The sequence below is a fragment of the Neoarius graeffei genome, chromosome 4 (genome assembly GCF_027579695.1).
Source record: "Neoarius graeffei isolate fNeoGra1 chromosome 4, fNeoGra1.pri, whole genome shotgun sequence".
Classification (NCBI taxonomy): Eukaryota; Metazoa; Chordata; class Actinopteri; order Siluriformes; family Ariidae; genus Neoarius; species Neoarius graeffei.
The window spans coordinates 50,201,380-50,342,252 of record NC_083572.1 but is presented as its reverse complement, the minus strand read 5'-3'; the positions used below and the strand labels follow the sequence as shown (position 1 = coordinate 50,342,252).

General features: G+C 42.0%; 2 protein-coding genes across 6 annotated transcripts; one reads left to right on the top strand and one right to left on the bottom strand.

Annotated features, from left to right (window-relative positions):
* Positions 1-19,561: 19,561 nt before the first annotated feature.
* LOC132884394 (SAM pointed domain-containing Ets transcription factor) lies at positions 19,562-28,654 on the top strand. Of its 3 annotated transcripts, XM_060918235.1 has the most exons (7): positions 24,580-24,732; positions 24,836-24,953; positions 25,179-25,644; positions 26,653-26,850; positions 26,976-27,023; positions 27,159-27,293; positions 27,459-28,654. In XM_060918235.1, the coding sequence occupies exons 3-7, from the start codon at positions 25,185-25,187 to the stop codon at positions 27,635-27,637; spliced, it is 1,020 nt and encodes a 339-aa protein (XP_060774218.1). In that variant the 5' UTR covers positions 24,580-24,732; positions 24,836-24,953; positions 25,179-25,184; the 3' UTR covers positions 27,638-28,654. The 3 variants fall into 3 exon arrangements, with proteins under 3 accessions (XP_060774216.1, XP_060774218.1, XP_060774217.1); XM_060918233.1 differs by lacking the exons at positions 24,580-24,732; positions 24,836-24,953 and adding an exon at positions 19,562-19,921; XM_060918234.1 differs by having other exon boundaries at positions 24,580-24,953.
* Positions 28,655-31,134: 2,480 nt separating this feature from the next.
* pacsin1b (protein kinase C and casein kinase substrate in neurons 1b) lies at positions 31,135-119,808 on the bottom strand. Of its 3 annotated transcripts, none has more exons than XM_060919319.1 (10): positions 119,737-119,808; positions 59,974-60,100; positions 59,694-59,850; positions 59,345-59,580; positions 50,524-50,682; positions 35,418-35,593; positions 34,875-34,995; positions 33,064-33,191; positions 32,646-32,824; positions 31,135-32,068 (listed from the first exon to the last, which is right to left on the bottom strand). In XM_060919319.1, the coding sequence occupies exons 2-10, from the start codon at positions 60,031-60,033 to the stop codon at positions 31,959-31,961; spliced, it is 1,326 nt and encodes a 441-aa protein (XP_060775302.1). In that variant the 5' UTR covers positions 60,034-60,100; positions 119,737-119,808; the 3' UTR covers positions 31,135-31,958. The 3 variants fall into 3 exon arrangements, with proteins under 3 accessions (XP_060775302.1, XP_060775304.1, XP_060775303.1); XM_060919321.1 differs by having other exon boundaries at positions 59,522-59,580; XM_060919320.1 differs by lacking the exon at positions 119,737-119,808 and adding an exon at positions 62,831-62,928.
* Positions 119,809-140,873: the final 21,065 nt, after the last annotated feature.

Here is a 140,873-nt window from a genome sequence, read left to right as displayed (position 1 = left end):
GGTTGTTGTCTTGCTGCATGACCCACCTTCTCTTGAGATTCAGTTCATGGACAGATGTCCTGACATTTTCCTTTAGAATTTGCTGGTATAATTCAGAATTCATTGTTACATCAATGATGGCAAGCCATCCTGGCCCAACTGCAGTAAAACAGGCCCAAACCATGATACTACCACCACCATGTTTCACAGATGGGATAAGGTTCTTATGCTGGAATGCAGTGTTTTCCTTTCTCCAAACATAACGCTTCTCATTTAAACCAAAAAGTTCTATTTTGGTCTCATCTGTCCACAAAACATTTTTCCAATAGCCTTCTTTCTTGTCCACGTGATCTTTAGCAAACTGCAGATGAGCAGCAATGTTCTTTTTGGAGAGCAGTGGCTTTCTCCTTGCAACCCTGCCATGCACACCATTGTTGTTCAGTGTTCTCCTGATGGTGGACTCATGAACATTAACATTAGCCAATGTGCGAGAGGCCTTCAGTTGCTTAGAAGTTACCCTGGGGTCCTTTGTGACCTTGCTGACTATTACAAGCCTTGCTTTTGGAGTGATCTTTGTTGATCAACCACTCCTGGGGAGGGTAACAATGGTCTTGAATTTCTTCCATTTGTGCAAAATCTGTCTGACTGTGAATTGGTGGAGTCCAAACTCTTTACAGATGGTTTTGTAACCTTTTCCTGCCTGATGAGCATCAACAACGCTTTTTCTGAGGTTCTCAGAAACCTCCTTTGTTTGTGCCATGATGCATTTCCACAAACGTGTTGTGAAGATCAGACTTTGATAGATCCTTGTTCTTTAAATAAAACAGGGTGCCCACTCACACTTGATTTGTAATCCCATTGATTGAAAACATCTGACTCTAATTTCACCTTCAAATTAACTGCTAATCCAAGAGGTTCACATACTTTTGCCACTCACAGATATGTAATATTGGATCATTTTCCTCAATAAATAAATGACCAAGTATAATATTTTTGTCTCATTTGTTTAACTAGGTTCTCTTTATCTACTTTTGGGACTTGTGTAAAAATCTGATGATGTTTTCGGTCATATTTATGCAGAAATATAGAAAATTCTAAAGGGTTCACAAACTTTCAAGCACCACTGTAATAGAAAACATTTTTCATTTACATTGTTTTCATTATAAATTCCAGGGATGCCAATAATAGTGGCACATATTTTTGTTGAAAATAATTATTTATTTGAGGGATTTGTTTTTCTCTGAATAAATTTATTTCAATTAAAGGTTGGATTTTTCTCATTTTTTCAGTGTGACTTTTTTTTAACTAATCTTTATAAGGGGTATCAATAATTGTGAAAGGCACTGTATGTCTCTATGAGGTTTGCATTTTGATTTTGGCATTTTCTCCCATTCCTCAATGCAATTTTTCTCATCCAAATTAGATGGAGAACATTGGTGAACAGCAATTTTCAGGTCATTGTTCAAATTTTCAAGTGAATTTAAGTCTGGGTTTTTACTCTGACAGTCCAAAACACAAAGCATCTGTTTTTCCAAGCCATTCCTTTGTGGTTTTTGCATTATTCTTTGCCTCATTGTCATGTTGTAACAAAAATATTCACCCTCTACACAGATTTCAGACTGACTGGAACAGTTTCCCCTCAACAATTTTCTTATATTTGGCTCCACCCATAGGGGAGAGCGGGGTAAGATGAGCCAGGGGGTAAGATGAGCCACCCCCTGTTTCTAAGAAACAGTAAACAAATGTGACCATGTGACCACATTCAAAGGGGGCCGGGACCATTTACTTACACTTGTGGAGAGGAGCACCACATGTCAAACTAGGTGAGGGAGATATTTATAAAAATGTGTTTTTGTGCTTTCTAAGTCAATTCCATGTTTGTCCACAGTGAAGATGATTTAGAGAAGACAAAAGTAGAATAATATTTAGACACATTAGGGTTAAGTTAGTGGCTTTCTAAGCTATGATATGAATGCTAATAAAAATAATTTTGATTAGCCTAATCCCCTTTATTAGCATTTTTCTACAAAATGGTGGCCATGGGGTAAGATGAGCCATTAGATGTGGGGCAAGTTGAGCCACTGGCTCAACTTATCCCATTGGTGGCTGAGCTTACCCAATATGGATGACACTTAAGTTTTCACATTTACTGGTCATATATGACAACAACACATATATATATATATATATATATATATATATATATATATATATATATATATATGACATCAGATAAGGAAGACCAGTTGTTAGATGTGGGGGATTATGTTGTGGCAAAATACACGGGGAAGAAGAAAGTGCATTTCTTCATTGGCCAGATAATCAAATTGGATGACTTCGAAATAGAGGCAAGATTTCTCAAAAGAAGCCGGTCATGCCATGGCTCTGCAAGAAAGCCAACCTTTGTCTTCAAAGAGAAAGATGAGGCTGTCCTGTCAAGACAGGATATTGTGAAAAAATTGCCCTGCCCCTTTACTGTTGGGGGGACAGCACGGAGGGAGAGGCAAATGGTGTTCCCTTGCCATTTGAACGCTTGGAACATTGAATAATGATGAAATGATTGAATGATTGATGGAATGATTGCTGCATGTTTTAGCAATGTTTTAACCTACTGAAAGAAATAAGATTCTTTTGGCACTGTTCTACTGTTTTAGTAATTTCTATAATATAGTATATCTCTCATTCCCTCTCTAACCATCCCTCTTTCTATCTATCTACGCATATCTCTCTCTCTATCCATCTATCTATCCCTCCCTATCCCATCTCGTTCTATCACCTCTCTCTTCATCTCCCCTTCTCTATGCAACGGCCCTATCCCCCACTTGATTGACTTGACTTGATTTATTGATTGCATTTCTAATAATAAAAGTTGTTTACTTTGTTAACCTAACATGTTTTGTGTTGGCTCAATTTACCCCACACAGTGGCTCATCTTACCCCGTGCATGGGGTAAGTTGAGCCACTTGACATTTTTTTTTCAAGAGGTAATATCACTCTAACCATAAGAGCTTATCAATTATGTTTTGCTCAGATAGTAACAGTACACTTTGAAATTTGGTATGGTGTGTAGACTGGAAGCAAAAATGGCTTTAACATGTAGTTATGATGAAAAATGTAAAAAGTGGCTCATCTTACCCCACTCTCCCCTATTGCCCATGATGGTAAAAACGACTTCCAGTTCCTCCTCCTCAAAAGTAAGTCCAGCGCCTGATCCTCTTACCATTGTCCTTACTGGTAGGAATGGACTGTATTTGGTCTGTGCCAAGCAAAACAATTTGCTTTTAGACCAAGTGGTTCAAAATAATTAATTTTTCAAAAGTTTGCAGACTTTGTTACATGCCTTCTAGTAAACTTTAGGCATGCCTTTATGTTAGCATTTCTCAGAAATGGCTTTCTGGCCACTTTTTCATAGACATTGGATCTGTGAAGACCTGATGATATTGCTATTGTCTGCACAGGTTCCCCAGTTTCAGGCAGTGAACTCTGGAATTCCAGTGTTCAGTGTTTTAGCTGGACACTTAGATACTTCCAATAAAACAGCCAAGTTTTTGTAGTGTCTGAGATTGTGCCATATGTTTCCAATTTGTTATAATGGATTTCACAGTGCTCTTAGGAAGGTTCAAAGCTTTGCTGATCTTTTTATAGCCTTCTACAGGTCTTTTTTTTTTTTTAAATGCTGTGGGCCCACAATAATTGGTTAATACTGTTGTGGTCACCCTGCACGGGCGATTGCTCTAAGACAAGGGAGGCTCAGCCTCCTCTAAAAATGACAAACATCGTGTAGGATGAATTGCGCTAGGCTTATGTTATAGCCGACCTTATAACATTGCTATTTCAGATCCAGAATCATAGAAATATATGTGCTCAACCCACTACAGTGCGAAATCATTCCCTTATAACTTTAATGTGTGCGTGAGTTTTTCCCCCTCGTGACAGCGCGATGCAGCCCAGCCTCAGTGGACTTCAATGGCATTTGGGAGCTCTGCGCTTTTCAATCTCAAAATGCAAGACGGTTATTGGACAAATACTGCGAAAACGCCCGCCCACGGAGTCTCACGGACTCCCAGCCTCAGTGCACTTCAATGGCATTTGGGAGCGATGCGCTTTTCAATCTCAAAATGCAAGACGGTTATTGGACAAATACTGTGAAAACGCCCGCCCCACGGACTCCCAGCCTCACATGGGAGGGACATGGCAGTTTCCGCGAGGAGACTGGTGATTGGTGAAAGCGGCTGGATATTTTCTTTGATTGACAGCTCGTTTCAACTATAGACAGGCAGCGGTGAATCTCAGTTCAGTCCCATGCGGATTCGCAAGTGCTGTGGTGTATTGTAAGAGATCAGCTTGCATTTCGATTTCATTCATTACATACGGTTTCTACCAGCTTTTTTAGTTTGTATATATTTTCATTGTAAATAAAGTGTAAATATAGTGTTGTCAAGTTTGCTATCTTAGTTCCAGAAATTTTGTTTATTTGAGTGACTGAACTTGAACTTGAGGGGGCTAGTCAGCTAGCAAGAAAGCTGCGCACGGATGCCAAGTATTGCTGATTTAATTTTGGCGAAGCCATTTGCCAGTCTTCCTTTCGAGGAAAAAAATAAAATTGAAGAGCAGGGTAGACCAATGCCTCAAATTGACTTGGTGAAAAGGTAGGGAATAATACTCGTTCCTTTCAGCTCTCCTGGTACGAGAAAGTGAATTGGCTAACGGCAAGTGACCCACATCAACAACAGTAAATAGGCTACTTTAGTAATATGTCATGGATGGACCAAAAATATAGAATCTATTTAAAATGTTTATGCTGAGTATATTATATTGGAATATATATTTTTCTGGATATGAATTAAACACAGCTACAATTTGGAAAACATTTTTAAACAAAAACACAGCCGAGAACATTTCACACTACAGATCTGGATTAAAAGTGAAGGGTTATCAAAATTGTCAATAAAACATTTCTCAGTCAAAATAAGTAAAATATAGGGAAAGTGTCATTGAATGAAATGTGTGGCACCCAGCTCTACTGCTGAGGTTCCTGACAAAGAGCTGCTTTCAATAATGATCAATTTTTAAACAACATGCCACAATTTTAAAATATAAAATGTTAAAATATACCCCTCCCCCCCAACACCACCATCATGTATATTGGACAGTAGGCTAATGGACCAAAAGAACCTGTTATTTCACAGTTTGTGATGCTGCCAACAATCAGCCAGATCAGAGGCAAGAGTATGGGCAAAATTGATGTTTTTTCTTTTAAAATCTGGAAATATTGTAACCGACCAGCCTCCCTTGTTTGAAAGACTACCAGCCGCCACTGTCACCCTGCCATATATTTTTTCCACTTATTTACTTGTAAAGATTTACATTACTTATTTTTGTTAATTTATGTACTGATGGTGAAGCTAATAAATAAAAATAAAACTTCATCTCTGAGCATCATAACCAGTTTCTTGATCCTCATGATAGCAGGATTGATCTGAGGTGCTGTTGTAGCTGTAAAACCTCACAAGGTCAATGATATTTATTGTGCAACCATACACTGCCTGGCCAAAAAAATTCACCATTTGGATTTCAATAAGCAAATACATAAAAGCTTTTGATTGGACAATTACTGTAGTGATTAATGTGTTTCAGTTGGCAACAGTTATTTTAATCCTATCTGATGCAGTCAGTAGCTTCTCATTTCTTAAAGGTAGACTGCCTTTCAGATTTTTCAAGTGTTGGTCATAAAAAGAATTTTCTCTGACACCCAGTTATTTTTGTTTAGTGGACCGAAAGCTACTGAATTCGAATCACAGACTTCCAGTTTTATGTTTTTTTTAAATAGAACAATTAATGAATTTAGGGCCATGTGGCCCTAAATTCTCTGCTATTTTTTCTTGTTTCACCATAACCCAATTCAAGATACTACATCATGCATCACGTGGTGGGCTTTCCTCGTTTGTGTAAGGCATCTCATCTCATCATCTCTAGCCACTTTTATCCTTCTACAGGGTCGCAGGCGAGCTGGAGCCTATCCCAGCTGACTACGGGCGAAAGGCGGGGTTCACCCTGGACAAGTCGCCAGGTCATCACAGGGCTGACACATAGACACAGACAACCATTCACACTCACATTCATACCTACGGTCAATTTAGAGTCACCAGTTAACCTAACCTGCATGTCTTTGGACTGTGGGGGAAACCGGAGCACCCGGAGAAAACCCACGCGGACACGGGGAGAACATGCAAACTCCACACAGAAAGGCCCTCGCCAGCCCTGGGGCTCGAACCCAGGACCTTCTTGCTGTGAGGCGACAGCGCTAACCACTACACCACCGTGCCGCCCTGTGTAAGGCATTGTAGGAAACAAATTTGAAACAGGAGAGGAAAATGGAGGGCGCGAATGAAACGTGAAAGACCAATTACAGTAATGGAAAGTGAGAAGAACACATGATTTTGCAAAGGAAAGTAAACGCAGGACCAAACTAATAAATATTGGCGGTCAGCGAGCACCTTAATGTGATCAGCTGTTCGTTTAGTAACAGAATGATGTAACTGTCAGTGCATGGTCAAGGTAAATGTGTAGATGGCAGTAATGCAACACTGGATGCCAGCTGCCGTAAAACCCAAAAGAAGAAGGAAAAGAAAAAGAAGCAGGTAAACCTGCGCATGTGCACACGGACTTCCTCTATCTGCTTGACTACGTGAAGCGAGCAATTTCATGTACATTATATGCTAGGGAATCCCCTCAAATTAAACAACTTCCCAGCCACAGAATGGCCTAATTTTTTTAGATATTACAGAAATAAACATACATCACAATGACCAAATTTCAGAGGGAACTAAATTTCACCGATTTTATGAAATCGAAAGGCCATATAGCTTTAAACAAACATGTCCAGAGATGTATCCTGTGCTCATGGAAAAGATGTTACTGTATTTCTGAAGGGTCTAATTATTGGCCTGCATCAAACAAAATAAACAACTAAGGAGGTTGCTTAAATGACTAGAATTGGGTTAAGAACTGTCCAACGCATTATTAAAACCTGGAAGGATAGTGGTGAACCATCAACTTCATGGAAAAAATGTGGTTGGAAAAAGATTCTGACTGACTATGATCAGAGATCACGTAAATGCTTGGTGATGTCAAATCATTAAAAAAATTGACAGTAGAACTCACGGCTATGTTTAATAGTAAAATTAAAAGCATTTCCACACTCACAATGTGATGAGAACTTACAGGATTGGAACTAAACAGCTGTGTGGTGGTTATTAAAAAAAACACTTGTTAGTGAGACTAATCAGGAGAAAAGGCTTCAGTTTGCTAGGGAGCATAAAGATTGGACTCTGGAGCAATGGAAAAAGGTCATGTGGTTTGATAAGTCCAGATTTACCCTATTCCTGAGAGATGGGTATGTCAGGGTAAGAAGGGAAGCTCATGAAGTGATGCACCCATCATGCATAGTGGCCACTGTACAAGCCTCTGGAGGCAGTGTTATGATCTGTGGTTGCTTCAGTTGGTCAGGTCGAGGGTCAGCAACGTTATGGGGCAATAAAATGAAATCAGCTGACAACCTGAATGTACTGAATGACCAGTTTATCAGATCAATGGATTTTTTTCTTCCCTGATGGTATGACCATAAAATTAGGGCTCAGATTGTGAAAGAGTGGTTCAGGAAACATGAGGAACCATTTTCACACATAAATTGGCCACCAGAGAGTCCTGACCTTAACCCCATTGGAAGTCTTTGGGATGTGCTGGAGAAGACTTTACAGAGTGGTTCGATTCTCCCATCCTCAACACAAGATCTCAGCGAAAAATTAATACAACTCTGGACTGAAATAAATATTGTGACACTGAATAAGTTTATTGAAACAATGCCATGGCGAATGCATGCTGTAACTAGAAAGCACTCGGAGAGAGCAAACCTCCGCCAAGAATCCTTTAAAAAATTCCGGGATCCAGACAGTGATCCGGATCACCGCCAAAATGTAATGGATTGTTACTTGTGCTCAGTCAAACCTCTGGAAAAAATTTCAGAGCAATCCGTTCATAACTTTTTCCGTAATGTTGCTAACAGACAAACCAACAAACAAACAAGCCAGCGCTACCGAAAACATAACCTCCTTGGCGGAGGTAATAAAGGATAAAGGTGGTCCAACCAAATATTAGTGTGCGAAGCTTTTATTTTATTTTATTTTTTTGGCAGGGCAGTGTACATTTGGACAGAGGTGGATTTGAAATGAACACAGGTCTACCTTGTTTAACATATTTAGTGTGAGTGCTAAAGAAAATTAAATACTAGTCCTAATTTAGACTGTTAAAAGGAAGAGGGTGAATGATTTAAGCAAAGGTGTTTTTTTAATTATTACATTTTTAACATTATTTTGTTTTTAATGTTTTTTTTTTCTGTGGAGATCCACATTAAAAGGAGCACATAAAAACCCCATTCTAATAACTTAAATGTTATGTTGCAATACAGCAAAAAGATAAATATTCCCAAGCAGGTGATTATGTTTTTATGAGCTTGTTTTTTTTTTATCTGTTGAATTCAAAGTACCAGACTTGGACCCAACTCGGCAAACAACAGAGACTGAAAGCAATGTAAACAAGCAAATTTTCCATCTCACCAAGATGACCTGAGGCCATGACAACTCCCTGCTTGATTTTTCATTATATTTGATTGTTAAAAGACTGTTAATCTGTATTAACAAAAGAGAGAGATTTTAATGGGCCTTATTTATTACTGAAAATTAACTACTAGTTATGCTCCCATACGTCTAATTTCTTTTTATATACAACCCCGATTCCAAAAAAGTTGGGACAAAGTACAAATTGTAAATAAAAATGGAATGCAATGATGTGGAAGTTTCAAAATTCCATATTTTATTCAGAATAGAACATAGATGACATATCAAATGTTTAAACTGAGAAAATGTATCATTTAAAGAGAGAAATTAGGTGATTTTAAATTTCATGACAACAACACATCTCAAAAAAGTTGGGACAAGGTCATGTTTACCACTGTGAGACATCCCCTTTTCTCTTTACAACAGTCTGTAAATGTCTGGGGACTGAGGAGACAAGTTGCTCAAGTTTAGGGATAGGAATGTTAACCCATTCTTGTCTAATGTAGGATTCTAGTTGTTCAACTGTCTTAGGTCTTTTTTGTCGTATCTTCCATTTTATGATGCGCCAGATGGGTGAAAGATCTGGACTGCAGGCTGGCCAGTTCAGTACCCGGACCCTTCTTCTACTCAGCCATGATGCTGTAATTGATGCAGTATGTGGTTTGGCATTGTCATGTTGGAAAATGCAAGGTCTTCCCTGAAAGAGATGTCGTCTGGATGGGAGCATTATGTTGCTCTAGAACCTGGATATACTTTTCAGCATTGATGGTGTCTTTCCAGATGTGTAAGCTGCCCATGCCACACGCACTAATGCAACCCCATACCATCAGAGATGCAGGCTTCTGAACTGAGCGCTGATAACAACTTGGGTTGTCCTTCTCCTCTTTAGTCCGAATGACACGGCGTCCCTGATTTCCATAAAGAACTTCAAATTTTGATTCGTCTGACCACAGAACAGTTTTCCACTTTGCCACAGTCCATTTTAAATAAGCCTTGGCCCAGAGAAGACGTCTGTGCTTCTGGATCATGTTTAGATACGGCTTCTTCTTTGAACTATAGAGTTTTAGCTGGCAACGGCGGATGGCACAGTGAATTGTGTTCACAGATAATGTTCTCTGGAAATATTCCTGAGCCCATTTTGTGATTTCCAATACAGAAGCATGCCTGCATGTGATGCAGTGCCGTCTAAGAGCCCAAAGATCATGGGCACCCAGTATGGTTTTCCGGCCTTGACCCTTACGCACAGAGATTCTTCCAGATTCTCTGAATCTTTTGATGATATTATGCACTGTAGATGATGATATGTTCAAACTCTTTGCAATTTTACACTGTCGAACTCCTTTCTGATATTACTCCACTGTTTGTCGGTGCAGAATTAGGGGGATTGGTGATCCTCTTCCCATCTTTACTTCTGAGAGCCGCTGCCACTCCAAGATGCTCTTTTTATACCCAGTCATGTTAATGACCTAATGCCAGTTGACCTAATGAGTTGCAATTTGGTCCTCCAGCTGTTCCTTTTTTGTACCTTTAACTTTTCCAGCCTCTTATTGCCCCTGTCCCAACTTTTTTGAGATGTGTTGCTGTCATGAAATTTCAAATGAGCCAATATTTGGCATGAAATTCCAAAATGTCTCACTTTTGACATTTTATATGTTGTCTATGATCTATTGTGAATACAATATCAGTTTTTGAGATTTGTAAATTATTGCATTCCGTTTTTATTTACAATTTGTACTTTGTCCCAACTTTTTTGGAATCGGGGTTGTACATTTCTCCCTCTCCCCATCTCTCTCTCTCTCTTGCTCTGTGTGTGTGTGTTACAATTGTAGGTACTGCCTGTCTCGTCTTTCAGGACTACAACTCCCATCACCAGCTTCCGCATTGACCTACGTCACGCCTGGGCGGGATCATCTACATCACATCCTCTGGGAAGCCATAAGTAACTGAACACGTTTCCGCTCTTTCTCTTTTCCGTCTGGACCAGCCGTCTGCAGGCACAAAGAGATCCGCTCGGCCGAGCAAACCCAGATAAAGACGTCTTTCTGGCAAGAATCAGAATTTAGCGCCTTTCTCTTACTTACCTTTGGCCACGATAAACTCTAGAATCGCGCGATTTTGATTCAGATTGAGATACAACCGGTTTCATTTGTTCCTTATAAGTACGTATGACTGCAGCCCAAGCAGTTAATTTGAAGTTAGAAGCGACCAGCTTCCTTCTAACAAAGCGCTGTGCACATTGTTTGATCAGAGACTTCTTTTCATCACGAGCGACCACGCGTCGGACCAAGAATTTCTCTGCGCTTCACGGAGGCCTCCACAACTGTGAAACTCTAAAAGTCTCAGAACATCTTCTCATAATCTTGCGTAGAGGCGAGATACTGAAGTAAGATTGGCATTTTTGGGCATAAAACTAGTCTCAGGAATTAGTTTTATTAAATAGTGTGAATTTAAACTCAGGAATGGTTTAATTGTGTACACTGTAAACACTTAGGGTGTTGAAGTGATTATTGTTCTATTTGTGTTGATCTCTCAGTTGTTTTTAATAGATAGGCTGTTGCATGCTTTCCTCTATTCCTTTCTAACACTTTAATTTCATTATTACACATATTTTGACCTCATCAAGGTTTCAGTGGATTTAGGAATGTATAAGCTAGTGAATTAGCAATCAGAGCTAATTCTTTTGTTGTAGGCCACAGGCCTCTCTCACACACACACACACACACACACACACACACACACACACACACACACACACACACACACACACACACACACGTTGGAGTTAGCTACCACGGCTAATGCTTTTGCCTCATTAGCAACACAGAGCTAATTCCTTTGTCTCCACCACGTGGGTTAGCTACCGGCTAATCCTTTGTTCTCCTCAAATCCCACCCCCACACCTCAGATAACACACACACACACACACCTACCTCAGATAAGATTCCAATCACTCTCACACATCACTCTCACACACACACACACACACACACACACACACACACACACACACACACACACACATAACACACACACGCTCATCAGGTATATGACCATATCATATCTGTATATAATGTATTCAACTGCTATTCAATTTTTATCATTGTTATAATAAATTCAATTATTATTGAAACTGTGTGTTTATTTGTTGTACCGATATTTTGAAGTCATCCAATCTCAAAAGAATTCCAAGGTGCATATGAGTTATGTAATACGGTAAGTGATCAAAATAATTTGGAATATACCATAATTTAGCTGTTTGGTAATTTATTATTAAGCACCAAAATTAATGGTATTATTTAATGAGACTGATTTAATATTTAATGAGACTGATTTAATGATTTAATGAGATTGATCACTTAATTACCAATTGCACCTACACAATGGATGTTTATAGAGTAGCATTATTTTGTGAGGGTTTGTCACTGCAACATGTTTAATTGTGGTTTAGTGTGCTGTACACTTCTTGCATTGAAATTGAAAAAAAAACCCTATTGATATAGCTATCATTAATTGTCAAATTTATATATCTCATCAGTCAAATGTGAACTACCTGTAAACAATTACAGCTTTGGGGAGTAATGGAATACATGAAAAGGCATCATGCAGTTAGGAAACAAAAAAGGTATCCTTGGATGTCCATCGCAAGCGATGATGACGTCAGTGGCATCTTAAGTGGGATCGTAGCCCAAAAGCTGAAGCACAGGTGCATCCACATACTGGGCATACGACAGTAGTGCTGGGGTCGGGTCTTCTTTCCTTTCTGGCTTGTCGCTTGTGGTCCAGGTCGTCTCGTCTGTTCTCCTCGAAGTTGTTTACTCCTTGGTGAACAGCATGGTGCCAGGCACATCTGTCTGTGGCGATGGACTCCCACTCACGGTGAGGGATACCTCATGCAGCAAGGGATGACTTCAGCGAGTCCTTGAAGCGCTTGTTAGGGCATCCGACCTCTCTTGTGCCAGTAGCAAGTTCAGAGTAGAACACCGTCTTCGGGAGTCGTGTGTCGTCCATGCATACCCCATGACCAGCCCATCTTAATTGAGCTTTCATGATGAGTGCTTCAATGCCAGGCATGTTTGCTCGTCGGAGCACTTCTGTGTTGGGAACTCTGTCTGTCCATGAAATGCGAATGATCTTGCGCAGGCAGCGGAGGTGAAACTGGTCCAGTGCTTTTAGCTGTTTTTTGTACAGTGTCCATGTTTCACAGCCATAGAGCAGGGCCATTATGATGACTGCCTTATAGACTGCCAGTTTTGTGTGAAGTGTGATGCTGCGTTCACCCCACAGCCATGACCAGAGCCTACCAAAGGAGGAGCCTGCCTTCGCAATCCTGTTTGACACTTCTTTGTCCATACTGTAGGATGAGGTCAGTGTACTTCCCAGGTAGGTAAAGCTCTCTACGTTGTTGAGCTCTGTTCCCTCAATTACGATGTGAGGGGCTGGTAGTACCAGCCCTGGTGCAGGCTGAAACATTACTTCTGTTTTCTTCAGGCTGATTGTCAGTCCGAAAGCCTTACAGGATGATGGCAGGCAGCTAGCGAGTTCTTGCAGATCTGGCTCGCTGAGAGCAGCAAGGGCACAGTCATCTGCAAAGAGGAAGTCTCTCACTAGGGCCTCCAGTACTTTGGTTTTCGCTTTGAGATGCCGTAGGTCAAAGAACCAACTGTCACATCTATAGCGAATGGTTATTCCTGCATCTGTTGCAGAGAGTGCTGTGAACAGCATGGTGGCAAACATGAGGCTAAAGAGAGTGGGTGCCAAGACTCCGTTTGTGATCAGGAAGGAGTCAGACATCGTGTCTTTTGCCACAACATGGGCCATCATGCCATCGTGGAAAGACCTGATGATGTTGACAAACTTTGAGGGACAGCCCAGTTTAGACAGGATAGACCACAGGCCCTTTTGACTGACTGTGTCGAACGCCTTTATTAAGTCCACAAACATAATGTACAGGTTTCGATTCTGTTCACAGCACTTTTCCTGGATTTGGCGAAGTGTGAATATCATGTCGATGGTTCCCCTGTTTCTTCTGAAGCCACACTGGCTTTCAGACACCACGTCATCCAGCAGGTGTTGTGTAATGCGGTTAAGGACAATGCTGGCCATGACTTTCCCTGCAGCACTCAGCAGTGAGATGCCCCTGTAATTGTCACATGATGCTCTATCTCCTTTGTGCTTATAAAGGTGAATGATGTTTGCATATTTGAAGTCCTGTGGTACCGACCCCTCTTCCCAAAACATTTGCATCAGTTCTGTCAGCTTGGCTGTGACAGCTTCCCCTCCTTCCCTGAGAACCTCGGGTGGTATGCCATCTGGCCCTGGTGCTTTTCCTCCTTGGAGCTGCTTGATGGCCTTCTCGGTTTCCTCCAGACTGGGAGGGTCATCCAGGAATGCCATAAGTGGATGCTGTGGCATATCCTGAATTACGTGTTGGTCAATATTGGAGGGTCTGTTGAGCAGCTGATTGAAGTGTTGTCTCCAGTGCTCAGTTATGTCACTTTTCTCTGTGAGGAGGGTGCCATCAGCTGAACGGACAGGTGCCATAGCATTGGAAGAGGGACCATACACAGCCTTCAGACCTGCAAAGAACTTTGTTTTGTGTTCATCTGCATACTGTTGTAGTTCTGCAGCCTTGGACTCCCACCATTTGTCCTTCATTCATCTGAGTTCTATTTGGACTTTACTCCTGAGGTGCTTCAGGTGGTCATGCTTTGTGGTAGAGTTCTTGTCATTTAGCCATCTAATGAAAGCTTCCTGCTTTGACTTGAGGAGGCTGGTAATCTCTTCATTGCTGTTGTCAAACCAGTCCTGGTGTTTGCGCTTTGCGTGACCTAATGTGAGTTCGGATGTGTCATATAGTACATTGTGAAAGCTTCCCCATGCTTTCTCTGGGTCGCTTTCAATGGGCAGTTTCTTAATCTGTTCCCCAAGGTTTGGTGCTGGCAACTCTTTTATTTCAGGTTGAGAGAGCTGCAGGACATCAAGCTTTTTCTTGACGTTGTCTTTTCTCTTCCTGTGTGTACAATGTGCATTGGCAGTAGAGAAGGAGAGCTTTGATCACAGCAGTGTGTGATCAGTCCAGCAGTCAGCTCCTCTCATTGCCCTTGTAATGCGCACATCCCGAATGTCTTTCTGTCTTGTTATTATGTAGTCAATTTGGTGCCAATGCTTTGAACGAGGGTGCATCTAGGTGACCTTATGGATGTCCGGTAGCTGGTACAGGGTGTTGGTAACTGTGAGGCCATGCTCAGAACAGAGTGTGAAGAGCATCTGACCATTTGCGTTTTCCGTCCCTATACCATGTGATCCTATGACATCTGGCCATGATTGTAAGTCACTGCCCACACGAGCATTAAAGTTTCCCATTAGCAACAACTTGTTGTGTTTGGGTACAGTGTGTAACAAATGTGCAAGTTTCTCATAGAATTGTTCTGTCTGCTCTTGTGCATAGCTCATGGTGGGAGCGTACGCACTGATGAGCGTCAGCTGCATCTTCCCTTTCAGGGGTAATCTCATTACCATAAGGCGGTCATTGACTCCTCTGGGAAGGGTTATTAGGTTCCTCACAAGTGAGGTGCAGATGGCAAAGCCAAATCCGGCTTCTCTGGGCTCGTCATAACACTTTCCTGACCAAAAGAAGGTGTATCCAGCACCAATCTCAATAACCTCCCCTGTGTCTGCCAAGCGTGTTTCGCTCAAGGCAGCAATGTCAATGTTGTACCGTTGTAGTTCACATGCTACCAGGGCTCTGCGACGTTCTGGTCTGTCAGAGTCCTTCCTGTCCATCAGGGTCCTGATGTTCCAGGCTCCAACACAAAGCGTAAACTTCTTGTAAGTGGGTCTTGTATGCTTTGATGCGTATTGTCTCTGGTTTCGACCGTGTAGTTAGATATCCAGCCAGCTGTGGTGTGCTGGCAGGATGGGCTGAGACAAGCTTTCTTTAGGTCACCTTTTCTAGACCCTTCCCCTGCGAGGGGGAGCAGTGCTGACCCTGAAAAAGGGCTGCTCCATTGCCAGGATGGCTGCCGAACCCTACCCTTGCCTCAAGTGAGTAGAGAGCGACCATCTAGTCCTGACCGCCTGCATGCAGGTCCATGGCTAGCAGCTCCCAGCACCATCTTACACCTGCCGCTGTCGCCACTCGCCCATCGCCGCAGGTCTTTGGTGAACAAGAAAGATAAAGCCATTGAGTCCTGGGCAAGAAAGGCAGAAGGGGAGGAAGAGGTTAGACAGAAGCCGTGGGTTACCCAAGCTCCACGACCTCCCTCTCGGTTCAGCCGCATTTTGCCAGGAGGGATGCAGAACATAACATCCTGGCCATGACTGAACTGCAGCCATTTAGCCATGGCTATGAAATGTGTAGAGAGTAGCTGGTAGTTTGGAGTCAGGGTTTTCCTTCTCCTAGACGGACTGCCTGCCAAGGCTAACGGGCTCCATCTACCCGGGTTTGAAATCAGGGTTTTCCTTCAAGTTCAAGTCAACTTTATTGTCAATAATGCCATATGTGCAGGACATACAGAGAATTGAAATTGCGTTTCTCTCTTATCCACGGTGCAAACAATAATAAACATGAAATATAAAATATAGGTAAAAGATATAAATTTAAAAAAAAAGGGGGGGGGGGGGTATTTACACACACAAGCTAAAGCTATCTAAGAAAAGACAGTGGCAATCCAGAAAGTGCAAATGTGGCAGTGTGAACAGAATTAACGGTATAAATTTAAATGTGGCGAATGACAATATAAACAGAATGAACAATGTAAACAGGAACAGCAGTCTGACAGACTTCCCCTAGACTTCCCCTAGACGGACTGCCTTCCATGGCTGACGAGCTCCATCTACCTGTGCTATTTGCCCATAGCTGGGGGGTCTGGTTCGCGGGCATCAGGGCGTGTCCACACGCCAGTGGGCCATGCATGCTGCACGTCTGGGGGCCAGACCTCCTCCGAGCTCCCTGCAGTTTAGCCTGGGGCCTTGCGGTGCCCAGTTTCCGTCTGTAGCCATGAGGAGACACTGCATAGGACTTACTGTGGAGAGGCTATGTACTGGCAGGAGAGACTTACGCACTCGGCTCTCTTTTCGCAGTACTGCAAGCAGCTCCGCTAGCCAGCGGTGGAGGCTGAAAGCGAGAGGTGGCAAGCACACTAACACTACACCTACACACTAGACGCATCACACAGCCATTTACGACCAAAAAAGGTAACTCTTCCATTAAAGACAGATATAATCATATTTGTGATACATTTAGTAAAAATGGGGATTAACTGCAGGAGTACAATTTTAAAAGACATTTTAAAATAAAGAACAATATACTACCATGTACATGCACACCTATTACAACAGTTTATCAGTCTCACAACACCACTCTGGCATCAAGTGAAATCATAGCTAAGCTTACAGTTGCCAATTCATTATCATGGCCTACCGTGGAAAAAAATGCCTTCATTGGGTGGAAATTTTACCATTGTTTTATCTTTAAAGCAGAAAAGGAGAACATCATCACAGTCCAGTGCAAGTTAGCAAGTTATGTGTTCCAGCTGTGAAAATGACATGTCATCATCCAAGAACTTGATACCTAATTAAAATGATTATATTATTTATTTATTATTTAATAAATAAAAAAAATAATTTATATGTAAGACCAATCGCTAATGTTAGCTACACAGAAATCCAAGAAAGTTAGCTAGTTAACCTGTCAATACTACTACTAGTAGTAAACTGAAAAAGAGTATTCTGTTTTTCTAAAAGGACAGATTTTATTCCTGCTTTGTAAACTGTACTGTTGTGTAATTTGGAACCTGTAAGCCTATTGTTTGAATTTGCTTTATGGTTTTCATGATCTCTTTTATTGTTCTTTTAGGGTTTTTTTTTTTAAATTCAAAAGTAGATTTACACAATATGAATGAATAACACTTTTTAAAAAAATAGTGTGGGTGCTCTTAATCTATGTATTAAACTAAAACTGAGTATTTTCTGTTTGCCTTGTAGAAGGAGCAGATTTCATTTTTGCTCTGTAAACTGTACTATGTGGTCATGTGTCATGTACTTTCCTTATAGGCCTATACGCTACAGCCTGAATTTGCTTAATGAAAAAGTTTTTCTTTAAAAATACAATGAGCAGAGGACACATTTATGATGCTAAAAGTCTTGTATGGGTGTTCCTATAAAGTGGCCAGTGAGTGTATATGTTAATTCAATGAATAGATTGGGTGTAAAACATCCTACCCTCCTCAGAGATCAATGAAGCATCAAGTAGATGTGATTTTTTTTTTTATCATATTTTGCTGGTTTTGCTTTCAGAAGTTAAATGATAGAATATACCACAACACAGTACTTACCTAACTTCCAGCAATACATCCAGTGAATTCCAGTGGGTTTTAAGCAACTAGTTTAGTGACTGGCATGCAAATGCATTCTGCATTCTTCCTGAGTTTAACGTTGTATTTAAAATAAAGCACTGCACACTGAATATCCACAAGTGGGAATTCAAATGATTGTTGATTTGAAACAAATATCTATGCAAAGCATGTTTTGTTTTAGAGTTTGATTTCAGCGCCATTTGTTTTGATTGATGACTCAACACAGTGAAACTGAATGGGTGTCTCTCAGTACACATGGTGGGGAGAATTATTTTTCAGGCCAAAAATTCTCATCTGTATTATGAGAATGTTATTTCAGAATAGGAAGGTAAAAAGGTGAATCTCAACTCACTCACTTTTTCTAACTGCCATGCAAATGAACCCTCTATGAGAAACATGCTGAATAAACAATAGTCACAAGATACCTAAAATAAATCTCTTTGAAACACAAAATCCTTAAAAATATATATACAAAGATATATCTGGTTAGTAGTGTGGTTTACTGCTTTTCTATAAATCAGGTTTAAAACAATATTTTGTAGTTTGTGTGTCTTACAGAGATCTATTACATATTATTTTAAAACTAAGATACTATTGACCCCACTTTCAGGTTTTATAAATGAAGCACAGCGTATGTGTGACAGCCATGGTTTGTGTTGGTGTGACTGTTTAACTATGCAAACAAAGCACCATGCTGTGTAGTTGCAGGGACCTCATCACCACATTACTGACGCAAGTAGAAACTCATTTTTTTATAAGGAAAAACAACACAAATTAATCTGGTATCAGTACATGGATTTAGTATATTATCCATCTAATCACCCATATTTATTGTAATATTGAAATATTCATTGGAAGGCATCTTCAGTCAGAATTCTTCAGGATATACAGCAGTGTTGTAATTTTTTAAATAAATTTTAATTGTTTGGAGGCTGTGTACTGTGAAGATTGATGTTTACCTGTTCTCTCTTACACCCAGTTCAACTTAGTTAATGGTTTAATTGTGCACACAAAAGTCTTCCATGAAGTGTAAAAATTTCTTTACATACTAATATAATAATAATGAATGATAATAATAATAATAATAATAATAGCTCTCAGAATGCCTCCGGGTATAGTTTTTGAGCAAATTTAACACTTGAGTTGAAACTATTTTTATTTTATGAAAACATTATGATCAAAAGAAAGCTATGTTTATGAAGTATCTTGATATTGACTAAATCATGAATAAATCATCTTTAAAAGGAAATTTAAAACCCAGAAATACATAGCTTTTCACAAATTCATGCATAAATTTCCACTCAATTATAATTATTATTGGTTCTGTTTAAGAATTACCACTACAACTCAATTCTACACATAAATTCTAATTCTGAACTTAATTCATTTTAGCAAACATTGCCTTCATTTAACAAATGTCAACTTGATTGTAACTAAGTTGAAGAGTACAATATGGCACTCAAATTCTCATTAAGGGACTCTTCTCTATACTGTTATTTCCCCTCTGGTGAAAGGCAGAGGTGGTCCACAGAAGTGTTTACTCAAGTTAATAAGGCCTCCCTATAAATGCCAGCACTGGAGTCAATGGAGCAGGTATTTCTGCACACAAGACCTGAGAGCTACACACCCACATTCAGGTATACACACATGCACACACACAGCCAGGGAAAGATTGACACCATCAGTGTTAGTCACTGAAGGTAGTGATGTGGCGGTGCGTGCCTGGAGACTGTTGTGCTGCTGGCTCTCCAACGTCTTATTCTTCAAGCAGTCTGACAACACAACACATGTTCAAAAAGACATCAGAAGACACAAGACAGCAAAACTAAATACCAGTTATTGGAGGTCCAAGACAGTGGAGGAAACAAGAAGTCGTTATTCCTTGACGGCATCACTGAGCTTTGGCAAAAAAAGAACAACAAAAAAAAAAACCTACTGGTGCTTCCTTGGACAGTGGTTGTATCTGAACAGGTAAGGCCAAGTAAACATACAATATTTAACCCTTCACAGTGATCTGAAAAATATCCTTATGTAATAAAATGGCTAAAATTCATGATATTTAGATTTAGAATATTTCATTAAAATCTTTCAACTCATGAAATTAAGAAGCACTAAAAAGGAATGTGTCCTGTACATCTAAACTAACTTAACTCATTCATATATATATATATATATATATATATATATATATATATATATATATATATATATATATATATATATTATAAACAAGGAAAAGACACACTGTGAAAAGCTGAGTGGGTAAAAGAGCACCAAGTCAGTGTCTTATCTTTACCAAGCCTTTTGTGTGTTCTTTTGATCATTAATAAGAGCTGATATGATATTCAGATCAAGCATTCCTAATACAGGGAGTGCACCTGTTTGTAGGAGTTACCACATTTCAGCCCTTTCCATGTATGCCTTATGTTAGGACCCCAGTGAGTCATTACATTTAAAAAGAAGAAAAAACTTTTGTAAAGTTCCTAACTGTTTTTTTAATGTGGTGAGTTGGCTGCTTGCCACCTCTCCACTAGAGCTGAAAACAAAATTTCCCTTTTTCCCTTGAGGAAAGGCCAAGTCATTTACAGGTTCAACGTCTAAACTCCCAAAGGCACATTTGGATTTTGTCAAATGAGGCTAAAGAAAGCATGAACCAAGAGATGACTTTGGGTGCAAACAGAGTGAATTCAAGTGCAGCAGGCCAGTTATGCCTTCTTTTTGTAGATGTGAGATGCCAAACAGCATACATTTGTTTTTTGTCTTTTCAAGAAAGCAAAATACAAAGTCACTTATACCTTAGATATGCCTAGACTTGGAATCTCATATGTAGTATATGTTCATGGGACAAAGAGGACTAGAATTTCTATGTCTTCATAGTTTCACTTAACAGTTACACTATGTACGATAAAAATTATTCACAGCAGAGTTTGTCTTTTTGTTAGATTCTCTTCTTCAGCTGTCCACAGTTATCCAGCCTCTGTGACGTTTGTACACAGACTTGAAGAAAAACTATCCCTAAATGTATCTTTTCAACCTTTAACATGCTAAACTGTGGAAACATATTTGCATGTGCCTCACCTTGCTCTCATTAAATAATTTGAAAAGTGTTAAATAAATGTGTGAAGGTTTTGATTGTGTTTTTAACATATTGCTTTAACTGAAGTGATGTTTTTTTAAAAAGAAGTATAAAGCAGGTTCTATTTAAAACTTTTTTTTTAATGGTCAGACAGAATCATTTCAGAATTTCATAATTTTTTGTAGAATTTTACCTAGTTTTACCAACTAATTAATGTAGCTGGATCCACTGAAAAGTTATTAGAAATTATAGAAGACATCATGGTTATAATTTATAAAAAAGTTTACAAAAATAAAGTCTGTTGCTAAAGCCTGCTGTCACACCTGCACTAGAATTTAAGCCAAGTTTGCAGAAGTGGTTGCCAAAAATACCAATACGTTGAACAGTACAGAACATCCATCCATCCATTATCTCTAGCCGCTTATCTTGTTCTACAGGGTCGCAGGCAAGCTGGAGCCTATCCCAGCTGACTACGGGTGAGAGGCGGGGTACACCCTGGACAAGTCGCCAGGTCATCGTAGTGCTGACACATAGACACAGACAACCATTCACACACACATTCGCACCTACGGTCAATTTGGAGCCATCAATTAGCCTAACCTGCATGTTTTTGGACTGTGGGGGAAACCGGAGCACCCGGAGGAAACCCACGCGGACACAAGGAGAGCATGCAGACTCCACACAGAAAGGCCCTTGTCAGCCGCTGGGCTCGAATCCAGGACCTTCTTGCTGTGAGGTGACAGTGCGAACCACTACACTACCATGCCGCCCCCAGTATAGAACATAAAGTTCTAAATGCATTCATATTTTAATTCAGTTGCCAGGAGAATGATTATTATCAATTAAATGGGTGACTTTGTTGTAATACGGCCATTTGCATGACACCCATACTATGCATATTTTTAACTTTTTTTTTAATAATGATGTTATCAACAAATGAAAACATTGAGTTTGTGCAAGCTGTCTTCCAGCAAAAGACCTCAAGAACTAGGACTGGAAATGATATTTAATAGCCTGTTATCAGGAAGGGAGATGTGTGACTGGTTAATCTTTACCTTTACTTATGACACCTTTCATACTAAATGCTACAAGCAGGCTTACTCTCCATAATACCCAACCAAGTTTGTTTGGTTTTTTTTAAACATATTTAACAAATGGTTTTTCCATGATGTCCTCCCAAGATGGAAGTACACTAAGCACTACTGTCCTGGCAAATGCAAGACCAATTTTGCAACATCATTCTAAATTTTAGTTTGTTTCCCATTGTTTCCCAGAAGGGAAAAGAGCAGGAATTGCCCTTTGAAATGTTTAAGATGATGTTGTGTACAGGTGGCAAACAGTCATGCATGACTTCACACATTTGCTAAGTCTAAAACCAAACAAGGAAGTGTCTTTCTTTATAAGCAAGTATAAGGTAGGGTAGTTGCAGTCTGGAAACATGCCTTTGATTTTTATCTGTACCTTTGCATTTGATTACCATCTGTTAAATTTCTAGCTGGAACAAAATCTTACTTCATCAGTCATGAAGTACACTTTTTAGATTTGTATATAGTGACTAAATGTCATTTTTGTAATTGTGATACTTTATAGTAACGTCAAAAAAATCTAAAATGTCTCTGAATGCAATCAGATTTGGAATATAACCTAAAGTCCTCAGATTTAAGGGCTGTTAGTGAATAAATAACAATTGTTGTTCTTCACCTTTATTAGCCAAATTTTTAAGGAAGCATCAACTAATAGACAACTATTAAACAATGAGACCAGTTCTGGCACAAAGAATAGCTACCAACTTGTAACCAAAACTGTTAGCCAAATTTCTAAATGTTTCTCATCTTGGCAGCCATGAGTGCCACTGACCCAGCAAAAGGAGAAATTCTTAATGCCACTGAAATGAATTTTCAAGTCTTTAACCAAACTCATTTAAGGATCAGTCACAGGCACTAATCTCTTGCCTTCAGAGTGTGTTTGTGTCCCTGTTTCTCCTGTGCTGAGTCAATATGGCCCAATGTGCCAGGATAATGGACTTACCGCAAGCTGTTGCTACACAGAGGGAACACTAGACTGATGAGTGTGTCTAAGCTGACCATAGATGAAGGGAAAGATGCACCTCATTTTTCCAGGGAGTGGTGTAGGATGAAAGGAGGGAATGTGGTAAAAGGGCAAGCAAACCAGATTGGGGTTGAGATGGGGGGAGGGGGTGTTTAAATGTGGATAACTTCATTTCCTTTTGGGTTAACCAGAGTGCACCTTCAAAGACATTACCCAGAGTTTCTATTTGTGGTAGCACAAAGATCTGTATGAGTGGTGTAAAATGGCCTGAATTCCCCCCCCCCCCCCCCCCCCCCCCATCCTTTCTATATAGACTGACAGCTTGTCTTTAGTTTAATAGTCCTAATTTCCTCTGCTATCACTGGGTGTGGAGCCATCATCGGATTTTATGAATTTGAGTGTCATTAAGTCCAAACAAAAGTGAAGTGTATCAATGAGCATGTGGCATGCGAGAAATTATTCTATGGATGTACAAGAACATTTACAGATAATCCACAGTGACCATTTGAGCGCTCACTCTCCATCTGTGCTTCCTTCAATTCATCAGAAAAAAAAAAGTCATGCAAGGCTGTCATTACTTAAACACATAGATATGTCTACCAAATACCACTACACTCTTAAGCCACTAAGGCAGCAATTAATAAAGTAGAACTTTTATAGATACCATTTTGCTGTTTCTCATTATAAGATCATGAATATTTCTCAACAATTTACTCATTTCAAGCTTGAATTTGTCTACAGCTGTTGGCAGATTATCTTGCATTTTATTTCTTTCTAGATATAAATGCTTGAAATATCAAGCAATAGAATAACATTCTTAATATTCTTATATTGGTGGCACAGTGGTGTAGTGGTTAGCACTGTCGCCTCACAGCAAGAAGGTTCTGGGTTTGAGCCCAGCAGCTGACAGGGGCCTTTCTGTGTGGAGTTTGCATGTTCTCCCCATGTCTGTGTGGGTTTCCTCTGGGTGCTCCAGTTTCCCCCACAGTCCAAAGACAAGCAGGTTAGGCTAATTGGTGATTCTAATTTGACTGTAGGTGTGAGTATGAATGGTTGTGTGTCTCTGTGTGTCAGCCCTGTGATGATCTGGCCACTTGTCCATGGTGTACCCTGCCTCTCGCCCATAGTCAGCTGGGATAGGCTCCAGCTTGCCTGCGACCCTGCACAGGATAAGTGGTAATGGATATTCTTATATTTGTTTTATTATAATCTCATAATGATAAATAAAATTTGGCTATATTCAGGATAGTTCCACTTGACATCAACTTTCCTTAAAGCATATAATTCTTTTTCAGGGAGAAAATGACTATCACTTGTAATTGATTTGCTGAAATCACATATTCTATTATTGACTACTGTTCAGTATTTTTTTGGGGAAAACATATCCCTTTCTTTTTAATATTGAATTAATCATCTCCTACAACCTTCATGTGTCCCATGATTTCTATAGTTCCCCAGTCACCAATTTTCTGTTATTGTCGTTCTATAATCTTGTGTCCTACTTTCCCAATGGGAATGAAAGTCTTATTTCATTAAGTTTCATTAAAAGCTCATGCTGACTGTGGAGACAGGGGACTGCAGGAATGGCACTTTGAAAGTGGGAATCAACTACATCTTATTTACTCAGACATTTGGCACAATTCTGTACTAGTGACCCGTGAGTAAGTTTTGCAGCCCAATCCATTTTGGTCTTTGCCTCTCAGTGCTACACCGTGACTTGCTTTGGTTTCTCTGCCCCATGTGTTCCCCAACACTTAAAGGGACAAGCAGCCTCACTAAGACACTTATCTCTTAAAAGAAGTTTGGATTCTGGCTTTGACTATGGATCAGGACACCATTATGTTGATTAAGCTCCATCATATTGAAACCAAGCCCTAAGTATTGATTCTATCCTAAAAATATTATTACTCTTGAAAATGTTGACAATAAATTTTGTTTGTATTTTTAAATAATGAATCCTTCATCCATTTTTTTTTTTACATTTTTAGTGATGGCAGTGAATTTCTTGTCCAATTTTGAATAATTTCAAAATCCTGCTGTCAGTTTTGAGAGATTCGCTTATTTTCCTGAGTCTCAGGAATCACTTCTCTTTTTCATTTCCAGGAGGTCATGGCCAGCCCAGTGCGGGTCCACCTAGACACTGACTTGCTCCAGCCAGCCCGCCTTGCCTCCAGTTTCTCTGAGAACTCTTTGGCTGTTCTGAAAACAGAAGATGGGACAGTGGAGACTCTGGAGCTGGTGGACAATAAGCCACAGCTGGACAGCAATGATCGTGCCCTTCCAGGACTCTACCTATCCTGTTTCGACATGCTTTTCACCGAGGATGCCACCTGGCTGGTGAGGGTGACGGACTCCTCTGCATCAGTCGCTAGTGTACCTAATCCAGAACTGTGTTCAGAGCCAGAGCAGTGCCCTGTGATTGATAGCCCTGGGCTAGGGAGTGAGCCATTGTCCCCTGGCCTTGAGGACCAGGTGGAGGAGAGATCTCTGGAGCAAGTGCAGAGCCTTGTGGTTGGAGAAGTGCTAAAGGACATTGAGACAGCCTGCAAGCTGCTGAACATCACACCAGGTTAGAGGCTAGATTACAATATTATGGATTTTGTGTCTGAAATGTGCATGTTTCAAAATGATGTAATTATATTTTTTATGTTTCCCTCAGACTGTTTTAGAATGCTGCATGCCTTGCACTTCAGTAGTGCACAGTGTTGTACGTTAAATTAAAGTCAGTATCAGATAATGGGGAAGGCTTGGCAAGAAAATAGTAAGGTGATTATGGACATTTTAATGGACATTTCCAATCCACTAATGTGTACTTTTAGATTAGAACGACGCACATTGTATGACGCTTAAAGAACCTTCAGGGTTTTTTTCATTATTTAAATAGAAATTGCGAAAGATGTTTGTGCAAAGTACATCTAGCGTCAAAACCCAGCTTTATATACCAGGATCTGTTTAATCCCCACTCTTGCATGGGGAGTTATTGCAAATGACCTGAGAACTTTGTTGGAGTAGCTTTACTTTAGGTCTTTAGGTGTTTACCCAGCAGAAGGCATGTAACTGTCCAACCAAGCCCTTGTCCTGCACAGGTAAGGAGCTCTGACTAAAAGAGTTAACATCAACAGCTAGCTCCTGCATAATCTGTTGACGTGCTCTGAAACATTTAACATTGCTAAATAGTGTACATTTTTCTACATCTTAAAAGAGAATTGATCCCTGTGTTTATATTGCTGAATATCTCCTAATCTACCTAAACCTCACTGATACCTGCTCTTGATTTTATTGATGTGTGCTTACTGGACTTGCTGACTTTTCTTCTAACTGACAATTGTCACGGTAAATTGAACTCCTTGAAAGTAATTGTGCTACACCTCCTTGAGTAAACAGTCATTCACCCATTCATACTTTTGCCTTTCTCTTTCCTTGAATGACAATCACATAGGCGCATCAAAACATACAAAGCTCTGTCCAAACATTGCTAATCCTGGTGGTACTGTATATGACTAATGCCTATAAGGTGAATGTTGAAAGAATATTGAATAATGTGCAGTGACTCAAGTTTATATATTGGATATTTCAGATCCAGTGGAGTGGAGTTGTGGAAATGTTCAGAAGTGGCTGTTGTGGACAGAGCATCTGTATCGACTCCCTCAAGTGGGCAAAGCATTTCAGGACCTGGATGGGAAAGACTTGTGTGCAATGACTGAAGATGAATTTCGACAGCGTTGTCCACAGTGTGGTGACACACTCCATGCTCATCTAGATATATGGAAATCAGGTACATACCTATGCTTATACATGAATGGAATGAAAAATTCATGGTATGGCAAGTTCAGTACATTTTTGGTATAACCAATTTAAAATGCATCGAGTACAGTAACATAAGTTTCTTTGTGTGATCAGCTGCCTGGATGAAAGAGAGATGTTTAGTAGGAGAAAGCAGGATCACAGGTAAGTATGCTTGAGCACAGATATTTATCTGAATAGAATCTTCAACAGCATATCTAGACTTTTTAGTCACAGAGAAGGAAGAAAATAGACTTATTGTTGTCAATTGCAGTCACACTAACTGGTGTCATCCTACAGAGAGACAGGAGTTGTGGTCAGAAGCAGATTCCTCTTGCTCTGGTCAACCCATCCATTTGTGGCAGTTTCTCAGAGAGCTTTTACTTAAACCACACAGCTATGGACGCTGCATCCGCTGGCTCAATAAAGAGAAAGGTATAAAACTTTATCAGGGGAATTCAATCCAGCAGTGGCAGTAAATGAAAGCTAACATTGCTGGACATAGTGAGACCTTGTTTATTGTTTAATTTTCACACTTTTTTTAATCTCTGGCATATACACTTCTATATTGAGAAGCATTTATCAATCTTTTGTCCAAAGGTATTTTCAAAATTGAAGATTCTGCTCACGTAGCACGACTCTGGGGTCTGAGGAAGAACCGGCCAGCAATGAATTATGACAAGCTTAGCCGCTCCATCAGGCAGTACTACAAGAAGGGAATCATCCGCAAACCAGATGTGTCTCAGAGACTGGTCTATCAGTTTGTCCACCCAGTATGAGTCCAACAATCCGACCAATAGAGACAAAATGACATTGTTTGCTATGCACTGACAAACTGCCTAAGAACTAGAGTCTATGCACTCTAGTACTTTTCTGTGTGTAACTGATGTTTTGGTCTGGACTCTTTGTTAACATAATTTCATAAATTGGCTTAAATTATGTTTTATTCCAAGTGCCAATCAACATGGCCAATTTTACATGAAGACATTTCAGGATCAGGTTGTAATCCCAATAAAACCTTTTACATCAGACATTTTATGATTATATTATAGGTCACATAAAATGCCTGGCTATTCGCATTGTCTGCCTGTCTCAGTCTGTTAGTTAGCTTATTACCAAACGTCAAAGTAAAGTAATTGAGTAATAACTTAGGATCAATTTTTGCCTTCCTACAAGTATTAGGCACTTACTAAATGTGTAAATGGGTTTGAAACATGAATTTGCTATCATCTCTATATTCTTTTAGTGTGAACACTGACATTCATCAAACACATGTTCTCTGACAGCTTTCATAATTCTGTCAATGCTTACAGTTTTTGTTTGAGCAAACCTCCACTCCCTGTGCGAACGAGTCGCCAACTCAGCCACATGTTTGGGTTTGGTCCTGGTTTCCATCCAACTCTGCTCTTTTTTTTTTTTTTGGGCCTAATCACACAGCAAACTTATTAACCTTCCCCTAAGGCATCAACAGTAAAGAAAGTGTTCACCTCACTGAGCAACCACGAATAGTCATCCTCCATTAGAAGCTCACCTTGTGCTCTCTCTGATCAGCAGCAAAAGGTGAACTGTATATTTTGATTAGTAATATGCTCTCACAAAAGGTCTCATAAAAATATTCTTTACATGTTAAGAGTTAGGTAAGTGGTTAGGTATTAAGGAGCTGTTATAAATTAGCAGCCTTACATGCAAGTATGTGGGTTTTTTTTCCCCCTGTGCCTTTACTTTTTCTCTGGATTTTATTTGCAGTGTCTGCCATTGTTAATAATATAAAGATTTATTAATTCGTTGAAGTAAAACTTTGTTACTGAAAGTCTCCTTTTTTTTTTATTTACGTCCTTCCACATTTGCTACAACCAAAATAAAATAAAATAAGCTAATGATTTGTATTTTCACTTGTAAATTTAGCAAGTTTCCTCGTGGGAAACTTGAAGTCGCAGTGGAGGAGTAATAATAAAACCTATGGTGACAAATGGGCTATTGGTAACTTCTGCTTTGTCTAATTTTAAAATTAGAATCAATCCTTTAAATTTAATTCAATCATTAAATGCTTGATATAGTTTTAAAGACCTTTGATTTGAAACCGAAAATAAAGCTTGTTTGTATAGTCAGGAAGTATACATATATAATGTAGCAATTTATAATGTCTTAAATTTATGGTATAGCAATTATTACAACAAAGTACTAATTAAATGCCTTGCCACAATTGTGATGCATTTCTAGAATACGTTATCTATAACAACATTCAAGTACAATATAAGTACATGCACAGTGCAAGTCTTGGGCACATGCAAAGAAATGCTGTAGAGAAAAGATGCCTTTGAAATAATTAAATTAAATGTTTCTACATTAAAAATAAATACTAGAAAGAGCAATAATCAATGAAACAAATATGAGTCCATATTTGGTGTGACAACCCATTGCTTAAAAAAAAAAATTAATGTCTCCGGTACAACATGTGCAACTTTATAAGAAAATGAGCTGCAAATTGACGGGGCAGCCATGGTCTAAAGGTTAGAGAAGCAGCTTTAGGCCCAAAGGGTCACTGGATCGATTCCTTGGACTGGCAGGAAAAATCCATGGCTGAAATGCTCTTGAACAAGGCACCTAACCCCCAACTGCTCCCCAGACAGATGTGTATGTGTGTTTTCATTGTACATCGCTCTGGATAAGAGCGTCTGCTAAATCCCTATAATGCTAAAGTTTTACTGAACATCTTGTAGAACCAGCCAGTTTTCTGAAGACTGTCTCATTTGCTTTTTAATTTTGCCATAAAACCCACCAGCCTTCATTCTGTTTTTGAATGAAACGTGGCCTCTTACCTAATATGCTGCTTTCTTTACTGACATACAAATATTTTACTGTAACATTTAATTTTGTGCTGGAATAACTCATATCATCTCTAGCCGCTTTATCCTTCTACAGGGTCGCAGGCAAGCTGGAGCCTATCCCAGCTGACTACGGGCGAAAGGCAGGGTACGCCCTGGACAAGTCGCCAGGTCATCACAGGGCTGACACATAGACACAGACAACCATTCACACTCACATTCACACCTACGGTCAATTTAGAGTCACCAGTTAACCTAACCTGCATGTCTTTGGACTGTGGGGGAAACCGGAGCACCCGGAGGAAACCCACACGGAGAACATGCAAACTCCGCACAGAAAGGCCCTCGCCGGCCACGGGGCTCGAACCCGGACCTTCTTGCTGTGAGGTGACAGCGCTAACCACTATACCACCGTGCCGCCCCTGCTGGAATAACTAATGTTTAGAAATCTAAAATGTTTGTGTAGCAATTCGATAAGGTAGAAGTCATAAAATAATCTATAACAAAGTTTGTACAAAAAAAAAATACAGGGTTTGGGGGCGTCGTGGCTCAGGTGGTTAAGGCGCCATACCATGAATGCGGGCGACCCGGGTTCGATTCCGGCCCGAGGTCATTTCCCGATCCCTTCCCGTCTCTCTCTCTCCCGCTCATTTCCTGTCTCTACACTGTCCTATCCAATAAAGGTGCAAAATGCCCAAAAAAATATCTTTAAAAAAAAAAAAAATACAGGGTGCCTAAGAAATTTGCACTGTACTGTATCATGAATCTCAGAAACAATGGTTTATGACATTGTAAATGCCAGCACTAAAAGTTATAGGAATAGTGTCCTCTAGTGGTGATCTCCGACACACAGTGGTTTGCTGTTCTGCTGTGAGCCACATAGCCAGGTAGAGAAAAGTTAGACATACTGCACTAGTAACTCATGACAGGTTAGGCTTTTATTTTAAACCGAACAGCTGAATAGTCACTACACCGGCATTAGAAGTATATCAGCGTAAATACACTCAGATCATGCTGGTATTTCCATTTTCATGCCCTTAACACTGGCCAAATGTTTTAACAGGAGTGTTAACTTTCCAAATACTGACTAAACCCTAGTCACAGTTATCATTTAAACTACCAACTAGGCTTTATTCATTACAAGGTGCAATGTTATTGTTTAGGTAAAGTATTACATTTACCTAAAAGTATTACCTTTACATACTATGCATTACCTTAAGGCATATGCATATGTCCTTTATGCATATCAGTGTAGATTTCATAATATAGCAGTCATAAGGACATTGTAGAATATTACTTAGAAAATGCTTTGCAATGTTATTAGGCACTCAGCTCAGGTGTTTTGATAAAATGGACAAAAAGTATTTCAGGCTTCCTTGAAGACTGTAATGTTAGCTACATTTAGAAATATGTAAAATGACATATATTAGAGAGATAAATACTTTGTTAATTTGTGAGTATGGTACTATGACACTTTTCTTATAAAGGATGTAAGACTATAAATTGGTCACTGAAGAAGTGATTGCTACAAAAACAGCATAATGCTTATGAGATTTTGCTTAGTCCAAAAGGACTCAATGACCGCACTCAAGGAATACAAACTTGTACACATGAATCAAACTGCTAAATGCCAGCACCAGAGCTTCACTATCCAGCTACGTTAAGGTGGCTAATACCAATGCAGGCTGCATTCCAGATAGAAGTGAATTGAAAACACAAACACATGATTTCATATGCAGATATGATAAAGATAAAGACAATCATATACACCTATGATAGGGACCTAAGCAACTCAATAAATAAGAGATAAAAGGACATGTAAATGCATGTCATAACCCAGACAAGTAATAAAACAGAACCAAAATTAAGGACAATAGTGAGACTGTCACTACAACAACTAAAACTAATAAAATATACATATTGCATAGTGCATTTCTATGCTAGGCTTCATGGACCACGTTATATCAATATCTTACAGAAGAACAGGCTACAGACGCACAGGGACGTGAAAACATTTTCTGTCAGCTGAAATTACATTACATATGGAAATGCTTTATTTCTGCTAACCCAAATCTGTTGTGTAGATGAACACAACAGATACAGTATACTTTATGTACATTCGAGTTTATTCTTCTCTTCAATTATGATATGGAGTGAATGTATAAGGATCTGTTTTTCAGGGAACATGACTGGAGTTCTCTGGTTATGTTCAGTGAACAGTACAGTCTTTCAGGTCATTCTAGAAAAGACGACCATTTTTCCCCACACAAGGCAACTAAATAGGCTCGACATAATTGGCTGGGTATAATCCAAGCTGACCGTTGTCCAGCCGTCCTTTACACCAGCCTTGACCATCTTCATCTTCTAGTTTAGTTAGCTCATCACCTGTTAGGGCAGAATCAGAGCATCTTAGCTTTGACCTTTACAGATGGCAGACGTGTATATGAGTGTAGATATGCAGGGAACATGACCGGGACTTTACACTCCATATTTATATAGTTCAGTCGTCATTTTTAATGCTTCTATTCCACCTTGCTACTCCAAGGCAAATATGTCCTGACCATCGCTATGATATTAATAGGACTTTTATTTTTTGACAATGATTTTACAGTCTTTACAGAAATATCAGCAAGCACACACTAACACTACAGTGCATAGGATTTCTGATTTAAAATAAATACAGCAGTATTTTTAAATCACAGCACAAAAAAATGATTGATGAGTATTCACAAACAGTACTGCTGGATCACAAAACAACATATTTTAGCAAACTAAACCACTAACAACATTAGCAGGCTAGATAACAAATATGCTCTTATTAAAGGAGAAGGGTTTAAGGGTTAAACAAGCAGCTCACAGTAGCATTTCTCCACCAGATATGGCAAAGTTCCAAAACTCCCAAACAGAGTGCAGTGCAGTGAGGGAATTGAAAGCTAGGGTAATTTGGTGCTATGCCCCTCACCTACTCTGAAGCTTAGCTCATCTTGTTCTTGCCCATCATAATCATATAGTGCCCTGACTCGCACTCCTTGGCTCCTTTCCTCCTCAAATGGGTTGGTGGCTCCGTTGGTCTCTGCAGTTGCTTGCTCTTCATCCGACCAATCTGCTGAGTATGCCTGGTTCTTTTCATAACTGCTCACACTGAAATATCATAATGGTAAAATGGAAGCGTTACAAATACAAAGGATTATTGGGTTTTGTTTCTGAGCACAAGTAATTCTTAATGAGTGAAACATGAAATGGTAGAAAAAAAAATCCACTAAATTTATCAAAACACTCCTCCTGATTAGTCAAGAATTTACATCTGCTGCTTTCACTCAAGCCCCAGTCTACTTTATCCCTTTTAGTCTAAAGAAACAAAAGAAAATAGGGATCAGTACCTGCTACGGTTTTCAACCTGCGGTGATGACTGATGAACCCCAGTCATGACATGGGTGAGTGTGATATCATGGTTCTTTTTCAGTTTTTCTTTCTTGCTGATGGCATGACTCAGATCTGGGTTATATTCCTGGGGAATAAGGATTATTCCGGGAAAGATATTAATTTGAGGCATAACAAATTCATTCAAAAGGACAGAGAAACAGAAACAGTGATATTTGTTTAACAGTGATGATGTACTGAGAAGCAGTGTTCATACAGGTACACATAAGAAAATTTCATCCTCCTCCTCCTCCTTCAGCCTTGGCCGAGATTAAATTATTTAAAATGCAAGATGCAACAAAATCAGAATGTACAGCAACTTTTGCTGTCCATTAGTTGCACTTTCTCAAAAAGTACCCTGTTAATAAGGCCTGGGCAATAAAACAATAGGGATATGTATCGTCGAAAAATACTTCAACAACAGCAAAAAGAAAGTTGTTCAATAAGATGTTCGATAGTGTCACTTAAATGCATGAAATGCAAATGGCCAGAAAAGCACATTATGAATACGCAAAGTTTGGTTGCATGAACAAACCCCAAGCGTGTTCCCTGTCTGGCTCATAAACAGCCTGTTATATCCCTTAATACTAGAGAGTGCTACGAGTGACATGCAAACATCCATGCGTTTAACAGGTGCATTGTTCGGTTGCACCATCAACATGTGACAACAGAAACGGCATGGAGTTTTAAAAAAAAAAAAAAAAAGCAGTATTTCCCCACAGATCTTAAATATACTTGTGATAGTAGCTGGTGGAAAAAAGGGCCCGCATTACCTGCCAGCAGAAAGAAAGAAAAAAAGCTTTCTCATGGGATTTCAGATTGCATTGTAATCTGCTATGCTTACATGGATTGAAATTTGCTCTGCTCGCACTACTCAGTAAATTGTGCATGTTATCCATGACGAGCACAGATTGCTTTTAAATTTGTATCTGCAATTTCTGATAATAAAAAAACCTGACATGCAAATATAATGAATAAATGTACATAGACTGTTAATGTCCTTTAATTAATCCATTAAATAGACTAGAAAAAGCGTTATTACAAAACCTAAATGGCTGACTGGACTCCAGCACTTCATGCGGTCATAGTAACGCTGATGAGAACACGCAAGGCGCATTGCTCTCCGTTCACATGGCCAATCATTCCAGCACAACACAGCTCCTTTTAGTAACACAGTACATTATGTTCTTTATTATTTATCTAATCGCTAACAGAACATACTTGTACTTCATACTTATTTGCTAAAATGGGTCACCAAATATACTTTGGGTGGCCATTAATATTCCTGGGCGGTCCACGCAAGTAGAGTCTACATGTGGGGAAGCACTGTGCAGATGATGAGGAAACTGTTGATAAAAGCAAGGTTTTTTTAATTCAGAATAAACTAGTTTAATTCAACTGTTTTTCTCATGGTAATTAGAATATTAAAAGAAAAGGTCATTAAAATTATCAATAGTTATCAATATCAACTGAAAAGAAACATTTTATCATGATATATTTTTCAGCTATATCGCCCAGCCCTACCATTAACTGTACTCCAGTTAGTATTTTTGGTCAGATTTACTCTAAAATATAGAAATAAAACAAGTAAGCCAAATTATAACCTAAAATGAAAAAAAAAAAAACATGGTGCAAGAGAACCTGGATGAATAGTCCTTCACAATTATGAATTAGTAGAAAAAAAATTTCATAAGAATAAAAAGACCTGCACAACCATGTGCAAAGAAGTGCTAGAAAACCAACTAAATTTGGAACTTCAGTAATATTTCACCTCAAACTGTGGCCAGTTCATGTGCATGCCTGGGCCATGGTTGTTGCTGAACCACCTGAGGTCTTCTTGAGGACTGGCAGAGATGATGGTTTCTTCAAGCCCCCTGTAAACTGTGGCATAGCTATTAAAAAATAAAAAATAAAAGGTCACACTTTTCTCCCTTTCTTCTGAATTTCATTACACTATTATCCAACAAGTACAACAAACTGGATATCTGTACTTGGCAAAACTGAACTTTCGGAGAATTTTTTTTTTTTCAAGCCCAGTTTTGCAAATAAAAATCTTATTTGCCTTAAACAGGACATTGCTGAAAATGTATGAAATCTATAATGGCCAGTTATCATTCATGCTGAGAAGCACACATTTATCTATTCTTGCCTACATTAGCATTTAATATTTCTAGTTGATGTAGTACATTAACAGAGAGTAGAGAACCTAGAGGTTGAAAAATGACCTTAATAGAATGAATAATTAATTACTAATTAAAGGAGACATATCAGCTTTGGCAGATAGCAGTTAAGCAGAGCTAATCTTTAGGCTGACCTTTGGTTCTCTGTGAGGTTAAGATGGCGTTTGAAATCCAGAAGCACCTCCCTGAGGAAGGCTAGTCTCTTTTCTTCAAACTGTTGGCACTGTTCAAACACCAACTCCATGTTTTCCACATATTGTGGCGTACAGTTTCTCAGCTCATCCAGAGCCTTCACATATTTCTCTTTGGCCTGCAATAAAGCACAGGAAACAACTACAACTCCATGCAAAGTCCACATTCATTTCTTACATACACCATGTTTGCTTCTTTTACTATGACTATAAATGATCACGCACACAGTTACTAAGAATTGCTTTATTTATTTTCACCCGTCATTTGAGTTATTTACATTAGAAAAATTTTATACCACATATCACTTCCTTTACCCAAATGACCTAATCTGTCTTTAGACAGCCAACCCTTTTATGGTTTTCCTTAAAGCACACACAGCTGGTCAGACATCTACCAGCTGACAGTCATTTCCACAGAGACATGACTGGACACGTTCTCATTTACTAAAGCAGATAAGATGACTTATTGATATTAATTTGTTCATTTATTCATCTTGGTCATGGTGGATTGGAAACATTGGGCACAAAGCAGAAGAATTCACCCTGGATGGACTCCTAGAGTCCATTGCAAGGCACACACATTGACACTGGGCAAACATGCTGCCTTATTGATATATAGCAGCATCAATATCATTGCTAGTAATGTTGGGTTTGGCCACAACGTGACATGTCTGGACACTGTGCCAAATGATAGCACATGCAATTTGTCTACTTCTGTAGTTACTACTGTAACTACACCACACGTGCTAGGGAGCAGGTGGATCTTGAAGGGTTTGGAGGAAGTGTTCACCTGGGCCCGTATGACCTTTAAGCCACAAAAATCCAGATGCCTTGTGCTGAAGAAGGGGAAGGTCACGGACAAGTTCCAGTTCATGCTGGGCAGTGCCCAGATTCCACCCATCACAGAGAAACCCGTGAAGAGCCTGGGGAAGGTTTTTGACTGCAGCCTGAGAGACACCGCAGTCATTCAATCAACCAACCAAGAGTTGGAAGCATGGTTGACCGCAGTGGACAAATCGGGCCTACCAGGCAAGTTCAAGGCTTGGATTTACCAACATGGCATCCTTCCAAGGATTCTGTGGCCCCTCATGATCTATGTGGTTCCAATTTCTACGATTGAGAGCTTTGAAAGGAGAGTCAGCAGGTTCCTGCGGAAGTGGTTGGGCCTTCCTCAGAGTCTGAGCAGCATCACCCTGTATGGCCATAACAATATGCTGAAACTCCCAACTAGCAGCCTGTTGGAAGAGTTTAAAGTGAGCTGTACAAGGGAGGTGTTGCAGTACCGAGAGTCAAAGGACTCAAAGGTCTCTCAGGCCGGCATTGAAGTTAGGACGGGGCGGAAATGGAGAGCTGCGGATGCTGTGGAGGTAGCTGAATCACGGCTACAATACAGGACACTGGTCGGGACAGTGGCTCGAGGTAGAGAAGGCCTCGGCAGTAATGTAACACCTTGCTTCGACCAAGTAAAGGGAGAGGACAGGAGAGCACTGGTTCAGAAAGAGGTGCGGGCATTCATCGAAGAGGAACGAGCCAGCAAGGTGGTGGGGATGCGGCAGCAGGGAGCCTGGACTCGATGGGAGCATGCACTAGACCGTAAAGTCTCCTGGAATGAGCTGTGGAGAGCAGAGCCCCAGCGCATTCGGTTCCTAATCCAGGCTGTCTATGATGTGTTACCAAGCCCATCAAACCTGTTCAGCTGGGGGAAGGTAGAGTCACCAGCCTGCACCCTGTGCCAGAAAAGGGGGACACTGGAGCACATCCTTAGCAGCTGCCCAAGAGCTTTGGGTGAGGGACGCTACCACTGGCGCCATGACCAAGTGCCAAGGGTGATTGCGAATACCATCTGCAACGGAAATCAACCAGTGCAAGTGCCTCTGCCCTGCAAAGCAGACCATCGCTTTTGTGAGAACCGGGGAGAAACCACTAGCTGTGGCCAGGACCAAGTCTTCTGGTTTGTTGGCAACAGCTCAAGACTGGGAGTTGAGAGCTGACTTGGGAAGGCAACTTAAGTTCCTGGAAAAGGTAGCCACAACAACGCTAAGACCAGATCTAGTCCTCACCTCAGAAACCATCAAACAAGTGGTCCTCTTGGAGCTTACTGTCCCATGGGAGGAGCGCATTGAGGAAGCTAATGAGAGGAAGAGAGTCAAGTATGCTCAACTAGTGGAGGAGTGCCACCGCAATGGGTAGAGGACAAGATGTGAACCCATTGAGGTTGGATGTAGAGGGTTTGCAGGCCAGTCCCTCTGTAGGGCTTATAACATGCTGGGCATCACAGGGGCAAGGAGGCAAAGGGCCATAAAGGAAGCCACTGAGGCAGCTGAAGTTGCCTCACGGTGGCTGTGGATCAAAAGAGGAGATCCGTGGGCAGGGTAGCGCTACCTGGACACAAGCTGGGGCTTGATCACCCCTGGCTGGGTCGCCTGGGTGAGAGTGTATGATGTTTGAAAGACCCGAAACACTCGAAGACCCCAGGTAACATCACTGAAGATGTGTCCAGGTTGCATCACTTGCTGATGTATGTTATAAGCTATTTCTCTGTTTGTCGTGATAGCCATTTTAAAAAATAAATAAATAAATAAAAATAAAAAGCTGTCTTAAGTAAAACCCACTTTATGTCCATGTTCTTTCGATGCACAAAGGGTGTCTGACCCATTATGCTGGGGTTGCTCCCAGGGATCAAACCAATCAATTCAAGGTGTGCCACAGTGACCCATACATCTGGGACAGTATGTCGAACAGTGGACACAAAGTGCCTGTCAGTAACAACAGGCAGAACCATGGTCTACGTGGCCCAAATGAGGCTATCAGCAACACCAGCTGCAGTGTGAATGTCTTGGTGTCATCTACAACCCCAAATCAGGAAAAGGTTGGGATGGTACGTTGAAATTGACATTAAAACTGAAAACAATGATTTGTAAATTATTTTTTACTTGTATTGCATTCATAAAACACTATTTGAATTATGATTCTTGCAATGTTTCCAAAAAAAAAAGTTGGGATGGAAAAGCATTAACGACTTTATAATGTTGCCATTCCTTCTCACAACACTTAAAAGATGTTTAGGAACTGAAGACAACAACTGAAGAATCATTTCAGGTGTTATTTTGTCCCAGTCTTCCTGCAAACATGTGTACAACAGTATGGGGTTGTCATTATATTTTCCACCATTTCAAAATTCACCACATATTCTCTATTGGGGACAGACACCTTCTCCTTCCACAGCCATGCCTTTGTAATGTATGCAGAACATGGTTTTGCTTTGTCTTGTTGAAATATCCCTGGAAAAAGTCATTTTGAAGGCAGCATATGTTGCTCAAAAATCTCAATGTACTTTTCTACATTAATGCTGCCATCACAGAAGTGTAAGATACCTTTGCCAAGGGCACTGACACAACCCCATACCATGACAGACCCTGGCTTTTGGACTTGTTGCTGGTAACAGTCTGGATGGTCCTTTTTGTCTTTGGCCAGGAGCACATGGCATCCACTTCTTACAATAAAGGCCTGGAACACTGATTCATCTGACCACAATACACATTTCCACTGTATCCATCCCAGATGCCTCTGAGGCCTGAGAAGTCGACAGTGCTTCTGAACACAGTGAACATAAGGCTTTCTTTTTGCACAGTAAAGTTTTAACTGGCATTTGTGAATGTAATTTTGTATTGTAGTATTTGCCAAAGTCACCCTGAGCCCATGTGGTTATATCAGCTATAGATGAATGATGGCTCTTGATGTGGTGCTGTCTGAGGGATCGGAGATCACAGGTTTTCAGCTTAGGCTTGCACCCTTGCCCTTTATGCACCAATATTCCTCCAGATTCCTTGAAACTTTTAAATGAGATTATGCACCATGGAGGGCGAAATATCCAAATCCCTTCATATCTTTCTTTGAGAAACATTGTTTTTAAACATTTCAATAATTTTCTCATGCATTTGACAAACTGGAGATCCTCAGCCCATCTTTGCTCCTCAAGGAGTAGACCTCTCCTGGATACTCATTTTGTTCCAAATCATGATTACAATCACCTGTTGACATCAACTGTTTCAAATCGCATCATTGTTCTGCCTCATTACTAACCCTAAATTGCCACCCCCCCACACAATTTTTTTTTTTTGGAATGTATTACAGGCCTGAAATGAAGGAGTGGATGAATATTAACAAATGAAATGAAGTTGACCTGACAAAACATGAAATATCTTGGGTTCATACTGTCTTCACTAAAATACAAGTCAAAGTAAATTTAGAAATCACTGCTTTCTCTCTTTTTTTTTTTTTGCATTTTCCACACCGTCCGAACTTTTTCTGATTTGGTGTTGTATAAAACTGACACGCATAGATGGGAAGGTGGGAAGGCAAAGATTTGTCCAGTCTTGTGCAAATGTTTTCTGGCTCAAATCCTTTGTTTCCGTTGATCCATGAACCACACTGGGCATTCAGTTCTCCATTTATTCGTAGTTTACTGATATCCGCTATGCTGTAGGTGTTTAACTGAATCACATTCTTGCAAATTTACTAATCCCTATGTAAGGGTAATTTGTAGTTACCACTTCCTACTTTGCAGGGAGAACACCTAAGGAGAAAATGCCTGCTGGACCAACGACTCAGGGAGCATACATGTGATCTTGTAACAAATACTCACATGCGGTTTTGTGTTATGGGTCACAGTTGTTGAGCATTCAGCAAACACTGAAATGGTCTGAAGTGCAGCACTGGCATTTTTACCACTTGTTTTGCTGCTGTTAACATCCTTGCCTGATATAGAAGTTCTATATAGTCAGTGTTTGGCCACTTGTAATTTTCTGACTGCCTTTATGACCAAGTCTTCTAGTACTTGAGATTGGTCTTGATCATTTTTTTTGAAGGCCTCGGTCTTGTCTTAGAATTGACTGCATTTTTGCACAGTCTTGTCTTGTCTCAGACATGGAGGACTCGGGATTTTATTTCAAGACCGGTCAAGATCACAACTGTGGTGATATGCTTCAACTGTAGGGACCCTGCTTCAAATGCAGCCAATAAAAGGTTACTCATTGCTAATTTGAAAATTTTGTTACCGTCAGAAGCTGCCACCCCTTCCCGTCCCCCTTCGCACACACTGGTCTGGTCCTGGTGTAGGTACAGTCCCTTTAAGAACTACATTTCCCATCAGCCAACTTCCGCGTTGACCTACGGCACGCGTGGGCGGGATCACCTACGTCACTTCCTCCATGATTCCATAAGAAACTAAGACACGCTACTCTCTTTCTCATCTTGGACTTCAAGCCGTCCGGACACAAAGAGATTACCCTGCACCAGAAAACCCAAGAAAAGACGTTTTTCTCGCAAGATCCACGATTTAGCGCGATTTCTTTGTTTACCACTGGCCACGGTAAAAATCCAGAATCGCGCGATTTTAAACTCAGATAGTTACAACCAGTTTTTGTTTGTCTATCAGTAACATTACCAAACTGCCGCCCAAAGCAATTTTAATTAAAAGTTAGAAGCGACTGGAATTCCTTCTAATTAAAAGTGCTGTGCACATTGATTAGAGACTTCTTTTCATCACAAACTACGAAGCGTTCAGACCAAGAAATCCTCTGCTTTCCACGGAATTGACTCACGTGCTCTACAATGGTGAAACTCCAAAAGTCTCGGAACATCTCTTCATAATCTTGTGTAGAGGCAAGATACTGAGTAAAACTGGCAATTTTTGGGCAGAAAACTAGTTTTAGGAATTAGTTTATGAAGCAGTGTGAATTTAAACTCAGGAACTGTAAGTCTGCACACTGATTTTTGTGTTCCATAATTGTTCTATGATCTCTCAGTTGTGTTTAATAGATAGGTTTTGCATGCTTCTTCTATTTCTTCCTAACACTCTTAATTTCATTCTTACACATATTTTGACCTCATCAAGGTTTCAGTGGATTTAGCAGTGTTATAAGATAGTGAATTAGCAAATCTGAGCTAATCCTTTGTTCTCAAACCCCATGTGGACACCCCCCCTCTTTGTTCTCCTCAAATCCCATGTGGTGACCCACCTTAGCTAGCAATCCATGCTAACTTTGTGTTCAGGCCACACACAGGCCTCACAAACACATTTTAGTTAGCTACCAAACACGTGGTGACCCCCCCCCCACACACACACACACACCTCAGATAACACACACACACACACACCTCAGATAAGATTCCAATCACTCGCACACATCACTCTCTCACACACACACACACACACACACACACACACACACACACACACACACACACACACACCATTTATGCCTGCTTATATGTATATATCTGCTGACATTATTCAATTTTATCTTTGTTATAATAAATTAATTATTGAAACTGTGTGTTTATTTGTGTACCAATATTTTTGAAGCCACCCAATCTCAAGGAATTCCAAGGTGCATATAAGTTGTGTAATACGGTAAGTGATCATAATAATTTGGAATATACCACAATTTAGCTGGTTGGTAATTTATTATTAAGCATCAAAATTAAAGGTATTATTTAATGAGACTGATTTAATGACTTAATGAGACTGATTTCATGAGATTGATCACTTAATTACTAATTGCACCTACACTGGTCTGGTCAAGGTCTTCACTCAGTATTGCCCTGACTTGGTCTTGACTTGATCTCAGCCCCTCAAAGTCTTGGTCTTGTCTCAGTCCTGATACACTCTGGTCTTGGTCATGGTTTAGGTGGTCTTGACTACAACACTAAAGTTTGACAGAAAGGCTTGTGCAGCTCATTAGTTAAACTTCAAGCTTATGAACTGCACAGTCTGCTCAGATGTGAAATTATTTTTCTTGTAACTGACCCGATTTTAAAGATTCAACATGTGAGACTTGAGCCAGAGGGATTTTCTGCACCCTCTTTCCATTACTCCAGTAGTTTGAAAAGTTGTCTGTAAGATCAGCATATTGTGGAATAACAATCACTCACACAGGTAGATGTACCACATGGATTATGAATTAGCCACATGTCTAGCTTGTATAGCATGAAACACCAAACTTTAAATTTTGCCAAGGTGTCCTTTGCACCACTTGACATTCAGTGCTGCTGTTGCACTGTGCTCTTGCTTTACACTTTGATAGTTCATCATTGTAGCACACTAAAAGAATATCCTCTGCTGAAGTTGACCTCAAAGTCAGAGAATGAGACGCAGCCACCAATAGCATGTCAGCGTTTGTCTTTGTACGTGAGGTGTCCGTATTAGGTTCCCTCAAGCTCTGTACTTCAATGCACTTCTGCATTCCTGCTAACTAGACCCCGAAGCCGTTTGTTTTCAGGATAATGGCTGGCTGATGAAATTATTGGCTGGCTAGCTGACTCAGCCAAAACCTTAATGGCTGCTGCAGCCACCAAAATGTTTATGGCTACAAATGGCTGATACTGGACGTCACTGTGTGGCATATTATCCGGGCGAACGGATCAAACAAATGGGGGGAATAAATAGCAAATTACCACAGGTCCCCTGGTCTCTTACTTCATTGTAAATATAAATCTAGCAAGATTGTAGTTCAATGCTAATAATAAGCTAATCTGGATTGTTCGAGGAAGGCATCTAGCTATCTACTCTCACTAGCAATGACCAGTGAAGGACTGGCAGCTATCTTACTATGATGAAAGTAGAGTGGTGGAGTACTTTTTTTTTTTTTATCAATCTCGAAGTATGTGAAACAAACAAACAAACAAACAAAAAAAAAACCTTTACACTTTCCCTCAGCAGCGGCAAAGAATGCAGCCATCTCGTCGATATCGGAGTCGATTGATGCTCTGGGTGGGTTCCCGGGTTCCCCAGTGTATCGTGGTAACGGTGTGAGGGGCGGGAAGCCAGACAGGTAGTCACAACGGCAAGCTTGTGGTGGCTCTCTGTGCTGTGATATCAGTTCTAAATCTCTACAGTGTATGCCTATACGTCTCTGTTGTGTTACTACTAGTGTGTACAGTTGATCATGTTTGTGTCACTTTTCTTGTAGCTCATGATGTGGATAAACCCATTATTTGATGTACACAATTCTTAGTGGCTCAGCCAAATTTTATTAGATAGCGGCTCAAATTGGCTTACAAAATTATTGGCTGGCGGCGGCTCAAATTCTAAATGGCGGTTTTAGCGGCGCCTGGCGGCTGCTTCGGGGTCTACTGCTAACCAGGGGATCTTAAGATGCTAACAGGAACTTCTATGGAAGGAAGTACATTTTCTTGTGTAAAAATGAGAGATATTGTTCTAACCAGGAATCCCCAATTTGTCAATGTGGGAACTTTTCTTTGGCCATCAAACAACTGCATAAACTTTCAGATTACAGAGATTGTTTGTCTAACCTGCTACACAGCTTTTTTATATATAGCAAATAAAATCAGTTTTCATCTACCAACCAATTCTTGCTTGCATACAGTGATTAAAGGATACGATATGCAAAAAGATTTTACAAGACACCAGCTTTGGGAACATTTTTAGCAACTAAAATTTGAATAGCTGACATGTATATTTGCACACTGCAACACCCATTATCTGTAACCGTTTATCCTGTGCAGGGTCATGGGCAAGCTGGAGCCTATCCCAGCTGACTATGAGCGGGTTTACACTTTGGACAAGTCATCAGGTCACCACAGGGCTGACACAGACACAAACAACCATTCACACTCACATTCACACCTACAGTCAATTTAGAGCCACCAATTAACCTAACCTGCATGTCTTTGGACTGTGGTGGAAACCAGAATACCTGGAGGAAACCAACACAGACATGGGGAGAACATGCAAACTCCATACAGAAAAGCCCGCCAGCCACTGGGCTCAAACCCAGAACCTTCTTGCTGTGAGGCGACAGTGGTGGCTGTGGAGATTTGTGCTCATTCAGCCACAAGAACATTAGTAAGATCAGGCACTGATGTCAGGCAAGGAGAACAGTTCATCTCATAGGTGTTCAGTGTGCAGGTCACTCAAGATCTTCCACTCCAACCTTGGCAAATCATGTCTTCATTTTGTGGCCAGGGGTATTTTCATGCTGGAGCACGTTTGAGCCACTTACTTCCATCCATCCATTATCTGTAGCTGCTTATCCTGTATAGGGTCGCAGGCAAGCTCAAGCCTATCCCAGCTTACTATGGGTGAGAAGCAAGGTACACCCTGGACAAGTCGCCAGGTCATCGCAGGGCTAACACATACAAACAACCATTCACACCTACGGTCAATTTAGAGCCACCAATTAGCCTAACCTGCATATCTTTGGACTGTGGTGGAAACCAGAATACCTGGAGGAAACCAACACAGACACGGGGAGAACATGCAAACTCCATACAGAAAAGCCCGCCAGCCACTGGGCTCAAACCCAGAACCTTCTTGCTGTGAGGCGACAGTGCTAACCACTATACCACCGTGACACTTCACTACAACACTGCTACAACAAACTCTTACTACAAACTTTTGCATATAATGAACCAGGTTTGTGTCCCCCTTTAGTGACAATGAGTCAGAGTCTTCAAAAAAAAAAATCAAAATAAAATTAAATTAAAAAAAAAAAAAGCCCACATCACTGAGCCATGCGCTTCTCTTCCCACCAGAGACAAATAAGTAATCATCAAGTCCACAATCAAGTTAACAATGTGTTAATGCCATAAAACAAAAGGCTTAATTAGCCTAGGGCGGCACGGTGGTGTAGTGGTTAGCACTGGCACCTCACAGCAAGAAGGTCCTGGGTTCGAGCCTACCAGCCTATGAGGGCCTTTCTGTGTGGAGTTTGCATGTTCTCCCCGTGTCTGTGTGGGTTTACACTGGGTGCTCCGGTTTCCCCCCCCACAGTCCAAAGGCATGCAGGTCAGGTTAATTGGTGGCTCTAAATTGACCGTAGGTGTGAATGGGAGTGTGAATGGTTGTGTCTATGTATCAGCCCTGCGATGACCTGGTGACTTGTCCAGGGTGTACCCCACCTCTCGCCCATAGTCAACTGGGATAAGCTCCAGCCTGCTTGTGACCCTGTAGAACAGGATAAGCAGCTACAGATAATGGATGGATGGATTAATTAGCCTAGCTTAGGTGTCAATCACTAACAATTTTTGAGAACAGAAAATCACGGACTTAAAAAAAAAAAAATCCCTTAAAATGACACTTTTTACAAGCTAAAAGCAGTTTCACTTGAGTCTTTACTCCGTAAGCATTGTTGTCATGGGAGGCACAGTGGTGTAGTGGTTAGCACTGTCGCCTCACAGCAAGAAAGTTCTGGGTTTGAGCCCAGCGACCCATAGTGGCCTTTGTGTGTGAAGTTTGCATGTTCTCCCCATGTCTACACCTCCGGATGCTCCGGTTCCCCCACAGTTCAAAGATATGCAGTTAGGTTAACATGGGATGCCCTTGAGCAAGACACTTAACCCCCAACTGCTCCCCAGGCACTGTAGCATAGTTGCCCACTGCTCTGGGTGTGTATATATATATATATATATATATATATATATATATATATATATATATATATGTGTGTGTGTGTGTGTGTGTGTGTGTGCGCTCATTGCTCACTTGTGTGTCTGCATGCATGTGTTCACTGCTTCAGATGGCTTAAATACAGAGGACGAATTTCATTGTACTTGAGTGTGCATGACAAATAATGGATTATTCTTATTCTTACTTGTTGGCCACTCTAAGCACTTGCAGTGCCATTAGGACTAATTACCATGCACCTGTTCCAGATTAGAGCGCAAATCACAGTGCGTGCCTATAAGGACTCTCACTATACACAGACTTTGCAAAGTATATAGGGGACATTCCACCGAATGGGTGCCATTTGCTTGTTGTACCACTCCCAAATTAAACTTAATTTGTTATATCTTTAACACTGATTATAACAACACACATTTAACTATTCAAAATGTGTATTGGTCAACCTCAGGCTACGTTATTTATTTTTTTTTTACAAGGTTTGGAAGTCAAAGATGGCTGCATACTCTTTATATGAGTAACAGGACGGAGTTTTTAGCCCAAGATTAGCTATACATGGAATTAAGCCACATGACATCATCGCTAAGAGCATGACCACACTTGGCACATTCTAGTGATTTACCAAAAAATCTGTATTTTTAAAATAAACAAATATCATCCAAGAAATAATTTAAGTAACAGGACAGTATGTTGACATTGACCTTATCAGTCAAAGTTAAAAAAAAATTATAAACTATACAGAAAAGTAAATGAGAGAACTAACTTTTGGTCTTCCCATGGCCTTCAGAAGACACAACTGATGTAACTTCCTGTTGAGCATGTGATATATGGAATGTTCCAAATTTGTCAGATGAGGTAATATGTTTGGGTAACAGGACTGAGTGAAAACCCAGGGACACGACTAAAATGTGTATTTCTTATGAAAAAAAAAATATATTTAAACCATGGATAGGATATGGAGTCACACAGTGCAAAAGAAATACTGTTTCTGAAGGATTTTAATCATAATATTTCATAGTTAAGTATAAAATTAGAGTGCGGGGACAGGTAACATGCTATTTTTCAGTGTTTTAGGTAGTTTTTATTAATCCTTACAATTATATATCTTAAATTTGAAATCAGATCAATGTGCAGGACATTCTGCGTAATAAGGAAATGTATTTTAAAGTACATTTTTATGTGCATTTATACATAATTTTCTAGGGACGGAAATGGCACCGATTCGGTGGAATGGCTCATACGCTGTACCAGCGCCTCACGTTACGAAGCCTTTGGCCTGTGTATTGCTTTACTGGTTTTGACATGCTTTTATATTCTGGACTTTGCCTTTGTGATTACCTCTGATATTCTGTTTGTGCCTCGCGCAACCATTGTCTGTTCCATGATTCTGCCTTTTTCTTGCGTCTTTGAATTGTGTGTCTGCCCGTTTTTAAGTAAACATGCTTCCTGCAATTACATCGGACAACCGCCTCAATTACATCTCATCTCATTATCTCTAGCCGCTTTATCCTGTACTACAGGGTCGCAGGCAAGCTGGAGCCTATCCCAGCTAATTATGTGCGAAAAGCGGGGTACACCCTGGACAAGTCGCCAGGTCATCACAGGGCTGACACAGACAACCATTCACACTCTCATTCACACCTACGGTCAATTTAGAGTCACCAGTTAACCTAACCTGCATGTCTTTGGACTGTGGGGGAAACCGGAGCACCTGGAGGAAACCCACGCGGACACGGGGAGAACATGCAAACTCCACACAGAAAGGCCCTTGCCGGCCACGGGGCTCAAACCTGGACCTTCTTGCTGTGAGGCGACAGCGCTAACCACTACACCACCGTGCCGGCGCCTCCATTACGTGACATGTAAACATAAGATACTCCCAATCAAAGACAAAACTTCATATCCTGGACCATCTAAAGCAGTGGTCACCAACCTTTTTATGCCCGAGATCCCTAACCTCTGCCTAGATGGCAAGCAAGATCTACCCCTTGAAGCGTTGACAGAAAAAGAAATCCAGACTAGACTGTTTCAAGTTGAGGCTTTTTATTTAGCCTAATTTTAACTGAATAAGATTTAAAGCAATAGTTCGGGATTTTTGACATGAATCTGTATGGCATCCCCGTCAACAGTGTCGTGCAAATACACTGACTTACCCCTGACAGCATCCTGAGAGTCCAGTTCTTGTCTAGTTTTGGCCCAGACGAAAGTAGTCCGGCAAGTTTGTTGGGGTCACGAAAGTAAAACATTTTTCTTCTCAAAACAGTATGTGTTCAAAAGAGTGATATATTTGCATCACAAAACCGTTGCCAAATAAAAAGTCAGACCTCGCAATTATTTGGCGCTATATTTTGTCTCCCTCGGTATCACTGCGCGCTGTCATGTTGACATCTGCGCAGGAATCAACACCTTTCCCATTGTTTGGCAGTGATTAGGAGTTCAGATCAGCGGCGCTAATAAGCTGCGGCTCCAGCTTCACCTTCTTCCACTTCTCTGTCCACCCTTTCTCTCTCTGCCCGTTCTAACTCCATCTGGCGAATTTCATCATCTGTATATTCGGGTTCATAAAGATATCCCTTTGGCTGTGAGATGAAGTCAATGTTTTCAACGTCGCTGTCGTAGTCAGACATGTTGTCGCTAACTTTGCTAGCAGTAAACAATGAATGAAACAGCCGTGGCTGTCACCTGGCGGCAGCGCGCAGTGATAAGAAGGGAGAGAAAATAGTGCCAAGCGATTTCGAGGTCTGACTTTTTATTTGGCAACGGTTTTGTGATGCAAATATATCACTCTTTTGAACACATACTGTTTTGAGACGAAAAACGTTTTACTTTCATGACCCCAACAAACTTGCCAGACTACTTTCGTCTGGACCAAAACTGGACAAGAACTGGACTAACAGGATGCTGTCAGGGGTAAGTCAGTGTGTTTGCACGACACTATTGATGGGGATGCCATACAGATTCATGTCAAAAATCCCAAACTATCCCTTTAAGACCCTGGTCCAACTTTTTAATTTCTTGTGAGAGCTGACTAAATGACTTAATTTCAGTACAACATACAATGGAAATTAACTATACACAAATATATAGGCCTATATCTGTAGTGAGCAGAATGAATGAACCACCAATGACTCAGATTGTTATTAATATCAACTAATAATATTGTAATGAGAAAGCTGAACTGTTAACATCAGTTGCACTGTCTTGTTTGTATTGTAACACTAAATTAATTAATTTCACAGCAACATAAAATGGAAATTGTCAACTGAAATTACAACACACCAGTGATGATATATCACAAATTGTAACTTAAGTGACAAATTGACAACTTCAATTCAACATGAACTGATTTTCTTTAACCATACATACACAATAAAGACAAATATGAACTTGCAGTGATACTACTACCAATGACTGCTGTCATACTACAGAGGTTACAGTTCATCACGCAACTCAAGTCAATGTGATGGCTGTGACTGAACACGGTCAGTGAGTGCCTTATAGTTAGGTTCATATCACGTATCATATTATGGCAGGAACAAGCAGTAGTAACATCCATGACCTTACGCTTAAAGCTCGACAAAGGAAAAACTTGACAGCAAGCTAATTAGCATTTGTTAGCGGCTACAGTCGGTACTCGTCACGTTAAAAGTGGGTCAGCGTTGTAACAACATATCGTTACTGTACAAGCAATGCTTATTTAACGGTAACAAACTTGAGCCCTATATGTTGAAATTCCTCTCTTATTCGTTCGTTAATTTATCACACAGTCTTGCCTCAGTCAACGTCTTCCCTCCTTCTGTGAAAATTCAACGTCTCAGACGCGGACACGAGTGGGCGGGGGATGCATTTGATTAATTCTCCTGATTGGCTGGTGATAGATTGGTGGGCGGGGGATGCGTTTGATCAAGTCTCCTGATTGGCTGGTGATAGATTGGTGTCATTATAGCGCGTTGGAGCGGTTCATGCCAGGCTCGAGTCCGATCCACCACTCCGCGGAAACACCAAAGAGCTACAGTAACACTGACAGCCAGGTTATATCCTCACGGTTTTATAGGCAATATCATGCTTCCTTTTGTAAAGGGGCGGCAGAAATTAAACGGGGGCGGGAATCACAGAAAGGGGGCGGCCCGCACCTCTAAAACCCCTCGTGGAGAACCCTGAACTGTATTGCAAGGCTATCACCATGGTGAAGACGCTCAGAGACGCAAGACGTAAGCAGCAGGAGTTAAAAAAAAAAAAAAGAACCCTGCGACACAGAGGGGGAAAGCTGTAGTGGGCCTATCGGAAGACATGTAATATGAACGCCAATCAGATATACCGCAGTGTATTTCTGTATAATCTTCCAATTTCTTTCCTCATCCCCCAAGATCGACTGGGAAAGCCTCCGAGATCGACCAGTCGATCGCGATCGACGGGTTGATGACCTCTGATCTAAAGCATGGTGAGAAGGCTTGTTTTATGCAAGAGTGAGTGTTTGGTTTGACAAGTGGGTCCATTTCAGTATTACAAACTTTTCGGGACAACAATATTTGGACGCCCCCAAGGAGTTTGTTACAGCAGGGTTGCAGTATATTAAACATGACAAAAATGTGGTTCTCTTCAACTACATTCTCCCAGGCTCACCTTCTGAACTTCGCTTTTCCATTTGTCCAACTTCTCCTGGATCTTCTTCTGCTGCTCTGCAGTAGTAGATGATGCTTCTCCCTTGCTGTTGGCTTCTCGGTTGGAGGCAAGCCTCTCTTCCTTGCAGGCCATATGGTATGCTTTCTTTGCTGTCTCCACCTACCAGGAAAGATAAATATCTTTAAATTTTGACTTTTGTGCATTTTGTATATTTTCCTAAATGTGACAAAATATAGTGCTACGTCACTGAATTCCAGTCATTCCTTGGCAGTATTTGGTGATATAGCTGAAATAGGGATTTGGTGCCCTGGTTACAGGTAATAATTGGGGGACTGAATTAACTGACAGTATTAACATGTAGTAATAATGCAAAGATGGCCATATTATTATTATTATTATTATTAATAATAAATCAATTACTATTATAAACAAGAAAGAACTTGACTACCTTGAGCCAAGAAAATGCTTCGAGGTCAGATTCATACAGAATTTATGAATTCTGGCGATATGGCCCTCACCAAACACTTTATTAGGAACACCGGTACACCTGCTCTAATCAGCTAATCATGTGTTTGCTTTAAAAGTTGAAATTGAATTTCCTAGTCCAAGCATCGGTCCTCTCCCGCTTGGACTAATGCAACTCTCTTGTTGCTGGCCTTCCAGCTTCTGCCATCAGACCCCTGCAACTCATCCAGAACACTGCAGCTCACCTAGTCTACAACCTCGCTCATTCTTCCCATGTCACCCCTCTGTTTGCCGACCTGCACTGGCTACCTGTCGCAGCTTACATCAAATTTAAGACATTGGTGCTCGCTTACCAGGCTCTCAAGGGGTTAGGGCCAGCATACCTCCAGAGTCTAATCCACCCCTATACACCAGCTATATCCCTATGCTCCGCTATTACTGGTTGCCTGGCCCCTCCTCCTCTCCACTCCTGCCCAGCCCGCTCAAGACTGCTGTCTGTCCTGGTTCTCCATCCGTGGAATGACCTTCCCATCGAGGTCAGAACTGTCGACTCCCTGACCACCAAGTGCAGACTGAAGATCCACCTCTTCAGGCTGCACCTCTCCCCTTCTTCCCTGCCCACTGTGTAACTGTGTTTCAGTCGAGACCAACACAGGCTGTATACTGTCTAGCCTTGGGTTAGCCGTTTTGAGTTCTTTATTTAGTTGTACTTTTCCTTGGCTGTTTGAGTATTGATACTTCAACAGAATATTACATCAAATATTGTTGTCATATGTTCAGTTGGCACTAGAACTCTCTTGTCTAGAAGTTCAGCACTTCGTGTACTTGACTTTTGCACTCGTATGTCGCTCTGGATAAGAGTGCCTGCTAAATGCCATGTAATGTAATATAATATAAATGTAATGTAATGACAGCAGGGTAATGCATAAAATCATGCAGATACAGGGCAACAGCTTCAAATAATGTTCACATCAACCATCAGAATTGGGGAAAATGTGTGATCTCCAAGTTTGACGATTGCATGCCAGACAAGCTGGTTTGAATATTTCTGTAACTGCTGATGTCCTGGGATTTTCATATAGAGTCTCTAGGCTGTTATGTTTTTTTTTTTTTTTTAAACATGACACCGGGCGGCATGGTGGTGTAGTGGTTAGCGCTGTCGCCTCACAGCAAGAAGGTCCGGGTTCGAGCCCCATGGCAGGGCGAGGGCCTTTCTGTGCAGAGTTTGCATGTTCTCTCCGTGTCCGCGTGGGTTTCCTCCGGGTGCTCCGGTTTCCCCCACAGTCCAAAAGACATGCAGGTTAGGTTAACTGGTGGCTCTAAATTGACCGTAGGTGTGAATGTGAGTGTGAATGGTTGTCTGTGTCTATGTGTCAGCCCTGTGATGACCTGGTGACTTGTCCAGGGTGTACCCCGCCTTTCGCCCGTAGTCAGCTGGGATAGGCTCCAGCTTGCCTGCGACCCTGTAGAACAGGATAAAGTGGCTAGAGATAATGAGATGAGATGCAACATGACACAGAGTTCCATGTTCTTCAGTAACCTTCCCAGTCACTGGATCTGAATCCAGTAGAAGATCTTTGGGATGCAATCATGTCAACATGGACCAGAATCTCAAAGGAATGTTTCCAACTTCTTGTGGAATCCACACCATGAAGAATTAAAGTCGTTTTGAGAGAAAACCTACCCAGTATTAGTATGGTGTTCCTAATAAAGTGATATATCAGAGTATGCTGCAAATAAATGCGTGCTTTTGCTCAAGCACAACTAAAGCCCTATTCGCACGGGATAAGTATTACCTGTGGACCTCTGGTAATTCGGAATAATTGCAGAGAATGTCTGAGTTCTTAGTCCCGTGCGAATGCGCCATGTCCGTAATTTGCCAAGTAATAATTCCGCCGCGAATTACCTACTGTGTTTCGGCAAAACACAGACGTCCAGTGGTAATACAAGTCCCGTGTGAATGCGCATGTCTGTGTTTGTAATTATTAAACGCACGTCTCTTGTACTTTTCTGGAGTGAATAATGGAGGATACGGGCGAAATTTTGATAAACAGCATTTCAGGGGCAAGTGGTAGTAGGCTATCCCGTATTTGAACCAGATAAGCATTTTGAACTCCTGTCTACTAGTGTTGTGACGTTCGCGAATGAACCGATTCTTTTGAACGGCTCCTAGGCATGAACGATGAGAACCGAGTCTCGAGCTGGGGGAGCCGTTCTTTCTGTCGTTCTTTTTCTGTACTGTGTTTCAGATGAAAAAGCTTTTGCCCAAGGACAAGAAGTAGGCTAAACAGCATTTGCCTTTTATTTATTCAAGTTTTAACTGTTTGCCTAATAGTTCAAATTGTTTTGTATATAGTTTATAATGTTGTGTGATATTAAATGATAATATTGTGGGAAAACTACTTTGCACGGACGTTCATTTAATTTATTCTATCATCATTTTGTTTGTTCTATTTTTGTGTATTTTATTTATTTATCTGTTTGTCTAGTTGTATCTATTTTTCTAATATATTTTTTGCATTAATAGTTTGTTTTTTCCTATTAAAATAATCTTGTGTTCTTGTTATAACTATCTATTTATCTGACTGTTTAGTTGTATCTATTTGTTACAATTTCAATATTTTTAATATAGAAAGTTTGTTTTTTTCTATTAATGTTCTTGTGTGATAACTAGTTCTTGTGTTATATTTATTGTAGTTGTATCTATTTTGTATCTCAGACGTAAATATTTTTGTAAAACAAGTGTTTTTCTATAAAATATTCTTGCGTTCTTGATAACTATGTTCTTGAGTGGGTTCTTTTTTTTTTTTTTTACAGAAAAGCCGTTCTGCATGGACATTCATTGAAGCCCTCATTGTTTTTTTAATGGTCATTTATGAGCGTTTAGGGGTTACAATAATGTAAGTCTAGGTTGCTTTATATAAAAGGTATGTCCAGAAATATTGATGTCACTGTCTAAGCAGAGGGATCTGGCTTTTTTAGACGCTGTCTTCTTAAAACTGAATAAATATTTAAAAAGAGCCAAATGAGCCAGTCTTTTGAATGGCTCTTTTCAAAGAATGGATCACAAAGATGCGGATCCCATCAAAGAGCCATAAATCCCATCTCTACTGTCTACAAGACGAAACAGGATGCTGTGAACTTACGACACATCCGGTCACAATGTCTGTAAATTCAGTGAATTACAGACTTTTGCTTATCCCCTCCGAATGCGCCACACAATAACACAGAGGTGCGGGGGTAATTGCGAATTACCAGAGGTCCATAGGTAATACTTATCCCGTGCGAATCGTACTAAAAAAAGATGTTGCAAGTGATTGGATATTATTTACAATTTATATACAAGGGATGTTCATTAAAGATTTCCCCTGACCCACTTCTGGTTATTGTAGGAGGCTGAAATTGCACATGTATAATAATGCATATCTCAAGTTCAAGTTTTATTGGTCACATATAATTACAAGTAATTACAGTGAAATTCTTATGTACATGTACCTTAGGTTGTTGTGAGTGTAAAAGTATATAGATAAAGATAAATTCAAAACTATAGAAATAAAGGGGAAGGTCACATGGAAATTTGCAGCTCTGAACTCATATCCGTTTCTCTTTTACAAGTGCTAAGGTGGAGTAAAATGTGATAATGGAGCCAGTTGAATGCAGAGCGGTCATCAGGTTCCTGTACTTGAGAGGCCGCACACCAAGGGAGACATTCGATGAGATGAAAGAGACTTATGGGGAGGATTCCCCATCGTATGACATAGTCAAGCACTGGCATCATCAGTTCAAGTGTGGTCAGACATCGGTGGAAACGGCTCCCATTCCCAGGCGACCACGGTCCGCCATTGATGAAGACACCATCCAGCAATTGGAGGCCGCCATTTTGGAGGATCGCCGCATATAGATATAGATCAGTGGCGCTGACCTCTCACCTGATGAAGGCTCTGGAAAGACTTGTTCTGGCACATCTCCGCACACTGGTGGGGCCAGCTATGGATCCCCTGCAGTTTGCCTACCAGCCAGGCATTGGGGTGGAAGATGCAGTCATCTACCTGCTTCATAGATCTCTCTCTCATCTTGAAAAGGCAGGAAGCACTGTTAGAATCATGTTCTTTGATCTATCCAGTGCCTTCAACACCATCCAGCCGACTCTGAGGAGTAAGATGGAGAGTGCAGGGGTGGACCATCGCCTTACCTCATAGACTATGGACTCTCTCACAAACAGACCACAGTATGTGAGATTAAAGGACTGCGTGTCAGACACCATTCTTTGCTGCACAGGGGCTCCACAGGGGACAGTCCTGGCCCCATTTCTGTTCACACTTTACACTGAGGACTTTAGATACAGTACAACTACCTGTCATCTACAGAAGTTCTCTGATGACTCTGCTATTGTGGGCTATATCCTAGATGGCAATGATGGTGAGTACAGAGAACTGACAAGGAACTTTGTGGACTGGTGCCAACGGAACTCCCTCCAGATCAATACAAGTAAAACCAAAGAACTGGTGGTGGATTTCTGCAGGACGAGGTTCTCTTCACCTACCCCAGTGAATATTCAGGGAAAGGACAATTGAGATCGTTAGGAGCTACAAGTATCTGGGTGTTCATCTGAACAATAAACTGGACTGGACTGATCACACACGCCCTGTACAAGAAAGGCCAGAGCAGACTCCACCTGCTGAGGAAGCTCAAGGCCTTTGGAGTTCAGGGTCCACTTCTGAAATCTTTTTATGACTCTGTGGTGGCATCAGCCATATTCTATGGAGTTGTCTGTTGGGGAAGCAGTATCAACAGCAGAGAGGAAAAAACTGAACAAACTGATTAGGAAGGCAGGATCTGTCCTAGGCTGTGCACTGGACTCAGTGGATGTAGTGAGGGAGAAGAGGATGTTGGCCAAGTTGTCATCCTTAATGGCAAACACCTCCCATCCACAGACCTGTTTACCCCAAATTTGCCCTGTCAGTAGTCTTGCAGTATCTTGTCAGTAGTTTTGGTAAGCTGTCAGTAGGTATTTTACTGGGGTCCAATCTATGTATTGTATCGAAGACAAAAAGTAGAAAGCAGCCTATTAGATAATAGTACTCATTCAAGTTGAAAGTAAGTGATAGATTACATGAACAAAATTTTAAAAATTAAAATCTAGCACTGGTCTTATTTTTTCTGTCAAGTTAAGCACCTGTGAGAACCAAAAAGCAAACCCATGTAAGATTCTAGATCTGCTCCATAATCCTCATATTACCAAGCCTAGACTCTAAGGTCTACTTGTTGACTCCTCATACATTTCATTATTTCAGTATCTCTGAAATAACCAGAAGACTAGCAGTAATACTTATTTAGGATGCTACAATAAGAAAAAATATTTCAGAGACCATACTATGCTCTAATAGGCTACTTAATACTTGATTGGCAGCTATACTGATCTCACACTCTTTACTAACAAATTACAAGTCATTGATACCTGGCAACTTGACAAAACAAGAAAAAAATGTCAACATCAAAAAAGTTTAATTTCAAGTTAAAGTTTGACATTGGTTAATAACTGAACATGCATTTATGGCAACTCAATTATGGCATTCAATGTCAGGATATGCTAAACATTTAACAAAGTCAATAAAATATTTTAAAATTTAACTTCAAAGGAACAAATTATTTTCACAAACTCGGCCTTTCGCTTCACGGCCGCCATGATTGTGTGCTCAGAAACCAAAGTTGAAACAATGGAACCTTCCCACAATGCAACGTGCGGTAAACGTGGCTTAAACGTGATTAAACATGGCCGCGCCCATGACTATACGATCGATGTTCGATTCCCACAATAAATATGGTTATAAGTCATGAACAGGGTTTTTTCTAGAAAAATTTAGTATGAGGGCGCTCACCATGGCGAGGGAGCGAAGCGGGGGGGGGGGATGGTGCCGGTTGTCCCCCCCCGCCATGCAAAGCCTTTGAAAAATGCTCCAATGGGACATTCTGAGGCTATCTGAGAGGGAAATTGTAACAAATTGTCTGTCAACATTGAAAAAGAAAGAAGTAATCATCTCCTGCCCCGGACAGTCTTTGGCTTTCTTCCGTTTCGTGCTGCGGGATGACATCTTTAAATGCCCAAGTGTCAACAAAAACAACTCGCGAACTACTTCTGTCAAAAGCTCCCGCGCCGGTGGGTGAAAGGTCATTCAGTCTCGAGAAATCTCACTCTACAAGTCAGCTGACCTTGTATGCAACCCATGTCAAATCTCACGAGAGCAGCCACGACAAGTAAACAACTAAACAACATGGCGCCTCAGTCTGGAAAACGTCAATTCGGATTGTTTTTGCACCATCTGGCGGTGTATCTACTATGATTGGAATATTTTTGGAGCAATTATAACGTATTTGATGATCAGACACATTGTCACGTAGTGTTGCTGGGATGTTTTCACGGAGTCGGTAAGGGGGCGCACGCCGAGAGTAAGAGGGCGCAGCGCCCCTGTTCCCCCGTTTAGACGAAAGCCTGATGAAACATTTGGCAACATTTCAGCCATAAATCGTAGTTTTTGGACAAGAATTCGTAGTCTGTATTTTGTTTTGAAAAATCGTAGGAACTACGGACAAATCGTAGGAGTAAACAGGTCTGCATCCACTGCAGGAGACAGTAGCAGCACTAGGCAGCTCCTTCAGTGACCGGCTCCTCCATCTGCAGTGTGTTAAGGAGAGATACAGGAGCTCCTTCATCCCTACTGCTGTGAGACTGTACAACCGGCACCTCACCAAGCACAGCACCAGACACCACTCAATAATAAACAATACTGTCCAGATCACTTCTACATCCATAGAAACCCCTCTGAACTTATACTGTGTGCACCGACTATCAGCATCAGTACTTTACAGCAAACTGCTAGCTACACATGGTTAAAATGGCTCTTGTGCAATATACTGACTTACTTGTGCAACACTATCTGGGTAATACTGTTAATAATACCTGTGCAATAATTACACGTGCAATACCACCTTTGTAATACGCTTATGTTATATATATATATATATATATATATATATATATATATATATATATATATATATGCGCAAACCATTTAATTTATGCAAATTTGTTAAATTTTTTTTATCTCTAAATTTGTAGGTTTTATATATCCTTTTTTGTATACTTGGAACTTTTGCACTACTCCTTCACTGCCTTATCTTTTTCTCTTTATATATTTTGCTGCTGTAACAATGTAAATTTTCCCTTGTGGGATAATAAAAGGCTCTCCTATCTTATAACCGTTCGCCAACTAGCCCACGATGTCAAGATCAGTGTGGGTCTGTGGGAAAAAAAAAAAAAATCATCCATGACCATTTGTACATACGGAAGTTGTCTGCACGATGGATACCCTGGTTGCTCACACCTTTCCAGAAGCTGGAACAAGTCAACTGCTCCCAGGCTCTTTTGGCCATGTGCCAAAAAAAAAAAACCAGGAGGACTTCTTCAACAGACTAATCATGCAGGACAAAACATGGGTCTGTCACTATGATCCAGAGACTAAAGCCCAGTCGGAGCAACAGAAGCATTATGACTCACCACCTCCGAAGAAGGCAGGTGTGCAACCCTTGGTGGGCAAGGTCATGCTCATGGTCTTTTGGGAGCCGCGCAGAGTAGTGATGATGGCTTTCCTGGCGAAGGGTACCACAATTACCGGGATATACTATGCTTCACTGCTACAGAAATTGCGGGAGACCATCAAAACCAAGAGGCATGGCATGCTGACCAAAGGGGTCCAACTCCTGCAAGACAATGCCCTGGTTCACAACTCACATGTTGCCCAGACAGAAGCACAGTCCTGTGGCTATGAAATCCTTCCTCACTCCCCCCCCCCTTACTCTCCCGATCTTGTACCATCTGACTTCCACCTCTTTCCAACCATGAAGTCATTTTTGAAGGGCAAGCACTTCTCAGATGATGAAATGCTCATTTTCGAGGTCAAGTCATGGCTTCTGATGTAACCTGCAGACTTCTATAGGCAAGGCCTTCACAGGTGCATAAAGCGATGGGAGAAGTGTATCAACCTTGGTGGTACCTATGTAGAGAAAGACTATTAACTGTGCCAAGTTTCGTTCCTCTCAGTCGATGGGAAGTGGGTCAGGGGAAGTCTTTAATGATTTATATCGTCAAATCATTGTAGTAAAAAAATTTTAAATTAAAAAAAAAAAAAAAAAAAATTATATATATATATATATATATATATATATATATATATATATATATATATATATATATATATATATTTTTTTTTTTCTTTTCATGTTGCCATGTGCCAATTGCTTATTTTTACAATGATTTGACAAATCTAGGGCACAGAATCTTAACAATAATGTTCCTCACCTCTTTAAGCTTTTTGGCCCATGGTTTTTGAGCCTTTCTGAAACCTTCCTCTGCCTCTTTGGTCTCCTTAAAGCTTCCCATGATCTGCTTGTGGTAGGAGTCTTTCTGCCAGTTTTTCACTTTCTCCAAATCCACATTCAGCAGAATGTTCTTTATGTCCTGGTGAAGATCACTCACCTTATCGGTATCATTCATCATTGCCATCCAGGCCCTCTCTACAGACCCATACTGTGGCCCTGAGATACAGACAGAGAAAGAACAAGAGGTGATATATCTAATGTCTAGATATGAACTAAGTTAATTAGTAAATAGACAATCTCTAAGCCACAAATTATTTACTTCTCAGTACCTCTTTCCACTAGCTGTCTCCATCTCTTAGACCAGTCTGTTAGCTGCTGTGAATAGGCCTTCTCTATTTTGGCACGCTCTTGAATGCAGCTCATCAGGTCATTGCAGAGCCGGTGGCCATCATCGATGCGCTTCACTGTACGTTTGTAGTTCCCAACCTGTGACAAAACATGGCTGCTATGACAGCGGTTCTTTATATGAGCTCATGATATAAAAGTCACATGGCAAAATCATTGTGTTAGTTGTCTGGAACATTATGTTGAAATAAACAAGGGGCTGACCTCCCAGAAACTGTCTGTGGTCTCATCATACAGCACACTCTCATCGTAGGTACCAGACATGCTGTGAAATTTGCCAGAACAAAGTCACAGCTGGAGATAAATGCAGCAGAGTGGATTTCACCATACACTGCAAGACATGATAAAAGGAAACCATCAGTAGTAATCATAATGCAGGATCATTCTTAAAATAGTTTACTAAAAAACCCATAACTTTTACTGTCTTATTATGAAGTTGTATTTTCAACACTGCTTTATAATGCACAGTGTTAAAAGCAATCATACTTCACACTGTTAAAAATGCTGTAATTTCACAGTTTGTGATCATAAACAGCCTTCTTACAAGCATCCTACTGTCTGAGTATTTTTTTTAATCTGTCATCATAATCAGACGTGTGTGCTTCAGCAAAGCCAGTTATTAATATATACTGGTAGTCTCATTACACAATTCTTCTAAAAGTAATACCCTAACCATCACTTAAAGTGCCATAATTGCTGAGTGTGTAATCCTGATCATTTTGCTTCAGGTTTGCTGTTTTGTTTCTAGAAGTGATAGTAGTTTGTTGATTTCTGTTTCAGACCCCTTTAGACAACAGAGTGCATCAATGCACCTATAAGCCCTGGGACTAGCATGCAAATGCTGTGCTCACTCTTGGACCCAAATTGTTTTAGCAAAAGTGCTAAAGACTCAAATTTTTCTTTAGCAATTTGCAATTTCGCTTAGCAAGAAATGCTAAAAGAACAATTTTCTTTTTAGCAAAGTATTTTTTTTAGCAAGATATATGTTATACTTCTAAATGTTTCTTGCACTGACATAATATTGAAAAATGAATTATTGTAGTTTGTTGGTGTTTCAATAGTGTTTGCAAGCTTGTTTCCTGCCTTTGTCTTTCCATGTTCTTGATTTATGTTCATAGCATGCTTATTTATTCTTGAATCCTCTTATTTTGATCATTTCATCAACTGTATATACGTAATGAAATTGTGTGTTTAATTCAACCCGCTTAATCTGGTTTACGGAGTTCATTTTTTCATTTTATCGAACATCTGGTGTGATGTGCTTTGCATTCTTTGCTATCTATGCACCTTTTAGCCCTTAGTCACCCTCTGTAGTATGCTGTCAGGCTGTGTAGCATAACTGCATGGTGAGTGGCTTCCAACTCTATCAGGGATTTATCACACCTATGGGTGTGATAAATCTTTGATTTCATACATTGCTGTCAGGGTTGATATTATGTAGAAAATACGTCTTTAGAATGGTTATATCGTGTTTTTATCCCTAACTGAGAAAGCTAACAGAATATTCTAATATCTCACTTTTTAGATAAGTTTTTGTCATACGTAAAGTTGGATAATTTATTTTAAACAAACCTTGCTATAATATTGTTCACTAATGAGCAAGAATTGCCGACATTATCAGCGCAACTCGGAAATTGATCATTTTATATGTAAGGTGCGATGCTATTGGAAGACGTAATTTGCGGTCAACCAATAAGAAGCTTCGAAACTCGGGGGTGTTGGTTATAAATCAAAACATCGAAGATGGACAAATCGCAATTGTTTGATGGATTTTGCTTAAACTTTAAATGACTTTTGCATAAAATGAGAATACAGATGATTTTCTTTTCACAAATTGGAATAAAACTTCGCAATTTGCGGACGTGCGAGCGGCTAGCGTGAGCCCAGAAATGTTCTTTTTTTTTTATTTTTTTATCCTCTATGGAGTGGACACAGCTGAAATAAACGGACTTGAATATAAGAGAGCTGGGGCAATGCTATACACAATATATGCTGTCATCATGTGACTAACATTTGTTGAATTTTAAAAAAGTAACTCATATAAAAAACCTGTTATTCAGAGAGAGTTACCTGAATATTAGCTTCCAGAATTCATAATAAAACTGGTCTCAGACGTTTCAGAAAATTTAAATTCTCAACCGAATTATCTAAAATTGACAGGACAATAGATTTTGTTTTAAGAGCATAGAGGAGGCACTACTCTGTTGTTAAAAGTGGGGGGTGCAGCATTCATGTTTAATAGGGGACCAGTGGGGGAGGGACGACTCCAGTATGTCAGTTAAAGGCAATATGGTAGCACACTTTCAAAACCACAAAACAAAAACAAAAAAAAGAGAAGTTTGATACTGTGGGATCCTTTTCTTAAGTAGTTAATACAATATAGCGATGCCATGATGCATGTTGAAGTGTAGTACTTTTTCGACCTCATGTCTAATTAATCCACTCCAATGGATCAAGGCGGCTTTTGTTCTGGAACTACTCAAAGCTCGCTGCCACAGCAGACAAAAGAGCTGTAAGAACAGCTAAAATATCTCCGCTATTAACTAATCTTAAATTAATCGTAAGTGTACATTTCTCAATATTGAGCAACCTAAAAAGCAATACATTTGATCACAGAGCCATAAAATGTCATATCAACTTTGTTAAAATTCCCCTCATACTAGACTTTGTTTCGAAATACAGGACACAGGAAATGTGCATTTGAATTAATTTGCATGGGTTATATTTATCTTAAACCAAGTGCATTCTGTTATGAAGATACATGACAAAGCCACCTACATAACCTCATAACATTTCCATAAACTACAACTGCACACAAGGACAGCTGCTACATGCTGTCACACACCCATAATTGCAGCTTAACTTCACTGAAAACCAAAAAAAAACACAACCCAATGTATCCAATTCATCCAATACAAAAGTGCTTTAGCCAGCATCTGTTACATGTCCCTATTAGAATGCAGTCTCTATTATAAGCCAGCGCCAAAGTAAACATACAGAAAAACAAAGCAACACTGTCGTGCAACTAGACAGCAGCAGTGTGGTGACAATAACAGCTTACCTGCTCTCTTTCATTTGACAAATGCAGGAGCTGCCTTTAGATTCCATGCACGTGGCTTCTCTCACAATGCAAAGGTCATCTGTTTTTATTATTATTTTGTGCTATCGTTATTCATATGTTAAATCAACCTCAAACAAGTTCCACTGACCAAATCCCTTCCATGTGGTATAGAATCGTATAATGTGTTGGCTGTGTGGGTGTTGCGGTGTGTGCGTCTTTGTATGTGAATGGCAGGGTGGGAATCCAATCACATTCTGCTTGAACAGTCCTGTCAGTGAGCGGAGGGGGAGAGAGTGGAACTGAGAGAATGGATTACTAGTTATAGACAATTAGAAGCATTTAAATTCTAGATTTTCTTTCATAATTCATTCACTTTTTCCATCGTTGAATACTGAAACATATTCCTTCCCCAAAATTAACTGCACTGTTTTTAAGCATAACCTCTGATTAACGGTCAAATATATAAACCATGTAGCCATTAAACTGAAAAACTTGGAATTTTCGTTTTGGATTCCCCCCCCTTTATAAATTATAAGGGAGAAATATTTGTGCACTCATTTATCTTGAGTAACAGCCTTATCCTGGTCAGGGTTGTGATGGATCCCAGGATTACTGTAAAATGGGAATACAGCTTGAATTGGACACCAGTCCATCACAAGCACAGATTCACACACTCCTTCACAACTAGAGGTAATTTATACACCATTCACATGCAAGCTGAAAACCGGATATTTACTACTGTTATGCTGTAATGGTGTGTGAGCAAAAGGGTCAAGTCGAAATGTTTCTATTACTACTCCCTGGCAACCTAGTAACGTTTACAGTAATCTTTTGCCACGGCTCCAGTGGGAGTCAGAACCATTGGATTAATATGTAGTGACTGGTCATGACGTTGCTGGCGGTGATGTAAATGATGTCGTGATATTGTGAGGGCACTACTCATACTGCTGCAGTGTAAAATAACCAGCGGCAAACAAAGCAACAAAAACAGCAGCACGTGAGACTGGAAATTGGAACACCACCAAAATTAAAGAACTGTTGGCTGCTCGTACTGAAGATGAAACTGCTCGTCAGATATCTGGTACTGTTTGTGATGCTGTGGAATATGACAAGATCATTTTCATTCTCTGTAAGAGAGGTGTTCATAGAAGCTGCCTTATGAATAATACACCATATCCGGTCTTGCATGTTTTCCACATCTTGTGGAGATTCGTACTCTGTAGGCAGCTCATTAAATACAGTCAGGTGGGAATACACAATGTCTGTTACTTTTCTGTTATGGAAGACTGAGCGGGAATGAAAATTTGTTATCTATCCCATTTTTTTTTTTACATCATACAACACCGATTCCAAAAAAGTTGGGACAAAGTACAAGTTGTAAATAAAAACAGAATGCAATGATGTGGAAGTTTCAAAATTCCATATTTTATTCAGAATAGAACATAGATGACATATCAAATGTTTAAACTGAGAAAATGTATCATTTAAAGAGAAAAATTAGGTGATTTTAAATTTCATAACACCACATCTCAAAAAAGTTGGGACAAGGCCATGTTTACCACTGTGAGACATCCCCTTTTCTCTTTACAACAGTCTGTAAACGTCTGGGGACTGAGGAGACAAGTTGCTCAAGTTTAGGGATAGGAATGTTAACCCATTCTTGTCTAATTTAGGATTCTAGCTGCTTAACTGTCTTAGGTCTTTTTTGTCGTATCTTCCGTTTTATGATGCGCCAAATGTTTTCTATGGGTGAAAGATCTGGACTGCAGGCTGGCCAGTTCAGTACCCGGACCCTTCTTCTACGCAGCCATGATGCTGTAATTGATGCAGTATGTGGTTTGGCATTGTCATGTTGGAAAATGCAAGGTCTTCCCTGAAAGAGACATCATCTGGATGGGAGCATATGTTGCTCTAGAACCTGGATATACCTTTCAGCAGTGATGGTGTCTTTCCAGATGTGTAAGCTGCCCATGCCACACGCAATAATGCAACCCCATACCATCAGAGATGCAGGCTTCTGAACTGAGCGCTGATAACTTGGGTCGTCCTTCTCCTCTTTAGTCCGAATGACACGGCGTCCCTGATTTCCATAAAGAACTTCAAATTTTGATTCGTCTGACCACAGAACAGTTTTCCACTTTGCCAAAGTCCATTTTAAATGAGCCTTGGCCCAGAGAAGACGTCTGCGCTTCTGGATCATGTTTAGATACGGCGGCTTCTTTGTACTATAGCGTTTTAGCTGGCAATGGCGGATGGCACGGTGAATTGTGTTCACAGATAATGTTCTCTGGAAATATTCCTGAGCCCATTTTGTGATTTCCAATACAGAAGCATGCCTGTATGTGATGCAGTGCCGTCTAAGGGCCTGAAGATCATGAGCACCCAGTATGGTTTTCCGGCCTTGACCCTTACGCACAGAGATTCTTCCAGATTCTCTGAATCTTTTGATGATATTATGCACTGTAGATGATGATATGTTCAAACTCTTTGCAATTTTACACTGTCGAACTCCTTTCTGATATTGCTCCACTATTTGTTGGCGCAGAATTAGGGGGATTGGTGATCCTCTTCACATCTTTACTTCTGAGAGCCGCTGCCACTCCAAGATGCTCTTTTTATACCCAGTCATGTTAATGACCTATTGCCAATTGACCTAATGAGTTGCAATTTGGTCCTCCAGCTGTTCCTTTTTTTGTACCTTTAACTTTTCCAGCCTCTTATTGCCCCTGTCCCAACTTGTTTGAGATGTGTTGCTGTCATGAAATTTCAAATGAACCAATATTTGGCATGAAATTTCAAAATGTCTCACTTTTGACATTTGATATGTTGTCTATGTTCTATTGTGAATACAATATCAGTTTTTGAGATCTGTAAATTATTGCATTCCATTTTTATTTACAATTTGTACTTTGTCCCAACTTTTTTGGAATCGGGGTTGTACATTAAAGCCCCTTTCATATAACAAGTTTGTTATATGAACAAGATTTGGGAAGTAGGAGGAAAGTGGACAACCTGGAGTGTCATGGTGAATCTGGAACCTATCCTGGGAGCACTGGGCTCAAGCCAGGAATCCATAAGTATACAGGGCACCAGTCCATTAACAGCTTATGGGTTTTTTTTTTTTTTTACACATTTATGTTTTAAAGGGTCTCAGTAAATCACTTAAAGTGCCATTCCACCATTGGATGTATTCTTTGGCATAAAATACAATATATTTTGACAACATATATAAATGGTATCACTAGATAGAGAAATCTTTTAGCTTCAAAATGATATATCAAACAATTTGACAACGACAAGTATATTAATTTTGTGACCAAAGTCACCTACCCTTTAAATTTCCGTGCGTGATGTCATCGGCAGGATCCCCTTCTTGTGTACCACGTGACGTGTGACGTGGCACATATCAGCAATGGCAGATAGAACGCGATAAAAATAATACCAATAAATCTAGCTAACTGAAAGATTAACTCAATTTTTCGAAATTTTTTTGGCCCCCATATACGAGGAGAAATGACTCTCTCACTTTGGGGGTTTCCTGGTCTAAAAATAGACCGACACGTGGTACACAAGAAGGGGAATCTGCCGATGACATCATGTTTCACTACCGCGCGGAAATTAAAAGGGTAGGTGACTTTGGTCGCAAAATTAATATACTTGTCGTTGTCAAAAAATTATGTTCGATATATCATTTTGAAGCTAAAAGATTTCTCTGTCTAGTCATGTTGTCATAAAATATATTGTATTTTATGCCAAAGAATACATCCAATGGTGGAATGGCACTTTAAGATAACTCATCTGACTCCTGAGATGTTCAAAGTCTGAAAGTAAGGCACACTGTGCTTTATCTACAGTCCACAACAATAAAGTTGTGACAGATCAATGAAGCATGCAGTCAAGACACTACACCCAAGACACTTTTTAGAGCTTGCCAAATATCTAGTGTTTACCTTTAGATGAGTGCTCAGAACAGCTCAGCCTTCAAGTTCTTGGACACATTCAGTTGTCAGCAAGTCTTTTAAGCAAATTAGTTATATTAAGATCATGTTTATCTGCCCCATACTGCACTGCACTCCAGAAATTATTCCAGTTATTAAATGTGAGGAAATCGTAACCATAATTGATCTAGAACACATGCCAATTCAAATTTTCAGTTTATGATAAATTACCCAACTGTTGCAACATCACATCAGTCATGACATGTTTGTAGTGGAGCTGTAATAAAGTAAGCTCTTCCTTTCATCCATAAATTCCTGTATCATGCTACCTTAGAGTTTCAGTCACCTCTTTCTATTAAACAGGATTATGGAATTCATCTCATCATCTCTAGCCGCTTTATCCTGTTCTACAGGGTCGCAGACAAGCTGGCGCTTATCCCAGCTGACTATGGGCGAAAGGCGGGGTACACCCTGGACAAGTCACCAGGTCATCACAGGGCTAACACACAGACAACCATTCACACTCACATTCACACCTACGGTCAATTTAGAGTCACCAGTTAGCCTAACCTGCATGTCTTTGGACTGTGGGGGAAACCAGAGCACCCAGAGGAAACCCACGCGGACGCGGGGAGAACATGAAAACTCCACACAGAAAGGCCCTCGTCGGCTGTGGGGCTCGAACCCAGACCTTCTTGCTGTGAGGCAACAGCGCTAACCACTACGCCACCGTGCCGCCCGGATTATGGAATTGGTGTCACTAATTACCTTGGAAGAATAATCTGATGGTTGTGAAGTTGACACAGTGTAAAAAGTGGAAAGAAATTTATATACTATTGTCTTGGAAGTGTACAGAAGGCAAGCTTCAAAAATAAAGAGCTTCTCCAAATTTGAAAATGCTTCTTTTAAGATATGATATACAACCTGATTATCAGCATGCCTAATTATTTTCCACCTGTTAGACAAGCCCAGATTTATGTAATTTTTCTTTTTTTTCTCGTGAAGGAAAGTAATACCTAGTGTGCCAAATTGACTCATTGTAATGTTCAATTATCTTGAATAAACAGGTGTTAATTCAGCACTAGACTTTTTTGCCGTTTCATTTTTAAATGTGTCCACAATAGACATGTGCCCATGATCATATGTTCGCTGAATAACATTATATCTTATATTATCCACCACTTATTGGCACTGACAACAGACTGCTGCAAGATGAGCCACAAAGGATGGTGAATGGATGGGGGGAAAGGAACAGAAGAATGAAAGAGAGAATGTCATGACTGATTGCCCTCCCAGCATGGTAGAGCAAGAGCAGATACACATTTCACTGCATCCATGGCAGCTTCAGTAAAATTCCACTACACAGAAGCCTAAGCTCAAGCACAGTGTCTGAGAAGAGAGCTTACTCCTCCAGGAAACACAGCAGGCAAAACACATCCGCAGAATAACCCACTACTCAACTAACATTCCTTTCCACACCATTTCACTACAGTCAGTGCTGTGTACACTGCTTGTTAAAATGGTGGATGTATAATTCACCGAGTTTAATATTTAATGAAAAACACCAGGAATGGCCTTTGTCCATTTCCAATTACCACTGGAAATAAATATGATTGTTTTTCCCCATGGTGATGCGGGACAAGTGTTAACAAATAAAAACAGATGTTTACCTGCTCAAATCTATTAGCATTAAAAATTAAGTATAATCAGTTTGATAATAGGGGAAAAAAAAAAGGAAACAGCTGAAAATTTTACCAGGAATTCAACTCATGAACACACTGTTTCTGTACAGTAAGGAGGATTGTTTATTTGACTTAGAGTTGTTACGTGTCAAAATTTTCAGGTTAAAAAAAAAAAAACACCACATCAGCTCCATCAGCAAGCAGTTTGAGGAGTTGATGAAACAAAACTCTTCCTGACGGCTATTGAACTACTGAACAATGCAATGCTTGAACTTCACTAAGCATCACTGGTGATTCATTTAGGGTTATATGTTAAGGTCAGGTGGGACCAGAATCAAGCCTGACCATTCACACTCACTATGATGGACTGCATACAAGGCTCCTAGGACATTTTAGCCCTAATCATGGTTACCCCTGCCAGGAGGATTAGACCAGGCCAAAAATGCCCTTCACCATGACTATGCAAACTTAAAATAAGTCACTAAATGCCCGTTTTATTCTTTTTATATATTAATCTATGCTCATTTTATGAATGAAAAAAAAAAAAGTCTGTCGGGCAAATTGTCTTTAAAGGTCCCATGGCATGGTGGTTTGTTGATGCTTTAAACGGGCTCGTGGAGGCTTCCGGATGTTATATCCGCAGCCTTTCTCGAAATGAACCCTCGGCACGTAAATATAGCCTCCTGGGAGAAAGCCCCATTTCAGCGCTTTTCCCAGTGCGTCGTTTTGCTAATGAGAAGCATGGAGGCGGGGAAGGGTAGAGGGTGGGGCGGGCCATGGGGGGAGGGGGAGGGGCTTGACCAAGCTGCACGCACACATACTCGCTGCTATCAGCGCCTGTAGCCACGCTGCTAAGACAAAACCCCGTTCTCCCTCGGACTCCTTTCATAAACTCAACGTGACACAGAGAACAGAGAGTGAGAGTGTTCGGAGTGGTAGTTTATGAACGTATAATACCCTAGGCTTGAACACGCACTCCATAACCAAAGAGGATAGAAGCAACAACTACAGCAACATATCCCTTATCCAACAGAAGACATGCATTGCGGAGCAATAGTCAAACATAAGCTCATAAGTTAGTCAATTTCCAGACTAAACTCAGTTTAACAGAGCATGCTGCATGCTCTTTAGTTTTGTAGCGCAGATTACCTGGCTAACTGCAGGAAGCGGTTAGCTGCACAGCTAATGTAGCCATTGCTAGGCTAACGCACCGATTTTAAAACACGGCAAAACGACCAGTTATACACTTACTTGTTCGGTGTTTGTTGCTGATGCGGCAGGGATGCTTGGTACGGACCCAGGCTTCAGTGACAGTTGATGTGCAAAACCTGCCCTGTACTGTCCCAAGTTGTGGAAACATTCCTCAGGAAAATGCTTCCAACAAACATACACCGTCTTAGGTAGACTCGACGGCGTATTATTGAAGTAAATAAAATTAAGCCACTGCGTCTTCAGGGGCTCTCCCGTCGGCAGTAAAAACAGACCCTTTTCTGTGTTGTCACATGCATGTACAGCGCAATTTCCATGTTTCGCTCGCTTAGGTGATGCCATGTTGTGTCCTCTATGGTCTGCTCACTACAACTGGGCGGGCAATCCATACAGTGGGTGGGAATCCGGGGGGGGGGGGGGGGGGGGATCATCTCCCTTGCTGACGTAGTAAAGGGAAGAGCTTATCAACGCGCCATTCTCAAATGTTGGGCATAGTTTGGTTTACACATTATGAAATTTCTAGCCACTGGGGTGACTTAAGAAGGTCAGAGGAACTCATTTTAAAGTTAAAAAACCTCAGAAAGTGAAAATTTCATGCCATGGGACCTTTAATGGTAAAATATTTTCGAACCTTTGGTCTACAGTGTATGTACCTAATTTTGGTCACATGATGCAAAACGTACTGTATGACTGAATCCATAAGGAAACCTCTGTAAAGCCAAGAATGCTGAGTCAACACAACACAGTCTCCACTGCAGCTCGCATCACTTTTGCAGATCAACGTATCCAAGGTCAGCCATGGTGCTGCAAGGGTGTCCAAGCAGCACCTGTTCCAACTAAAGCCTCATCTCCATGTCAAAAGGGTATCATGTGTGCTACCATATTACCTCTACAGGCCAAGATAAGATTTGTAACCAGTTCTAGTTTCACAGGTAGATTGTGTGTGTGTGTGTGTGTGTGTACACACACACACACAATTTGCGTGCGTGCAGTTCAACAAATTTATTTATTTGAACAGAATTCCAAGCTTAAAAGAAAAGCCTAGCCCATGCTACAGAATAACACTTTCTATAAGGGGTTCATTACTGCACCTCATACAGTATTCACTCTCCTAGATATAAATCTGCAGGTAAATTATTAATTCCCTTCTGTTACCTGATAAGTGTACCAAACAACTCCAAAGACCAAGTTGTCAGGGTTCATTTCAAGTGGTCACAGTTCTTTTCATTCAAGCCTTGGGAACCACCTTTGCTTTCTACTATTGCTTATTTAGGCCCATCATTCTTCGTTATTATTATTATTATTAAAGAAATAAAGAGAGAATTAAGTAACGAGGTGCAGCATGAGAGTTTAGATGAAGAGGAAAACTATTATTAACAACAACAACAACAACAACTGATGAAAATGGAAACTCCTTGTACTAGTGAAAACGGCTTAAAGGGATAGTTCGGGATTTTTGACATGAATCTATATGGTATCCCCGTCAGCAGTGTCGTGCATCCACACTGACTTACCCCCGACAGTGTTCTGTGAGCCTAGATATTGTACAGTGTTGGTCAGTGCACAAGTAGTTCCGGCAGGTTTCCTGGGGTCTGCAAAGTAACACGTTTTTCTTCTCAAAACAGCTCGTGTTCGAATGAGTGATTTATTAGCATAACAAAACCCTTGTAGTCCAAAAAGTCACACCTTGTAATTGCTTGGGGCTACTTTCTCTCAATAGCGATCAGTGCGCGCTGTCACTGTTAACAGTTGTGTGCGAGCTAGCCAACAACTTTCATTAGTTGTTCGACAGTGTTTAGCAGCAGCAAATTGCTTTCCTCCTCAGTATACAAGTGCGCTTCCATGGCAGGGAAAAAGAAACTACCACTGCTGCCTATGTAGTGCCCTATTTATACAAATAGGAGTCATTCAGGATTCAGCCATGACACGGAGCAAAAACATGGCTGAATCCTGAATGACTCCTATTTGTATAAATAGGGCACTACATAGGCAGCAGTGGTAGTTTCTTTTTCCCTGCCATGGAAGCGCACTTGTATACTGAGGAGGAAAGCAATTTGCTGCTGCTAAACACTGTCGAACAACTAATGAAAGTTGTTGGCTAGCTCGCACACAACTGTTAACAGTGACAGCGCGCACTGATCGCTATTGAGAGAAAGTAGCCCCAAGCAATTACAAGGTGTGACTTTTTGGACTACAAGGGTTTTGTTATGCTAATAAATCACTCATTCGAACACGAGCTGTTTTGAGAAGAAAAACGTGTTACTTTGCAGACCCCAGGAAACCTGCCGGAACTACTTGTGCACTGACCAACACTGTACAATATCTAGGCTCACAGAACACTGTCGGGGGTAAGTCAGTGTGGATGCACGACACTGCTGACGGGGATACCATATAGATTCATGTCAAAAATCCCGAACTATCCCTTTAAACGGGACTGGTGCTTCAAGAGAAAGTGCCTCGCCTGGCAGGGAAATTGGGGGGGGGACAGCAGCCCACTCCAGGTCGTCATCAAGCTACTACTAGATTAAAATGGAACAAGGAAGTTAACAAGACAGTAATGAGGTGCTTTTATCAGAGTGAGCCATCAAGAAGGGGATATAGGAAAAAGAATGAGTGGAATTTGGAAAGAGATAGGAGTGTTCGAAATTTCTAAGCAGAGGTTAGCTGACCAGGCAAGAGCAATTCGAACAAATGGCTGGCTGGCTGAGGTAGAGTTAGAGGAGATAAAGAGAGAATTACGTAACGAGGTGCAGCATGAAGAGAGTTTAGATCAAGAGGAAAGCCAGAATAACCAGATGGAAGAAAGGCTAAGGGAACATGACAACTGTAATTCACCGGACCATTTACTGACAAATACCGGGGGTGTGGTGCATAGAATGGAAAGTGAAGGATGTAATGCAGACCAGATCCAATTGGCAAGAGAAATCCTGGACAGTATGGAGAATGAGTCAGAACCTCCTCTGAACTTGAGAAACATTGAAAAGCATAGGCTGAAAGAAAAAGTTGACAAAGTGAACAAAATCCTCACTTTTATAGAAACCGAAGATATTACCCAAACTAACAAGCTATTACTTGCGGCAGGACGAGTGACTGCAAAGAGGCTGGGGATTAAACAATGTGAAAGAAGATCTAAGATGGAGCCATGGTGGAAGCGAAGGATTAACAATCAGATATTACAACTAAGGAAGGACGTCACTAGGTTGGAGAGATTGAGATCAGGTGAACTGTACATTATAGCTGTATCCAAGGGTTTGGAACGAAGGTAGCATTTAAGAAAGAAAAGAGCGAGTCACAATACAGGTGCTGAATGGTTTAAAAATGTAGAAGACAAGCTTTCTGGAATAAATAAAAACAATGAAGATATGATAAAGTAACAAGATCTCGTAGGTCTCCTGTTTTTGGTATGGGGAAAAGATAAGCTTTGTCCATTCTTTACTTTTTCAAATCTTGCTGCAAATGCTGTGCATCACTTTAGCCCCTGGTTCCCCTGTATACATCTACAATTCTCCTGGGATGCCATCACACTTAGGTAACTTCCTTTTCTTCAGCTTCTTCATAGCATCTACAACTTCTTCCAAGAGGATGTCTGGTTCTTCTACATTCTCAGTTTCTCCATTCACACCCAGATGTTGCTGTCCAACTCCACCTACCCTCTTATAAAAGTTCTTTAGTGTATTGCTTCAACCTCCCTAGAACTTCTTTCATATCTGTCAGTACTTGCCCTTTGTTATCTTTTATACTTGTCTGGTATGTCCCTCTCTTTCCTGTAATTTCCCTTATGGTGCTGAACACTCCCCTTGTGTCATTCTTTTTGTACTTGGCTTCAGCGTACTTAGTACCTACAAGCCACCTCTCCCTGTCTTCTCTTACTGATCTCTGCACATCTATCTTCATCCTCGTATACACCATTTCCATTTCATCTGACTGGTGTCTTAAACTCTTCAGATGTCGTTTCTCTTCTGCCAATCCGATTGTCTTGTCAGAGATCCATGGTTTTCTTCCAAATTTCTTTGGTTTCCCTAAAACCTTCCGTGCAATCTCTCTGATAACTTCACTTGCTTAATAGGAGAGTTCTTCAGCACTCTTGCTTTCTACCTCATGCTGCAGTATTTGGAAACTGTTTATCTCCACTGCATACTTAGCACTTATACAAGGTATCCCAAGTTCTTCTACATTAAAAGACTCCTCTATTTTCTTTAATTTTTTTCAACTTGAAATTTGCATAAAGAAGTTCATGGTCTGAGTCCAAATCAGCCCCTGGCCTTGTTCTGACACAAATGGTACCAGACTTTCACCTTTTCTGTACAAGAATGTAGTCCAGGGGTCACCAAACTTTTTTTCTCTGGGGGCCACATTGTCGTTCCTGACTGTGATGGGGGGCCGGGGTCAGGTCAGCTATATAACATAGAATTGTATGACCCAGACAAATATGACCACCAGCAGGCCTCATTGTGTAGTAGCGATTACTAGCCTGGCACAGCCATCCCCACTACTATATCCCCACTACTATATCAACACTTGATTCCTGGCACATACTTGTTTATCTTTACTAGTTGTTTGCAAAAGTAGTAATCGAGTCTTCACACTGTGTTTTAATTTGAAATACCACAGATATTCCATTTATTTATTTTCTAATAAAAATAACATCAAAGCTGTCAAGGTAAGAAACATCTGCCTAGTTGAGGTGATTGGCAAAGGTGAGTGGAAAATTATAAGTTGTAGGTAGGCCTGTTGATATTAATAATATTAATAATAGTGTGCAGCACTTAATAAAGGTCAAATAAATAGGCCTATAAAATAAATACATCTAAAAAAAACCAGTGAAATTATAATATGAGCAATAGATCAATAGATCACAGCAGTTGTGCTGTGTCCTGCATGTCATTGCTCTCATCCATGGCCAAAGCAAAAAACTCAAATTCTGGACGCTCTCTCATTCAGCTGGTCATACACGTTGTCCCCCAAATCTTCGGTTCGCCTGGTCATAGTAGGTGCGGAGAGACTCACCGCGTTGAGCGCATCCTTCTTGTCGGGACACACCTCCTCGGCCACAGCAAGCATGCATACTTTAACAAAGTCCCCATCAGTAAACGGCTTTCCATGGGTAGCTAGTAGGTGAGCTACCTTATAGCTAGCTCGGACAGCAGCCTGGTTGATCTGGGTTTGGCGAAGGAATACATTCTGTTGTGCAGCCAGCCCACATTTCATCCTCCGAATCCTGTCTTCTCTTGTTTGCCCTCGCAAACTAGCATATACTCTTTGTGGCGGGTTTCGGAGTGATGACGCAGATTATATTCTTTGAAAACCGACACAATTTCTTTACATACAAGACAAACTGCACAGTCCTTACACTGAACGAAAAAATAATCGGTGGTCCACTGTTCTTTAAAAACTCTGCACTCTGTCAGCTTTTCACTTACCGGTAGCCATTTTGCTGTCCTGAACACTGACCGTTCTCTGTGCGTGCGCTGCCCGTCACTGTTTGATTGCGAGCATATGACGAAAATTCAGAAAATATGAATAGCTCATTTTATAACTAAAAATTTTAATTGATAAAATCAACAAAATACAAGATGCAGACATATTTGCCAAAAAGCAATTTTAAAAAAAATAGGCCATGACCACTTTTGGGGATTGCCTCATAGGGCCAGTTCAAGTGGTGAGGGGCAGAGGGGCTGGGGGGCCGGTCAGAGGGGGTGGCGGGCCGGAGTCGGCCCGCGGGCCGTAGTTTGATGACCCCTGATGTCAGCCAATCAGATTCCACGTGTTCCCATTAGGAGAAGTCCATTTACAGTATAAAGTCTTCTAGGATGTTGCTGGAAGAGTGTGTTACTTATTACCATTTCCTCTTTTTTGCAGAATTCCAAGAGCCTTTCTCCTCTTTCATTTCTCTTTCTCCAAACCCTAATACTCCATTTACATCACTCGTTTCTGTTCCCACCTTTGCGTTGAACTCTCCACATAATTCTGTCTTGCCTGTACTTTCTCTTTAGCTGTTGAATCTCTTCATAAAAAGCTTCCACTTCATCATTGTGTTGTAGTTGGTTATGTTCACTGAGGTTGAAGCGACCCTTACTGCCATCACTCTACTACTGACCCATTCATAGCCCAACACTGATCTTGCTGTTTCCCTGTCCAGAATGAAGCCTACTCCATTCTTTATAATTTTTCCCTCTGATGATCATGCTACCATTTGTGGTGTAAAAATGCCCTTCATCTCCCTTCCACTTTGTTTCTCCTAGTCCTGTGATGTTGATCTGATATCTTTGACCCACTCTCTCTAGTAATTCCACTCTACCTGCTTGATTTATTGTCCTTGTATTCCATGTGGCAATAGTAAGCCGTTTTCTGCTGTTTATCTTCTCTTGTGTTAGAAGTGGTCTCCCAGCATGTCTCGTGCTCACAGCCTCAATAACTGAACTCCCTCTAAGGTTTGGTACAATCCTGTCATTACATGTCGCGGGATCCACTGGGACTGCTTCCTCCCCAGTAACTACACGTCCGGTCTGCACCCTGGGGGTCCTAGTACCACCAATCCATGGTGTCCTTCTGATTCTGTGAGTGATCCTAGACGTTGACTGCTTTCGTGGGAAAAGTAGTGTGGTAGCTTCCTGTTCTTTTCCACACGGTAGTAATGAGCTTGTTCCTGACTTCCAGTACTGTGCTACATCTGGGATGGCCGGTCCGGTCCCTCGTGGGTCCCCGCCCACTCCTTACTCATGATGGTGGATGATCCTGAATATGGCATACCCTAGGGTCGATAAATATAAGGAGAGTAATCTTCTAAGGCGATTGTCTGTGACCTCTGTTATTTGTGTTAACTCTGATCCCATTGTCAATGGTGCTGAGGAGGGTTATGATCTGACAGTTAGGAAAGAAATTGTAGATCACCTTTTATTCATGGATGATTTAAAACTTTATGGAAAGAACGAGATACAGGTAGATACCCTTATAAACACCGCATTTTCAGCACTGATATTGGAATGAAGCATGGAATTGATAAATGTGAGGTTGTTGTCATGAAAAGGGGAGAGCTGTCCAAGTGTGAAGGTCTTGTGATGCCAGATGGCAAAGTTATCAGGGGTTTAGAAGAAGGAGATGGATATAAACATCTTGGGATATTACAGGCAGATAACCTAAAACACAGCAACATGAGAAAGGAAATATCTAAAGAGTACTTGAGAAGGATACTAAAGTCTAAACTGAATGCTGGAAATGTGATGAATGCAATCAATTTAAGGGCAGTTTCAGAAGTAAGGTATGGTGCAGGAATCATCAGTTGGACCAAAGAACAACTCAGGAAACTGGATCTGAAAACGAGAAAGTTGTTAGCCATTAACAGAGCACTTCGCCCATAGGCGGTTGTCGATAGACTTTATATGAAATGATCAGTGGGCGGATGAGGTTTAAGTGTAGAGGAAGGTGTAAACATTGAAGTAGGTAGTTTATACAAGTATGTTGAAGCAAGTACTGAAATGTTACTTCATTTTGTAGCAGATGAAAACAATTTTGGATGAGGGGGTGAGAAAGCAAAGTATAGCCGAAGAAAGAATGACCAAATATAGAAACAAGACATTGCACAGACAATTTATGAGGGAAATGGAGGAAGTGAGAGATCCGGATTTGTGGAACTGGTTAAAAGAGGTACCATAAAGAAAGAAACGTAAGGACTCTTAACTGCTGCACAAGATCAAGCATTACAAACCAACAGCATCAGGCTTGTAAGTGAAACTCCTTATGGTACACTAGTTTTGGTATACCTGTGCTACACGAGAGAGTCTGCCACAATATAATGACACACTTTTCCGTCAGTGCCCCACACACATGCAGATAAAGATGGGACGTTGACAATCTTTTCAGGGACCTGCTTGTCTATCAATAATTGGCAGACAGACCAATAGACCACTCCTAGATATTAACATTGACATCTTAAGATAAGGGACTAAAAAGGAATACTTCCTTATACTGCACGTAACAGCACCTCTATATTTAACGCCCTTTATATATCTCCACTGTGAATCACTGATCACTTAGGCCTATGACATCAGCATGGTTCATATAAAATTGCAATAAAATATTTTACAATCCATGTTGTAAAGAGATCTTTGTAGTTTAGTTGAATGTGTGCAATGCTGGTGTTTTAAAAAAAAAAAAAATCCACACCTGTTCATCTCATCTCAAGTTTTGTACAGTGACTAGAATTTTGATAGAAAATGTGACACCTTTAAAAATGTCCAAAATTCAGGCTGTACCTGTGAAGCCTGAATTTGTACCAGTTCGGACAAGCTACAGATGCACAAACATGGCCTGCTCAGATGGCCTTTCCTACAGTAAAACTTTGGAATAGTTAACGTTTGTTAAGGTGCTCATGACAATCATTAATGCTGAAAAATACACTTTGGATCATCAACACATGACTAATGTTTATAATGATTTATAATAATATTTGACCACTCTGTGTTACAAGACATAATTCTTTTTTCCTTTAATACTCAAAAAGAGAAAAGAAAATGCAATTTATTGGCTCAAAATGTTGAATAACTAGAAACTTCCTCACATTATGTATTTTTCCTCATTCCACCCAAAGACCATATAAAGTAGTAGAAATATTTCTCTAGGACAATAATCCAGCACACAACAATACAAGGACAGACCACAAACACTACTTGCAAATACTTCACTGTGTGAAACATGTAAAAACAAGTAAGGCAGTAGATCAAGTCAATAAATATACAAAACTGTACAAAACAAATGCACTGGACAAGACACTATACATTGACAATAGAGGACAACAGACCTGGAAGAGCGAGGTGGCATAATCCAGAGTCCGAAAGTGGATGACTTCCTTTGCTCATGTGTTAGGGAGTTTTTCATTACCACTGTTATCTGATTGGGTATAAGTAGTTATAAATAGCTGCATATAAATGTCTAAAATGGGATGTTCAGTGCCTCAGAGAAGAAGCTGTCATATCCATGACAGGAGAGAAGCAAGAGGAATTATTTACAATGACTGTGGTTCTGCGAATGCAGTGCTGATAAGTGTCCTCAATGGAGGGGAGAGAGACCCTCAGGATGTTCTCAACTGTTTTCAGTACATACTGTCAGGTTTTATGTCCTGCAACATTGTAGTTCCCATATCAGAGTGATATAGCTGCTCCGGATGCTCCTTATGGTCTTTCATGCAGAATGTATGTGAGGATAGGATTAGGCATGTAACAATATTGCAATACAATTTATGATTGGCATTGATGAAATTAAAAAAATGAATCCCGATCATCATCAGCCTGCATAATTAGTTCTTCCTAGCTATAATAGGATTGTTGAGACAGCAAAGGGCGCAATAACATACAATACATGTGACCTCAACCTAGGCAAAAGTACCACAACTCTAATGCCATGCAGACAAACAAAAAAGGAGATCCAAAATGAGGAAAGAGCTGTTCTGTGATTGTACAAATAGATTTAAAAAGGTGAGCTGAGCTATCTTTTTACAGGCTGCTGAAAGCTAAAGAGAAGAAAAAATTGCAGGAGTACAAATATTCATAAATTAAGAAAAGGCATTTGTTATTAACTTTTATTTTTAATAAGATTAACATTTTAGTTAATAGGTCATTATACTTTATTCCAAACTTTACAAATGCTTGTGAATAATTATTTTTGGTTATTAAGAAATTTAAAAAAAAAAAAAGGTTTTTAATTTAACAAAAAAGGAATATTTACGTTCATAAAGAATAGGAAAATAAATGCTGCATGCTTTGGTAATTTTTTTTTTCCATTTAATATTTTTTCAAAAATATTGTGGGAAAATCAACTCGTGAACCCAAAACCATGAATAAAATTGAATTATGAACTGGGTGAATCGTTGCATGCCTAGATAGGATGGAAAAGATGTTCAGATTAGGCCTTGTGTAATATGCACAGCAAGGACCTTCGCGCTCTAGGCAGTTTCTATGGCAGCACTTTTGAACAGATTCTCTTTACAACCCCAAATCAGAAAAAGTTGGGACAGTATGTCGAAACTGAAAACAAATTTTGTAAATACTCTGACCTGTATAGCATTCAAAACATCACTGTGGCAACGGGGGGGGGGGGGGGGGGGGGGGGGGGGGGGGGGGTTTGAGTGTCCGCTGTGAATGGCAAGGAGGCAGGTTGAACCAGCAGGTAACATGTGATGAGGTGCACCTGTGCCAAATTACTGGCTGTCTATTAACCTGTGTCTCTGTGTCTCTTCCAGACAGTCAGGAACGGGAGAGAGAGCAGCGTCACCCCATGGGTGTGCTCGTGCACGTGTTACGAGGACACTGAAAAGTGTATTAAAGAAAATAACTCCCCTGTTCTGAAGCCTGTTTCCAGTTCCTCTGTTTCCCCAGAAGTTTGAGAGTTGTTACACTGGTGCCGAAACCTGGGACTGAGGAACGCATGGTGTCATGGGATCCAAACCAGTCAAAGCGCTACTCCAAATGCTCGCCAACGACATCCAGCGCCAGCAACACGCCCTCATCACGCTGGCAGTAGATCAGGGCCAGTGCTTCCAGGCTCTGCTTGAAGCCCAGGTGGAGGACCAGCAGGCAATAAGGAGCTGGATCCAGTCTGCAGGTGCTCCAGTGGTCGCTCCTGCAGCCAGTGTGCCCATCCAGCTGGCGAAGATGGGGCCGCAGGACGACCTGACGCCTTCCTCAAGCTGTTTGAGCGTGCCATGGAGGAGAGCTTGTGGCCAACCTCTCAGGGGGCAGCTTGCAGCTTGTCAACATCTCACGGCCATTTACATGCTGGAGTGCCCCCACCTGAAGTGAGCCATCCTACAGCGGGTCAGCCGTGACCCCAAAGAGCAGCACCAGCACGTCCGTTCACTGGATTACAGTGAAGTGGGCCAGCCATTCGCGCAACAGCTCCGAGATGCCTGCCGGCAGTGGCGGTTGGCCAGCAAGGGCGACGTCGAATCCATTCTAGAGCGAACGACACTGGAGCAGTTCATTGCCCAGCTACCGAGCGGGACATCAGCGTGGATCCAGTGTCACTGACCAACGTCTCTGGAGGAAGCGGTCCAACTGGCAGAGGATCAGCCGACGGCATATCCAGAAGCAGGCTGTGCTACAGCTTCCTCTCTCTCTCCCTTTCTCCTTCTCCCCTTCCCTTTCCCAGGCCTTTCAATTACATGAAACCTTGGACAGATGGTGGCGTACACACACGCAGCAGCTCCTCTCTGTCCCGACAGAATGGCATTTTCGTGTTTGTGTTTTAAAACAGTGTGTATCTGTTCGTCTTTGTCACGTCCATCAGTCTCAAGGCGCACATACTCCCGTGAGTTTCTGCTCGACATCCGCAGAACTATATTCACGGATATAAATCCAGCAGACGTGGAAGTGCTATGAGGCTACGGTTTGCTCCGGAGGCCTGCTCAACCACCGACCCCCACTCCTGCATCCAGCCCGCAGTGGAAGCGCCACAGGCGGAACATGCGGAAGCAGAAGAGAGGCAAGCGCGGAGGTATCTGAGCTAGGCTAGCGGCTAGCCCTCACCGGCCGGCTATCCCTACCATCACTCTGGCCAACGTACGCTTGATGGACAACAAGCTGGATTATGTCTGCCTGCTCCGCTCATCTTTTAAATCTGTGAGTGAGTGCTGTGTCCTTGTGTTTGTGGAAACATGGCTTAACGACAGCGTCCCGGACTGTGCCATTCAGCTAGCCCGGCTAACATGCTACCGGTCAGACAGGGCACTAGTCGGGGGGAGCGGGGACTCGCAGAGGGGGACTCTGTGTTTACATCAGTGATGCCTGGTGCCGTGATGCTGTTGTGGTCTGCAAACACTGCTCACCACTGGTGGAGTTTATGATTAAGTGCCAGCCATTCTAACTGCCGAGGGAATTTACAGCCATATTGCTGGTTAGCATTATACATCCCTCCTGGCTCCAATAACAACAGGAGTGAAGCACTGAATGAACTCTATCAGCACATCAGTGAGCAGCAGACAGCCCACCTACATGCTTTCCTCATTCTGGCTGGGGATTTCAACCATACAAACCCCAAAAGCATGTTTCCAAAACTCTATGGACATATCAACTTTCCCACACGTGGAAACAATACTCTGGACAATGTTTACACCATGCATAAAGACGCCTACAAAGCCCTACTCCTCCCCCACCTTGGGGCCTCAGATCACTCAACTGTTATGCTAATGCCAGCATACAGGCCGCTGGTTAAAGTCACCAAACCAGCTACAAAACAGATACGTGTGTAGCCAGAGGGGTCCTCAGAGGCACTCCAGGACTGTTTTTCCACCACTGACTGGAGCATGTTCAGACAGGCGGCCACCTACAGCAACATCACAGATCTCCAGGAGTACACGGAGACCGTCAATGCCTACATGAAGTGCATGGACGACGTTACGGTCACCAGAACCATCTCCATTCGGGCCAATCAGAAGCCATGGCTGACAGGGGAAGTCCATAGGCTCCTATGGGCTCGGAACACTGCCTTCAGAGCTGGAGACAGCTAGGGCCAATCTGTCACGCATCAGGGTGGCCAAGAGACAGTATTCCAGGCACATTGCTGACCATTTCAACAATAGCAGAGACACCAGGAACCTGTGGCGGGGGATTCAGACCATCACAGACTACAAGCCCTCACCGTAGACCTGTGACAACTCCACGTCTCTGCTGAATCAGTTGAACGACTTCTTCGCTCGCTTTGAGGCAGACAACAGCACCACGGCACAGAAGACCCCACCACCTCCCGGCGACCAGGTGTTGACGCTGTCCCCAGACAGCGTGAGGAGAGCTCTCAGGATGACAAATGCACGAAAAGCCCCGGGTCCTGATAATATTCCTGGTCATGTCCTGAGAGACTGTGCCGAGGAGCTCACAGATGTCTTTACAGACATCAACATCTCGTTGTGCCAGGCTGTTGTCCCCATGTGCCTCAAAACCACCACCATCATCCCGGTCCCGAAGAAGCCGTCTCCCTCCTGCTTCAATGACTACCGCCCTGTCGCACTCTCTCCCATCCTCATGAAGTGCTTCGAGCGGCTAGTCACGCGGCATATCAAGTCTGCCCTCCCCCCCGCCCTGGACCCTTTCCAGTTTGCATATCAGTCCAACCGTTCGACCGATGACGCCATCTCCACTGCCCTCCACTCAGCCCTCATCCACCTGGAGACAAAAGACTTGTATGTCAGAATGCTGTTCATAGACTTGAGCTCAGCATTCAACACAATCATTCCTCAGCAGCTCATTCAGAAACTGGACCAGCTGGGACTCAACACCTCCCTGTGCAACTGGCTGCTGGACTTCCTGACGGGGAGACCACAGTCTGTATGGGTCAGCAGCAACTCCTCCAGTGCCATCACACTGAACACGGGGGCCCCCCCAAGGATGTGTACTAAGCCCCCTCCTCTTCACTCTGCTGACCCACGACTGCACACCAACATCCAACTCAAATCTCTTCATTAAGTTTGCGGATGACATGACTGGTGGGTCTCATCAACAATGGGGATGAGACAATCTACAGGAGTGAGGTGAGCCACTTGGCCATGTGGTGCAAGGACAACAATCTCAGTCTGAAATGTGGAGAAGATGAAGGAGATTGTTGTGGACTTCAGGAGAGAGCACACCCAGCATGCTCCACTATCTATCAACGGTGCTGCAGTGGAGAGGGTGAGCAGCACCAAGTTTCTGGGTGTGCACATCTCTGAAGACCTGTCATGGAGCAACAACACCGCATCACTGGCCAAAAAAAGCCCAACAGCGTCTGTACTTCCTCCGCAAACTGAGGAGAGCAAGAGCCCCGGCCCCTATCATGCACACTTTCTACAGAGGCACAATTGAGAACATTCTGACCAGCTGCATCACCGTGTGGTACGGTGCCTGCACCGTGTCCTGCTGCAAGTCTCTGCAGCGCATCGTGAGAGCAGCTGAGAGGATCATTGGTGTCTCTCTCCCTTCTCTAATGGATATTTATAACTCCCACCTCACCTGCAAAGCCATCAGGATTGCAGGTGACCCCACCCACCCATCTCACAGCCTCTTCAGTCTGCTGCCATCAGGGAGGAGACTGCAGAGTCTCCGGGCCAAAACCAGCAGGCTCAAGAACAGTTTCTTTCACCAGGCAGTCAGGAGGCTCAACTCCCTCCCTGTTCTGCCCCTCCTCCCCCCTCCTCTGCCCCCTGCCACAGATTCTGCTCGCACACCCCCCTGCCCCCCCTTCAGCAACTGACATGTCATCCTCACAGTTCCCCCCCCCCAAACACACACACACCTCATCGTTCATTAACACACTGAACTCAGGGACTGCACATCTCACTTTACCTCGCTCATTTGCACTATTCCGCACTACTTCACCTTAACAGCTGCTAGTTTGTTTATACTGCTTATTTCATGTTTACTTTGTATCAATTTACATACGCATTTTATATATCTCATCTCATTATCTCTAGCCGCTTTATCCTTCTACAGGGTCGCAGGCAAGCTGGAGCCTATCCCAGCTGACTATGGGCGAAAGGCGGGGTATTTTATATATTTATATGAGTGTTTAGTCTATGTCTAGTTCTTATCTAGTGTGTTTATACTGTTTATATCGTGTTTGAGTGTTTAGTCTTTGTCCAGTTCTTATCTAGTGTTTACACTGTTTATATTGTCTGAGTGTTTAGTCTATGTCTAGTTCTTATTTAGTGTTTATACTGTTTGTTTTTTCAATTATTCTATTTTTATTTATTGCATTGCCTGTTTGCACCGTGGGTCAGAGAGGACTGAAATTTCATCTGTGCTGTATGTCGAGCATGTATAGCATATTTGACAATAAAGTTGACTTGAGATAACGTCGTAGGCACCCAAATTAAAAAGGCGCCCAAATTAAAGTCAAGCACCCAAAATATGCTACCAAAAGTTAAAAATAAAAAAAAATAAAAAAATAAAAACCCGAAATGTTAATTAAACTTGGCTGCATAAAACCCAATGTCTTGACTTTCTTCTTTAAAAACACCAAAATTAACGAGAATTAGCATGCATTTCTCGTAATTGGCGCGAACTCTGCACCATTCCCATGTGGTTCTGGGTTCGTCGAACTTCCTGTAAGCTTCGTGCAGAGCACGAATTCTCCATCAACGGCAAATCGGCACACCATGATTTCGTGGAGGAGTGAGACTCGCGTACCAATGACCAGAGCGGGATTTCCACATTAGGTAAATCTTCTCTCTCCTCCTTTGTTTTATGGCGGTTGGCAAACAGCTTTTAGGTGCATCATCGTCACCTTCTGGACTGGAGTGTGAACCAGAACGTTTCACACCCCATTATGCTAAAATTCCTGTATCATTTAAAAACCTAAAAATAGCCCTATAGCCCACATTATCTGACCTCAACTGCAATCTCTCTCTGATACCTAGTGTCATATGATTTAAATCAGGTAAAAGACTGAATAAAAGCGAGCTATTCAGGACACAACTGTGTGTATTTAACCCCTTGGCTGCCACCCATAATTAATTGTAATGTGCCGGGCATATAGGACAAAAATAGGTCAAAATTGGGATATTTTGATAATCTCTCTCTAACTTGTTCAGAACTTCATATTTTTAATATTTGTATAGAAAAATCACAAAAAACACTTGTAGACTAAAAATAACTTTAGCAATCAAAAACAAATTCAAAAACATCAAAACAAAAAGACAACGGGTCTTGTCAATGAGAACCTGTCCATAAACATGAATTACTAGTACTTGAAAACAATGTACACCAAGGGTCCATGTATTCCAAATAACTGGGTACCATTTTTATGATGGTCTTTGGTATGACCCAACCATGAATAGAACTCACGATCGAGAGGCGGACACGCTAACCACTAGGCCAACTCACAGTGATATGCCACTGTGAAGTAAAAGTTAGGTGCCATGTAAGGTACATAAAAGGAGGCGTTTATGTCGAGTAGCATACGTCATAAGGCACAGCGGTAAAAGACTTCATGACGTACGTGGCTCGTCCAAGGGCATTGAAGGGGTTAAGATACAGCTTGCATCTTACACTTACACAACTACGTGTATTTGGGTGGAATCAGTGACTTGGAGCTTGGTCCTCTTGTTGATGGTCTTAGATACTGGCCTTTCATTTAAACTAAGGTCTTTTACCTGACTACATACTATGAATTGCACTGCCAATTCATGTGATGTGACACAAAAAGGTTTTTCAGGTCACAGGTATACTACAGGTATGTCTCTTTGATGGCAACAGTGCATTACTTGCTTTTTCATTCACAGGCTCCTTTCCTCCAGGCTCTCCTCAGGCCCCAACACATCTTTTAAATACTAACTGCATTCTAATTATTTTTGTCATGTACATCAAGAGGGATTAATGCTGTAGACATTTTGCAATAAAGGTAAAAATAATTCATAGATTTATTTATTTATTCACAACTTTGTAGCTAAAAAAAGCAGCAGCAGATTTAAACACAGAGCACTGGGAAAACAGCACTTTGTGCGTGCAGAAAAGCCCAAATTACCCTGTATCACAACAGAAAGAGCCCAAATTGAGAAATACAGGGTGTAGCCCAAATTATGCAACTGAAAGGCCCGTTTCCTCACCCCTACCCTACCCCAGCCCTGCGGAAATGGGGGCCAACTCCCCCGAAACCCACTCCTCGCACCCGTGTCTATACTCTCCCTTCGTCTTGTGTGTCTATGCTGCCATTAACCCCCCCCTCCACAGATGAAATCCTCCATGCCCAACAGAACCGCGAGTGAGCCTGAGCAAGTCTGTAAGCGCAGAGGGAAGGTGCTTACACAAGGAGACGGGGTTACTGGTTCATGTCCCTGACGCGCTTCAGGCTTCCCCTGATTGAGCAAGGGGTTACAGGATAGATGGGAGTATTCAACGAGGTATACATCAGGCTTTGGTGGATTCAGGTTGTAATCAGACCACCATACAGTGGATATTTAAAAATAAATAAATAAATAAATAAATAAATAAATAAAAATTAAAAATAAATCTACACACCCCATTAAAGTGAGTTTTGTTTTGTTTTTTTTTACATCAGAAAAACCTGAGACCACGATAAATAATTTCAAAACTTTTCCCAGCTTTAATGTGACCTATAACCTGCACAGTTCAATTGAAAAACAAACAAATCTGTTAGGTTAGTCCGAGTCTCACTCACCCTCTGATCCTGGGAACTGATTGGCTGGGGTTTAAAACCTTAATGAAAACAAATAGTAGTGGATGAGTCCTGCAGTAGCACACCATGGGGGGGAATCCCACCGCAACATTGGCTGGGGAGGCGATCTCAGGCCTGCCAGCGTCAGCTCCGCGTCATTATGACTTTAGGTGCAACAGGCTTATCAAATCAATCTCATGTAAAAAAGGATCAGTCTCAAATTCATTAATCATTAATTCAAGTGTCTAATAGTTTATAGCTAAACTATTAAAATCACTGGAATAACTTTGTGATGATGCTGCTACAGTTTATTGAGTAGTGTAGCTCTAATGTAATACGTTTACTCTAGATCTAGAACATTCATATAACAACCAAATAGGTGAAGGCAATTAGAATACTTGTTTGGCAGAGGTTGGCACTCAGTGGATGTTGTAGCAATAAACAGGACACAGTTTATTCCAAAGACACCATTTATTGAAATAGCTGACATGAATTAACAAACTAATACTGATCAGATATAGCAACGATAGCAGCCAAGGAATAATTTAATATAGTGGTACAATGTATACAAATAAGAATCAGTGTATGATGATAATTAAGGCACTAATGGTGATCAGAAGTGATAAGCTATATGCCAGTGTTACAGTGTAGGGGCGAGTGGATGTTAAACTGTGATAGGGAAATCATGTGTGCATGTATGTAATGCGAATGGAACGTGCGAGCCTTGTGCCAGGCCCCGCCTAGAGGGGGATGGTCGACAAAAAGAATGCGAAAAAGGGGAAACAAAGGATCTGTAGTTTAAACTAGCCTCAGCTAGGCCTTAAACCCAACTTCTACTCAACCCTTAGCTACTCCTGAAATTCCAATGTTGAGATGTGTAGTACAATGGAGAGAGAGAGAGCGCACAAGCATGCACGATCTAACTAAATACAGATAGTAAACAAAGTAAATCAAACATGCAGTCCAAGACCGACTTTCATGTGAATCAAAATGCATACATTTAAACCATAAATGAATTCAAATAACACTTCACATTAACTAGCCACAACTAAGACTAACAATTGCCCAGATGCCAGCCTTACTTGAGATCGCTCTTGCTTAGTGACTGAAAGTGTGCCGTCTGTTATCCAAAGACAGAGTGGAGTGCAGGTCCAGGGAGAAAACAGTTTTGTTCCTTTCACTTTTACAGCTCGTCAGCTGAAGATCTTCGGTGTCCCGTCAGTCGTCCGATGATCTGGAAGGAATCTTGTTTGTAGTTTGTCGACTTTGAGAACGGGAAAAGGGATCCGGTTGCCTTTTCTCTTTAAAATACTGCGTGGGCTGCCGTAACTAACCAGTTCAGTTATTATTGCAACTATGCAAAGATCAAAATACATTGAACTTTGGCTAAAGGTCCGGTATCAATAGCTCATTCTTTGTTCTCCTGTAGCACAGATGCAACAGCCTCTCTTTCACGCGTGGAACCCCACCACCAGAGAGAAAGAATTTCGATTCCGCCGTGGGTTTAAAGCACAGTCGTGATGTCACTGTATTTGGTATCTGGTATCATTTCTGTATCCAATACCATTACAGGGAGTCAGAAGAATGGGCGGAGATAGAACATGGCATCAAGTACAGGGATTGGTGTGTTCAACGCTGTACAGTGAAAGAGGGAAGATGGTTACTATGGCTATAGATTGGCAGCTCCCCCCCTACATGACACAGAGTGGGGAGAGCCCTCCTCCCTCTCTGGGGAATTGCTTAGGGGACTTGCCACTGGAGCAGGTGCGTGACGAGTCTCTGAGACACACCTTTGACCAAATGAAAGTAATTGATGGCCAAATCCTCCAGCCTAACGTTGAGCTTTCCTTCCCATACTTTTCTATTATTAAGGATAGGCTGTATCGAGTGACACAGGACACTCAAACTAAAGAAAAGATAAACACAGTTGTTGGTCCTAAAGAGCTGCAGGGAACTTTTATTCCATGCGGCTCATCATAATCCTAGGGCTGGGTGTTTGGGGCAGGATAAAAACACTGAATCGTCTCATAGCCCATTTCTATTGGCCAGGGATTCGTGCCAATGTCTGCAGGTGGTGTGCACCATGTCACAAATGCCAGCTGGTAAATCCAACCACCACACCAAAAGGCGCCATTGCGCCTATTGCCACTGATGGAGATCCCCTTCAAAAGAATTGGCATCGATCTCATCAGGCCATTAGATCAATCTGCACGTGGGTATCACTTTGTATTAGTCAACGCGATGCCCTGAAGCAGTGCCTCACCACAATATCTCAGTATGTAGTACTGCAGAGGCACTCTTCCACATTATCTCCCGAGTCAGGATTCCAAAAGAAATCCTGACTGATCAAGGCACCATGTTTATGTCCTGCACACCGCTCAAATTATACGAATTATTGGGGATTAAATCAATTCGGACTAGTATTTATCATGCGCAAACGGATGGGCTGGTCGAATAATTTAACCAAACACTTAAGAACACAATTCCTAAGTTCATTCACAGGGATGCTAAAAATTGGGACAGGTGGTTCGACCCTCTGTTGTTTGCACCGGATTTTCTTGTTTTGAATTGCTGCATGGGTGCAAGCCCCGTGGTGTCTTAAACATCGTTAAAGAAAATTGGGAGGAGAGGCCTTCTCAAAGTAAAAATGAAATTCAGTACGCTCTTGACCTGAGAGCAAAACTCCACACACAGTCACATAACCCAGGAGAATTTGCTACATGCCCAAGAATGTCAATCTTGCCTGTAGAACAGATGGGGATGGCTAAGGGAATTTACACTGGGAGATAAAAGTCCTCATTTTACTGCCCACCTCCAGTTCAAAATTGCTCGCCAAATGGCAAGGGCCCTTTGAGGTCACACGGCAAATTGGGGAGGTCAACTATGAGGTCAAATGGCCAGATGGGGCGACACGTCAAATTTACCACCTCAAATCTCTTGAAACCATGGAGAGAGGAGGTTCCTGGGGGTCTGGCGATGGTAGTTCTGGAGAGGGCGGAGCTGGGACCAGAGGGAAGTCCAAAGTGTGGCTCAATTCACCCTGGTCCCCTGTGGAGACCGCCTCTCAGGTAATCAGGTTGCAGGAGGAATTCTCCGATGTGTTCTCACCCCTCCCTGGTCGTACTAGCCTCATGGAACACCATATTGAGACTCCTCCACAGGTGTATCAGCTCCCCGAACACAAGAAAAATGTGGTGCGTGTGTGTACACCCAGTCCCCTGTGGAGACCACCTCTCACCATCCCAAAAGAGCACAGGTAATTAGGTTGCAGGAGGAATTATCTGGTGTGCTCACCCCTCTCTGGTCACACTAACCTCATAGAACACCACATTGAGACTCCTCCGGGGTGTATCGGCTCTCTGAACACAAGAAAAACGGGGTTAGGGATGAACTTCAGGCTATGCTTAAGATGGGAGTAATTGAGGAGTTGCACAGCGACTGGAGCAGCCTGGTGATCTTGGTTCCCAAGACCAACAGGTCAGTCCAGTTCTGTGTGGACTACAGAAAAAAAAAAAAAGTCAATGCGGCGTCTAAAATCTGACGTATATCTGATGCCCCGCACTGATTAACTGCTCGATCAGTTAGGCACGGCTCACTAACTTGTTAGGATGTCGTTTCTTGGTAGTTGCACTGTAGACAGACAGTACACATTCACAAACACATCATATCCACCAAGGGACACTGGCTTGCTGCTACCCTGCTGGTTCGGCTATGCCGGGCCTAAGAGCAAGAATGTATGAGATCATTTTTGTTTGAATGAGAAGACAGCCAACTACTATGATCGCTGAACTTTACAGTGGATTTGCATTTTGCCTCCCTTTTGGATTTAAAGTTGGAAATACGTTTTCTTTCATTTATTTTACTTTCGGGGTTTTCCTCAAATATATGAGCTTTGGAGGGGAGTGGTCGAAGAAGCGGCTCCGTGCGCGAGCTTTCTGTCTACGCGAGACACCGCTTGTGTTGGCGCAGAGGCCTGGTGGCAAGTCTGTGCCCTTTGGTTACATTCACTTTAGTATCATACATGCTGACTATCACATTATCGCATACATTTAGGGTTAGGGGGTTCAGGTTGTTTGTATCTGGCTTCTTAACAATGTGGGGGCTCATCTGGGAACTGAATGTTTGTGTTGTGGGTAACGCGGTTTTGTTTTGAACTTGGTTGCTTTTGGTAGCGATGGGTGTGTTGTTTAACATTAGCTGCGTTTGTGGAAGTTTTTGTGTATGGTAACTTTGGAAGTTAGCGTTTGGTTGGTCTGTTGTGACTTGTACAGTTAGGTCCATATATATATTTGGACACTGACACAAATTTTGTTTTTTTACCTGTTTACTGAAACATATTCAAGTTATAGTTATATAATGGACATGGACATAAAGTCCAGACTTTCAGCTTTCATTTGAGGGTATCCACATTAAAATTGGATGAAGGGTTTAGGAGTTTCAGCTCCTTAACATGTGCCACCCTGTTTTTAAAGGGACCAAAAGTAATTGGACAATTGACTCAAAGGCTATTTCATGGGCAGGTGTGGGCAATTCCTTCGTTATGTCATTCTCAATTAAGCAGATAAAAGGCCTGGAGTTGATCTGAGGTGTGGTGCTTGCATTTGGAAGATTTTGCTGTGAAGAAAACATGCGGTCAAAGGAGCTCTCCATGCAGGTGAAACAAGCTATCCTTAAGCTGCAAAAACAGAAAAAAAACCATCTGAGAAATTGCTACAATATTAGGAGTGGCAAAATCTACAGTTTGGTACATTCTGAGAAAGAAAGAAAGCACTGGTGAACTCATCAATGCAAAAAGACCTGGACACTCACAGAAGACAACAGTAGTGGATGATCGCAGAATAATTTCCATGGTGAAGAGAAACCCCTTCACAACAGCTAACCAAGTGAACAACACTCTCCAGGATTCAATATCCAAATCTACCATAAAGAGAAGACTGCATGAAAGTAAATACAGAGGGTTCACTGCACGGTGCAAGCCACTCATAAGCCTCAAGAATAAAAAGGCTAGATTGGACTTTGCTAAAAAACATCTAAAAAAGCCAGCACAGTTCTGGAAGAACATTCTTTGGACAGATGAAACCAAGATCAACCTCTACCAGAATGATGGAAAGAAAAAAAGTATGGCGAAGGCATGGTACAGCTCATGATCCAAAGCATACCACATCATCTGTAAAACACGGCGGAGGCAGTGTGATGGCTTGGGCATGCATGGCTGCCAGTGGCACTGGGTCACTAGTGTTTATTGATGTGACACAGGACAGAAGCAGCCAGATGAATTCTGAGGTATTCAGAGACATACTGTGTGCTCAAATCCAGCCAAACTGATTGGTCGGCGTTTCATAATACAGATGGACAATGACCCAAAACATAAAGCCAAAGCAACCCAGGAGTTTATTAAAGCAAAGAAGTGGAATATTCTTGGATGGCCAAGTCAGTCACCTGATCTCAACCCAATTGAGCATGCATTTCACTTGTTAAAGACTAAACTTCAGACAGAAAGGCCCACAAACAAACAGCAACTGAAAACTGCTGCAGTAAAGGCCTGGCAGAGCATTAAAAAGGAGGAAACACAGCATCTGGTGATGTCCATGAGTTCAAGACTTCAGGAAGTCATTGCCAACAAAGGGTTTTCAACCAAGTATTAGAAATGAACATTTTATTTACAATTATTTAATTTGTCCAATTACTTTTGAGCCCCTGAAATGAAGGGATTGTGTTTAAAAAAAAATGCTTTAGTTCCTCACATTTTTATGCAATCATTTTGTTCAACCCACTGAATTAAAGCTGAAAGTCTGAACTTCAACTGCATCTGAATTGTTTTGTTCACAATTCATTGTGCTAATGTACAGAACCAAAATTAGAAAAATGTTGCCTCTGTCCAAATATTTATGGACCTAACTGTATACTGCAGTTTGTAGGCCTGTCTCTTGTGGTTTGTGCGAGGCCTAATTTGGATAATTTTGTGCAGTTTTGGTAATGTTAGTGTTGTGCTAGGCACACAATTTGTTTGTTCCATTTTTCAACGCTGTTATTGTGTCTGGCTTATTGGTTGACGGTGTAGTTTCAGTTTGGCTGTGTTTGCTAAAATTAGCGATGTCGGAGTTTAATGTAGAGGAATTCATGGAACAGGAAGTAACCCATGCGTGTTTAGTTCGGCTACCAAAGTCAAATCTCTTTACTTTGGTTGAATTTTGTGAAGCAGAAGTCTCTCAAGATGCCAAGAAAAATGAAATCATAAACTTATGTTTGGGTGTCATTGATTTAGAGGCAGAAGCTGCAAAAAGAAAACAGTTAAACGAAGAGGAGGAGAGTAGAAAAGAAAGATTTGGAGAGGAAAGTCAAAGAAATGGAACTGCTTCAGAAGGATAGGGAAGAGGCTAAGGAGTTAGCAAAATTGGAGCTTGAACGGGCCAAAGTTAGACAGCAAGATAATCAGCGTCAGCACACTCACAAAACCAGATTTGATTTGACTGAGTGTTTTGCTTTAATGCCAAAGTTCAGTGTAGATCAAGTAGATGTATTTGACACATTTGAGTGCATTGCGCGTGAACGACCGTGGCCTAGGAAAGAACGGGTGACGCTGGTACGTAGGGAGTTGACTGGAAAGGCTCAGGAGGCCTATGCTGCGCTCAGTTCTGAGAATGATACGGATTACATGGCTGTGAAAAAGGCAGTACTTGGAGCTTTCGAGCTCGTTCCAGAAGCATATCGTCAGCACTTTCGAACTGAGAAATTAAAGACGGGCAAACTTATGGAGATCTTTGTAGGCAACAGGAGTTGCTGTTTGATAAGTGGCTCAGGGCTAGTGAAGTTTATACTTTTCAGGAGCTCAGACAGTTGATGCTTTTAGAGCAATTCAAGTCCAGTGTCCCATGCCAGCTTGAAGTCCATCTTAATGAGCAGCTGGTACAGTCTGCCTCTAAGGCTGCTGAATCGTCGGATAACCGTGTGTTGATACACAGAGGAGTGTGGCCAGGGAAGTCTGGTGGTGCTCCTTCATGCTGGTGAGAAGAGAAGTGATGGTTGCTATAAAGGTGATTCTCCGGCACCTGTTAAAGGTCCACTTAGTGTTGGTCAGCCTATGGTTAGTCGGCCTACTGTTAGTGCTGCTAAGAGGTCCTTTGATATTAGGTGTCATTACTGCAAAAACCTTGGACATATTAAATCATGTTGTCCTGTTTTGCAAAGGAAGGAGCGCTTTGATAACGGTAGAGATGAAGTTTGTAAAGAAGTTGCTCTAGTCATGCCTGGTTCTATGCAGGGGTTGTACATGGATAGAAGTAGCATAGTAACATCTGTTGTAACTGACCCACTTTTTAAGGGGTTTGTTTCTGAGGGCTCTGTCTCAGTCTCTGAGAGAGAGCCTGAGGTGACTGTTGCCATTTTGAGAGACATGGGAGCAGCACAGTCTTTGCTGTTAGCTGGAGTTTTAGAGCTCCCAGAGAGATCCCCTCTGAAGACGTCAGTGCTGGTTGAAGGTATAGGTGGGGAGTATGGATCTGTTCCGCTCTACAATGTGTTTTTGAGGTCTAATGTGGTTAATGGTTGTGTCCCTATTGGTGTGATGTCTTCACTGCCTGTTAAGGGTGTTAGTCTGTTGCTGGGGAATGACCTGGCGGGGAACCAGGTGTGTACATCACCTGTGGTTAGTGCGTCTCCTTGTTTAAGTCCTGAGACTGAGGCTCTAGAGACTCAGTTTCCAGCAGCTTTTCCGGCTTGTGTTGTCACTCTCTCCAAGCACACATCTTCTGACAAGACATTTGATGAGCGCCCTAGTAAATCGTCAGCACCATCCCCTGAAGCAGTGGGAATTGTGCCCGCTAGCTGTGAATTTAGTCCTGCTGCCCTTATTGATGCTCAGAAAAAGGATAGTGAGCTTTTAAATCCGAGAGAGGCTGCAGCTGATTTTGAGGAAAGTCAGACGATAGCTGAGGGATTCTACCTCCAAAACGATGTCTTGATGCACAAATGGAGGCCCCCAGAGTGACCAGCCACTGAGGACTGGGCGGTGGTTGAGCAGGTGGTGCTTCCCCCCGTTTGACAGGAAGTGTTGCGTTTGGCCCATGAAGCAGCCATGGCTGGACACCTAGGAGTTCGTAAGACTCAAGCAAAAGTTATGAGGCATTTTTATTGGCCATGCTTGCATAAAAATGTGGTCAATTTTGTTCACTCATCATGCATGTCAGGTTTCTGGGAAGCCCAACCAGAAAATTCCGGTGGCGCCTTTGTGTCCTCCACCCATTGTAGCTGAACTGTTCTCTCGCGTCTTAATTGATTGTGTAGGACCATTACCCAAGACAAAGAAGGGTTCTGAGTATTTGCTTACCATCATGGATATGACCACACGGTTTCCAGAGGCAGTGCCTCTTCGCAACATAAAAACTCTGTCGTGGATGCTCTGCTTCAGTTTTTCTCTTTCTTTGGGTTGCCTATAGAGGTCCAGTCGGATCGTGGCACCAATTTTACATCTGGTGTTTTTCAGCAAGCAATGGTTGAGCTGGGGATAACCCAGGTGCTGTCCTCCACTTATCCTCAATCACAGGGGGCTATCGAGAGGTATCATCAGACTTTAAAATCTATGATGCGTGCCTATTGTGTGCACTTCCCTGGTGATTGGGATTGTTCAATTCCTTTTCTACTATTTGCTATCCATGACTGTCAATGACTCTACTGGGTTTACCCCTTTTGAATTAGTCTATAGCCATGAGGTCCATGGTCCTCTGAAGATAGTTAAGGAACAGTTTTTAACCAGGCAGGAGGAGGGGGGTTTATTACAGTGTGTGTCCTGTTTTAAAGAGCGCTTGGTAGTCGCCTGTGAGGTAGCACGAGGCAACTGGGAAGCTTTGCGTGAGCGAATGAAACATCAGCATGATAAGAAGGCAGTGGCTCGATCTTTTTCAGTGGGAGATAAGGTCTTGGTACTGAAGCCAATGCGAGGTGGTCTGAGTGCAGCATTTGCTGGACCATACAGTGTCGCTAAGAAGAAGGTGGGAGACCGCAACTATATCATTAGCACTCCAGACGGTAGGTGGAAAACAAGGCTCTGCCATATTAATCTTTTGAAGCCATATCATGGTCATTCAGCCCTGGTTATGGTGTCCTGCATGTCCTCAGATTTTGAGGGGGAGGATGATATGGCAGGTGTGGAGCCTGTTACGGCTCACTTGTGTAATGTAGCAGCATTGGGGAAGTTGGAAGAAAATCTTGTACATTTGTCTTCTGAGCAGAGGGCAGATGTGTGTAGGCTGTTTGAAGAATTTAGTGGGGTCTTCAGAGATCATCCTGGTCTTACCACATTGGTGGTTCATGATGTTGAGGTTGGTGAGGCAGACCCTATAAAGCAACATCCCTATAGGCTGTCTCCTGTGAAGCTATCCAGGGTTAAGGAAGAGCTGGTTTATATGGAAGAGATTGGGGCAGTGGAGCCAGGGCAAAGTGATTGGAGTTCGCCTGTGGTATTAGTGCCTAAACCTGATGGGTCATGGCAACTGTGCATAGACTATCGCAAAGTCAACCAGGTGACGCGAACGGATGCTTTCCCTATTCCTCGACTTGAGGACTGTATTGCTTGCATAGGTCAAGCTCAATTTGTGTCTAAACTTGATTTACTTAAAGGGTACTGGCAGGTCCCATTGTCAGCTCACGCAAGAGAGATCTCAGCCTTTGCAACGTCTGATGGCCTGTGTGTGAGTAACGTACTCCCATTTGGAATGAAGAACGCGCCCGCAACCTTTCAAAGGTTGATGGGTAGGGTGACAGCTGGCCTCCCTAATGTGGTGGTGTACATAGATGATGTTTTAGTCCATAGCGATACATGGGTCAAACACCTTGAGCATCTCCGGCAGTTACTACAACGCTTGCAGCAGGCAGGGTTGGTAGCCAACCTTGTCAAATGTGAGATTGGGAAAGGTCAGGTGACTTAGGTCATTTGGTGGGACGAGGGAAGGTGCTTCCAAGGCAGGCTAAGATACAGGCCATCATAGATCTGCCTGTCCCCAAGACGCGGCATGAGGTTATGCAGGTGTTGGGAATGTGTGGCTTTTACAGGCGCTTTGTTCCCAATTCTGCAATTATAGCTGAGCCTCTGACCAATCTTCTGAGGAAGGGGGTGAAATTTTTTTTGGACCAGTGGGTGTGAAAGGGCATTTAATCAGATCAAGGCCATTCTTTCCTGTGAACCAGTGTTGGTAACTCCCGACTTCAGTAAACCGTTCAAACTCTCAGTTGATGCTTGTGATGTAGGTATAGGTGTAGTATTGTTACAGGCAGATTCAGCAGGTCTGGATAAGCCTGTAGCTTATTACTCAAAGAAGTTAAACAGGCATCAAAAGCGCCTACTCCACCATTGAGAAAGAAGCCCTAGCTCTGGTGTTAGCTGTCCAGCATTTTGAAATCTATTTGTCTGGGTCTAATGGTGGTGATGTGGTTTTCACTGACCACAACCCTCTGACTTTCCTGGCCAAGTTTAAGACTTCCAATCAGAGTGTGTTCCGGTGGGGCCTGGTGCTCCAAGCCTATAGCCTGGTAGTCAAGCATGTTGCTGGCAGGAACAATGTAGTTGCTGATGTGCTATCGCGATTACAGCTGAAGGATGAGACCTGAGGTGTTGAGGGGGGTTGTAGTGATTGTAATTAGAATGGGCCCCATCAGGCCTAGTACTTGGTTGGTCAGCACGCTTTTATATAAAAGAAAAGATTTATTTTTAAAAAAAATCAAAGTTTGATGAAAAGAGGAAAAAGTTTTTTTTGTTTGGGGGGGAGGATGTTAGGATGTCATTTCCTGGTAGTTGCACTATAGATAGACAGTACACTTTCACGAACATCATATCCACCAGGGTGCACTGGCTTGCTGCTACTCTGCTGGTTCGGCTATGCCGGGCCTATATAAGCTTACGAGCAAGGATGTATGAGAGATCATTTTTGTTTGAATGAGAAGACAGCCAACTATTGTGATCGCTGAACTTTACAGTGGATTTGAGTTTCGCCTCCCTTTTGGATTTAAAGTTGGAAATACGTTTTCTTTCGTTTATTTTACTTTTGGGGTTTTCCCCAAATATATGAGCTTTGGAGGGGAGTGGAGAAGGAGCGGCTCCGTGCGCAAGCTCTCCGTCTACGCGAGACACCGCTTGTGTTGGCACAGAGGCCTGGTGGTAAGTCTGTGCCCTTTGGTTACATCCACTTTAGTATCATACATACTGACTATCACATTATCGCATACATTTAGGTTAGGGGGTTCAGGTTGTTTGTATCTGGCTTCTTAATAAACTATTATCCCACGAGAAAAACGGCCTTTTCCACTCCGTTTGGTTTACACCAATCGGTCACCCTTCCTTTTGGGTTGTTTGGGGCTCTGATGACGTTTCAGCGTCTCATGGACCGAATTCTCCGTCCCCACAATGCATATGCGGCAACCTACTTAGAGGATATAATAATTTATAGTAATGATTGAGAGTGGCACCTACAACATCTGAGGGCAGTTCTGAGGTCATTGAGGGATGCTGGGCTCAGAGCAAACCCAAGGAAATGGGCAATTGGACAGGTGGAAGTATGGTATCTGGGCTTCCACTTAGGTTATGGGCAGGTGCATCCCAAAATTGATAAAGACTGCAGCGATTAAAGCCTGCCTGCAACCCAAGACCAAAAAGGGGGTGAGGCAGTTCCTGGGGCTGACTGGCTATTATAGGAGATTCATGCTTAACTTTTCGGACATCACCAGTCCACTGACTGACCTCACTAAAAAGGGGGCACCAGCTCCAGTGGACGGAGCTGTGCGAACGAGCTTTTGCTCGGGTAAAGGCAGTTTTGTGTGGGGGCTCACTGTTCCATTCTCCTGACTTTTCTCTCCCTTTTGTTTTACAGACCAATGCATCAGACAGGGGACTGGGGGCTGTTTCATCCCAGGTGGTGGAGGGGGAGGAGCGTCCAGTGCTGTACTTCAGCTGCAAGCTCTCCATGTGAAAGTCAAAGTACAGCACAACAGAGGTGTGTCTCACCATCAAGTGGGTGGTCCTCACTCTCCGCTACTACCTGTTAGGACGCCCATTCACCCTTTGTTCCAACCATGCCCTGCTCCAGTGGCTCCACCACATGAAGGATGCCAACGCGTAGATCACTCGTTGGTATCTGGCCCTTCAGCCCTTTAAATTCAAGGTGGTCCACAGGCCAGGGGCACAGATGGTGGTGGCAGATTACCTCTCCTGCCAAAGGGTCAGCTGCAGGCCAGACGGCTCTCCGGCCTGAGTTGGGCAGTGGTAATATGTGGCAGCGGGGGCGTGATCAAGTGTCGGCTGTGAACGGCAAAAAGGCAGGTTGAACCAGCAGGAAATGTGATGAGGTGCACCTGTGTCAAATTACTGGCTGTCTATTAACCTGTTTCTCCATGTGTCTTTCAGACCGTCAGGAACGAGAGAGAGAGAGAGCAGCATCACCCCATGGGTGTGCCTGTGTATGTGTTAAGCGGACACTGACGTGTATTAAATAAAATTAAAAAAAAAAAAAAGAACTCGCCTGTTCTGAAGTCTGTTTCCAGTTCCTCTGTTTCCCCATAAGTTCAAGAGTTACTACAATCACATAAATTAATGTTTTACCTCATGAATTTTATTGGTTTTTCAAAATAAGCACTTTTCAAATTTGATTTTTGCAACACTTTTTTTTTTTTTTTTTAAATTGGGACAGTAAAGCACTTACCACTTTGTAATGTTGCCATTCCTACTCACAACAATTAAAAGATATTTAGGGACTGAAGACACCAAATGAAGTTTTTCCAGGTATTATTTTGTCCCATTCTTCCTGCAAACAGGTCTGGAGGTGTGCAATAGTATTGGGTTCATCATATTTTCATTAAAAAAAAAAAAAAATAAAAATTTATATATATATCACCCCTGCCCTTTACACACAAAAACTCCTCCAGATTTTCGTTAGTTATCGACTGTCCATCGCTACTGACGATGACCGCTTCGTTAGGATACGCAAAAGGGCTGCAAGGCCTGCACCAGAGCGACAGAGCCATCCACAGCAGTGGCACAAATGTCACCAAGCCGAGCCGCCATGGAATGCCTCACTTCGTGAGCTCTCGTATTCTCTCTTACTGAAGCATCTTGCACAGTTAGGGAAGACAAACGATACTGTGCCCCCCCCCAATGTGTTGTCTCTTTGAACCTTCAGACCTGTTGCCAAGTGGAACACAAAAGTGCCACAGATCTGAAAAGGTATGGACATTGCCCTGCAGTGACAACTGACTTGCTGAGTGATGCCATCCGTTGGCCATTTGAGTGTCTCTTCCGCATGCCATTTGGTGGTGTGCCATTGGCACTGTTGGGTTCATCGGCCATATTGCAACGAAAAGCGCCCTGCTGCCAGTACCTTATTGGTGATGTACTAATTTAACCCATAGCTGGAACCCAGGCAGGTGCGACCACTCTGGGTCAGACCAGACCTGGGAGCAATGGTAATTTAGGGGTAACTCCACTTTCCCCAATACTCAAGTCCTCCCGGACCTGAGACTCACCACTGGTTGCAGTTTAAAGCCATACCCAGGATTACTCCAGATTCCTTTAATCATTTAATGACATTATGTCACATAACAGGTGAAATATCCAAATCCCTTCATATTTTTCTTTGAGGAAAAATTAAAATATTTAAAAACAATTTTCTCATACACTTGTTGACAAACTGGAGATCCTCAGCTCATCTTTGCTCCTTTCCTGGAAACTGATTTTGTAATAATCATGATTACATCCTTTTTAATGTGCTCCCATGGTTTGGAATTGGTGTAAATTTGAGGTGGATAAAGCTCTTGTACACAAGCCCAACTGCCAAAAAAAACTGACCAATAATAATGTCTCTAAACCATTTACTCTCCAACGATCAACCAGACAAGGGTGTCCGTTATTGCCTTTGCTATTTGTGTTGGCTATCGAGCCCTTGGCTATGGCCATTAGAGCTCATGAAGGCATCACAGATATAACTATTGGTGGTTATGAACATCACATAGCTTTGTATGCGGATGACAATTCTTTTCCTAACAAACTTAAGATCGTATCCCCCAATTAGTGAATTTAATTGAAATATTTGGAAATATATCAGGGTATAAAATAGTTCCAAATCGGCACTAATGTTTTTGAACGAAAATGAAAGACTGCAGCCTATTGTAAATACACCATTTGCAACCACAAAAGGTGGTTTTACATAATTAGGGGTTAAAATTAGTCCTGATGTGAAACAAATCATCTTTTGGCTGCTCCCGATTAGGGGTCGCCACAGCGGATCTTTCGTCTCCATTGCTCACTGTCTTCCGCATCCTTCTCTACCACACCTGCCACTTTCATGTCCTCTCGCACCACATCCATGTATCTCCTCTTTGGCCTTCCTCGTTTTCGTTTGCCTGGCAGCTCCATCCTCAACATTCTCATTCCAACATGCTCTGCATCTCTTCTCAGGATGTGCCCATACCATCTCAGTCTCATCTCTCTTAGCTTAATTCCCAAGCTCTCCACATGTGCTGTCCCTCTGATGTGCTTGTTCCTTATCCTGTCCAACCTCATCACTCCCATCGCAAACCTTAACATCCTCAACTCCACCACCTCCAACTTTGCCTCCTGTCTCTTCGTTAAGGGTACAGTCTCCAATCCATACATCACAGCTGGTCTCACTGTCTTGTACAGCTTACCTTTCACTTTTGCTGGGACTTTCCTAATCACAAATGACTCCCGAAATCCTTCTCCAACTGCTCCACCCTGCCTGCACTCTCTTACCTCACTATCGCAGCCCCCATTTTCCTACACAGTTGACCCCAGGTACTTGAATTCACCAACTTTCTTTACGTCTACTCCTTGCATCTTCACTACACTCTCATCCCCATTCTCATTGATGCACATGTACTCTGTTTTGCTACTGCTCACCTTCTTCCTTTTCATTCCAATGCATACCTCCATGTCTCCAAACCCAACCTCCTTTCTACTTTCACCACATATCACAATATCATCCGCAAACATCATGTTCCATGGTGACTCTTGCCTCACTTTGTCCGTCAAGCTATCCATCACTATGGCAAACAAGAAAGGACTCGAAGCAGATCCTTGATGGAGTCCCATCTTCACCTTGAACCATTCAGTTGTTCCAACTGCACACCTCACTGCCGTTTCACTGTTCTCATACATGTCTTGCACCACTCTAATATACCGTACTTCTCATTCACTCCACTCTCTCTCATACAATACCATAACTCATCTCTCGACACTCTATCGTATGCCTTCTCCAGGTCTACAAAAACACAATGTAGCTTTCTCTGGCCTTCTCTGTACTTCTCCATTAACATTCTTAAAGCAAAAATTGCATCCAACGTGCACTTCCTTGGCAAAAACCCGTACTGCTGTTCACAGATTGCTACCTCTCTTCTCAGTCTCGCCTCCAATACCCTTTCCCATAGCTTCATGGTGTGGCTCATCAATTTTATTCCTCTGTAATTACTGCAGCTCTGTACATCTCCCTTATTCTTGTATATTGGGACTAGCACACTTTCTCCATTCATTTAGCATTTTCTCATTCTCTAGGATCTTAATAGTTTCTTTAAATTATGATCCCTTGGTGGACAGTGAGGGAGATGCTAAACCAATGGACACAAATGCCAATATCTACGATTGGTCGTATAAACATAATTAAAATGCTAGTCTTACCAAAGTTTTTGTATCTTTTTCAGTCACTTCTGCTTCCTTTACCTGACACTTTCTTTCACAACATTAATGATTTGTTGAAACAGTTCATCTGGAATAATAAAAAGGCCAGACTACAACTAAGGCTATTATATTTATCATATGAAAGAGGGGGGGCTTCAGCTCCCGAGTCTAAAATTGTATTACTGGGCTGCCCAGCTAAGGTCAGCAATGTATTATTTTTCAGTAGCTCCCCTCCCAGCATGGGTGACTATAGAGCAGATATCAACATCAGGGCTTCCTCTCAAGCTTTATTTATATTCAACAAGTGTCAAAAGGCTAGTTAAGCAGACCAAGAATCCCTTTCTTCATAATACCATCTCAGGTGTGGTACTCCACACACCAACATGTTGGAGACACACCAGCATTATCCCAGTTTTCCCCTATATGGGACAACAACTGTTTTATACCAGGGAGAGCAGATGGTGGATTTAAGATGTGGTTTAACAAAGGTGTTGCGAAAATTTCAGATCTATATGCAGAGGGCAACTTAATGGTCATATCAGCTGTGTGAGAAATATGATATTCCAAGAAAACATTTCTTTAAATACTTTCAGCTGAAACATTTTATCTTATCCACACAAAACTTGTCTATACCTCCATCATCTAAGATTGAGGAATTGACTATCCCATATGAATAGGATAGGACAATTCTCATTGTTCTATGAGCTAATGTTAACTTATTCAAAAGAGTCATCTTCCAAAAAGCTGGAGGCATGGAGAATTGACAAAGGAGGATATTCATGAAGCTGATTAGGAAAGGGCTTGGTCTAAGGCTCAGACTCAGTCTATTAACACAAAATATAAGTTATTACAATATAAAATGGTTGATGCGTACCTATCTTACACCTAGTAGGTTAAATCACATATTCCCTAATGTCCCTGATATTTGTGTGACATGCAGAGCAGAAAAAGGTACATTAATTCATTGTTTATGGGAGTGTACAAGGATACAATGATTCTGGAAGAGTGTAACAGAATGTATAGGTGTTGTAGTTGGAAGGGAGGTTCCTTTGCGAGCTGTATATTCCCCGTATACTGGGAATATACCCTGAAGATTTTGTTGTGACCCAACAACAGTTGCTGCTTATCAACTTTGGACTTTTACAAGCCAGAAGGATAATCGCATTGTTATGGAAAAGTGTGGATACACCTTCTACTGGAATATGGACAAAGGAACTGATGGCCTGTCTAGTCTCTCCAGACCTAACATATATTGTAAAAAAGAAAGAAAAGAACTTTGCTCACTTGTGGAAGCCTTACATAGATTTTTTTTGGAAACTCATGATTTTGAAATGTGATTATTTTAAATTTTCTGTAATTTATGCACTGCTGTGATTTTTTTTTTCTCTTTTGCCAGATTGGGGGAGGGAGAATAATGTATTCATTTTATTTGTTAAAATGTTCACGTTTGAGCAACACAGTGGTGTAGTGGTTAGCGCTGTCGCCTCACAGCAAGAAGGTCCGGGTTCGAGCCCCGTGGCCGGCAAGGGCCTTTCTGTGTGGAGTTTGCATGTTCTCCCCGTGTCCGCGTGGGTTTCCTCCGGGTGCTCCGGTTTCCCCCACAGTCCAAAGACATGCAGGTTAGGTTAACTGGTGACTCTAAATTGACCGTAGGTGCGAATGGTTGTCTGTGTCTATGTGTCAGCCCTGTGATGACCTGGCGACTTGTCTAGGGTGTACCCCGCCTTTCGCCCATAGTCAGCTGGGATAGGCTCCAGCTTGCCTGCGACCCTGTAGAAGGATAAAGCGGCTAGAGATAATGAGATGAGATGTTCAAAGTCAATATGAAAAATCTCAATAATAAAAATGTATTTTAAAAAATCATGATTACAAATCACCTGTTGACATCAACCATTTCAAATCATTTAATTGTTTTATCTCAGTACTAGGGGCAGCACAGTGGTGTTGTGGTTAGCACTGTCGCCTCACAGCAAGAAGGTTCTGGGTTTGACTCCAGTGGTCGACGGGGGCCTTTCTTTGTGGAGTTTGCATGTTCTCCCCGAACAAGACCACCTTCTGGCGTATTATTGAACTGATATGTGGTGCAGTCAAACCTTCCTTGTGCGATAGCAGGTAAAATCATTTGTATTTCCATCAGCACGGTGGTGTAGTGGTTAGCACTGTTGCCTCACAGCAAGAAGGTTATGGGTTTGAGCCCAGTGGCTGACGAGGGCCTTTGTGTGGAGTTTGCATGTTCTCCCCATGTCTGCGTGGGTTTCTTCTGGGTGCTCCGGTTTCCCCCACAGTCCAAAGACATGCAGGTTAGGTTAATTGGTGGCTCTAAATTGACCATAGGTGTGAATGGTTGTTTGGTCTCCATGTGTCAGCCCTGCGATGATTTGGCAACTTGTCCAGGGTGTACTCTGCCTCTCACCCATAGTCAGCTGGGATAGGCTCTAGCTTGCCCACAACCCCGCACAGGATAAGTGGTTACGGATAATAGATGGACGGACCTCATTACTAGCTCTAAATTGCCCCCATCCCAAGTTTTTTGGAATGTATTGCAGGCCTGAAACCCAGATATACAACCCCTGGCAAAAAGTATGGAATCACCAGTCTTGGATGAGCACTCATTCAGACGTTTTATTCTGTAGAACAAACTGAGATCACAAACATGATACAATAATAAAGTCATTCCAAAGTGCAACTTCTTGGCCTTCAGAAACACTAAAATAAATGAAAATACATTGTGATAGTCAGCAAATGTTACTTTTATAGACCAAGCACAGGGGAAAAAATATGGAGTCACTCAATTCTGAGGAAAAAAAAAAAATATATGGAATCACTCAATTTTCAGGTAGAAAATAAGGACTCACCCAGTCAATTTCCTTTCCCTAAATTGACACCTGCCTCAGATTAGATCTGCTCGTTAGTCTGCAGTTAGAAACAGCGCAGTTATCACACCTTGGAGGGCTGCTGGACCAAGTGGATTGGCAAGAATCATCTCTCTTGTTGGAGCCATGTCTCGAAACAAAAGAGAGGATTGTCAAACTTCTTAAAGAACGTAACTCTTCACGCATGGTTGCCAAAGATGTGGGCTGTTCACAGTCAGCTGTATCTAAGATATGGACCAAGTACAAACAGCATGGGAAGGTTTTTAAAGCCAAGCGTACTGGTAGACCAAAGAAGACATCAAAGCGTCAAGACAAAAAACTTAAGGCCATATGTCTTGAAAACCGAAAAAGTACAACAAAACAAATGAAGCATAAATGGGAGGAAGCTGGAGTCAATGTACAAGTACGTGACCGAACCGTGAGAAATCGCCTAAAGGAAATGGGATTTTCATATAGGAAAGCTAAAAGAAAACCATCATTGACACCTAAACAGAAAAGAACAAGACTACAATGGGCTAAGGAGAAGCAATCATGGACTGTGGATGACTGGATGAAAGTTATCTTCAGTGATGAATCACAAATCTGCATTGGACAAGGTGATGATGCTGGAACTTTTGTTTGGTGCCGTTCCAGTGAGATTTATGAAGAGGACTGCCTGAAGAAAACATCCAAATTTCCACAATCCTTGATGATATGGGGCTGCATGTCAGGCAAAGGCACTGGGGAGATGGCTGTGGTTACTTCTTCAATAAATGCACAGGTTTACATTGACATTTTGGACAGTTTTCTTATCCCTTCAATTGAAAAGATGTTTGGGGATGATGAAATAATTTTCCAAGATGACAATGCATCGTGCCATAGAGCAAAAACTGTGAAAGCATTCTTTGATGAAAGACACATCCAGTCAATGTCATGGCCTGCAAATAGTCCAGATCTCAACCCAATAGAAAACTTGCGGTGGAAATAAAAAAAAAAATGGTCCACGACAAGGCTCCGGCCTGCAAAGCTGATCTGGCAACTGCAATCAAAGAGAGTTGGCACCAGATTGATGAAGAATACTGTTTGTCACTCATCAAGTCCATGCCCAAGAGACTGCAAGCCGTTATAAAAGCCAGAGGTGGTGCAACTAAGTACTAGTGATGTGTTTTGAATGTTCTTTTGTTTGTCTGTTTTTCATGATTCCATTTTTTTTCCTCAGAATTGAGTGATTCCATATTTTTTTTCCCTGTGCTTGGTCTATAAAAGTAACATTTACTGACTTCCACAATCCTTTTTCTTCATTTCTTTTAGTGTTTCTGAAGGCCAAGAAGGTGCACTTTGGAATGACTTTATTATTGTATCATGTTTGTGATCTGAGTTTGTTCTACAGAATAAAACGTGTGAATGAGTGCTCATTCAAGACTGGTGATTCCATACTTTTTGCCAGGGGTTGTATTAACAAATGAAATTAAATTGACCAGACAAAACATGAAATATCTTGGGTACATGCTGTCTGCAATACAAATGAAATACAAATCAAAGTAAATTTAGAAATCACTTTTTTTAACTTGCATTTTCCATAACTTTCCAACTTTTTTTTTTTTATTTGGGGTGGTTGTCCTTTTTGTTCACACATCAGCCTGCAATCTGCTCCACCTCTTCTCTGCATGCTGACTCCTCATTGTTTCTGATGTGGTTCAAAACTGTAGCATTGTCGGCAAATTTGATGTGACTTGAACTGTGCTTTTCAGGACATTTATGAGTCAGCAGCATGAACTACAGTGGACAGAGCATACAGCCATGAGGAACACGAGAGTTCAGTGTCATGATGCTGCATGTGATGTGGATTGACTGAGGACTCCCATTCAGAAAGTCCAGGCTCCAAATACACAGGGAGGCGTTTGAGGACCAGCAGACTCAACTCAAAAGCTCATCTTTGTGAGATTGTGCTGAATGCCGAACTGATATCAGGAAAGATCACTCACATAATTGCATAGTTTTGTTAAAATTAAAAGGTCAGGTGAAAATGGTGGATATGACATCACCTGTAAACCAATTGAGCAAATAAGCAAAGTGCAAAGGATTTTGTATCATTAAATGTTTGCTCTTTGCCTGCCTCATTAAAGCTGACAGAATATCACCACTTACTTCAACATCAAGATGATTTTGGTCACAAAACTGAGGGAGATGTTAAAGATGTCTGTAAGGACATCAAGGAGCAGACCAGCACATCGTCTGGGCATCCAGCCAGGTATATTTTTGGAACCAGCAACCTTTTTTGTTGCTTTCAGCAATAGACAGGATACTTAGAAATGTTGCTCTGTGTTTCAAGCCATGTGTAAAAGTTGTTTTGCACATATGAGAAGGAGGGTTCATCATCAGCAGCAGCAGCATATGGTGTTATTCTGTAGTCAGTGAAGGCCTGTCACATGTGCCATCTGTCTCTGGAGTTCATAAATTGTCCCTGGATTTTCCATGGGTAGTCGTCCTGAATTTTTAGAGAACGGTTTCTTTCACGTATACAGTATACCTCACTTATTTCAAATTATGTCTTCAATTATTTTGGCTTATTAGTAAATACAGTACCAGAGCTACTTTATCTTACATTCATGTGTTCTCTTGCATCTTGTATACTGTATATTTTTTTCCTTTTCACATCTGTAAATCATAGCTAAGCTATATCTATTGTTTAAATAGCAACACTGTTCTAAAAGTTACTTATTTAATGTAAATCACATGATCTCCTTAATGTTAGACACAGCATCTGAGATCTGTGAAGGTACATTTCCTTTTGATTTTAGAAAGTCTCACATGAACAGACTTCATAGCATCCAATTCATCCTTTGACGTGCAATATTTTAACAATACTATTCAGTATGGATTGCTTTACATTACTCCTTAGTATCATTTACCCTCTAGTTTTATTCGACAGGATAGTCCCATCTCACACTCCACACAACAGCTCTTGCAGCCCATAGCAAGTCAACAGATGAAAAACTACATGTAACACAATAATCGTCAATGGCAATCATGGAAAACATTCACAATTGACAGACAGATAATGTGGTTTCATAAGGACCAGGATTTGATAACAATGCCTGCAAAGAATCTCAGTGTATACATAAATGTCATGTAATACTCAGCAGCTATTTGATACAAATATGGGTTTATGAGACACACACACACAATGTTTAAATTGTATAGAATGTTTCATGGGTGTTCTTACTATATTGGTGGGAGATCACATGTTGAAATCCTGACAAGTCCTTCACAAAGGAGTTCAAAGGAGTAGAACTGACCCTGCTCTATGGCTTCTCTGTCAATCAACTAAACACTAGCAAATCATCGAAGTCTGTGAGAATATGTATGTGGAAGAAGACCGTTGGCACAATAATGTTCTATAGTGCTGTATGGTTAGCAGTTTGAAATTATGCAAAAGCTGGTTTCATGTGTCTCAGAAGCAGCACCTCACCCTGACCGGCTAGCTGTCATAGTAATCGGGAAGATATAACAGGGTATGAATGGTCAAAGAGTGCAAAATGGGGTTAAACAGAAAAATATAATTTTTTAAAAATCATTACAACAAACATTTGCAGTACTATAATGTGGTTCAGCTGGTTCTAGCCCACTCTAATCTGGGCATTAGCTCACTCTCAGTGAGGCCGGTATTCTATTAACTGGATCAGCTGTAGGGAGGGAAAGTGAAACACAGCAATCCTAGTGGTAACGTTCCTAAGCCGAGAGACATACTACTGAAAATCCCATAGACCCAATTTTTTAAAAAAAAATCCCACAAAGTTATGACGTGGAACTTGTACACCCCCAAAAAATGTGTTGTATATGTTGGGATTATCTACTAACTGTGAAAGTATCAGGTGAAATTTCACTGCCTTTTAAAAAGATCGAAATTGCACCTAACCTGTCAGAAATTGACTACAACCAAACTGTCTCATCAGAGTCGCTCATATTACGTCAGCAGTAGGCTTGATAAGTTTTGTTCTTCATACTAGCCCTTACGAGTGCTGACAGCTCTCCCTGTGAATAGCAGCAACTACATGCCCTGATCTGTAATGGTTATCCCCATGAGGGATGCATTTCTTATTGGTACAGAAATACTCCACCAACCACACTATACAAATCGGCATGTTGATGTAGGCTACTCGCCGGCCGCTACCTGCTACAGATTTGGAAAGGCTCCGGACTTGAGGTGACGTCACATACGCGACGTCGGGTCCATGTAGTCTTTGATCAGCTTATTAAAAAAAAAAAAATTCAAAACAATTCAAATCGGTGGAAAAAATAAAGTATGATCACCAGGATCGATAGAGCTGCCTGACACGCACAACATATGGAAGTCATTGTCTTAACTTTGAAGCGTAACCCGAAATGTAATTTTTTGAAAAGATATTCCCATTAATTTTGCCATAGAGGTTGGAACGCATCCAGTAGGGAGCAATGAGATTACTTTCCCTCCCTGTTCCTTATCAAGTGAATTAAATTCTCTGGGTGCAATATTAGGGAGGGGGTTGTTATTTTAAGAATTTTGACTTTTCCATGTTTTACCCCCCTAGAAATATGGAGATGGTCCATCTATGTGGGAAAATGTCAAATTTTATTAAATTGAACCTTGCTAACCCCCCTGTACATACCCTCTGAAAGTTTCCATTCTTACAATATGACAAAATACATTACAGTGCTGTTTGATCTTAGAATGCTGCTTTTTTTTAATGTGTTTTAAAAAGTTATCGATGAATGTGAACCTCTTCAGGTATGCCACTAGGTACGACTACAACATTTTCAGTGCAGATGATCATTATTTTAAGGTAATAAGCTTAGTGGCAAGTAACCTTACATTCAAGTAAATTAAACATATGGTAATTCTGCTCTTTTTCAGCAAGTTTTAAAGTTATTGATGAATGTCACACTTCAGTAATACCTCAAAATATGAACTATTTTTAAGCACAGAGGATCATTACTTAAGGTTACTAATTTAGTTTTAAGAACCAGTATGCACAAATGATTCATATCTGAATTATATCTCCCAATGTATTAAATAGTCATTATTTGTATTCTTGCAGGTAAATAATGGCTTCTGTTGCAACACGGTCAAAAGCTAAGAAGATACTAGGTGTAGTAGAGTACATAGAGCAGGCTGAGTTCCCGTCTGGGATGCTTCCAACAGGGAAGGACATCATTCAGAATATGCTCTATCTGCTGCGGCCAAAGCGTGCTGGTCAAGCACAGAGATCCAGGGATGCTGCTGCTCAGTTGCTGGCAGAACTTGTTCAAGAGCACTGGTTATTTTGTAACTTATACACCATCCACACCAGACATATAAAGAAGCATCTCTTGAAACTTTATGGAGAATGTGTTACTCTGATTCAAACCCGTAAACAAAGACAAAATGAGGGTTTCTAACAACTCTTTGTGAAAAATAAAAAATATTACTGTGATTTTTGAGGTTATATTTAAAGAGTTGGGCGGCACGGTGGTGTAGTGGTTAGCGCTGTCGCCTCACAGCAAGAAGGTCCGGGTTCGAGCCCCGTGGCCGGCGAGGGCCTTTCTGTGTGGAGTTTGCATGTTCTCCCCGTGTCCGCGTGGGTTTCCTCCGGGTGCTCCGGTTTCCCCCACAGTCCAAAAGACATGCAGGTTAGGTTAACTGGTGACTCTAAATTGACCGTAGGTGTGAATGTGAGTGTGAATGGTTGTCTGTGTCTATGTGTCAGCCCTGTGATGACCTGGCGACTTGTCCAGGGTGTACCCCGCCTCTCGCTCGTAGTCAGCTGGGATAGGCTCCAGCTTGCCTGCGACCCTGTAGAACAGGATAAAGCAGCTACAGATAATGAGATGAGATATTTAAGAGAGTTATTTCCGTTAAGGAATGCTTATATTAGTGAAAAAGGCAGTTTTTGACTATTTGGAGGGGTTATTAACTTCAGAGGATATGTACGGGGGGGGGGGGGGGGGGGGTTAGCATTTTTCAGTTGGCCAAATATTGTTATTTCCATACTTAGATCTCCTCCATATTTTGGAGGGGGTAGAAAAAACATTTTTTGGTCCAACCCCCAGCAATATACTGCCACTCCTCCACATTCACCTTGCAAAGTCTTGCCCTTGTGTTTACTTGTGTGCATTTATGAGCTTATTTTGTCATGCTTTTGATCAAACTTTCCATCTGCCAGTGAGATTACATTCTATTTACTGTTGAATTTTTGACCCTCTGCTTGCCTCACATTCTGGATTTATTAAATAAATTGTGATTGTATCCAGCTGACTGTCTCCTTGCAACACTATAATTCAAAGGTCTTTAATTTAATGAGGGTTATGAAGGCTTATATAACGAAAGGTTGCTGAATAAGTAATGCTCTGACCCAGAAAGTGATGTTTTTACTGCCAGGATTAGTACCTTATCTAATAATTGTTACATATTAGCCTTGTGAAATAAGGCCACTGACTGCTTACAAGGACCTGTTATCAAGAAGAAAAGGACAAGATATTTGCCAATTCTGTTTCATGATTTCTTTTAACGGAGGCAAAACTTAATGGCAAATAAAACAAAAAAAAAAAACCTCCTTTATACTGACATAATATTTATACAAGTGTTCACTTGTTCGTATTTGTACCTGTATACAGTGTACAGATTTTACTTTAAAAGAAAAACAACGTCCCTGGGCGCTGAAATCTCAGTCTCTCTGAGGTTCAGAGATCATGCTCCGAGTACAAATTACGTGAGTGAATCTGAGATTGTGACATCACCTACACACTATATGACTTACCAAGGCTGAGATCCAGCTGGATACATAGCTTAACTGTTGTAAACAATCCTGAAGATGCCCGAGGGTCAAGTGTTTGGCTTTACAGTGTTTTTTTTTTTTGGGGGGGGGGAGAATCAGAGCACTTGCCATAATCGGCAAACAGCATTTATTTTCAGGTTTTGTTTGACTTTTAAAAGAAAGATATCCAAATTTCTTTGGTCTAGCTCAAAAAAAAGTGTGTCAAAAAGTATGATGACATTCCCTTTGTGCCCTCTTATCTCAAAACAATGAGCTTGTAGCATGTCTCTAATGAAATCGTAATAATAGGAATGAGGCATGAAATAGACTGCTATGGGATTTGAAGGCCTGCATGGCACAAATATCTCCCCTAATTTTTGCCTAAATCCTTAAAGTTTTGCAAGTTTCATATAGCTGAAGTATAGTTTGTTTCCACAATATTATCAAGGCTCAAATATGCTAGTACCTGATATTGATACTGTATATTAAGAGTCAAGATGGCTACTCATGAATAAAATGAATGGTGTCAGGACTGGAGGCAACAGACATCTGTAAAAGCTGAAATAATTTATTCAAGCAAACTGTCAAGACAAATCGTGAGGCAGAAAGCAGAGTCAAAAAACAGGCAATGGTCAAGTGAGGCCCAAACAGTGCATCAGAGGCAATATCAAAAGGCAAAGTACAAAAAAAGTTAAAAAAAAATCAGAATCAGGAGAGCAATAAGAAAGGCTTGGTAAGGTCAGACAGAAGGAACTGTGTGTCTACTTGGTAAAGAGTAGGTGCAGGGAGTGCGCTTAAATTGTGTGCAATCAGGGGACTGTCAGCGATGAAGTGCAGGATGGGTGCTATAGCGTGCGTGCGCGTGCACACGAGCAGTGGGTAGCTATGCTACAGGACCCAGGGAGCAGTTGGGGGTTAGGTGCCTTGCTCAAGGGCACTTCAGCTATGATACAAAGGGAAGGGTAAGTGCTGTTCATTCACTCAACTTTTGCCGGTGGTGGGAATTGAATCAGTGACCCTTCAGGCCCCAAGGTTGTTTCTTTAACCTCCAGGCCATAGCTGCCACCATGGTTTGGTTGGGGTTCCTTTACCACAAATTACTTCATCAGTGCGGCATGGCATGGAGGCGATCAGATGAGCACTGCAGAGGTGCTATTGAAGCCCAGGTTGCTTTGATAGCAGCCTTCAGCTTGTCTGTATTTTTGAGTTGGGTGTTTCTCATCTTCCTCTTGACAATAGCCCATAGATTCTCTATGGGTTTCAGGTCAGGCAAGTTGGATGGCCAATCAAGCACAGTAATATCATGGTCAGCAAACCATTTGGTAGTAGTTTTGGCACTGTGGGCAGGTGCTAAGTCCCACTGGAAAAGGAAAATCGGCATCTCCATAAAGCTCATCAGCAGATGAAAGCACAAAGGGCTCTAAAATCTCCTGATAGACAGCTGCATTGAATTTGAACTTGATAAAACACAGTGGACCTACACCAGCAGCGAACATGGCACCCCAAATCACAGACTGTGGAAACTTCACATTTGACTTCAAACATCTTGGATTCTGTGCCTCTCCATTCTTCCTCCAGACTCTAGGACCTTGACTTCCAAATGAAATGCAAAATTTACTTTCATCTAAAAAAAAAAAAAAAAAAAAAAAAAAAAAAAGGACTTTGGACCACTGAGCAACAGTCCAATTCCTTCTCTCCTTAGCCCAGATAAGACTCTTCTGACTTTTGCTACGTTCACACTGCAAGGCTTAATGCTCAATTCCGATTTTTTTGTGAGGTCGTTCACATTAACAAATATACGCAACTTGTATGTGATCCTCAGTATGAACGAAAAGCGACCTAAAAGTGTTCCGCATGCGCATTGCAGGATACGACGACGACGTCACACGCAGTGAGCATGGCCAGTGTTTACGGAAGTAAAACCGCCCGGTTGCGGTATGATCCATCCAATCTAGCTTGAATAGCTGCATCCCCCCAAATGGAAATCAGCTCCCTAACCTCTGCGTCCTTCCATTGAGAAGATTCAGAACCTTCACAGCCCGAAGCGTCCCTCGCATTGATGTCATGCACAGGGGCGCAGATACGTTTTTTGAACTGGGGGGGGACAAAGCTGCCAGCAAACCAACCCCAACCCCGATATGCCTGTCAAATTTGTTGTGGGTTACCATAGCAACCAAGCTCGAGCTCACAACCTGTGCAGTCTGCGCAGCTCAACCAACCGAATATCAGTCTTTGTTTTATGTGAGTTGTTGCAACTATGTATATACTGCCGTGCACCTCAATAAACCGAATGGTAATTAGTCTTTTGATTTTTCCATGAGGTTTGCCTTATGCAAAGAAAGACAGCATAGACGTTTTTTCCTCCCTATAAGCGGGGGGGACCGAACGAGGTGAATTTAAATCTGGGTGGGACGAGTCCCACCCTCTATCTGCGCCCGTGATTATGCGCCATGTTGTTGTAACTTTTTTTGAGAGACCCGCCGCCTACTTCAGCGCAGAATAGTGACGTTTGTGGCTTGTTGATGACGTGCAAGTCAGATGAATGCGACCTGGCGATTCGGACTGAAGTCGCATATGAAAAGAGCGGATAGGAATCGGAATTAGGACCACATATCCAAACGGCCTGGGTCGGATTTGAAAAAAATCGGATCTGTGTCGTTCATATTGTCAATAAAAGATCGGATACAGGTCACATATGGGCGAAAAGATCGGATTTGAGTCACTTCAGCCTGCAGTGTGAACGTAGCCTTTGTCTCTGGTTCAGGAGTGGCTTGATATTAGGAATGCAACAGTTGTAGCCACTTTCCTGAAGATGTCTGTGCATGCTGGTTCTTGATGCACTGACCCCAGCCTCAGTCCACTCCTTGTAAAGCTCTCTCAAGTACCTGAATCGACTTTGAGTCCTCTCAAGGCTGTGGTCATCCCTGTTGCTTGTGCATCTTTTCCAGCCAGGCTTTTCAGCAGTGATCTTCTGTGGCTTATCCTTCTTGAAGAGGGCATCAATGATCATCTTCTGGATGACCGTCAAGTCAGCAGTCTTCCCCATGATTGTGGTTGTGTGTACTGAGCTAGACTAATGCCCCTTTTCCACCAAAGCAGTTCCAGGGCTGGCTCGGGGCCAGTGCTTAGTTTGGAACCGGGTTTTCTGTTTCCACTGACAAAGAACTGGCTCTGGGGCCAGAAAACCCGGTTCCAGGCTAGCACCAACTCTCTGTTGGGCCAGAGGAAAGAACTGTTTACATCAGCGGGGGGGGGGGGGGGGGGGGGGGGGGGGTGTTAAGACCGACAACAATAACAAGACCGCGAAAGGTCGCCATTTTTAAGCGACGAGAAGCAGCAGCTGTACAAACGCAAAGTCATCCATTATTATTGTTGTTGTTGCTGCTTCTTCCGCGTTGCTTTTGCTTCAATATTCGCGCCAGGGTTTATGCAAACGTAGCGACGTAACTGACGTGTCTTCTCTTAGCACCGCGAGCGATGGAAAAGCAAGCTGGTTCTCAGCTGGCTCACAAGTTGAACGAGTTGTGAACCAGCACCGGCTCCGAACCAGCCATGGAACTGATTTGGTGGAAAAGGGGTATGAGAGTTACACAGTATTTGTATGGTTTTATCCAAACTCAAAATGAAGTACTTTAATATTGAGATTTTTTTATTTTCCTGTTGTAAGCCATAATTATCAAAATTAAAATAGAAAAATGCTTGAAACATTTATTTTACATGTAATGAGTCTAGAATATATTACACTTTCACTTTCTTAAAATAGCTGATGGAAAATATTGAACTTTTTCCACAATATTCTAATTGTTTGAGATACACTAGTAGAGGTGAAAAGCACATTCTTGAGTTTGTTGTAATAATGTACATCAACAATACTTTAAAGCAACATGCAGATTTCCTCAGGAAGATTCTTAACATACAAGGATGAATGAAATGCAGTGCCAAACCATCATACTGTTATTCAATTACCATCTTCAGTTCTTAACATGGTTAGGAGACTGGTTGATGGCCTTTAATGGCATTAACTGTTTATCAGAAAAAAAAAGTTCAAAAATTAGGATATGAGAGCACATAAAGGAAAAAAAGGATCACGTCTCTCCTGAACTGAATCTTTCATCAGAAAACTAAGTACTCAAACTGATAAGCCTGAGAAAGGTCTGATATTACTGTACAATAACACCAAGATGTTAAATTATACATGATCAATTTTTGTAATTTCTCAGTTTAATAAAGCATACAGGTCATTACGAGACGCCATATACCGTGCTAGCTGGGACCACACAAGCAAACATTTAACTTATTTAAGGACATGAGACACTCGAACAGCAGATGGCTTTGTGCAACTGAAATAAATAAGCCACAGATGTCTAAAGACTGAGCAATTGTCTTAATTCCCATTAATTTGCTCCTGGTGACACTTCTACTCCCCACCCCAAGTGCTGTACATGAACAGTATCATGAGTCTCAGTATAATACAATTAAAGATGTCAAAAGCTACTTCTTTAATTGGTGCATTTTTGATTAAAGCACACAATGGCAAGACGTCAAGCCAGGTCAACGATATTTGTTCAGCACCATAGACACGTGTGATTTGTTACTAGAGGTGCCATTTTTATTGTTTGTTAGTATAATACTGACTTATTTATTCATCTTCAGTAACTGCTTTGTCTTGGTAGGGTCAGAAAAACTGAGCATAAGGTGGAAACACACTCTGGATGGGATACCAGTCTATCACAGGGCACCATGCACACTTACACATTCACACACTCCTTCATACCGAGAGGTAGTTTATCATAGACAATCCACCTCCTGGCCCGTTTTTGGGTGGTGGAAGGGATCTTAAAATCAGACAAGCAAAAAGAACATGCAAAACTTAACACAAACAGTTACTGGAGCTCAGGATGGGAACTTTGGAGCTGTGAGACAGCAATGCTACCTGCTGCACCATTATGTGGCCCCTTACTGAGATTTGCATTACTAATATTAGACAGGGTTATAAATGCAAAAGAGAAATGTAATGCGAGTGCCCTGTTAATATTTCACATTTGTGTTTCTGTGGAGGCTTTATAGATCACAGCATTGATGTGATTCATTTCTGTAGCAGCATAATCTAAAATTTGGTACTTTTTAAGCTTTGCACAGAGGCATGGCTGTGCACACACACTGTAGTTCCTGGTACCTGACTTTCTAATCGTCATACATTTGAAATCATGAGCGGCATGGTGGTGCAGTGGGTACCGCTGCCACCTCACAGCCCTGGACCTCAAAATCCTCTAGTTCAAACCTGAGCTTGGGTTACTCTCTGTGCTCTCCCCTTGTCCATATGGGGCTCCTCAGTTTCCTCCTACTGCCCAAAAACATACAGGTAGGCAGATTTATTATGCTAAAAGCCAACTTGAATGAAGGAATCTGTAATTCCAAATTACAACAACGCAGCAAAGCTCACTATAACATGTCCGGAGCTGTGCCCGTTTAAAAAAAAAAAAACACTTTTAAAAACAAAACAAAAACCCTGTAAGGAATCCATTCCTTTTATGGTTCATACTCGAAAATTGTAGCACTTCATTAGTACACAGGACACACCAAAAAGGGTCATTCATTAGTACACAGGAAACAACAAAAAGGGTCATTAAATTTATCAAATAAATCACCCATAACTGAAACAAATCGCTCTTTGCTCTTAATGACCAGCACATTAAGGTGGGGTTTATATTAGACCGTATCAGCGGATCATCAGATTAACGTTTTTAAAACGATTAGTGTGCACACAGCAACACCAATACACGATTCGCGTGCACACAGCAATACCAATACACGGATACGCTCGGCTCCGCAGGCATCCTGCGCTCCAAATCACTCCGCCCTGAACAGCGAGTGCCCTCTGGAGGGTGCGCACTCCGGCCCTGCGCAGCTCACAGAGCGCGCGAGTGTAGTGCACAAGCAGTGATTCGGGACTGAGCCGCTGTGTGTGTGATCCCAGCGCATATCACTTACCACTTGCAAGTGGAAGGATGGCAAGCCTAAAGACAATCATAACTACACAATGGGCAGTATTTGCATCAGTATTTGCAGTATTTTCATACTTTTATACTCTTTAATGAAAGGTGATGCAAGGCGGAAGTCCGCGCCGTTTTTCAGCAGTCGCGTCACATGACCAACGCCAGCGAATCAGGAAGGTGGATGTCACAGTGACGTTGTCCAATGACGACGCCAGCTAGAGCTCAGCACAGCGTATCCGCGTATTCTCAATGTTTACACAGCACCAGAGCTGACACGATCTGGATTGAATACGTGGACCCTGGCGGATTCCCGTTTCCCGGCGGTTTAATGTAAACGGACAGTGCATCCGCGAAGAAAACAAGACAGATACGATCTAATGTAAACTTGGCCTAAGAAGAAGAAGAAGCCTGTGTCACACGTATGCTCAAGCACAGACTTACGGTAAGCACACAGTGACATTTATCCTCTGCATTTAATTCATCTGAAGCAGTGAACACACACAAGTGAGTAATAAGCACGCGCACACACATACCCAGAGCAGTGGACAGCTATGCTATAGCGCCTGGGGAGCAGTTGGGGGCTAGGTGCCTTGGTCAAGGGTACTTCAGCCCAACTTCAGGCCATGGCTGCCCCATGTTAACCTGACCGTATGTCTTTGAACTGTGTGGGAAAACAGAGCACCCAGAGGAAACCCATGCAGACACAGGGCAAACATACAAACTCCACACAGAAAGGCTCCCGTCGGCTCAAACCAGAACCATTAATATGATTGCACCTTAAAAATTCAGCACACAAGGACATTCTGGAAGGGAAAAGGTCTCTAAAGGGCAGTTGAGATTGCTTTTAACATAATGTGCTTTTGTGAGCCTCCTCTGGGGCCACACACACACACACACACACACGTCTTTCAGTCCTTGTGAGGGCTTTGCACTTCCATAATTATTAACGAAGCTAATTAATACAATGCCTAATTCTAACCTTAACTTGAGTAACCAAAGGGAAATCTTCTGTTTTTTTTTTTTTTTTTATAAAAACTGCAGTTTTTGTTACCAAAAAAAAGGCATTTCCATCCTTGTGGGAACCTTTGGTCTCCACCATGATATAAAAACATGCACAGGGGCCCAAGCACACACACACAAAAACACACACTCTCTCTCTCTCTCTCTCTCTCTCACACACACACACACACACACACACAGAGAGAGAGACTGTCGGTCTACCTTTCATGTCACTTACTCTAGTTCCTTCGCATTGCGACCACATGGTAGTAATAATATATTCTGAAACAGTCCCATTTGCATGTAACAGGTCAATGAAAGTATATTTGTAATTTTATTTTCAATAGATTAATGAATGGACTAACGTGGCTGAACTCAGAGGCTTTTTGTTTAAAGCTCATTAATCATTTATGAGTGATCTCCTCTTACAGCAGCACGTATCCTGCAACTCCAGTCACATTTTGTGAAAAAGCATGAAGCCCTCTTACACAAAACAAACAAACACTTATTTATACACTGCCTATGTACACAAAGCAAAGAAAATAAGATAATAAGCCAAACCAGCAACACACTGGTATTAAAGCTCATGTCTTTCCATTTCTACATGCACTGCCTCATCATGATTAATAAAACTGCATTTCAACCTACCAGAGACAGAATGTAGAGACTCCGATTATTAAAATCCTTCTGCTTTGCTGTGGCTTTGAGAGACAAATGAACTGAAGAAGACTGGTGGGAATGCAGTGTGCTATCGCTGCAAGCGCAGGGGCTTATGGGGGACAACCAATCACGATACTGCGTCTGATACATATTCATGAACCTAATTAGCATGCAAATGAATTAAAAATACAGGAATCCAATCTATTATAATACTATAACCTACCCTGTCATACTCTGTATGAATGAATGTATTGAGCTACAGGAGCTTACTGATTATTATCACCACTTTTATCACACTTAACTCATTTTCTTTTCATCATATAGGCTACTCAACAGTTTTAAAGTGGTACAAAGCTGTAGCTCTCAGACACACTGACAAATAATTATGGGCTAGAACTCAGAGAAGATGTAAAGACTAAAAGACAATGGGGCGTGCTGTTAGAGTAAAATAATCCATGCCAGAGTGGCGTGATACGGGAGCGCAGGTGGCCAAGTGGTTAGAGCGCTTGACCGCTAAGTGAACGGTCCCTGGTTCGAGCCTCGGCTCGATGGGGATCTGGGGCTTGCTCCCTGTCCACCCAGCAGTGAATGGGGACCTGGTGGAAACACTGGGGAAGTTAAAGGCGGCGAGGAAAGGAACTGGCCACCCTATCTCACTATGCCGATGGCCCAGGACAAGTGCGCTCTCTAACAGGCACTCCCCCAATGTACGAATCGTATATGGGACTCCCCTTTGCTTTTGGTGTGATACGGTCTGATGAAAAGCGGAGGGCATTTAGTCAAGTGAAGTCTATTTGTATAGCGCTTTTAACAATAGACATTTTCGCAAAGCAGCTTTACAGAATTTGAATGAATTAAAACATGAGCTAATTTTACCTAATCTATCCCCAATGAGCAAGCCTGTGGCGATGGTGGCAAGGAAAAACTCCCTCAGACGACATGAGGAAGAAACCTCGAGAGGAACCAGACTCAAATGGGAACCCATCCTCATTTGGGCAACAACAGACAACATGACCAGGCCCGCCGACAGGGGGGGACAAACGGGTATGTTGTCCCGGGCCCAGGAATGGGGAGGGCCCAGAACTGGGCTCTCATGAAGTTGCGATTAAATTATTTTATTTCATTTCAAAATGTGTTGATTTGGGGGAGAAATGTGCTATATTTGCATTAAATAAATGATTTCTAGATCTTTTGCCTTTATTGTCTTTGAAAAAGACGTCAAGAACCCCCTACCACCCCTAATGCAAAAATGGTTTGGTCTGACTCTTTGATTAAGGGGAAAAAAACGACATCATTCGATCATAGCGCTTCGACAATCAGCGTGCGTGCTATTTGCCAACATGCACAAGTCAGGAGCACAGAAAAGAAAAGAGAAAAAGAGAGGAAGAAACCAAGAGACTCAGGGGCTCACTGCATAAATATTTTAAAAAAGATTCGGATGATGCAGCAGGTACTAGCAAAGGCAGTGGGGCAGCTGAGCCAGGTGAGACACAGCCAACTTTTTCCAGCCCCGTAAAGTAACCCCAACCAAGGCACGTGCGGCACGCAATTCATGTTACAAACGAGGGGAGAGCAAGTCACACTGAACACCATATCAAACGCACAGGGCATTGAATTATTTCATAACCACAACAGCTTAATAACATTGTGTTTCATATATCTTATTGAAGCTAAGAATATTCACATTAGCCCGCAATCATATCCCGCCGTTTCTCGAGCGGTGTGTTCTTCTCTGCTTTTCACACTGGACAGTACGCACGCACAGTATCCTATGTTCGCCCCCAGCCCTGCCCGAAATCCCCCGTCCATCGCTGCTCCTTCAAGAGCACCCCAATCGCGTGATTATAGTAGACTATCCACGAGTTTAGGAAGGCATTGCGGGGGCTGTCACATGCAGGCTTGGGGTGTAACAGAATACATTTAATGGCGTTCGGTTAAAGGATACAAAATAACAGTAACCGCTTATTCCGTTACAGTACAGGGGGGAAAGATTCAGTGAAATTGGGGATTACTTCACAGGATCACAATGTGTGTGAGGTTGCTGGTTTTGGGCTTTTTTTGTTAAAATGTTAAAACTGTAAAAATGTTGAAATGCTAAAATGAAATGGTTGTTGACCGGTTGAATGGTTTTTGAATACCTGTCATTTAAGGGTTAGAGTGAGTAGAGACTGGGATAAGAGAGGTGGGTGTGTGTGTGGGTTGGCCCGGGGGGGTGCCCATTCAGAGCATTTTGTCCTGGGCCCAGCCAAAGCTGTCAGCGGCCCTGAACATGACTATAACATTAACAGTTTTAACATGAAGTCAGTTTCGTTGATGTTATAACTCTTCATTGATGGAAACTCAAGTGCAAAAACTGTTCATGACAACTGCAGTCCTAAAGTTAGCAAGTCAACTGTAGTCCTCAGCTATAAAAGCATTACTGTAAGTGTCCAGAGCGTCTTCCAAGTGTAACTTTCAACTGTCCATATGGGGCCGTCTTCCACAGGAGCAATGTGATGAGACTCCAACCAGACATAGGGCATCAGGATGGATCAGGCAGGTCCGAGGAGCATAAGAGGTCAGCATCTCGATCTCAGGATTGACATGTAAGTGGGGGGGGGGGGGGGGGGGGGAACACAGGTTGTTAGGTATGCCCAATGTCACCTGAATAAGTAGGAACAGTATACATATTGCACTGAGTACAAGCAGGGACTCCGGCAAAACTAACTATGACAGCATAACTAAAAGGGGAGAGCCAGAAGGTAACACAGGCATGAGGGAGCCCCGGGACATAAAGCAGCAGCCACTACACTGTCAACAAACTCGAGTGAGCAAGCGAGTGGGGGACTGACAGCATCCATACATCCCAGTTTACCAAAACACTCTATGTCTGAGGACCCTCCAGATCTACTCCTTTACCTCATAAACACCATTAACAAAAGGCTTGACTAAACAGATATGTTTTCAGCCTAGACTTAAACGCTGAGACTGTGTCTGATTCCCGAACACTACTTGGAAGGCTGTTCCATAACTGTGGGGCTTTGTAAGAAAAGGCTCTGCCCCCTGATGTAGCCTTCACTATACGAGGTACCAGCAGATAGCCTGCACCTTTTGATCAAAGTAGGCATGGCAAGTCATAAAGGACCAGAAGTTTGCTCAGGTACTGTGGTGCGAAACCACTCAGTGCTTTAAAGGTCAATAGTAGTATTTTATAATCAATACGAAATTTGATTGGGAGCCAGTGCAGTGTGGATAAGACTGGGGTGATGTGGCCATATTTTCTAGTTCTAGTAAGGACTCTTGCTGCTGCATTTTGAACTAACTGGAGCTTGTTTATGCACTTATTGGAACATCCAGACAGTAAGGCATTACAATAATCCAACCTGGAGGTAACAAAAGCATGAACTAGTTTTTCTGCATCATGTAGTGACATTAAATTTCTTATCTTAGCGATATTTCTGAGATGAAAGATAGCTATCTGGGTAATGTTATCACTGTGAGTTTCGAATGAAAGATTGGGGTCAATAATCACTCCGAGGTCTTTTACTGCTGCACGTGAAGAAACAGAAAGGCCATCCAGAGTTACTATGTAATCAGAAAACTTACTTCTAGCTGCATGTGGTCCTAGTACAAGTACTTCAGTCTTGTCAGAGTTAAGCAGAAGGAAGTTAATAAGCATCCAGTGTCTAATGTCCTTTACACATTCCTCAATTCTATGAAGCTGGTGTCTCTCATCTGGTTTTGCAGAAACATACAACTGTGTGTCATCAGCATAACAGTGGAAACTAATACAATGTTTATGAATAATATCACCCAGATGTAATATATATAAAGAAGAAAACAGCGGACCCAAGACAGAACCTTGTGGAACACCAAACTTTACCTCAGTATGTCTAGAAAAATCACCATTTACATCAACATACTGATAGCGATCAGTTAAATAAGACCTGAGCCAGGAGAGGGCTGTTCCCTTAACTCCCACAACATTTTCTAGTCTATTCAGAAGAATGGAATGATCAATGGTATCAAATGCTGCACTAAGGTCAAGCAACACAAGCAGCGAGACTCAGCCCTGATCAGACGCCAACAGTAGGTCGTTTACTACTTTAATCAAAGCTGTCTCTGTGCTTTGATGGGGTCTAAATTCTGACTGATACATTTCATGGATGTTATTCCTATGTAAATATGAGCATAACTGCTGTGCCACAACTTTTTCAAGGATCATGGAGATAAAGGGGAGGTTTTATATTGGCCAATAATTGGACAGCTGACAGGGATCAAGGTCAGATTTTTTTAATCAGGGGTTTGATAACTGCTAGTTTAAAGGATTTGGGTACATAGCCGATGCTAAGAGAAGAATTTATTATTTTTTAGAAGTGGTTCAATTACTTCAGGTATTATCTGTTTGAATAGACATGTAGGTAAGGGGTCTAGTACATAAGTTGAGGCTTTTGATGCGGAGATTAATGAAAGTAATTAAATTTCTCTAAGGGAAGTAAAACATGCTAATTGCTGATCTGATACAGTTATTACCCATCTCATCTCATTATCTCTAGCCGCTTTATCCTGTTCTACAGGGTCGCAGGCAAGCTGGAGCCTATCCCAGCTGACTATGGGCGAAAGGCGGGGTACACCCTGGACAAGTCGCCAGGTCATCAAAGGGCTGACACACAGACACAGACAACCATTCACACTAACATTCACACCTACGGTCAATTTAGATTCGCCAGTTAACCTAACCTGCATGTTTTTGGACTGTGGGGGAAACCGGAGCACCCGGAGGAAACCCACGTGGACACGGGGAGAACATGCAAACTCCACACAGAAAGGCCCTTGCCGGCCACGGGGCTCGAACCCAGACCTTCCTGCTGTGAGGCGACAGCGCTAACCACTACACCACAATGCCGCCCAGTTATTACCCAAAGGTGGATTATTTTCCTATAACAGCACCTCACAAAGTGTTCTATTCCATGTATACACTCAAAGAAAATAAAGTACATTATTGCAACTTTAGGGGTACAACAGCTTGTCACTGGGGCAGTACCCTCTAAGGCAGTGTTTTTCAATCACTGGGCCGTGGCCCATTAGTGGGCCACGAAGCACCATCTAGTGGACCATAATTTTTTTTCAAGTTTGAAGCCAAACACTAAATAAGCCAGGATGTCGTAGTGTCTCAAATCCGGTAGCTGGTTTGCCGAGCACTTTTCAAGTGGAATAAATACATTTGTGGGTAAATTAAGAAGAACAAGCCTTTATTTTTGTCACATTCCTCTTCTGCATTTAACACACGCACACACACACAAACACAGAGAGAGAGAGAGAGTGCACACACATACACACACAGAGAACATGCACACAGTGTGCAGAATAAATAAATACGTCTCATCTCATCTCATTATCTCTAGCCGCTTTATCCTTCTACAGGGTCGCAGGCAAGCTGGAGCCTATCCCAGCTGACTACGGGCGAAAGGCGGGGTACACCCTGGACAAGTCGCCAGGTCATCACAGGGCTGACACATAAACACAGACAACCATTCACACTCATACCTACGGTCAATTTAGAGTCACCAGTTAACCTAACCTGCATGTCTTTGGACTGTGGGGGAAACCGGAGCACCCAGAGGAAACCCACGCGGACATGGGGAGAACATGCAAACTCCACACAGAAAGGCCCTCACCAGCCATGGGGCTCGAACCTGGACCTTCTTGCTGTGAGGCGACAGCGCTAACCACTACACCACCATGCCGCCCGGACTTCTTCCATTAATGTTAAATAAATGTCTCTTTATAGAAGGCCTCATCATATCAGAGACTATGGACCCTTTTCACGTGACGTCACGACAAACGCGGCCGCCATTTTGGACATGTACTACCAGTAGTTTACCACAGCCAGCATTGAGGAACGGCAGCAAAGAAAGTGTTTATTTTCAGCAAGACTTCCATCATGCCACTATATTGTTGTGCACCTGGATGTAGTAACCATCAACAAACAAGGCAAGGGTTATCATTTTATCGGATCCCGGTAGATGCTGACCGACGGAGAAGATGGATAGCGGCATACCAACGCTTGTGTAGTGACCACTTTGTTGGAGGTAAGACGAATAAAATTAGCCAGAAAAGGCATTACATTGCTGTTAACATTCCATTCTAGTTTACTGTAATTATGATCTGGCAGCTATTTACACCGGATCCAGTGTAAATAGCCGCCGGAGCCAACGTCCGAGGTTCCGGCGCGCGCGCGCTCGCAGCCCGGCCGGAGCCGGCGGCCGCGGAGCCGGCGCGCGCTCGCTCGCGGCCCGGCCGGAGCCGGCGGCCGTGGAGCCAACGGCCGCGGAGCTGGCGCGCGCACGCTCGCGGCCCAGCTGGAGTCGGCGGCCGCGGAGCCGGCGGCCCGGCCGGAGCCGGCGGCCGTGGAGCCGGCGCGCGCGCGCTCGCGGCCCGGCCGGAGCCGGCGGCCACGGAGCCGGCGCGCGCTCGCTCGCGGCCCGGCCGGACGTTGGCTCCGGCAGCTATTTACACTGGATCCGGTGTAAATAGCTGCCAGATCATAATTACAGTAAACTAGTAAATACAGTTTTCTGCATCTCGCTCCTTTTTCTTTTATGTTTGTCGCCTTCCTCGCATTCAAACCGATTTGAGCCGAAGTCCACTACATGTCCAAAATGGCGGTCGCGTTTACGAAGGTCACGTGACTGAAAAGGGTCCATACTCTTACTGAACACTTTATTAGCAACACTATACTAATACCGGGTAGGGCCTCCCTTTGCTCTCAAAACAGCTTCAATTCTTCATGGCATGGATTTCACAATGATGTTGGAAACATTACCTTGAGATTCTGGTTCATGTTGACATGATTGCATCACACAATTCCTGTAGATTTTTCAGGTACATTTTCATGCTGCAAATCTTTTGTTGTACCACATCCCAAATGGAAGGAACATTTTGAAAATCTCCTGGGAAAGCCACCCAAAATTCTTCATCAGGCCATACAGAAGATAATTAAAAATAAATTGGATGTGAAACTTCGTGTATTCTCCAAAGATGAACTGGACCTTGTGATTAAGTCTCTCAAAATGGAAAAGCACCTGGTATGGATGAGATTCCTCCAGAGGTCTGGAAAACTAGAAAGTTTGATGACGTTCTGCTTAGGTCATGCAATGCAGTGTACAATCTCAGCAAAATTCAACTTTGGAGGAGAGTCTGCATCCTCCCTTTTCCCAAGAAAGGCGATCTTGGAAGAACTAAAAACTATAGAGGGATAACTCACAGCGATTGCAGCCAAGGTCTGTAACAGTATGTTGCTTAATCGTGTCAGACATGAAGTCAAAAATGTCCTGCGAAAAATTCAGAATGGCGTCCGTAAAAATCGGTCAACTTCTGCCCAAATTCTGACAGTGAGGCATATTATTGAGGCAGTAAAATCCAAGAACCTGAAGTCTGTCATTCTCTTTGTTGACTTCACCAAAGCTTTCAACTCAATCCACAGGGGCAAAATGAAAGAAATTCTACTTGCATATGGTATTCTGGAAGAGAAAGTCGATGCTATCATGATGTTGTATGCCGGTACAAAAGCTATGGTACAATCACCAGATGGTGACACGGACTTCTTCAACATAGTGGCTGGAATGTTGCAAGGGGACACATTAGCCCCCTTCCTCTTTATCATCTGGCTGGACTACATGCTTCATACCTCAGTCGACCAAATAAAGGAAAAAGGTCTAACCATAGAGAGATCTAGAAGCAGAAGATATCCAGCTAAAACACTCACAGATACAGACTATGCTGATGACCTAGCTCTCTTTCCTGATACTCTTTCCCAAGCAGAATCTCTCCTTCATAGTCTGGAACAAACTGCTAGAGGCATTGGCCTCTATGTCAACACAGACAAAATGGAGTTCATGTGCTACAACCAAGTTGGAAAAGTCACCTCTGTTGATGGCAAAGAACTTGCCAAAGTAGATAATTTTGTTGATCTCAGCAGCTACATAGCATCATCTGAAAGTGGTGTCAATGTGCGAATAGCAAAGGCTTGGGCCCCATTGAACAAATTAGCATCCATCTGGAAATCATCACTACCAAATAAAATGAAGCAAAACTTCTTTCAGGCTGTAGTAGTCTCAGTCCTACTCTATGGAAATAACACCTGGACTTTGATCAAGAGACTAGAGAAGAAATTGGATGGCAACTACACGCGCATGCTTCATGCCGTATTAAATTTCTCCTGGAAGCAGCACCCCACTAAACAACAAGTGTATGGCCATCTACCCTATATCTTTCATGTCATACGGGAGAGAAGGATGCGCTTCTCAGGTCACTGCTGGAGAAGCAAAGAAGAAATAGTGAGGGATGTGTTGCTTTGGAACCTGTCCCATGGCCGCACTAAGGCTGGACATCTTTGCAAAAACTTCTTCAGCCAACTCTGTGAAGATGCAGGATGCTGCATTGAAGACCTCCCTGAGGCAATGAATAACTGAGATGGCTAGAGAGAGAGTCTCAAATTTCCTTGCAAATAGCACAACTGGATGATGATGATGACATCCCAAAGGTGTTCTATTGGATTCAGATCTGGTGACTGGGAAGGCCACTGAAGTACATGGAACTCATTGTCAAGTTCATGAAACCAGTTTGAGACAACAGTGCTTTGTGAAATGGTATGTTATCATGCTGGAATTAGCCATTAGAAGATGGTAAACTGTGGTCATGAATAGGCTGTGGCATTCAAGCAATGACTGGTATTAATGGCCACAAAATGTTTCAAAAAAATCATTCCCCACACCATTATACTACCCCCACCAGCCTGGACCGTTGCAACAAGGCAAGTTGGGTCCATGGATTCATGCTGATATGACCCAAATTCTGACCCTACCATCTGTGTGCCTCAGCAGAAAAAAAGATTCATCTGAACAGGCTACATTTTTCCAGACTTCAACTGTCCAATTTTGGTGAGCCTGTGCCCACTGTAGCCTCAGCTTTCTGTTTTTGGCTGACAGAAGTGGAACCCGGTGTGGTCTTCTACTGATGTTGGCCATCCACCTCAAGGTTTGATGTGTCATGCATTCTAAGATGCTTTCCTGCTGACCACAATTATACAGAATGATTATCTGAGGCTACATCCACACGACAACGGCAACGAGATGTTATTTAAAAATATATCGCGTCCAAATGGGCAACTATCAGTAAAATATCAGGTCCATATGGCAACGCAACGCTTGCTGAAAACGATGCAATACACATGCCACACCTCTAGGGGCGCTGTAAGACGGTCCCTTCAGAGACACCAGAACAATAGAAGAAGTAAGGACGCATGTGCGCATAAACTATTATGCGCGAGACTTCATATTAGCCACAAAGTCAGGAAAATCTGTTTGTAAAATTACATTATAATGACCAAATACAATGAAAAGTATTTTTCCAGTCTCACCTGTGAAAGGTAATCCCATGTGATCTCGTTTGGACAGAAAACCTGTTGGTACAGTTAAACGCAGCTAATCTTTATTCTCCGCTTTGACCTATCCAAAATGGCGGCGAGGATGACGTATAATTCTACGCGGAAGGCGGCGTCTTTAATGGTCCGGAATAAATTGGATTAATTTGCTCCTCTACGCCCTTTTTGAGGAATGTATTGTCGGACTTAAATCAACATCTGAAGAGGTGAGATCGCTCCTTTTTTCCCCTATTTTTGCTGGCGGGATTGCACCATTACACAATAAATATTCACAGTGAAAATATTTTGTAAGCGCGTTTCATGAACCAAGTTATAGGATTTGTTGACAACTCGCATCGCAATGAGAAGATCATTGGCACTACTGGTGTTAAGAATCAGACCATTTCATAAATGAATATTTTGCTGTAGAGCTGCAGTGTTTGTACAATTGCATGTTTTTGCTTCACTATTACTGTCACTATTCTGCTTCTTGCATTACTACTGTGAATGAACACTGAACATAATAATAATAATAATAATAATATCCAAGCTCGTGTTTCACTCTCACTAGTGCTCTGTAAGGCTTTTTCCTGGTGATATTCGTTACACTTCTACCAGGCGTGAAGCACTCACAGTCATGTGGTTGTGACGTCATCGTAAACAAATCTGTTCTACTCATCCAGACGACTTCACAACGGCAACGTTGCCAGATCTTTCCACTCTGGAACCCGTTCTCAAAAAGATTGCGTTTTGGGCACCCAAAACGCCAGTGCCGTGTGGACACCAGGCCTAAACGATAAGCAATTGTATCGGAGTCACCTGAATCCGTTGCCGTGTGGACAGGGCCTGAGTTACTGTGGCCTTTCTATCAGCTCATACCAGTCTGGCCATTCTCTGATGACCTTTCTCATCAACGAGGTGTTTCCATCTGCAGAACCACTACTCACTGGATGTGTTTTCTTTATTGCACCATTCTGAGTAAACTCTAGAGATTATCTCATCTCATCTCATTATCTCTAGCCGCTTTATCCTTCTACAGGGTCGCAGGCAAGCTGGAGCCTATCCCAGCTGACTACGGGCGAAAGGCGGGGTACACCCTGGACAAGTCGCCAGGTCATCACAGGGCTGACACATAGACACAGACAACCATTCACACTCACATTCATACCTACGGTCAATTTAGAGTCACCAGTTAACCTAACCTGCATGTCTTTGGACTGTGGGGGAAACCGGAGCACCCGGAGGAAACCCACGCGGACACGGGGAGAACATGCAAACTCCACACAGAAAGGCCCTCGCCGGCCCCGGGGCTCGAACCCAGGACCTTCTTGCTGTGAGGCGACAGCGCTAACCACTACACCACCGTGCCGCCCACTCTAGAGATTACTGTGCACAAAAATCCCAAAGAATCAGCAGTCATAGAAATACTCAAACCAGCATGTCTTGCACCAACAATCATGCTATGGTAAAAATCACTGAGATCACATTTTCACCCACATTCTGATGGTCGGTATGAACATTATATGAAGCTTCTGGGCTGTAGGTATCATGCCGCCATCTTGTGTCAGAACTACAATTCCCAGGCAACATCCACGTGACCTACGTCACGCGTGGGCGGGATCATCTACGTCAGTCCGCCATGCGCACATAAAACAATGGGACAACGCTTCCATCTTTGTCTCTTGCGTCCGGTTTTCAAGGGAGCTAGACCAAAGAGATGCTCTCCACCCAAAAAGACGTCTTCTTTCTTGCAAGATCCATCACTCAGTGCGATTTTCTTTCTTACCCTTGGCAAAGGTAAACTCTAGAGTCGCGCGATCTTTAAACTCAACCTGAGTTACAACCGGTTTATCCGTATTAGAAGTGACGTCACGACTGCAGCCCAGGCAGTTAAAAGTTAAGAAGCGATTGAATCCTTTTTAACTCAAAAGCGCTGTGCATCTTATTCTGATCAGAGATTTTTCCTCACGAACGCTGAGGTTCGGACCAAGAATCCTCTGCTTTCCGCAGGAACCACCCAAGTGCTCCGCTGGACCCGAAAGTTTTCTACGCCTCCATCACGAGCGGCTCACGTGCTCCCACGGCGAGGCCCGAAACTACACCGGCGAATAGTTCTTCATATCTTGCTAAAGGCAGGATTAAGTAAGATTTTGGCATTTGGGCATAATTAGGATAGTCTTAGGAATTTGCTTTTATTTGAAATGGTGTGAATTTAAACCCAGGTTTATCTGTTACACTGTTAGACACGCAGCGTGTTGATTTATTTTGGTTCTATGTTCTCTCAATTGTTTAATAGATAGGTTGTGCATGCTCCTTCTCTCTCTCTTATTCTGACTAACACTTTAAATTTCCTTATCATACATTTTGACCTTATCAAGGTTTCAGTGAGTTTGGTAATGTTATGAGTGTGGAATCTTTTTGTTACTGAGAAAACACGTGCTCAACAGGCCTGACCAGGCCTGATACACTTTAGACAGCTTCCCTTTGTCTTTAGCAACACGTGCTCAGTAGGCCTGACCAGGCCTAACAAACACACTTTAGCTAGGCCATAGGGCCTTTCACAAACACACACTAGCAACACAAGGCTAATCTAGGCCTCCACCACGTAGTTAGCTACACGAGGCTAAACACATGGTCAAGTCCTTCCCACACACACACAAGCACACATTAGCAACAGAGCTCATCCTTTGTTCTACTTGGATAACATTCCTTTGTTTTAGCTAGCAACAAGCTAGGTCACACACACACACCACACATGTATATACACACCTCACTGCTTGTATATATTGATTTATTATTTTTATCTTTGTTATAATAAATTCATTTATTAAACAAACTGTGTTTATTTGTGTGAACAATATATGAAGTCCCCAATCTCCCTCGAATTCAAAAGGGTGCATATAAAAGTTATGTAATGTGGTAAGTGATTGTAATAATTTGGAAATATACCATAATCTAGCTGTTTGGTAATTTATTATTAAGCACCAGGATTAATGGTGTGATTCACTAAATGATTCACTAAATGATTCATTGGTATGATTCACTAAATGATTCATTGAACGATTCACTAAATGATTCACTGAATGATTCACTTCAAATGAGTGATTCTATGGTATGATTCAATTCAAATGAGTCAAAGTAAAACGATTCAATGGGATTGATTCATTTTAATTATTAACCTTCAAATTTAATGAGACTGATTTAATAAGATTGATCACTTAATTTAAATAATTAACCGATTGCACCCACATGGGCTGTATCTGCATGATTTTATGCATTACCTGCTGCCACATGATTGGTTGATTAGATAATTGCATTTATGTACTGGTATACAGGGCGGCACGGTGGTGTAGTGGTTAGCATTGTTGCCTCACAGCAAGAAGGTTCTGGGTTTGAGCCCAGTGGCAGATGGGGGCTTTTCTGTGTGGAGTTTGCATGTTACCCCCGTGTCTGTGTGGGTTTCCTCTGGGTGCTCTGGTTTCCCCCACAGTCCAAAGACATACAGGTTAGGCTAATTGGTGGCTCTAAATTGACTGTGAATGGTTGTTTGTCTCTATGTGTCAGCCCTGCGATGACCTGGCAACTTGTCCAGGGTATACTCCACCTCTCGCCCATAGTTAGCTGGGATAGGCACCAGCTGGCCTGTGACCTTGCACAGGATAAGCGGTTATGGATGGTATTGGTGTACAGGTGTTAATAAAGTATTCAGTGAGTGTATTGTATGTTTTTCTTTGTTAATTATTTATTATTAGTCTTAGATTATGTAGAGCACCTACCATGCTGGACCTGATACAACTGAAAAAATTACATATTAGAAAGAGTACATTAATAACTTCTTAACTTCCTTCTGCTTAACTCTGACAAGACTGAAGTACTTGTATTAGGACCACATGCAGCTAGAAGTAAGTTTTCTGATTACATAGTAACTCTGGATGGCCTTTCTGTTTCTTCGCGTGCAGCAGTAAAAGACCTCGGAGTGATTATTGACCCCAGTCTTTCATTTGAAACTCACACTGATAACGTTACCCGGATAGCTTTCTTTCATCTCAGAAATATTGCTAAGATAAGAAATTTAATGTCACTACATGATGCGGAAAAACTAGTTCATGCTTTCGTTACCTCCAGGTTGGATTATTGTAATGCCTTACTGTCTGGATGTTCCAATAAGTGCATAAACAAGCTCTAGTTAGTTCAAAATGCAGCAGCAAGAGTCCTTACTAGAACTAGAAAATATGACCACATCACCCCTGTCTTATCCACACTGCATTGGCTCCCAATCAAATTTCGTATTGATTATAAAGTACTACTATTGACCTTTAAAGCACTGAATGGTCTCATGCCACAGTACCTGAGTGAACTTCTGGTCCTCTATGACCCACCACGCCTACTTAGATCAAAAGGTGCAGGCTATCTGCTGGTACCTCGTATAGTGAAGGCTACATCAGGGGGCAGAGCCTTCTCTTACAAAGCCCCACAGTTATGGAACAGCCTTCCAAGTAGTGTTCGGGAATCAGACACAGTCTCAGTGTTTAAGTCTAGGCTGAAAATCTATCTGTTTTGTCAAGCCTTTTGTTAATGGTGTTTATGAGGTAAAGGTGTAAATCTGGAGGGTCTTCAGACATAGAGTGTTTTGGTAAAATGGGATGTATGGATGCTGTCAGTCCCCACTCGCTTGCTCACTCGAGTTTGTTGACGGTGTAGTGGCTGGCTGCTTTATGTCCCAGGGCTCCCTCATACCTGTGTTACCTTCTGGCTCTCCCCTTTTAGTTATGCTGTCATAGTTAGTTTTGCCGGAGTCCCTGCTTGTACTCAGTGCAATATGTATACTGTTCCTACTTATTCAGGTGACATTGGGCATACCTAACAACCTGTGTTTTCTCTCTCTTCCCCCCCCCCCCCAATCTGTCCCTCTGAGTTACAAGTTGGTCCTGGGATCGAGATGCTGGCCTCTTCTGCTCCTCGGACCTGCCTGGTCCATCCTGGTGCCCTGTGTCTGGTTGGAGTCTCATCACATCGCTCCTGTGGAGGGCGGCCCCATGTGGACAGTTGGGGGTCATGCCTGGAGAAAGCTCTGGACTCTTGCAGTGGTGTTTTTGTGGCTGGGGACTGCAGTTGACTTGCTGACTTTGGGACTGCAGTTGACTTGCTGACTTTGGGACTGCGGTTGTCATGAACGATTTTGCACTCGGGTTTCCGTTGGTGGGGGGTTTATAGCATCAACGAAGCTGACTTTGTTAGGACTGTTAATGTTATAGTCATGTTGTCTGTTGTTGCCCAGATGGGGATGGGTTCCCTTTTGAGTCTGGTTCCTCTCGAGGTTTCTTCCTCGTGTCGTCTGAGGGAGTTTTTCCTTGCCACCGTCGCCACAGGCGTGCTCGTTGGGGATAGATTGGAGATAAAATTAGCTCATATTTTAAGTCGTTCAAATTCTGTAAAGCTGCTTTGCGACAATGTTTATTGTTAAAAGCGCTATCCAAATAAACTTAACTTGACTTAATATAAAACTGTGCTTTGGCTTGCAGCCAGCATGATTGTCAGAGACGCTGTGACTATAACCCCGATTCCAAAAAAGTTGGGACAAAGTCTCATCTCATTATCTCTAGCCGCTTTATCCTGTTCTACAGGGTCGCAGGCAAGCTGGAGCCTATCCCAGCTGACTACGGGCAAAAGGCGGGGTACACCCTGGACAAGTCGCCAGGTCATCACAGGGCTGACACATAGACACAGACAACCATTCACACCTACGGTCAATTTAGAGTCACCAGTTAACCTAACCTGCATGTCTTTGGACTGTGGGGGAAAACGGAGCACCTGGAGGACCTGGAGGAAACCCACGCGGACACGGGGAGAACATTCAAACTCCACACAGAAAGGCCCTCGCCGGCCCCGGGGCTCGAACCCAGGACCTTCTTGCTGTGAGGCAACAGCGTTAACCACTACACCACCGTGCCGCCCTTGGGGCAAAGTACAAATTGTAAATAAAAACGGAATGCAATGATGTGGAAGTTTCAAAATTCCATATTTTATTCAGAATAGAACATAGATGACATATCAAATGTTTAAACTGAGAAAATGTATCATTTAAAGAGAAAAATTAGGTGATTTTAAATTTCATGACAACAACACATCTCAAAAAAGTTGGGACAAGGCCATGTTTACCACTGTGAGACATCCCCTTTTCTCTTTACAACAGTCTGTAAACGTCTGGGGACTGAGGAGACAAGTTGCTCAAGTTTAGGGATAGGAATGTTATCCCATTCTTGTCTAATGTACGATTCTAGTTGCTCAACTGTCTTAGGTCTTTTTTGTCGTATCTTCCGTTTTATGATGCGCCAAATATTTTCTATGGGTGAAAGATCTGGCCAGTTCAGTACCCGGACCCTTCTTCTACACAGCCATGATGCTGTAATTGATGCAGTATGTGGTTTGGCATTGTCATGTTGGAAAATGCAAGGTCTTCCCTGAAAGAGACGTCATCTGGATGGGAGCATATGTTGCTCTAGAACCTGGATATACCTTTCAGCATTGATGGTGTCTTTCCAGATGTGTAAGCTGCCCATGCCACACACACTAATGCAACCCCATAACATCAGAGATGCAGGCTTCTGAACTGAGCACTGATAACAACTTGGGTCGTCCTTCTCCTCTTTAGTCCGAATGACACGGCATCCCTAATTTCCATAAAAAACTTCAAATTTTGATTCGTCTGACCACAGAACAGTTTTCCACTTTGCCACAGTCCATTTTAAATGAGCCTTGGCCCAGATAAGACGTCTGCGCTTCTGGATCATGTTTAGATACGGCTTCTTCTTTGTACTATAGAGTTTTAGCTGGCAATGGCGGATGGCACAGTGAATTGTGTTCACAGATAATGTTCTCTGGAATTATTCCTGAGCCCATTTTGTGATTTCCAATACAGAAGCATGCCTGTATGTGATGCAGTGCCGTCTAAGGGCCTGAAGATCACGGGCACCCGGTATGGTTTTCCGGCCTTGACCCTTACGCACAGAGATTCTTCCAGATTCTCTGAATCTTTTGATGATATTATGCAGTGTAGATGATGATATGTTCAAACTCTTTGCAATTTTACACTGTCGAACTCCTTTCTGATATTGCTCCACTATTTGTCGGTGCAGAATTAGGGGGATTGGTGATCCTCTTCCCATCTTTACTTCTGAGAGCCGCTGCCACTCCAAGATGCTCTTTTTATACCCAGTCATGTTAATGACCTATTGCCAATTGACCTAATGAGTTGCAATTTGGTCCTCCAGCTGTTCCTTTTTTGTACCTTTAACTTTTCCAGCCTCTTATTGCCCCTGTCCCAACTTTTTTGAGATGTGTTGCTGTCATGAAATTTCAAATGAGCCAATATTTGGCATGAAATTTCAAAATGTCTCACTTTCGACATTTGATATGTTGTCTGTGTTCTATTGTGAATACAATATCAGTTTTTGAGATTTGTAAATTACTGCATTCCGTTTTTATTTACACTTTGTACTTTGTCCCAACTTTTTTGGAATCGGGGTTGTAAATATTAATCAACACCTTGTGAACAATTAGATTTGAGAATTTAACACCACTGTAGTATAGCTTTCTTCAGAAGCAGTACACATTCATGTTCACTGACATAATGTCAATTACTGACACACTGATACTCAGAGAATAAATGAGCATTAATGATATACACTGCCTGATCAGAAAGAAAAAGCAAACAAACAAACAAACGAACAAAAAAGAGCACACACTTTAATATTTCGATGGACTGCCTTTAGCTTTGATTATGGCATGCATTTGCCATGCCATTGTTTCAATAACCTTAAGCAATGTCACAACATGTATTTCCATTCAGATTTGCATTACTTTTTTGGTGAGCTCTTGTCTTGATGATGGGAGAGTCAAATCACATTGTAAAGTCTTCTCCAGCACATCCCAAAGACTTTCAATGGTGTTAAGGTCGGGACTCTGTGGTGGCCAATTCAGGTGTGAAAATGAGTCCTCATGCTTCCTGAACCACTCTTTCACAATCTGAGCCCAAATTTTATGGCCATACCATCAGGGAAGAAAAAATTCATTGATGTGATCACCTGGTCATTCAGTACATTCAGATCATCAGCTGACTTCATTTTATTGCTCCATAACATTGCTGAGCCTCGACCTGACCAACTGAAACAACCCCAGATCATAACACTGCCTCCAGAGGCTTGTACAATGGCCGCTATGCATGACAGCTGCATCACTTCATGAGCTTCCCTTCTTACCCTGACACACCCATCACCCTCGAACAGGATAAATCTGGACTCAGACCACATGACCTTTATCCATTGCTCCAGAGTCTAATCTTTAAGCTCTCTAGCAAACCGAAGCCTTTTCTTCTGATTTGCCTCACTAACTAGTGGTTTTCTTATGGCCACACAGCTGTTTAGTCCCAATCCTGTGAGTTCTGGTCACATTGTGCATGTAGAAATGCTTTTACTTTCACTATTAAACATAACCGTGAGTTCTACTGCTGATTTGACATTTTAGCAAGCACTTAAGTGATCATGGTCAGTCAAGGTTTTTTTCTGACCACATTTTTTCCATAAAGTTGATGGTTCACCACTATTCTTCCAGGTTTTAATAATGCATTGGACAGTTCTTAACCCAATTCCAGTAATTTCAGCAACCACCTTAGTTGTTTTCTTTGCTTGATGCAAGCCAATATTGTGACCCTTCTGAAACACAGTAAGATCTTTTCCACAACCACATGATACATCTTCTGACATGGTTGTTTAAGAAATGAAAAGCTACTCACTGCATCAGTTAGGGTTAAAAGAACTGTTGCCAGTTGAAATCCATTAATCACTGCAATAATTACTGAATCAAAGGCTCTTAAGTATTTGTTTATTTAAATCCAAATAGTGACTTTTTTTGGCCAGGCAGTGTATGATCAATTCAGTTATGAATTTTTATAGACTCGAATTGCATAGAGAGATGGAAAACAACAAAAATTGAAAAAAAGTGTTCAGTGAAGGAATGTTTTGTAACATTTTAAGGTCAAGGCTTTTTTTTATTGTCATTTCAGCCATATACCGTTGGTACAGTACACAGTTAAAAAATATTGTACATATGGGCCACTTTTTCCATAGAATAAAACATGTATTCCATTCCCTTCTAGTGAGTTTAGTGATAGCATGCAACATTGTTATCATATCGCTTATCCTAGGTTTGCTTGAGGTTTGCTTCATTCATCTTTATGTTATTTTATTTATTCTTTTTTTGTCACTTTTTTCATTTTCTTTCTTTTGTATGTACAAATAGTTACATACATTTTTATACATGTTCGAAAATAAATAAATTCATTCATTAAAAGCGGAAGATTTTGAGAGAATTTTGGCTGCCAGGTCGTGCCATTGTGTGTAGTTGTTGATGTTGATTTTAAAAGTAATTAAGTAAGTTACACAGGGAAAATAATAATAATATTTGGCTTGACTGCGCTAGCATTGGCCTTTGCTAACACTACGTCGGCTGGAAGGTAACTGGACTGCCGCGCTAACAGCACCGAGTCATAGGTAAGCTAGTGTTGGCCTAAACTAATGCTACTGCTACACTGGCTGGAAGGTAATGGGACTACCACGCTAACAGCACAGAGTTGTGGATAAGCTAGCACTGGTCTTTCAGAATGCTGATATGAAGAGAGTATCTCATCTCATCTCATTATCTCTCGCCGCTTTATCCTGTTCTACAGGGTCGCAGGCAAGCTGGAGCCTATCCCAGCTGACTACGGGCGAAAGGCGGGGTACACCCTGGACAAGTCGCCAGGTCATCACAGGGCTGACACATAGACACAGACAACCATTCACACTCACATTCACACCTACGGTCAATTTAGAGTCACCAGTTAACCTAACCTGCATGTCTTTGGACTGTGGGGGAAACCGGAGCACCCGGAGGAAACCCACGCGGACATGGGGAGAACATGCAAACTCCACACAGAAAGGCCCTTACCGGCCACGGGGCTCAAACTCGGACCTTCTTGCTGTGAGGCAACAACGCTAACCACTACGCCACCGTGCCGCCCCAATTATTAAATATTTTAAGATAGATCATGGGGGCGGCACAGTGGTGTAGTGGTTAGCACTGTTGCCTCACAGCAAGAAGGTCCAGGTTTGAGCCCCGTGGCCGGTAAGGGCCTTTCTGTGTGGAGTTTGCATGTTCTCCCCGTGTCTGCGTGGGTTTCCTCCGGGTGCTCCAGTTTCCCCCGCAGTCCAAAGACATGCAGGTTAGGTTAACTGGTGACTCTAAATTGACCATAGGTGTGAATGTGAGTGTGAATGGTTGTCTGTGTCTATGTGTCAGCCCTGTGATGACCTACCGACTTGTCCAGGGTGTACCCCGCCTTTCGCCCGTAGTCAGCTGGGATAGGCTCCAGCTTGCCCGCGACCCTGTAGAACAGGATAAAGCGGCTAGAGATAATGAGATGAGATATATCTTTCTTCAGGACCATGGTGCTACAGTAAACATCACAGGACTACAAATAACAACATCTCATCTCATCTCATTATCTCTAGCCGCTTTATCCTTCTACAGGGTCGCAGGCAAGCTGGAGCCTATCCCAGCTGACTACGGGCGAAAGGCGGGGTACACCCTGGACAAGTCGCCAGGTCATCACAGGGCTGACACATAGACACAGACAACCATTCACACTCACATTCACACCTACGGTCAATTTAGAGTCACCAGTTAACCTAACCTGCATGTCTTTGGACTGTGGGGGAAACCGGAGCACCCGGAGGAAACCCACGCGGACACGGGGAGAACATGCAAACTCCACACAGAAAGGCCCTCGCCGGCCCCGGGGCTCGAACCCAGGACCTTCTTGCTGTGAGGCGACAGCGCTAACCACTACACCACCGTGCCGCCCCAAATAACAACATAACGTTTTTATTCTTCTCTGTATCTCTAGAGAGACACCAACTGCCGTAACCAAATTCCTTGTGTGTGTCAACAGTGGCGTGCACAGATAGACACGAGATGGTGCTCAAGCACCTGCCCCTCTGCCCTCTGTCCAAAAAAGTGCCCTTTTGAATTTTTTTTTTACAGTTTACCGAGGCCAATATCGACATGATCTTTTAGAAAAGCCGCGGCATTAAAAGTGTGTGAAAATAATGTCCCGATGTGTGCCCCCTCCGCACACACACCGGACCTCTGTCTCTCTTGCTCTGTCACGTGAACAAGCGTGCAGTGCATTCAATGTGAGGTTGCAGCAGCATAGCGTCCTGGAAGCCACGGCCTTGTCGTAGCGCAGACAACACATCGGGCAGTCAGTCAGCTCTTCCCCTGCCCCACCAGCCAGGTAACACATGAATCGAGTGAAAATGTATTGTTTGCCCTCTAAGCCCAAGCTGTAATTATTTTGTCGTGAAGTAGCCCGTCGCATACAGAAACAACTGCACATAAGTATTATATTTTTTGCTAGACCATTTTCAGATTTAGGAAAACAAAAATTTCTTTTTCTATTTTGTTCAACTAGAGATTCCTGGCAAAGTCAAAAAGCCTTGATGTAATAAATTAACATTAAGTGGTTGTTTTACACCTTAAAACGGGTCAGTGGCGACCCGAACACAAGAGGAGGGTTAAATCTCAGACTTTTATAATAAGGTGTTCCACATGCGCAAAAAAGGGCCCTTTTTTCCCCCCAGTGCACTTGCCCCTCAAAATGTCTGTGCACGCCACTGTGTATCAA

What these genes read in the sequence shown, in the direction of transcription:
- LOC132884394 (XM_060918233.1), top strand. Translation starts at nt 25,185, where the DNA reads ATGGCCAGCCCAGTGCGGGTCCACCTAGACACTGACTTGCTCCAGCCA. An exon ending in GCTGCTGAACATCACACCAG is followed by an intron (nt 25,645 to 26,652) that starts GTTAGAGGCTAG and finishes TGGATATTTCAG; the next exon opens with ATCCAGTGGAGTGGAGTTGT. An exon ending in CTGGCTCAATAAAGAGAAAG is followed by an intron (nt 27,294 to 27,458) that starts GTATAAAACTTT and finishes TTTTGTCCAAAG; the next exon opens with GTATTTTCAAAATTGAAGAT.
- pacsin1b (XM_060919319.1), bottom strand. Translation starts at nt 60,033, where the DNA reads ATGTCTGGTACCTACGATGAGAGTGTGCTGTATGATGAGACCACAGAC. An exon ending in GGGCCAAAAAGCTTAAAGAG is followed by an intron (nt 50,683 to 59,344) that starts GTGAGGAACATT and finishes CTTTCCTGGTAG; the next exon opens with GTGGAGACAGCAAAGAAAGC. An exon ending in TGAGCTAAGCTTCAGAGTAG is followed by an intron (nt 32,069 to 32,645) that starts GTGAGGGGCATA and finishes CTGCCCTAACAG; the next exon opens with GTGATGAGCTAACTAAACTA.